This window comes from Petromyzon marinus, unplaced genomic scaffold (genome assembly GCF_048934315.1).
Source record: "Petromyzon marinus isolate PM22_M1 ecotype Great Lakes invasive population unplaced genomic scaffold, UKy_Petmar_22M1.pri1.0 PM_G_Scaffold_26, whole genome shotgun sequence".
NCBI lineage: Eukaryota > Metazoa > Chordata > Hyperoartia > Petromyzontiformes > Petromyzontidae > Petromyzon > Petromyzon marinus.
Genome location: NW_027422828.1, coordinates 1,988,093 through 2,118,722, shown reverse-complemented (window position 1 = coordinate 2,118,722; position 130,630 = coordinate 1,988,093). Strand labels below are relative to the sequence as shown.

General features: G+C 47.0%; 3 protein-coding genes across 6 annotated transcripts; all 3 read left to right on the top strand.

Annotated features, from left to right (window-relative positions):
• The first annotated feature begins 18,277 nt into the window (after positions 1 to 18,277).
• Positions 18,278 to 40,946, top strand: LOC142913451 (heterogeneous nuclear ribonucleoprotein L-like). 4 transcript variants are annotated; one of them, XM_076060983.1, is made up of 14 exons: positions 18,278 to 18,375; positions 20,092 to 20,462; positions 22,340 to 22,458; positions 24,692 to 24,920; positions 25,313 to 25,398; positions 25,530 to 25,626; positions 27,118 to 27,187; positions 34,962 to 35,048; positions 35,529 to 35,776; positions 36,132 to 36,253; positions 36,903 to 37,104; positions 37,716 to 37,773; positions 38,620 to 38,715; positions 39,170 to 40,946. In XM_076060983.1, exons 2-14 carry the CDS (start codon positions 20,241 to 20,243, stop codon positions 39,223 to 39,225), a joined length of 1,692 nt encoding a protein of 563 aa, XP_075917098.1. In that variant the 5' UTR covers positions 18,278 to 18,375; positions 20,092 to 20,240; the 3' UTR covers positions 39,226 to 40,946. The 4 variants fall into 4 exon arrangements, with proteins under 4 accessions (XP_075917098.1, XP_075917097.1, XP_075917100.1 ...); XM_076060982.1 differs by having other exon boundaries at positions 20,092 to 20,492; XM_076060985.1 differs by lacking the exons at positions 36,132 to 36,253; positions 39,170 to 40,946 and having other exon boundaries at positions 20,092 to 20,492; positions 38,620 to 38,707.
• A 30,589-nt stretch (positions 40,947 to 71,535) lies between these two features.
• LOC142913450 (protein Wnt-5b-like) lies at positions 71,536 to 82,513 on the top strand. The gene is made up of 7 exons (XM_076060981.1): positions 71,536 to 71,698; positions 72,671 to 72,779; positions 74,233 to 74,471; positions 75,236 to 75,567; positions 76,534 to 76,650; positions 77,913 to 78,222; positions 81,881 to 82,513. Exons 2-7 carry the CDS (start codon positions 72,694 to 72,696, stop codon positions 81,973 to 81,975), a joined length of 1,179 nt encoding a protein of 392 aa, XP_075917096.1. The 5' UTR covers positions 71,536 to 71,698; positions 72,671 to 72,693; the 3' UTR covers positions 81,976 to 82,513.
• Positions 82,514 to 84,479: 1,966 nt separating this feature from the next.
• LOC142913469 (uncharacterized) lies at positions 84,480 to 115,164 on the top strand. The gene is made up of 4 exons (XM_076061002.1): positions 84,480 to 84,974; positions 85,144 to 86,009; positions 111,331 to 111,396; positions 112,523 to 115,164. Exons 1-4 carry the CDS (start codon positions 84,481 to 84,483, stop codon positions 113,824 to 113,826), a joined length of 2,730 nt encoding a protein of 909 aa, XP_075917117.1. The 5' UTR covers position 84,480; the 3' UTR covers positions 113,827 to 115,164.
• The last annotated feature ends 15,466 nt before the right edge of the window (positions 115,165 to 130,630 follow it).

The window sequence follows — 130,630 nt, the reverse complement described above, 5'->3', positions numbered from 1 at the left end:
AAAGCACACAGATGTAGTTTTATATCACTCCCATTGTTTCCCTCCACGATGTCTCCTGTAAGCAATAAATTACTCACGGGGTGAAAAGAAAACAGTCATCTCGACGAATACTGGCGCATCTTATGCCCCTCACGAGGTAAACTATTCACAAATTAAATCGTTTGTATTTTGTCAATGACCATAGCCTCAGCACTGCCCCATAGACTCAGCACTGCCCCATAGACTCAGCACTGTCCATAGACTCAGCACTGCCCCATAGACTCAGCACTGCACCATAGACTCAGCACTGCCCCATAGACTCAGCACTGTCCCATAGACTCAGCACTGCACCATAGACTCAACACTGCCCATAGACTCAGCACTGTCCCATAGACTCAGCACTGCCCCATAGACTCAGCACTGCCCCATATACTCAGCACTGCCCCATAGACTCAGCACTGCCCCATAGACTCAGCACTGCCCCATAGACTCAGCACTGCCCCATAAACTCAGCACTGCCCCATAGACTCAGCACTGCACCATAGACTCAACACTGCCCCATAGACTCAGCACTGCCCATAGACTCAACACTGCCCCATAGACTCAACACTGCACCATAGACTCAGCACTGCCCCATAGACTCAGCACTGCCTATAGACTCAACACTGCCCCATAGACTCAACACTGCACCATAGACTCAACACTGCCCCATAGACTCAGCACTGCCCCATAGACTCAGCACTGCCCATAGACTCAACACTGCCCCATAGATTCAGCACCGCCCCATAGACCCAACACTGCCCATAAATTCAACAGTGCATATTTAAACTATCTGAGAATCACGGGCTGGACATTTGAGGCCACTTTTTACCTCACGTTTTCCCTCACGAGAGGCGATCTCGCACCCCTGGGGGGTCGTCATCGTCGTTAATTTCTGCTCCGAAATAAAAAAAATTCAAATCCGCACCTCACGACTCTCAAAATGGCGCCTGGCCGAGGAGGAGTCTCAAAAATTTGGCGGAAAAAAAAAATCCCGCGTCACGTGGCTAGGGAGGAACCAAATCTGATTGGCTCCAAGTCGCCGCTTGGACCAATCAGAGAGCTCCAAGCGCCTCGCCTCACAGCAGCTCCGCTCCTGCACTGACAGATCACTGCAGAAGGTCTCTCGTCTGTAGTTGAATAGTGTAATAGTGTGTGTATCTGTGTGTATGTGTGTATCTGTGTCTCTGTGTGTGTGTATGTATGTATGTCAATGACTTGGCCACTGAACTGGATAATTCCAGGGTAAATCTTTTTGCAGATGACACGATACTGATTACTGCTGGCCGCTCTCCGGATGACGTGATTGCTAAGCTCCAGGGTGATTTCAACAAACTACAACATCAGCTAGTTTCTCTTAAACTAGTCCTGAATACCTCCAAAACCAAGGTGCTATGCTTCTCTCCGGGACTAAAGCAGGAAGTTATTTTTCCCCAATTACAATTCCTTGAATAATTATCAAATAGAGCAAGTCAAGATCTATAAGTATCTTGGGGTCATCCTGGATTCAAAACTTAGTTTTGAAGATCACATTGATTATATTGGTAAAAAGACAAAAATAAAAATTGGTTTTCTGTATCGACACAAGCACTGCTTCCCCCCAATGTTCCGTTTGGAATTGATAAAAGCTACCATACTGCCTCTACTTGACTACTGTGACATCGTGTATAAATCAGCCCCAAGTACTGTACTGAAGAAGCTTGATTCCATCTATCACTCGGCCTTAAGATTTGCATTGAACTGCCCATATAGGACTCACCACTGTGATCTCTACATTGGGTCAAACTTAACATCTCTTAATATTCGACAGCTTGTGCACCAGATCTTATTTATTCACGATGTGCTTACAAAAAATTCCGCAGACTACCTACTGGATCTCCTGTTTCAAAGAACAAATTTGACCTCAGGTCTTCGCTCATTTACCAGCTTCACATTCCCTATTGCCGTACAAAAACCGGAGGAAGGGCCTTTGCTATCGATGCCCCCAGGGTCTGTAATGCTATTGCCAATAAACTGCAACTTGAATCACTACCTATGAGATCTTCACTCAAAACTGCGCTAGAGGAGTTGTACAACCCTAGCTGCCACTGCTATTCAGTGGCCTAAAATATGGCTCTAGATTTTGGTGTTATAATTTATGTAGTTTATTGTTAAAAATTCGGTCACAGTCCCTATGATCACTGTTACATTGGATTTATGGCTTTTATTTTGATTTCGAAAAGTTTTTTTTTGTTTTGGCCATGTTTTTGTTTATTGTAGTACGGAGTTAGACTGATGGCCTTAATCTTAGTTGTGTTGTGGTTGTTGTTGTTATTTGACTTGCATCCCACTGGGATTTTTGCACACAGCGTTGGTGTACGGTGCTATTTCAGGAATATTTTGATATTTTTTTTCCTGTATTTTCTGTTTGCACAGTCACACAAAGTCACTTTAAGATGTTTTCTTGTTCATGTTTTTTGTTTGTTGTGGTTGCACCCGATTCAAGAGCCGAATGGCTCACAGGGCTATACCAAATAAATGAACTATGAACTATGTCCTTGTTCGACAAAATCTACGTCAACACGTAATACAAAACTACAATTCGTGTTGCAGAGAATGAACCTCCTCTACGTCTAATCTTTGAGTGGTGTGCCATGTAACTGATTAATGATCCGAGTGTTCTCCCTATTTCAAAGACAATGAGTTGCTCCAGAGGGAGATGCTTCCTGAAAACACAAAAATACCCTTCTTTGGTTCTTTCCTCCAGACAGTCTCGTCCCTTCACCTGATGAAGGCCACTTGTGTTGTGGCCGAAACGTCATAATTTTATTGTGTTATTTTATTTTATCAATTTAATATTTTATTCTCATTCTACATGACTTTACCGAAAGAACCACAGAAGATGAATCCTTGCAGTCACGAAAGCTTTAAATCGAAAAACAAAAATACCCTTTGACCTGTATCACAAGAACAATGAGTGTCACCTGAGTTATCTGTACAGGTTACTTCCAAACACACACACACTTTGTCCTAACATCATTTATTCAATGTTTGACCCTCAGACAAAATGTTATATGTACGCACACAATCAAACAAGTATTCATTCTAAATTATTGACAGGCATATTAACAAAATTGAATTACTGCACTGAAATATACTGCACCACGTTACATCGTATTAACAAGAAGCTATTTAAAAAAATACGCACCGTCTGCTTAACAGTGTATGTACAACGTACTATTGTTGCGTCATTCAAAACGAGTAGGCCATTGCATGCTGGCGTCTGAGTCAAAATTGATCAAATTCTAAACATTACCTACAAACTCCACAACTAAGATGCCACATCAACCATCGCCCCCTACTGACAGGCTCTTGTCCACATGCAGGCCGGTGCAGGGCCACCACCGTGTGCCACACAGGGGCAGCTGCTACTTGGGGATGCTCTTCGTGTGTCTGAGACGAGATACAAAACTCCGAATTGCCAGAGGCGATTAAGCAAGCACCATATAAGTGGAATTATTAAATAACAAAAATCACAACGTTTCGGCCACAACACAAGTGGCCTTCATCAGGTGAAGGGACCGTGCTGTCATGATGAAGGCCACTTGTGTTGTGGCCGAAACGTCGTGATTTTTTTTACTTTATCTTTTTACCTACGTGACTTTACCGAATAGAACCAAAGAGTATGGATCCTTGCAGTCACGAAAGCTTCAAATCTAGAATGGAATTATTAAAACCGAGTGAATGCTTGGGAGCTTATTGGCTCTCGCTCATGGTTAGAGATCAACCCAACCCACAGGTCCACAAAGACTGGCCGCTCTCACCATGCAGGTTTAACCAAGGAACTGAGTGTTCAACTTCACGTTCTTGTCATTAAAGGCCTGTGACTAAGGTGCATCCATTGGAGCGACCAGAGTGGAGTCGGCTCCGGGAGAGGCAACCACCTTGCCCCACGCTGCTCCTCCACTTCGAGGTCTGCGGAGAACTTCGCCACCACCACTAGCGTGGCGATCTTCACGGCTGTGCTCACTTTGGTTCTGCTGCTCACGCAGCCAGTGGTGGAACTCCTCGGAGGATCTCGGCGTGGAGGTACGAACATCAACGGCTCCACCACCACCACCACGATCAACAACTACTCGGGACTCATGAAGGACGTCTCTCCACCGGCAGCGGTCGCCACCTGGGGACCGATGTTCACCAGCGGCCACGCAGACAGACAGGAGAGGGACGGCCCAGCCTAGCCCCCCGGGATGTCCTGGCTCATGGACAGCGCGCAGACTCCTCTCCTGCACGCTGCGGGTCAGCTGTGCAGTAGCCACAGTGAGGACATAGTGGACAGCGTGCTCCCTGCCCTAGTGCAGGCTATGGGTCAGCTGTGCAGTAGCCACAGTGAGGACATTGTGGACAGCATGCTCCCTGCCCTAGTGCAGGCTATGGGTCAGCTGAGCGGCAGCTGGCAGGACATAGTGGACAGCGTGCTCCCTGCCCTGCTCCACGTCGTGCGTCAGCTGTACAGCGGCTGCAAGGAGGCCATCGGCTCCACCGTGCCGCTGAACACCCCGCACATCGCCGTGCGTCTCCGGCGTTTCGTACGTCGCAGAGTTGAGTGAGCAACATCCATCGTCGTCGTCATCACCATCAGCCACGGTCAATCCACTGGCGGGTAGAGACCTCCACGTGCCGTCGCCTGACAGGTGGAGTGATTTCATTGCTTCGTCTCCCCACTGGGCATCCTCTCGGATGACCCCCTCGCCGCCCATTGGCATCACTCGCCCCCTTCGCACCCTCCACCATCACCCTCAACTCCACTCGCGGTTAAATTTTGATTTAAAGCTTTTGTGACTGCAGTAATTCATATTCTTAGATCTTTCGGTAAAGTCACGTTGAAGGGAAACAACAAAATAATAAAATACATAAAAAACAATAAAAATTCTCACGACGTTTCGACACACCTGATGACGACCGTTTGTGTTATGGTCGAAACGTCGTGAGCATTTTAATTGTTATATATATTTTTTTATTATTTTATTGTTTCCCTTCAATGTGACTTTACCGAAAGAGCTAAGAATATCCACTCACGGTGTTTTCAACAGCCTGGTTGGGCACTTGAACGGTATCCCACACAGTGCCGGATTAAGCTCGTGCGGGTCCTGTGGCATATATTATAAAGGTGCCCAAAATAAAATAAAAAAACACAATTATTCAAACGCAAAGTTTACACATCTACCGGGTCTCCATTTAACTTTGTATTGTCTCGGAGGAAGTCCACCCACACCTCCACTTCCACAAACTGCTGGGAGTTGCCTCGCTCTGCCTCACAGTCAGAATTCTCCTCCTGCTTCACGTTGCCTCCATCAATGTGAAGGTTTGCCCATTTTGGAGTTGAATCTTCATCTTCACATTTCACCTTCACTTCTTTGTTCTTCACCATCACTTCTTCACATTTCACCTTCACCTCTTCCCTCTTCACCATCACCTCTTCACATTTCACCTCGACACCTTTAAAAGTGTCCAAGCTGGGATTTTCTTCCAGTTCTTGTTTCATGAGGGATGGGCTCATGGTGGCACTTTGACTTTCACAAGCCGATTTCAGACTCCACTCCTTGTGGATCTTCTGATGCTTCTGTGTTTTCTGGTGTCCTTGAAGATGTTGTTGCTGTGAAAACGCCTTCCCGCACGGAGTGCACCAGAAGGGTTTCTCTCCCGTGTGTGTTCTCTGGTGTTTTTTAAGAGTAGATAAATCTGAAAATTTCATCCCACACACAGTGCACTTGAAGGGTTTCTCTCCCGTGTGTGTTCTCTGGTGTGTTTTAAGAGCAGATGACCATGAAAATGCCATCCCACACACACTGCACTTGAAGGGTTTCTCTCCCGTGTGTGTTCTCTGGTGTTTTTTAAGACTAGATGAATCTGGAAATGCCTTCCCACACACACTGCACTTGAAGGATTTCTCTCCCGTGTGTGTTCTCTGGTGTGTTTTAAGAGCAGATGAATCTGAAAATGCCTTCCCACACACAGCGCACTTGAAGGGTTTATCTCCCGTGTGTGTTCTCTGGTGTATTTTAAGAGTAGATGACCGTGAAAATGCCTTCCCACATACACTGCACTTGAAGGGTTTCTCTCCCGTGTGTGTTCTCTGGTGGGTCTCAAGAACTGATGGCCATGCAAATGCCTTGTCACACACAGTGCACTTGAAGGGTTTCTCTTCTGTGCGAGTTCTCTGGTGCTGTGTCAAATTTCCAGTCCGATCCGTGCTGTATGCACGCTGGTCGCATTGTTGACTTGTCGTACCGAGCTGCTGTGCTGAGGGCCTTTGCTCCATCAGACCAGCGTCAGCTGCAGACAGAAAATAAGAATATCCACACCATCGACACGTCAGTATCGAGCCATGGAGGAATGAATATATACAGTCACACGTGACTTGCACGTCTATATTCATTCATATATTCATGACTAGCTGTACTACCCGGCTTCGCCCGGGACTTGGATCCACCACATCCGGCCGCCTTTGTCTCCCCAGTGGCGATGTTCACAGCACATCAGTTACTCGTTTGAGGCTGAGTCGACCTAAGGGAGGCCCAGAAGCGGTTCAAATAATCGTCGCCGGTGGTGGCCGTGAGCGGGAATCGAACTCGGGTCACCGGGTTCGTAGCGCGGCGTAGCGCTAACCGCTACACTACAATGCGTTATGCTTCCACACACACAGACACACACACAGACACACACACAGACACACACACAGAGAACGCTAACCACTACACTACAATGCGTTACACTTCCACGTGCGAGGGTCACGTGACAGATTTGACGTCACAGCTCACTTGCCGTGCAAAAAATCAATACATTATTGAGCTCCCCCCCAAAAAAACACAAAAGTGTATTTGTATAATGTTTGCACGGTGTACAGTCTGGGAAGTACCCACATGGCAAATTTCCAGTTTGTTGCATGTCAGGAAGTACGCCAAACATTTTGAACAGACACACACAATCACAACTTTGCCTTTTATATATATTTGGAGATGCAGTGAAAAACTTTCCCAAAATTCATCACGCGGTTTCAGTTTTTTTGATTTTCAGTTTGATTTATGTTGGTTATAGTCCCGTGAGCCATTCGGCTCTTGAATCGGGTGCAACCACAACAAGCAACAAAACAAAAACACGACCAAGAAAAACATCTTACAGTGACTATGTGTGACTGTGCAAACAGCACTGTCATGGTACGCAATGAGAGGGCAAATGTCATAAATATTCCTGTAAGCCCTCGCATCTTCAACATTAATGTTGCCATAGAAACGTCGTGGGGTTTTTGCTTCATTTAAAAAAAGAAAAAATATTATCTGTTATTTTAATTTTATTTTCTATCTACGTGACGTTACCAAAAGAACCAAGAATATTAATTCCTGCAGTCACCAAAGTTTTAAGTCAAAACATTCACACACGTTGACAAAGCCTCACCTTGTGTTGTTGTGGGCAGGTCGCTTCTGATAACAAGAGCGGTATAGCAGCTCAAGCGGGCTTGGCCTGCAAACAAAAGAACGAAAGTAAAAACTGCGTGAATATTTACAATAAAACAAAGTTACAAAGTAGCGAGCCGGGTGAAGACAAATTAAATTTAAGCGAGATAATTAAAGTTAACGCAATCAGGCGAGGGCAGGAGGCAAGGCCCCGCGTGGCTAGGCCCCGCGTTGTAAAGTTCCAACCTGGACATCGATTCCCATGCTCGCTGCTACTCAACTGACATCCCTACGAGAGAGAGAGGCTCTACCTTGGTAAACAACAACAACGACCACCACAACAACCACAACAACCACCACCACCACAACAACCACCACCACCACAATGAGAATTTGTCACCTCGGATTTCAGTGCAAGCGCGCACACGGCAGCTTCCTGTTGCCTCGCGACAGCAGGAAGTAGTATGACGTCACTTCCCTCCCACGAGCGGCTCTCCAACTGAAGAAATTATGTTAATGAGGCAGGCCCATATGTCGAGCGATGGGGGCGTGGGCGCTGAACCCGTCGCAACAAACTCGCAACGGCTTTAACGGACACATTATGTTAATGAGCCATCAGTCACTGGGCGTAGTTTTGCCCAAATAAGGATTGCCACTGGAACGATATTGGCAGTGACCCAAGCGGATTGGACATCACGCTCAAAATCGCAGTGAAAAAACTTGGTGACATGACGTCACTAGCGAGGTACACCTCCCCCTGGCGTTTCACGCCGATGAAGTAATGCTGAGTGGTGACGTCACAGAGCGGGGTTGGAGTTTAAGTTGATTTAGATTCATTTTCCATTGCTCACTCCCTTTGGTGTGTGAGCTCAGCTACAACAACGTGGACATTATTGTGTATACACTGTGTGTGTGCACTGTGTGTATGTACACCATGTGTATACACTGTGTGTCACTGTGTGTCACTGTGTGTGTGTACACTGTGTATACCCTGTGTGTGTACACTGTGTGTCACTGTGTGTGTGTACAGTGTGTATATATACACTGTGTGTGTACCCTGTGTGTGTACACTGTGTATATACTGTATGTACAATGTGTGTGTACACTGTGTGTGTACACTGTGTGTGTACAATGTGTGTGTACATTGTGTGCACACTGTATGTACACTGTGTGTGTGTACACTGTGTATACGGATTTTATGTACTGTGTTGAATCGGACCTGGATCTTGTGTTTGTTCAGGATTTTGGAGATCTTTTTAGTGACCCCTGCAATGTAGGGTAAGGTGATGGTTTTGAGTGGCTCCACAAGAGGATCCTTCTTCATGACTGGAGTGATGGCTTTGCGGATTGTGTAGTCGGAGTAGCCATTAGCCCTGAGAGCCTGGTGTACGTGCTTGAGTTCACTGGTAATGTGTTCCTGGTCGGAAATGCATTGGGCTCTATGGTATAGAGTCTTGATGAGGGAGTTCTTCTGGGATGGATGGTGGTGGGAATCCGGTTTCAAGTAAGCATCTGTATGGGTAGCTTTCCTGTAGACAGAGTGGCTCATTGAACCATCATGTCTTCTTTTAATTAAGACATCCGTTAAAGCCGTCGCGAGTTTATTGCGACGGGTTCAGCGCCCACGCCCCCATCCCTCGACATATGGGCCGGCCTCATTAACATAATTTATTCAATTTTGATTTAAAGCTTTCGTGACTGCAGTAATTCATATTCTTAGTTTTTTCGGTAAAGTCACGTTGAAGAGAAACAACAAAATAACAAAATATATATAAAACAATAAAAAATTCTCACGACGTTTCGACCATAACTCAAACGGTCATCATCAGGTGTGTCGGTTTGCATAAATTTATTTTGAAAACGCCATATTTATTTATTTATATATAAAAAAAATAACGTTTGCGTCACGCGCAACGATTGGCTGTTTGCCAGGACTAGTCCATCTATTTTTTTGAAAAGAGGAGGGGGGAGACGAAATTTGTTTTTATGTATGCTGTCTGAAAGCCACTGTAAGCATGAACAATCAATCAAGAACTGAAATGATTTATCAAATCTTTCCAATGATTGCTAAGATAGAATCCATCTTCTCGGTTGAAATTGTCTCTGTGTTTGTATATGTGGATAGCCTCATGAACGAATCTCTCATGGAAGCCAGATGGCTTACAAAGAACCTCCGTCTTAGAAAAGTCAATGGCATGTGAGCCTACTGAATTAGAACAATGATCTGCTACGGCCGAGGTGTTGGTCCTACCGTGTTTAAGGTCTGCTTTATGTTCACGAATGCGGTCCGAGATATGGCGTTTGGTTTCTCCAATGTAACTACTACCACAGAGGCAACTTAGTTTGTAGACACCAGGGTATTGTATGTCCGGAATCACATCTTTTACAGACGGAACCAGATCACGGATTTTATGTAATGTGTTGAAACGGACCTGGATCTTGTGTTTATTCAAGATTTTGGAGATCTTTTTTGTGATCCCAGCAATGTAGGGTAAAGTGATGGTTTTGAAAGGCTCCTCAAGAGGGTTCTTCTTCATGGTTTGAGTGATAGCTTTGCGGATTGTATAGTCGGAGTAACCATTAGCCCTAAGAGCTTGGTGTACGTGCTTGAGTTCACTGCTTATGTGTTCCTGGTCGGATATGCATTGGGCTCTATGATACAGAGTCTTGATGAGAGAATTCTTCTGTGATGGATGGTGGTGGGAATCCGGTTTCAGATAAGCATCCGTATGGGTAGCTTTCCTGTAGACAGAGTGGCTCATTGAACCATCAGGTCTCTTTTTAATTAGGACATCCAAAAAAGGTATCTTGCCATCTATTTCGACTTCCATGGTAAATCTGATGGCTGGGTGTATGGAATTGATGTGGTCGAAGAATTGGTCTAGAGCAGGCCGGCCATGTGGCCAGATGACAAAAGTGTCATCCACGTACCTCTTCCATAAGGTTGGGCGCAGAGTGGCAGTCTGGATGGCGTCAGTCTCAAATTTCTCCATGAAAATGTTAGCTATAACTGGAGAAAGGGGGGAGCCCATTGGGGTGCCCTCAGTTTGTTTGTAGAAAGTTCCATTCCAAGTGAAGTATGTATTGGTTAAACAGTGTCTCACCAGGGGGGGTACCTCAGTGTTTATTCCTTGATGAACCAAGTCTTCAATGATTGCAATGGTGTCAGGTACAGGAACCTTGGTGAATAAGGAAACTACATCAAAACTGACAAGCAGGTCGTCTGGGGACAGGGAAATACCCTTGATTGTTGATACCAGGTGAGTAGAATTTTGTACCGCAGAGGTGGTCTTTCCAGTGAAAGGACGCAGGATTTCAGACAAAAAACGAGCTAGTTTGTAGGTGGGGGAGCTGATAGTAGAGACTATGGGACGAAGAGGTGTATCAACTTTATGTATTTTTGGTAAGCCGTATAATCTTGGTGGCCTGGCAGCAGAAGGTTTCAACGAAAACTGTTTAGATTGATCAATTAATGCGGTTGAATCAGAAATTATTTTGTTGGTTTGTGTGACGAGGCTGTTGGTGGGATCTCTTTTTATTTTTGTATAACTACCATCGTCGAGTAATTCTTTAATTTTGTTGTTGTATTCTATTTTATCCATGATGACAGTAGCATTGCCTTTGTCAGCTGAGAGAACTACAATATCATTCCTCTTTTTTAATTTATATAATTCAAAACGCTCATCTTTGCTGAGGTTGCTAGCTGGCATCTTAGCGTTTTTGAGGGTTGCAGCGATTTCAGATCTTGCTACGTCTGCAGCGATGTGACCCAGGCCCCTGAGAGCAACGTCTACTTGGGCAATTATATCATTAACTGGTATGTGTTTAGGTGTGACTGCAAAGTTTAGACCTTTAGCTAAAACGGATTTCAGACCATCGGAAATAGAACTGTTACTGCGATTAATTACGACTTTATTAACGTCTAACTTTTTGGTGTGTGGGTCCGGTCTTTTGTTAAAGAGGAGGTTAAATTTGGAAATCAGGTTTTCCTTACATTTGGTCGACATAGTAGCAGCTGAAGAGGCAGTCATATTGTCTACATGTTCCCAATCCGATGTGGACATTATTGCCGTCAATGATAAGTGTGATTTGTAGAGTGGCTTGTCTAACTGATCTAGTTCTGTGCGTATAAGTCTGATTTTTTCTGAGATAAGAGCTAAGCTAGTTTTGAAAAGAATTCGTTTCGCATTAGAAGAAGTTACAGTAGCAGAGGTGAGTGTAAATGCGATTGGTATTACCCCAGAGTCGCGGCATCTCTTCAGGAAGGTGAGAGACTCGATCAGCTGAGCTTTCTTATCCCGGAGTTTGTTGAAGGATCTTAAAGTTACGTGAAAACCCTCCCCGTAGAGGCGATTAAATTTTGATTTAAAGCTTTCGTGACTGCAGTAATTCATATTCTTAGTTTTTTCGGTAAAGTCACGTTGAAGAGAAACAACAAAATAACAAAATATATATAAAACAATAAAAAATTCTCACGACGTTTCGACCATAACTCAAACGGTCATCATCAGGTGTGTCGGTTTGCATAAATTTATTTTGAAAACGGCATATTTATTTATTTATATATAAAAAAAATAACGTTTGCGTCACGCGCAACGATTGGCTGTTTGCCAGGACTAGTCCATCTATTTTTTTGAAAAGAGGAGGGGGGAGACGAAATTTGTTTTTATGTATGCTGTCTGAAAGCCACTGTAAGCGTGAACAATCAATCAAGAACTGAAATGATTTATCAAATCTTTCCAATGATTGCTAAGATAGAATCCATCTTCTCGGTTGAAATTGTCTCTGTGTTTGTATATGTGGATAGCCTCATGAACGAATCTCTCATGGAAGCCAGATGGCTTATAAAAAGAGACCTGATGGTTCAATGAGCCACTCTGTCTACAGGAAAGCTACCCATACGGATGCTTATCTGAAACCGGATTCCCACCACCATCCATCACAGAAGAATTCTCTCATCAAGACTCTGTATCATAGAGCCCAATGCATATCCGACCAGGAACACATAAGCAGTGAACTCAAGCACGTACACCAAGCTCTTAGGGCTAATGGTTACTCCGACTATACAATCCGCAAAGCTATCACTCAAACCATGAAGAAGAACCCTCTTGAGGAGCCTTTCAAAACCATCACTTTACCCTACATTGCTGGGATCACAAAAAAGATCTCCAAAATCTTGAATAGACACAAGATCCAGGTCCGTTTCAACACATTACATAAAATCCGTGATCTGGTTCCGTCTGTAAAAGATGTGATTCCGGACATACAATACCCTGGTGTCTACAAACTAAGTTGCCTCTGTGGTAGTAGTTACATTGGAGAAACCAAACGCCATATCTCGGACCGCATTCGTGAACATAAAGCAGACCTTAAACACGGTAGGACCAACACCTCGGCCGTAGCAGATCATTGTTCTAATTCAGTAGGCTCACATGCCATTGACTTTTCTAAGACGGAGGTTCTTTGTAAGCCATCTGGCTTCCATGAGAGATGCGTTCATGAGGCTATCCACATATACAAACACAGAGACAATTTCAACCGAGAAGATGGATTCTATCTTAGCAATCATTGGAAAGATTTGATAAATCATTTCAGTTCTTGATTGATTGTTCACGCTTACAGTGGCTTTCAGACAGCATACATAAAAACAAATTTCGTCTCCCCCCTCCTCTTTTCAAAAATAGATGGACTAGTCCTGGCAAACAGCCAATCGTTGCGCGCGACGCAAACGTTATTTTTTTATAAATAAATAAATAAATATGCCGTTTTCAAAATAAATTTATGCAAACCGACACACCTGATGATGACCGTTTGAGTTATGGTCGAAACGTCGTGAGAATTTTTTATTGTTTTATATATATTTTGTTATTTTGTTGTTTCTCTTCAACGTGACTTTACCGAAAAAACTAAGAATATAATTTATTCAGTTACAGAGCCGCTCGTGGGAGAGTAACAGGAAGCTGCCGTGTGTGCGCTTGCACTGAAATCCGAGGTGAGAAATTCTCATCGTTGTGGTGGTGGTGGTGGTTGTTGTTGTTTACCAAGGTAGAGCCTCTCTCTCGTAGGGATGTCAGTTGAGTAGCAGCGAGCATGGGAATCGATGTCCAGGTTGGAACTTTACAACGCGGGGCCTAGCCACGCAGGGCCTTGCCTCCTGCCCTTGCCTGATTGCATTCACTTTAATTATCTCGCTTAAGTTCAATTTGTCTTCACCCGGCTCGCCACTTTGTAACTTTGTTTTATTGTAAATATTCACGCAGTTTTTATTTTCTTTTGTTAGCAGGCCAAGCCCGCTTGAGCTGCTATACCGCTCTTGTTATCAGAAGCGACCTGCCCACAACAACACAAGGTGAGGCTTTGTCAACGTGTGTGAATGTTTTGACTTAAAACTTTGGTGACTGTAGGAATTAATATTCATGGTTCTTTTGGTAAAGTCACGTAGATAGAAAATAAAATAAAAATAACAATAAAATAAATGAATAATTCCAAATAAAGCAAAACAACTCACGTCGTTTTGATCGCAACACAAGTGGTGTTTATTTAATGTAATTGTATTATCAGTTATTGTTATTTTCTATCTACGTAACTTTACCGAAATCAACAAGAATACGTGTGTCAATGTCTATCGGTCAAAGACACTAAACGGAGTGACGCGCAAAATACAAATATACAGCAGGCGTCAGGGTCGGGATCGAACCCACAACTTCCTGTATACCAGGTGAGGTAGTTAACATCTCACCACGGAGAGAGACACGCAAACTCCAGTTAGCCTCGGCTATGTTCGTTGATCCTCGATGAATTACTTGGTGTAGTGAGGAAGCATTAATACCGAGCAAATGAAGGTGGCCAGGCGTGATTCTAGACACGCCACCACCTGTTTACCCAGTGACAGTGTACAGTTTGTGTTTGCAGTAACGTCTATTAACTCTGTTGAACACGGAGGTTATAGCGTAACAGTAGTCTATTTTTGTTTTCCTCTGGAACTCTTTATAAGAATGGAAACAGGAGGTGAACACAGCACACACATTCAGCTGAAGTCAGAACTGTTCATCCCCAGCATTCAAGGACATCTGAGCCTGGATTCACACCTCTGCAAATAGTATTGTTTTCAACACCCTTTGCTATGTCAGCTGAATTTGGCTCTCATAAATATTCCTTTTGTAGACAGACAACCGAAATTGTGTGCTCGGAGTTTTGGGTGAACATTAATTTTGAAGATACGAGGACTTCCAGGCATGTTTATGACCATTTGCCCTCTCATTGTGTGCCATAACAGCCCTGTGATGAATTTGGGAAACGTTTTTACTACATCCTGAATATATGAATAAGTATAGACGTGTAAGTCACATGTGACTATATATGCATTCCTCTGTGCCTCGATACTGTCGTGTAGATGGTGTGGATATTATTTTTTTCTGTCTGCAGCTGACGCTGGTCTGATGGAGCAAAGGCAGTCAGTACAGCAGCTCGGTACTACAAGGCTCCAATGCGACCGGTGTGCATACAGCACGGATCGGACTGGAAATTTGACACGGCACGAGAGAACTCACACAGGAGAGAAACCCTTCAAATGTACTGTGTGTGGGAAGGCGTTTGCATGTTCATCTGTTGTTAAAACACACCAGAGAACACACACGGGAGAGAAACCCTTCAAGTGCAGTGTGTGTGAGAGGGCGTTTGCACAGTCATCTATTGTTAAAAAACACCAGAGAACACACACGGGAGAGAAACCCTTCAAGTGCACTGTGTGTGGGAAGGCGTTTGCAGATTCATCAAATCTTCAAGTACACCAAAGAACACACACGGGAGAGAAACCCTTCAAGTGCACTCCGTGCGGGATAACTTTTTCACAGCAACAACATCTTCAAGTACACCAGAAAACACAGAAGCATCAGAAGATTCACAAGGAGTGGAGTCTGAAATCAGCTTGTGAAAGTCAAAGTGCCATCATGAGCCCATCCCTCATGAAACAAGAACCGGAAGAAAATCCCAGCTTGGACACGATTAAAGGTATCGAAGTGAAATATGAAGAGGTGATGGTGAAGAGAGAAGAAGTGATGGTGAAGAGCGAAGACGTGAAGGTAAAATGTGAAGGTGAAGATTCAACTCCAAAATGGGACCTTCACATCGTGAAGCAGGAGGAGAATTCTGACTGTGAGGCAGAGCGAGGCAACTCCCAGCAGTTTGTGGAAGTGGAGGTGTGGGTGGACTTCCTCCGAGACAATACAAAGTCAAGTGGAGACCCGGTAGATGTGTAAGCCAGAGACGATGTCGCTCCAATAGATGCACCTTTGTCACAGGCCTTTAATGACAAGAACGTGAAGTTGAACACTTTGTGGGCCCATGGGTTGGGTAGATCTGTAACCAGGAGCGAGAGACAATAAGCTCCCAAGCATTCACTATGTTATAACAATTGCATTTACACGGTGCTTGCTTTATCGCCTCAGCAACTCAAAGTTTCGTGTCGTACCTTGTCTGAAACACTCGAAGAGCATCCCCAAGTAGCAGCTGCCCCTGTGTGGCACAAGGTCGTGGCCCTGCACCAGCCTGCATGTAGACAAGAGCCTGTCAGTAGGGGGCAATGATTGATGCGTCATCTCAGTTGTGTAGTTTGTAGGCAATCTTGATTCGAAGCTTTCGTAACTGCAGGAATCCACACTCTTGAGTTATTTCGGTAAAGTCACCACGTGGGTAGAAACATAACAGATCACGGCGTTTAGATCACAACACAAGCAATCGTCATCAGGTGGGACAACCACAGCAAGAGGAACTGCTGAAGTAGTAGGCGCCTACTCCAGCAGTTTCTTCTTATTGCTGCTGTGCTTGTCCCACCTGATGACGATTGCTTGTGTTGCCATCAAAACGCCGTGATTTATTATTTGTAGCGTAATGTTTAGAATTTGCTACATTTTGACCCAGACGCCAGCATGCAACGGCCTACTCGTTTTGAATGACGCAACAATAGTACGTTGTACATACACTGTTAAGCAGACGGTGCGTATTTGTAAAATAACTTCTTGTTAATACGATGTAACGTGATGCAGTCAATTTCGCTGCAGTAATTCAATGTTAATATGCCCGTCAATAATTTAGAATTAATACTTGTCTGATTGTGTGCGTACATGTAACATTTTGTCTGAGGGTCACACATTGAATAAGTGATGTTAGGAAAAAGTGTGTGTGTGTTTTGGAAGTAACCTGTACAGAGAACTCGGGTGAGACCCGTTGTTCTTGTGATACAGGTCAAAGGGTACTTTTGTGTTTCACGAAGCGTCTGCCTCTGGAGCAACTCATTGTCTTTGAAATAGGTAGCACGCTCGGATCATTCATCAGTTACAAGGCATACCACTTGAAAGTTACACGTATAGGAGGAGGTACATTCTCTACAACACGAATTGTAGTTTTGTCTTACGTGTTGACGTGGATTTTGTCTAACTGGGACTAGAAGTGCTCCTTGCTGATTGACGTCTGGATGTTCGTACCTATCACTTGAAGCAAACCCCACTGCTGTTGTTGAGACATTGTGCACCAATAAGGGTCCAACACATTGACGGCCTTCAGGCCAGGAAAGTCACAACATTTGCACACGAAGGACGCATTCACGCAAATACCCCATGCTCCGTTTTGAAGTTTTAAAATGAAACATCTTTGAATTGTGTTGTGTTTTGAATTAGATGATTTTATTTCTTCATTAAAAGCTTGTATCAATTTACATGTGGAAGACTTCATTGAAAAGGACATTTCGTGTGAATTTTCTCTCGTCGTTGAGTGGATGGCCTTGCAGGGGGTTCGGTTCAATGTGGACACAAACAGTGTACACACACAGTTTATACACAGTGTATACACACAGTGTACACACACACAGTGTACACACACACAGTGTACACACACACAGTATATACACTGTACACACACAGTGTACACACACACAGTGTACACACACACAGTGTACACACAGTACACACACACACAGTGTACACACACAGTGTATACACAGTGTACACACACACAGTGTACACACACAGTGTATACACACAGTGTACACACACACAGTGGACACACACACAGTGTATACACACATAGTGTACACAAACACAGTGAACACACACACAGTGTACACACAGTGTACACACACAGTGTACACACACACAGTGTATACACACACAGTGTACACAAACAGTGACACAGCGACACACACAGTGACAAAAACAAAGATACAAAGATCCCCCATATAGCCTTAGACTATAGGGGCAAGTGCTGTTAGCGAGCACCTATGAAGGCCTGAACGGTACACGAGGGGGTGGGTCCCCAGCACCACGCCCGACCGCCTTTGTCTCCCTAGTGGCAATGTTTACACACCGCACCAGGTACTCATTTTAGGCTGAGTCGACCTAGGGGAAGCCCGGGACCGGTTCAGAAAATCGTCACTGGTGTTGGCCGTGAGCGGGAATCGAACCCAGGTCGCCAGGTTCATAGCGCAGCGCGCTAACCGCTACACTATCGCTCCCCACACACAGTGACACAGCGACACACACACACAGTGACACAGAGTACACACACACAGTGTACACAGTGACACACAGTGACACACAGTACACACACACAGTGTACACACACACAGTGTACACACACAGTGTACACACACACAGTGACACACAGTGTACACACACACAGTGTACACAAACAGTGACACAGCGACACACATAGTGACACACGTGGTGTCAATAAAGTTACAGACACCACGTGGTGTCAATAAAGTTACAGGAACCGCGTGGTGTCACTAAAGTTACAGCCACCACGTGGTGTCAGTAAAGTTTACAGCCACCACGTGGTGTCAATAAAGTTACAGCCACCACGTGGTGTCAATAAAGTTACAGCGGCCTAGAGGGGCGGACCGCGAAGCCTCGGCGAAAACTTCGTGCCGGTAAAACCCCTCACACCCCCTAGGCAGGGATCCCCTTGACCCCTCACACCCCCTAGGTAGGGATCCCCTTGACCCCTCACACCCCTAGGCAGGGATCCCCTTGACCCCTCACACCCCTAGGCAGGGATCCCCTTGACCCCTCACACTCCTAGGCAGGGATCCCCTTGACCCCTCACACCCCTAGGCAGGGATCCCCCTGACCCCTCACACCCCCTAGGCAGGGATCTCCTTGACCCCTCACACCCCCTAGGCAGGGATCCCCCTATGGGTAGTGTTGAGTCTATGGGACAGTGCTGAGTCTATGGTGCAGTGTTGAGTCTATGGTGCAGTGTTGAGTCTATGGTGCAGTGTTGAGTCTATGGTGCAGTGTTGAGTCTATGGTGCAGTTTTGAGTCAGTGGGCAGTGTTGAGTCTATGGTGCGGTGTTGAGTCTATGGTGCAGTGTTGAGTCAGTGGGCAGTGTTGAGTCTATGGTGCGGTGTTGAGTCTATGGTGCAGTGTTGAGTCTATGGTGCGGTGTTGAGTCTATGGTGCAGTGCTGAGTCTATGGTACAGTGTTGAGTCTATGGTGCGGTGTTGAGTCTATGGTGCAGTGCTGAGTCTATGGTACAGTGTTGAGTCTATGGTGCAGTGTTGAGTCTATGGTGCAGTGTTGAGTCTATGGGTAGCAGTGTTGAGTCTATGGTGCAGTGTTGAGTCTATGGTGCAGTGTTGAGTCTATGGTGCAGTGTTGAGTCTATGGTGCAGTGTTGAGTCTATGGGCAGTGTTGAGTCTATGGTGCGGTGTTGAGTCAGTGGGCAAACATACAAAATCAGCAGGGGATCAAATACTTTTTTCCCTCACTGTAGTAGAGACGATGGGACAAAGGGGTGTATCTACTTCATGTATTTTTGGTAAGCCGTATAATCTTGGTGGCCTGGCAGCAGAAGGTTTCAAAGATAACTGTTTGGTTTGATCAATTAATGTGGTTGAATCAGAAATGATTTTGGTTTGTATGACGAGGCTGTTGGTGGGATCTCTTTTTATTTTTGTATAGCTACCATCATTGAGTAATTCTTGAATTTTGTTGTTATATTCTATTTTATCCATGATGACAGTGGCGTTGACCTTGTCGGCTGAGAGGATGACAATGTCATCCCTCTTTTTTTAATTCATATAATAATCAAATTTGATTATTTTTATTTATTTATTCTTATTTAAATATAATCAAATTTGCTTAGTTAAATTTTAAACGAAATGTTATATATTTATTATTTTAAATAATCAAATGTGATTATTTGTAAGTTTTATTTATTATTACTTTAAAATATTAAAATTAGGTTATAAAGAAAGGCGAAATTATTAATTAAATATTTCTGCCTTTATTTATTATGTAAAAGTGATCGAAATTGGGCAATTATTTTCATATTTATTCATTATTATTTAATAATCCAATTTGATTATTTTAACATATAATGTATATTTGTTTATTATTTAATAATAATTACATTTCATTATTTTAGTTTATACATTTTTATTTATTTATGCTTATTTTAAAAATAATCAAATTTGTTTTTTTAATTTATTCTTATTTAAAAGTAATCAAATTTGATTATTTTTAAGTTATTTTTATTTATTTATAATGATTTTACAATAATCAAATTTGAGTACTTTTATTTATCATTTTTATTATTATTTATTTAATATTATAAAAATATAATCAAATTTAATTGTAGTCCGAGTCCGACCTAGGGGGAGGCCCACGACTGCTTCAAATCTCCGTCGCCGGCCCCAGTCGGCCGAGAGAGGCGTCACGTGACGAGTGGCTGTGGGGTCACACCAAGCCGCGCGAACATCGCCAGAGGACACATCGATCCGAGAATCGATGTCACGCGTTGGAATCGCCCCGCCGCCGCCCGCTGCTGCCGCTGACGCTCGGCGATCCGCGCAGGCGTCGATTTTTAGCGACAGGATCGCGAATCGATTCCCTCCGGCGCTCCACGCCATCACGACGATGTTGACCACCGCCGCCTCCGCCGCCCGGCACGCGGCCAAGCGCCTGGGAGTCAAAGGCGAAGGCAACGACCGCGTCCAGGCGGGCGCGATGGTGAGCGTCAGTGACGAGCGACTTGACGAGGTGTTTTTATAACGAGAAGATGTTTATTTTACTCCTCGCCCAGAGCCTCGTTGTGAGGCCTGGGCCAGAGGCTTCACTCAGGCGACGTGCCACCACCACCACCAGCCGTGTTTATATTATTTAACGTGATTGTTTAGCTTTGTAACTCGCAGATTCCAGTGCCGTTGCGAAGAGCTTCTCGTTGTTGGTGTTGGGGATGGACCACGCGGACCACAGCATCGCTAGGCTCTGCTTACGTTCAGTAAAACGCGTTTTGGTAAACGTGGATTTCGTGTTCGTTAACACTTTGGGCTATTTCCAGTGTAATTTTTTTATACGGCGTTTTCTCTTCTAAGGGTGTGTATTCTCTTTGCACTGAACTAAAATAATAAAAAAATATGAAACAATAAAAACATTACTCATTGTTTTTTTCGGTAAAGTCACGTATGTAGAAATACAATAAAATTATATTAAAACAAAAAACAATCACGACGTTTCGATCACAACGCAAGCGATCTTCATCAGGTGTCAAGAACAAATCACGGAGGTAAATACAGCAAAAGATGAGAGACGAGAATTCAACAAACCTGAAACAACATTACGTGAAGCACATCCAGTCAGGCCAACGACACAGACACTTCCTGGCGGACCACGAATAAAAACATTGCCTACCAGGAGAGATTCGTTCATGAGGCTATCCACATATACAAGCACAGAGACAATTTCAACCGAGAAGATGGATTCTGGCTTAGCAATCATTGGAAGGATTTGATAAACCATTTCAGGTCTTAATTGTTCACGCTTACGGTGGCTTTCAGACCGCATCCATTATTTTCGTCTCCCCCCTCCTCTTTTCAGAACATAGATGGACTCGTCCATCTGAACAAACTCTCAAATCGCTCTCCGTGGTGCTGACGTTAAAAAAACGCCACTTTTATTCAAATTTTCTTGCTGTGGTTTTCACACCTGACGATGATTGCTTCTTGTGTTGCAGTCAAAACGTCGTGAGAATTGTATTGTTTTATATTTTTATTATTTTATTGTTTCCCTTCTACGTGGTGACTTTACCGGAAGAACCAAGAATATTAATCCCTGCAGTCACGAAAGCTTTAAATCAAAAGTTAAAATACTAATTAAGTTAAAATACCGATGTGTTAAATGTCCCACGCGATGGCGTCGTGGGGTAGCTCTTCGACCCTCCCCAATGTGATTAAAAACTTTGCGGAATAATAAAACTTTACAGCATCTACAAAAGCGCACCTGGCGGTGGGGGATGCGAGTTCCAGAGTTTGTAACTCGAGGGCCGTTTAGATTTAAAGTTAAACTCGCGAACGTTCTTAGCAATTACTGAAATGATGGCACTGAGCTATGGACATTTTTTGCCAAACGGATGCAGATTTAAAAACCCCTTTAATGCAAGTGTCTGCATCTGCTCCGATATCACTTGCCGGCGATGTTAGCCGTGGCTTTATTTTGGTGATTTTGAAAAAGTTTTATGGTTTGGCCATGTTTGTTTTGTTGTAGTATGGAGTTAGACTGATGGCCTTAATCTAAGTTGTCTTGTGGTTGTTGTTGTTGTTTGACTTGGATCCCACTGGGATTTTTGCACACAGCGTTGGTGTACGGTGCTATTTCAAGGATTATTTTGCTGTTTTTTCCTGGATTTTCTGTTTGCACAGTCAAATAATCACTGTAAGATGTTTTTCTTGTTCATGTTTTTGTTTGTTGCGGTTGCACCCGATTCAAGAGCCGAATGGCTCACAGGGCTATACCAAATAAATGAAACTGAAAACTCTTCTCGGTATAGGAGGAAACAACAGCTTTGCACAATAGTCGTGTTGAGTTTGCTTCCTTGCCGACGTGCACAGGACACGTTTGAGGACCCACACAAGCCCCCACCGTCGGCTGTGGTTCACGTGCGGGGACTCTTGGACACAGCCCTCGAGTCGGACCTCGTGGAGGCCGTGCAGCACTTTGGCCTAGTCAGGTGACCAGTCGGTGGTGACCGTTGCCCGCATGGGGAAGGAAGCTGTATTATTATTATTGTTGTTTACCGAAAACACCAAAGATTAATTCCTGCAGTCACGAAAGCTTTGAACCAAGTTTAAACCGCCTCTACGGGGAGGTATAAGGTCTGTATCTTTGTGTCTGTCTTTGTGTTGTCTTGTGTTGTCTGTGTGTTGTCTCTGCTTGTGTATCTGCCTTTGTGTCTGTGCTTGGATTTGTTTCTCTGTGCTGTCTCTGCCTGTGTGTCGGTCTTGGTGCTTCCGAATGTTTGCTGCCGTGCTCCACTTTGCTCTATGCATACCTCATGCTAAAATGTCCCATTGTCTCTCAGCCTTGCCTTCTCATGCTAATATGTCCCATTGTCTCTCAGCCTTGCCTTCTCTGCCTATTTAAGGCGACTTCACTGTGTGCTTGTACCTGTGCTGGTCCGCTCTACTTGAATGTCTATGTGTGTGTGTGCCGTCTGTATCTTAAATTTCATACTTAACTTGCAATTTAGCAATCTTTGAAATAACGTAATCAACCAGGCTTTGCGTTAATTGTGTTTTGACCGACCGTCTGTGTTGCTTTATTTGGTTTCCAAATTCTGCTAAACTCTTGTCTGTTTGGTATGCTTCTCTCTCTGTGTCCCCTATTGTGTCGGTGTTAGTTCCCCCCTACTTGGGTGTCTGTATATACATCTGAGGTTATGTGTCTCCCCTCTCTCATAAATTTAGCTCTTCTGTACCTGATGATGGCTGCTTGTGTTGCAACCGAAACGTCGTACGCTATTATGTTATTTTATTATTTCTTATTTATACGTGACTTTACCGAAAAAAACAAAGATTATTGTTATTATAGTTATTATTATTGGTGTTATTATTGTTGTTATTATTATTGTTGTTATTATTATTGTTGTTATTGTTATTATTGTTGTGGTGGTGGTGTTTGCGGACGTGGAGTGAACTTGGACCTTGGAAATTCGAATATTACCGATTTTCGCTTCGACAACTCAAGAAATTGCATAACACGAAAATACTCGATGGTTCTTAAGCACGGGGTGGGAGATGCCCTTTCTGGGGGCGCAAGACGTGCCAGATTATTTTTAACAAGGTAAATCATCGAAACACATTGAGCACGGGCACGTAAGCACCGCTACTTTGTTCCATCAAACCTCTAAATTAATAAACATTGTACGTTTTAAAAAAAATATTGAGAACCAAAGGGGGGGTGGCAAGGCTGCAGGTTAAAGCTCAAGAACCACTTCCGTAAATAAAAAGCCGTGGCCGCGTGTGGCGGTGGACGAGAGGGCGCGGCGTTGCCCACGTCACGGCGTGAGCGGCGCCGCCGTGCGTGGCTTACTCGGGGCCTTTACAGCCTGAAGTGACCAACCAAAAACTGCTTCATCTTCTTTGGGGTTCTTTCGGTAAAGTCACCACCGCGTAGAATGAGAATAAAATAATAAATTAATAAAACTTAAAATAACACGATAAAATTCTCACGACGTTTCGGGCTACAACACAAGCGGCCTTCATCAGGTGAAGGGACGAGACTGCCAAACTGAAATGGGACAGTCTCGTCCCTTCACCTGATGAAGGCCACTTGTGTTGTGGCCGAAACGTCGTGAGAATTGTGTTATTTTATTGTATTATTTTATTCTCATTCTACGTGTTGGTGACTTTACCGAAAGAACCAAAGAAGATTAATCCTTGCAGTCACGAAAGCTTTAAATCGAAACAAAAAACCGTTTGTTTTTCAATTTTCCCAAGTCACGAATTCCCTCCGAATTAAAGTGCCGCTGCTGCTTTTGTTGTGCCGTCTGACAAAAGCGGCACACGTTCAAATGTGATTAGTAACCGTGTTAAAAATTAATATCTTGTATTGAAATGGTGCACACATACCTTGTTTATGTACGTTTGAAGAGGCTTCCTTTATCAGGTGATACATCGACAGAAGAAGACTACATTACCCTCAAGATGTATTCTAAATCTAATTATATTGTTACAGTACATTCAATTCCAACGCACTACACTGCCAAACTGAAATGGGACGTGGCATCTAACCTGCATCCAACCAGTCTCCACTCCGTTGCATGCATTGAAACATTTCTTGAGATCAAATGAGGTGACTTGGAGCAGACCAACCTCGTGTTTAACATCAACAACAGGCACGCATTTTAAAGTCGGCCACATCTTTGAATAACGGCACTCGTTTGAATCGCTCCCTCCGTGCAGCTACGTGGTGATGATGCCCAAGACGCGGCAGGCGCTGGTGGAGTTTGAAGACCCGGAGAGCTCCCGCAGCTGCGTCGACTACTCGTCCACGGGCTCCGTCTACGTGTGCGGGCAGCCGGCCTATTTTAACTTCTCTACCAGCCAGAAGCTTTGGCGCCCTGGCGTCCCGGGGGATAACGGCAACAGCAACCACGTCCTGCTCTTCACCATCCTCAACCCCATCACCACGGTGGGCATTGTTACGCTCACAGCAGCTGGACATTCACTCGTGAATAATTTGTCGGGTGTGCCATGCGCACACGCGCGCACACACGTGTGTTTCATTTTTACGAGTGAAATTATGTCCGTTTTGGATTACAGTGAATGGCTTTGCTAAGGAAATTACATCGATCCTTTGGTTCATTTGAGGCAATTGAAGTCGTGTTTTTTGTTTGTGCTTTGAAGTCTACCAATGGCATTGAATAAAAAAAAAATATATAGACCTAATGTTGATTTTGGAAAGCGTTGATGTCCTGTATGGCTCGATCTTAAAAATTCACTGGAAAAAAAGCTTTTCAAATTTACTTGGTAATGCGTGCAAAATCACCTCGCTGCGTTTGTGTGCTCCATGTGGTCCTGCAGGATGTGCTTTACAACATTTGCAAACCATTTGGGCCTCTGCAACGCATTGTGATCTTCAGGAAGAATGGCCTGCAGGCCTTTGTGGAATATCCTTTCAACGAGATGCATAACCGTAACGACATGTCCGCCATTCACGTAATTTTACGTGTTATTTTGGAGATGGTAAATGTATTGTTTTTAAAATGAAATGGTCGTGTTTTCCTTAATTTTTGGCCACGTTTGTTTCGGTTGAGAGCGCCGAGAGAGCGAACTCATCTCTGAATGGAGCAGACATCTATTCGGGCTGCTGTACTCTTATAGTGGACTATGCGAGGGCAAGTACAACCGATACTTTGTACATTCACAAGTGTGTGCACCACAACCTGGGTTTTTTCACCCACAGACCAAAGATTAATTTAATATTCTGAATTGACCACTTTGGTGAGCAAATAATGCTGAATACACACGGCAATTCATTGCCAGATGAGGGCTTCCGCACTCGACGCCTGTTGTGGGGTTATTTGACTTGTGTGCGGGGTAAAGGAGTGTAGCATATTTTGTGGCAGCATAGAAATACAATGCACCCAGTGGGTTTTACAGCTGCCCACCACACAGCCCCACAACCTACAACAACCCATTGTGCATGACGGTCATCCTTGCCGTTGTCTAAAGTCAAACTTTTCCTAATTGATATTACCGTGAGGGTGGTTCTCATCTGAGCCAGTGCCCTGAGCCAGTTAGTGGAAAATTCGCATCCAGTGGGAAGGGTAGAGTTGGTTTTTAATTCAATTTTATTTGGTGACGGGTGATTAACATTCAGCCATAGGCTGCTTTGCGAGACCTGCAGAGTACTTGAGGGGAGATGTTACATTGTTAGCAGGAAATAAAATTACAGAACAGTAATAACGAATGCATCATTTTCATAACGGGGTTATGGCACTTCAACATTTTTGAGGTATACGATCAAGGCTAACGCTTCACAGTACACGAGGAACACCGCGAATAAATAATACCAAGTTAGGCAAAGCATGCCAAACTTATGTGCAATTAAACAAGTTTGGAATTTAAATAGGCCACCGAGGGTTAGCAATTTTTATCTGCAAACACGAAGGGAGCTTGTTCCAACGAAGAGGGATAATCAACACGTGATATTAAAAAAAAAACGGTGGCAGAATGGCCACTGTTTCCCACAACTCCGATAAGCACGCTTTTATTTCGATTTAAAGCTTTCGTGACTGCAAAACCAAAGAAGAAGCACGCTTTTGCTACGTACGGCGCGAAAGTTTAGCTTACCGTTGACTTCCTACGTGTGGCAGCTTTTATTCATTCATCTCCCAGGAGGTGAAGGGTTGCGTTAAGTACCTCGGTTTCACCGCAAGTTGCATGCCGTAATTGTCTCGGGGGTAATGACTTGCTTAATAATTATTATGCTTGTACATTTTAAATGGTTCTAAAGTTTCGATTTAAAGCTTTCGTGACTGCAAGGATTCATCTTCTTTGGTTCTTTCAGGTAAAGTCACCACCACGTAGAATGAGAATAAAATAATAAAATAACACAATAAAATTCTCACGACGTTTCGGCCACAACACAAGGTCGGGACGACAGGTTTCTTCCTTTCACCTGAAGAAGGCCACTTGTGTTGTGGCGAAACGTCGTGAGACTTTTATTGTTTTAGTTTATTATTTTATCCTCATTCTACGTGATGACTTTACCGAAAGAACCAAAGAAGGTTCTAAAGTAATATAATTTTTTTCCGAGCATCTATGCCCTATATGCTGGCCACGAATAATGTTTATCTTTTCCCCCTGCTGTGTCCTCTTTACAGGCGACGCGTCTGAATGTGTTTAAAAATGACTCTGAGACCTGGGACTTCACCAACCCTGGCCTCAAGCAAGGTAAGACCAATATTGAGCATATCAGAGCCGCGCTCTCTCGACAGCTGGTGGTGGTGAGCCCTCGGTGTGTGGGGGGGGGGGGGGGGGTGACGTTTTTAACGCAAGGGGTGGGGGGTGTGCACGGCGTGATGAAACAGGCATTGACTATTTCTGTACGCAGCCGGCTTTGCCGTGTTATACTTGAAGATCCGTGGCCAAGTAGAGGGGGAAGTTTGGAGCGTTCTCAAGAGGATAATGCAGCTTCTGCACTTGAGATTTTGGTTGCAGAAAAATGTCACACCTGCAGACACTTGGTTGTCTTGAAGCACATTGGTGTACTGTTTACAATCTACAGAACTTGTCTTCTTTGGTTCTTTCGGTAAAGTCACGTAGAATGAGAATAAAATAATAAATTGATAAAATAAAATAACACAATAATATTCTCACGACGTTTCGGCCACAACACAAGCGGCCTTCATCAGGTGAAGGGGGCGAGACTGTCTGGTAGGACAGCGCTGGAGTGAGAGAGCCACGTTCAGATCACGGCTTTTAAGCTGTGTGAGAGGAACAAAGAGCCTTGACGAAGGAATTAGCATAAAATTTAGCATTGAAATGGCTGAATGATTAGCTTGTGACTGGTCACAGAAATAGCTATGTTAAAAGTTAAAGCATACACATCCGCAGAGGCACCCATTGTTAAAAGGAATTAGCATAGAATTTAGCATTGAAATAGCTAAGTTAAGGCATACACATCCGCAGAGGCACCCCTTGACAATGGGATTAGCATAGAATTTAGCATTGAAATGGCTGAGTAATTCGCTTGTAACTGCTACAGAAATAGTTACGTTGAAGTCAGAGCATACACATTCACCGAGGCACTTAGTACAAATCAAACAGGAGAATTTAGCATTGAAATAACTAGGCGAATTTAGCATTGAAATAACTGGGTGATTTGCTAGTGACTGGTCACAGAAATGACTACACATCTGAGCTATTCACAGTACTATATAGTGAACCAATAAAAACTAAAATATAAATTACCTTCATGTTATCAATAAACTCTATATTCTCCAATCAGCTAAGCTACCAACCATAAGTCGTTATATATCACAATGCTATATGGCGAAAAAATGGGTGGATTCTTACCCTCAAATTTCCGTACCACGGATAGCTACGGGCCCCGTTCAGACGGACGAGTTCGTCCATGGTCGGAACAGAGGAGGGGGAGAGAGACAGCTGCGAAGCCCTAGTATACTCCATGTTGTAAACCATACCATTAACCGTGGTGTGAGAGGTATTAAGAGGCAATGCTGGCGAAAGAGCTGCGGTCTGAAGGTCATCGTAAAATTACTATTAATTAAGAACAGAAATGATTTAACACATCTTTCCAGTGGTTACTAAGCCTGAATCCATCTTCTCGGTTGAAATTGTCTCTGTGCTTGTATATGTGAATGGCCTCATGAACGAATCTCTCATGGTAGCCAGTTGGTTTGCAAAGAACCTCCGTCTTGGAGAAGTCAATGTCATGTGAGCCCACTGAATTGTAAAGGTGATCTGCCACGGCAGAGGAGTTCGTCTTACCGTGTTTCAAGTCTGCTTTATGTTCACCTTTCTGAAGAGATGCCGCGACTCTAAGGTAATACCAACCGCATTTACACTAACCTCTGCTGTTGCAACTTCTCTCAATGCAAAACGAATTCTAGCTAGAACTAGCTTCGCTCTTATCTCGGAAAAAATCAGACTTACACGCACCGAACTCGATCAGTTAGACAAGACACTCTACAAATCACACTTAAAATTGACAGCAACAATGTCTACATCGGATTGGGAACATGTAGACAATATGACTACCTCTTCGGCTGCCACTATGTCGAACAAATGTAGGGACAATTTGATTTCCAAATTCAATCACCTCTCCAGCAAAAAATCGGATCCACACACCGAAAAGATAGACGTCAACAAAGTCGTAATTAATCGCAGTAACAGTTCCATTTCTGATGGTCTGAAATCCGTTTTAGCTAAAGGTCTAAACTTTGCTGTCACACCGAGACACTTACCGGTTAATGATATCATTGCCCATGTCGACGTTGCACTCAAGGGCTTGAGTCACATCTCTGCAGACGTAGCAAGATCTGAAATCGCTGCAACCCTCAAAAACGCTAAGTTGCCACCTAGCAACATCAGCAAAGACGAACGTTTTGAATTATCTCAATTAAAAAAGAGGGATGATATTGTCGTTCTCTCAGCCGACAAAGGCAATGCCACTGTCATCATGGACAAAACAGAATATAACAACAAAATTCAAGAACTACTCAACGATGGCAGCTATACAAAAATAAAAAGAGATCCCACCAACAGCCTGGTCACAAAAACGAACAAAATTATCTCTGATTCAACAGCATTAATTGATGAGAACAAACAGTTCTTGTTGAAACCCTCTGCTGCCAGACCACCAAGATTATATGGCCTTCCAAAGATACACAAAGAAGATACACCCCTTCGTCCCATCGTCTCTACTATCAGCTCCCCCACCTACAAACTGGCACGTTTTCTGGCTGATATACTGCGACCTTTCACTGGAAAAACCACCTCTGCGGTACTAAATTCTACTCACCTGGTATCGACAATCAAAGACATTTCCCTGTCCCCAAACGACCTGCTTGTCAGTTTTGATGTGGTGTCCTTGTTCACCAAAGTCCCGGTACCTGACACCATCGCTATCATTGAAGACCTGGTTCATCAAGGACTGCATACTGATGTACCCCCCCTGGTGAGACATTGCTTAACCAACACATACTTCACCTGGAATGGAACTTTCTACAAACAAACTGAGGGCACCCCAATGGGCTCCCCCCTATCTCCGGTTGTAGCCAACGTATTCATGGAAAAATTTGAAACTGACGCCATCCAGACTGCCACTCTACGCCCGACCTTATGGAAGAGGTACGTTGATGACACCTTTGTCATCTGGCCACATGGCCAGCCTGCTCTAGACCAATTCCGCGACCACATCAATTCCATACACCCAGCCATCAGATTTACCATGGAGGTCGAAAAAGATGGCAAACTACCCTTTCTGGATGTCTTAATTAAAAGGAGACATGATGGTTCAATGAGCCACTCTGTCTACAGGAAAGCTACCCATACAGATGCTTACTTGAAACCGGATTCCCACCACCATCCATCCCAGAAGAACTGCCTCATCAAGACTCTATACCATAGAGCCCAATGCATTTCCGACCAGGAACACATTACCAGTGAACTCAAGCACGTACACCAGGCTCTCAGGGCTAATGGCTACTCCGACTACACAATCCGCAAAGCCATCACTCCAGTCATGAAGAAGGATCCTCTTGTGGAGCCACTCAAAACCATCACCTTACCCTACATTGCAGGGGTCACTAAAAAGATCTCCAAAATCCTGAATAAACACAAGATCCAGGTCCGATTCAACACAGTACACAAAATCCGTGATTTAGTTCCATCTGTAAAAGATGCTCTTCCAGACATACAGTACCCGGGCGTTTACAAACTAAAGTGCCTCTGTGGTAGTAGCTACATTGGAGAAACCAAAAGACATATCTCGGACCGCATCCGCGAACATAAAGCAGACTTGAAACACGGTAAGACGAACTCCTCTGCCGTGGCAGATCACTGTAACAATTCAGTGGGCTCACATGACATTGACTTCTCCAAGACGGAGGTTCTTTGCAAACCAACTGGCTACCATGAGAGATTCGTTCATGAGGCCATTCACATATACAAGCACAGAGACAATTTCAACCGAGAAGATGGATTCAGGCTTAGTAACCACTGGAAAGATGTGTTAAATCATTTCTGTTCTTAATTAATTGTAATTTTACGATGACCTTCAGACCGCAGCTCTTTCGCCAGCATTGCCTCTTAATACCTCTCACACCACGGTTAATGGTATGGTTTACAACATGGAGTATACTAGGGCTTCGCAGCTGTCTCTCTCCCCCTCCTCTGTTCCGACCATGGACGAACTCGTCCGTCTGAACGGGGCCCGTAGCTATCCGTGGTACGGAAATTTGAGGGTAAGAATCCACCCATTTTTTCGCCATATAGCATTGTGATATATAACGACTTATGGTTGGTAGCTTAGCTGATTGGAGAATATAGAGTTTATTGATAACATGAAGGTAATTTATATTTTAGTTTTTATTGGTTCACTATATAGTACTGTGAATAGCTCAGATGTGTAGTCATTTCTGTGACCAGTCACTAGCAAATCACCCAGTTATTTCAATGCTAAATTCGCCTAGTTATCTCAATGCTAAATTCTCCTGTTTGATTTGTACTAAGTGCCTCGGTGAATGTGTATGCTCTGACTTCAACGTAACTATTTCTGTAGCAGTTACAAGCGAATCACTCAGCCATTTCAATGCTAAATTCTATGCTAATCCCATTGTCAAGGGGTGCCTCTGCGGATGTGTATGCCTTAACTTAGCTATTTCAATGCTAAATTCTATGCTAATTCCTTTTAACAATGGGTGCCTCTGCGGATGTGTATGCTTTAACTTTTAACATAGCTATTTCTGTGACCAGTCACAAGCTAATCATTCAGCCATTTCAATGCTAAATTTTATGCTAATTCCTTCGTCAAGGCTCTTTGTTCCTCTCACACAGCTTAAAAGCCGTGATCTGAACGTGGCTCTCTCACTCCAGCGCTGTCCTACCAGACAGTCTCGCCCCCTTCACCTGATGAAGGCCGCTTGTGTTGTGGCCGAAACGTCATGAGAATATTATTGTGTTATTTTATCAATTTATTATTTTATTCTCATTCTACGTGACTTTACCGAAAGAACCAAAGAAGATGAATCATTGCAGTCACGAAAGCTTTAAATCGAAAAATCTACAGAACTTGGTCGATGTCACAGGAAGTTATTTGAAACGCCACTCCCCTCTTCTGTATCAAACATGCAATCACTGCAATTGTGTAGAGCTGGTCAAGGTTATTTTCGTTTATACCTATCTTCTCCATATATATAAAAGGCAAAGTTGTGATTGTGTGTGTCTGTTCAAAATGTTTAGCGTACTTCCCGACATGCAACAAACTGGAAATTTGCCATGTGGGTACTTTCCAGACTGTACACCGTGCAAACATTATAAAAATACACTTTTTTTCTGGGGGGTGGGGGGGAGCTCAATAATGCACTTATTTTTTGTACGGCAAGTGAGCTGTGACGTCAAATCTGTCACGTGACCCGTAGTGTAGCGGTTAGCGTTACGCTGCGCTATGAACCCGGCGACCCAAGTTCGATTCCTGCTCACCGCCACCGCCGGTGACGATTATTTTAACCGGTCCTGGGCCTCCCCTAGGTCGACTCAGCCTCAAACGACTAACTGCTGTGGTGTGTGAACATCGCTACTGGGGAGACAAAGACGGCCGGGCGTGGTGGATCCAAGTCCCGGGCGAAGCCGGGTAGTAACAGCTAGCGCAACATATAAGTAAATAATCTTTGTGTTTTTTTAGCCCATGCTCAGCTTGCGTAGTTTACTCTGGGCAGATTGGTTTTAAACTCGTGCCCGTGTACTTTGTTTTTCTAGTTTACCCTTCAGAACAATGTGGCAGTATAAGTGAATGTTGTGAAGAACAGGATTCACAAGGAGGCATGTGGCTGCTGGAGTGTTCAATAATCCATTGGATTCATTTTTATGTTACCATTAAAGCTGTTGCCCTGGTACTGGACATGCGATAGACATTGCCATTAAGTTGGTGGCGTTTTAGATTTTGATCAGCTTTGAAGATTTTCCCAACGTCAAGTGCATGTGGCCCATAGGCGGGTACTCGGTTGTTCGGGGTGTATCAAGGCTGGGCATTATAACACTTCAGTGTAAAACCTTGCATTGCGAGCATAATTCGTTCCGGGAACGTGTTTGTAATCCAAAGCGCTCGTACATCAAAGCACTCGTCTATCAGTTGTGTGATCACGTGACTCACGGCAGTACAAAGTGTGTCTACACGTACACTGCTCGTATTGCAAGACCTCGCTCGTTTATCAAGTTAATATTTATTTACAATTTTAGCTCGTCTTGCAAAACACTTGCAGACCAAGTTACTCGCAATCCAAGGTTTTACTTTTATATTTAGATTTACCAGGGTGTGTGTCTGTTGGATCAGAAGTAGGTGCCAACTTTCACTGGCATATTTGAGGTGGACATTGCACGTTGCGTTTTTATATTTTGTAGGGTTGAGAAACCTTGACTGCATTATGTGGTGTCTGGATACTAAGCGGAGAAGCTTAGAGGATGTCAGAAAAGCCGATATTTACGATTGAAAATATCACTTATTATAAAGTAACCCTTTTAATTTGGTACGATTGAGCCTGAACAGGAAAATGGTATCTTTGTCCCGAGTACATTGTGTGTACGCACAGATATTAGTTTCCGAAGAGGTAAGTCTCGCCACTTTATCAAAGGAGCTTCAGGGACACGGTGCGGTTTGATTTAATCGCCAAATTTCCGTAAACGCTTCGAAGAGTATTTTCCTCACTCCCAACATCAACGCTACAAGGAGCATCTGCGAGCATTGCCGCACACAGAAGCACACGGAGGCAATTTGCAAGCAACACACGAGCAATCAAGCGCCCGGCAGCCAACAGCCACCGACGTTAACGGCGACGACACGAACGGCGACATTGGCGACATCCTCGTCGGCACTTGGGAGGCACCAGGGACCAAGCAACCAACACGCCGCCACCGCTGTGACACGCACGGCTGACCCGCGCACCCCACGCCTGCAGCGCCACGTCACGGAACACTCGGCGCAGCACGCCGCGTCCGCTGCACCGCAACCGCCACGTGCCGCTTGGCAGAGGCCATCGGATAACCCGCGTCCAGCCGCAGGCACCGGGGGACACGGCGCTGACAGACCGGCAAAGCACCGGAACCGCCGCGAAGAAGCCGGGAGCGACGAAAGCCCGCATTCACCGCGAACGGGACTTGGAAATAAGCCGAACGGAATGCGTGCCGATGCGTTTGGGGCTTAAAATCGCTCCGTTGGTGAGAATTTACCTCCACGCTCGTACGTTTAGACTGCCTTGCTAAAGTTTTGTTTGCAAACGAGGCTTTTGACATTGCAGATGCCAGACACAACGCATTTCGCATCGGTTTATAAGCGGCGATCTTTTTCATTTTAAAGGTTCGTAAGGCCCCGTCGCCCACTTCAAGCGTCCCAATTTTAAGCCCCAAACCAAAAAGGGTCGCCGGAGAGCGAGAGGTGCGGTGGCACGGACAACGCGGGGGGGTCCGTTTGTGCCGAGTCTGACTGCTGTTGGCGCAGGAAAGAAGGTGCCGGCCTTTCTGTTGCATCCTCCTCGCGATGGGTCGTCAGCCGCCGCCCGACTGGGCAACTTTGTGTTCCCGTCGAAGCGTAGACTGGGTAAGAAACGAGCGGGCATCGCAGGCGGCAACCACGGACACTCGCTGACGCCGCACCTCAGAACAATTTGTCGCGTGCATCTGTACACCTCCAATAAATTTTGTTTTTTTCTTCTTCTTGCGATGAGCATTTCTTTACGCGCTGTATTTTGTATGGCACTCGTTATTTATGTTGCGCCGTGTGAAATCTGCATTTTTAAAATACCGCCGATTGTTTTATGGGCAGACGCAGCGCGCCCCCTTGTGGAGTGTGCCCGGAATTTCTTAATGTGTTGGTAGTGTGAATGTTCTGGGTGCAGAATTAATTTTTTGGATTGTCATATTTTGTGCAGCAGTGAGCGCTTATGTTTCCCGTGGGTGAATTTGGTGATCGTTTTTTTGTTGTTTTCAGAGGGCAATGCAGTGATGCCAGCGAAGCAAACGTCTCTCCTTGGCGAACATCCCAAAGCACACGCTTGCGGTGGTGGCGACTGTGGAGGTAATCCCTTTGTTGCGAATGCTGTAATTTCGGTTTCCTTCAGCTTGCTGTCAGATTGAAAGAACCTGCTGCCTGTTGAGAACATTTCTTATTTGGAATTAGTGTTAAGGTGCATCCTAAAAACCTTTTTTTGCGGTTAACAATTGCAACGTACGAGTTGCTTTGTGTTTTAAGAGACGATATTTCCAACAGTTATCAGATGTATTGGGTATTTAAAACAAGCTATGCTGAATAAGAGCTTGGTGGGCCTCAACCTAAAATAAAAACTAGTTTAGTCTTCCCTAGGCAACTGAGTCTTCTGGACCAATGTTTTCCAGTGTCTCCAAGGGGTAGAGTGGTGAATCCTGGGTTGCCTGATCTTATAGGAAAGGGCACACGTGTGTGTAGGATGATGGCTGTGGTAAATCTGTTTTTCAGAGAAGTTTAGAGAGTTTCAGCTGTTCACGATGCGTTTCCCCCTCTTGTGTATTTGCGTCACAGGCCACCAGCAGCCATCGCCACCGGGCGTCGACTACGGATCTGGCGGCGACGGCATGGGCATGGGCGGTGGGGGAGGAATGGGCATGGGAGGAATGGGCAACCTGGGTGGTACCCAGGGCCAGCACGTGCAGGCCATGATGAACCAGCAGGCCGACAACAAGGTCCTCATTGTGTACGACTTGGACGCCGAACGCTTCAACTGCGACCGCGTGTTTAACATCCTCTGCCTCTTCGGCGACGTGGAGAAGGTGCCTTCGCTGGGTGTTGCGCGCACCTGCTTTGAAATGAGTCCCCGTTTTTTTTCTTCCAAAGGTTCAACCGCGGTGCAATGCGTACGCATGCGTGTGGTGCACGTCGTGCGCTGATCGTGTTATATAAAGTGGGAGATTCACACGACCAAATTTGTTCACCGATTGACAACATACACATTTGGTCATTTTCTTTACAAAAATGTACCCAATGCGAAGTGTTCTTTGTGCATGTTTTCTAATGGCCCCTCGGCCAACACTTCACATTTAAACAATGCGTTACAACGAAACTTGTAGATATTTTCGTGCAAGATTGCGCGATGCTGAACCGTCTTACGGGTTGTTATTTTTGTAGGTTAAGTTCCTGAAGAGCAAGCCGGGAGCCGCCATGGTCGAGATGGGAGATCAGTACGCCGTGCACAGGGCGGTTTTTCACCTCAATATGTCTCAGATCTTTGGAAATAAAATCAACCTCTGGTGAGCCTTTTTGTTCCCGTGTTAAATTGGTAAATGTAACTCGTCATATCCTGTTAATGTAATTGGATACTGCTTTCTCTTTAGGGAAGACACTTTAGTAAATATTTAGTGCAAATGACGAAATTTTAGGACGGTGAAAAAGAGAGCTGATGAATACCGTGAACGAAACACTTGTCACACAGCTCACGAGGACCCCGATTACTTACTGTCCAGAGCCTTTATTGAAGTGGCGAACATGAAATTTGGATTCTAGATTTGAAGCTTTACGGGGAGGGCCTTTATTGAAATAGCGAACGTGAAATTTGGATTCTAGATTTGAAGCTCTACGGGGAGGGCTTTCACCTATCTGTTAGAGCTTTCAACAGACAATGGGACAAGAAGTCAAAGCTCATCGAGACGCTGACCTTCCTCAAAAGATGCCGCGACAACAAGCTTAAAGGACGCGACCTGGGCTTGCTGTCTTCACTCCAACGCTGTCCTCTGGACAGTCCGGTCCCTTCACCTGATGAAGGCTACTTGTGTTGTGGCCGAAACGTCGTGATTTTTTGTTATTTTATTTTTTACCCACGTGACTTTACCGAATCGAACCAAAGAGCACATGAAATTTGGAACGTGATAAAATAAAAACTAAAAACAGTTTCTTCGGCAGCGTGTCGAGGCAGCGGTCGATTGTGCCGGGCCAGGCGTTCGAGCTGCCGGACGGCACCGACAGCTACAGGGACTACGCAGGTTCTCGCAACCACCGCTATGCCGACAGCGAGAAGGCGGCGAAGAACCGCAACCAGCGTCCCACCGCGGTGCTGCACTTCTTCAACGCGCCCACGGACATCACGGCCGAGATGTTCGCGCAGGTCCGTGCCCCCGCCGCCCCTTCAGCCTGCTGCCAGCAGCGCAGAAGGGGAGCGCGTTCGGTTTCTTTAAAAGTTTTCCCAGGTGAAGCTTTTATAAATATTCAAGTCCAAAGTTTGCACGTGAAACAATCGTGGGTTTTTAAGATGAGCCTATTGATGTTGTGGAGTTTGTGGTGGCCCATGACACGTTTCCTGTGACGGGACAAATGTAAAATGGTGTAATGTAGTTTCCTTTCAGCGGTTAAAACATAAGATGTATAAATAATGCAGTCGATGTTCCAAAGGGACTTTTTTGTTACAGACTAGACAACACCTCGCGTTAATTTGTCCTGTTTAATACATTACGATTCATATTCATTCGTATTCGAAAGGTTTCCATTTCAGTCTTTGGACATTGTTTCTGCAAATGGTTGCATTCCCCCTGAGTCTATGCTTGGTGTTCACAATAATCTGAGCACTTTGAAAGACTGCTCCAAAGCTGGCGAATGTAAATTTAAAAATGGACAACGGGATTTGTGCCTGCAATTAAAATGACATCTCCCGAATGCTTTACCGGTGCACGTTAACTGTTACCAACTATAACGTGAACGCCACCCGTTCTGTCCCCGCAGCTGTGCGACGAAATGTCGATTGCGAGGCCCCGCTCTTTCAAAGTGTTTTCTGGAAAAAGTAAGTCCCGCAAAGTATGTTTATTATTTATCTTACGTGTCATGGCACAGAATAAATCGTGTACTGTATTCTCCATGCAATCGTCGCTTGATTTACAGCACGACACCAGATGATCTGCAACGTGTGCTATGAGGCCATGCTCAAGAAACCCTGTGAGAAATTCTCTCCCGAGAGCAGTCCTTGCTATTCACTCGCGCCCAAGCTGACTGAAGCGTGTTAGCGTAGCCAAGGCATCGGACTGAAGCCTTCCTGCTGCAGAAATTCACCAACGACTGACACCACCCTTTAAACACGGCAAAGGGTTTCATATTCTTGGTTCTTTAGGTAAAGTCACGTAGAAGGGAAACAACAGAATAATAAATATATACACAGACAATTTCAACCGAGAAGATGGATTCTGGCTTAGCAATCATTGGAAGGATTTGATAAACCATTTCGGGTCTTAATTGATTGTTCACGCTTACGGTGGCTTTCAGACCGCATCCATTATTTTCGTCTCCCCCCTCCTCTTTTCAGAATATAGATGGACTCGTCCATCTGAACAACTGCCAAATCGCTCTCCGTGGTGCTAACGTTAAAAATAACCGCCACTTTTTTCAAATTTTCTTGCTGTGGTTTTCACACCTGATGATGATTGCTTGTGTTGCAGTCGAAACGTCGTGAGAATTTTATTGTTTTATATTTTTATTATTTTATTGTTTCCCTTCTACGTGGTGGTGACTTTACCGAAAGAACCAAGAATATGAATCCCTGCAGTCACGAAAGCTTTAAATCAAAATGGTGAAGGGTGTTGCGTTTTACACGACCCAAATGACTCCATGAGCAACGGTCCGTCCACGTGTCCAGCCGATAGGAGCGTGTCCGGCCTGACGGAGTGGGAGACCAAGAACGATGCCATGGAGGCTCTGGCGTGCATTAACCATCACCCCCTGAAGAACGCAAGTAAGTTGTGGGGTGTTGGCCATTTGTGTTGGTGCGATGACATTGAAGCAGTGCTGCATTATCGGCAAATCTTTGGTCGTACGCTCTGTTGAGCACCAAATGTTCAGATTTGGGGGGGGGGGGCGCTTGTTATTACCATAGCACCATCTGTGTACACTGGCTGCCTAGCAGCCTTGGGTGAAATTGCAGGAAGTGAAAGCAGTTGTAGATTGTTGTATTATATATTAACAGGTTGTTATTTATGGGCGATTTGGATTTCGTTGTTTGCATATACAGAATGGAATTGAAAGTTGACATAGCCAAGCACTTTCACTTATCACAACTCAACGTTATCTTAGCTCCCTGAACGAGTTTGTCGACCGACAAAGACCCTCCTAAGAATCGCTTCATTGTTTTAAGTTTTTGTGTGCTCCAGTGAAGACGTCATGTGGCTCCCCTGTTTTTATTTTCTCAGATGTTCCATACTTCTACACCCTCAAACTGTGCTTCTCCACTGCCCAGCCTTCATAGAAGACAACTCAACATGTTTCATGCCGTATTGAACGTCGGTGTCAACATCATTGTCACTTTGTGTATTATTTGTGAATGTCCCATCTTGTTGAAAGTTAACCGTGGGTATAGGTCGAAAGTGCAATTTGATGTGTTTACATTTTAGTTGTCATTTTTTGGAGGATTAATTTAGATTTCTATATTGACTGCACCGAAAGATTTTAAAGGTCGCAGTGGAAATGAAGAATGTTGAAATTAAAATAATTATGGTTAGTCTCCTTAACCTGCCGAGTTTGTCTGCCGTGTGCATTGCCATTTTGTCCATGAGCCCCAAACCAGATTTCACTTGGCAGTCCTCGGGTGCGGTAACTTTAGCGGCTCCAATTAATTTACAATTTGGGGGGGTTCTCAACTTGCTCATAGCCAAAGTTTTTGCTCCCACCACGAGTGATGCTCCTTTCTTGCTGTAGCCCATGGCACTAATATTGCCCATTTAATTTCATAACGGAGAGCTCTGAAATTAAAGACCCTTTTGGGGGGGGGCTGGTAAAAATATACCCTGACTCATTGACAATCCCATTGAAAAACATGGGTTGCCATTCTGTACAGTGCGTGTATTTAGCAGGTTAATACGCTTGCAAATATAAACCCCAAGAGAAAATAGAACAGTGTTTGAAAATAAAAGTATGGAGAGATGCATGTTTGACATCGAACTGGAATCGATTGAACATGAGCGTGGAGACATGAAGGAAGTTGGGCATAGGGTAGGTGAGTGACTGAGTGTGTGGGTGGCTAGGTGAGTGACTGAGTGACTGAGTGTGTGGGTGGCTAGGTGAGTGAATGAGTGTGTGGGTGGCTAGGTGAGTGACTGAGTGAATGAGTGAGTGAATGTGTGGGTGGCTAGGTGAGTGACTGCGTGAATGAGTGACTGTGTGGGTGGCTAGGTGAGTGACTGTGGGTGGCTAGGTGAGTGACTGAATGAGTGACTAAGTGTCTGTGTGGGTGGCTAAGTGAGTGACTGAGTGAATGAGTGAGTGTGTGGGTGGCTAGATGAGTGACTGAGTGTTGGTGGCTAGGTGAGTGACTGTGTGGGTGGCTAGATGAGTCACTGAATGAATGAGTGACTGTGTCTGTGGGTGGCTAGGTGAGTGAATGAGTGTGTGGGTGGCTAAGTGAGTGACTGAGTGAATGAGTGACTGAGTGTGTGGGTGGCTAGGTGAGTGTGTTAATGAGTGTGTGTGGGTGGCTAGGTGAGTGAGTGAATGAGTGACTGAGTGTGTGGGTGGCTAGGTGAGTGAGTGACTGAGTGTGTGGGTGGCTAGGTGAGTGAGTGACTGAGTGTGTGGGTGGCTAGGTGAGTGAATGAGTGACTGTGTGGGTGGCTAGGTGAGTGAGTGACTGTGTGGGTGGCTAGGTGAGTGAGTGACTGTGTGGGTGGCTAGGTGAGTGAGTGACAGTGTCTGTGTGGGTGGGTAGGTGAGTGACTGTGTCTGTGGGTGGCTAGGTGAGTGAGTGTGTGGGTGGCTAGGTGAATGAGTGACTGTGTGTGTGTGCGGCTAGGTGAGTGAATGACTGAGTGTGTGGGTGGCTAGGTGAGTAAATGAATAGCCCAGGAATAGGGCGAGTTAGACCGAAGCCGTACCTCCTCAGCTAGCAGCGGGTGAAGGGGCCGTTACCCCTTCAAGTAGAAGGCTGTATTGTATTGTGTTAAGCACCTTTGTAATAAATAAGCATTGCCTCTACCGATTCGTCTCTACGCTGTCTTAAAGAACCCACTACACATGTACAGGAATAACTCTTACGTCTTTAACCATTGAACTTGTTTTAAATACATATAAAAACTCTAAACATTTATCATGTGCACAGTATCGTAATTAAGGCGGGTACTGATACCCCAATAAAGTGCTCATATTTGGTCAGAGGAAAACCAATGCTCATTCGGTAATGCATCTCCATTGGAAGCATGTTATGATGACTTCCTACAGCGCTGTTTCACGAAGTGTTCCGTTTATCAAGAACGCATCCTGGCTGCCATAAGAGGCACGCATAAAACTGAAGGCCGCCTGGGATCAAACTTACAAAATAAGCGGATGAGAGCAGGTTCGTGCGCTTTCGGAAAATGTAACTTGATAATGAAACGCAAGACCCAATCTAGATGTGACTCACTTGCAGCACTCCACTGCCCCTACTCCACACCCCCTCTACTCTCTCCTCCCTGGCTCCTGAACCCCTCTCTTACCTACATAGCCTCTTGTCACAGCAGCCCTTTTGCCCACTTCAGCAATTGTTTTCTTGCTGTTATTGTCCCACCTCACGGCGGACGCTTGTGTTGCGCCCGAAACGTCGCGGATTTTATTTATTTTATACCTACTACGTGACTTTACCTAAAGAGCCAAAGAGCGAGGCCCAATGTTTAGAGAGTTAAAGGGTATGTAAAGCAAGGCCAAAGGCACGTAGAGGCACAACCATAAGATAACAGATTCTCTTGCGGAGGGAGTTGGTAGTAGGAACGTTGGGCTGCTCGGTCAATGGCCAGGGTCAACGGCGGCACCACCACGTGGTGTATTCCGTAAATATGCTCGACTGTGAGGGCGGGCATGAGCCGGCGTGAGTAGGTTACACGTTGAGTTTTATAAGGGCACCACGGGGTGACCAGCCCCTCCCCACCCAGCCCCACCCATCCCCACTCAGCCCCACCCTCCCCTCCTCACCCTCCCCTCCCCACCCAGCCCCTCCCCACCCTCCCCTCTCCACCCAGCCCCACCCCTCCCATTGGTGGATGCACGACGGACGGACCTAACAATAATCCCGTGGGCTGGTGGTGTAATAACCAGGAGGTTCCTACCAGTATTAACTTTATAACCAAGTGTAAGCCCAGAGTCTCGATGTATTTTATTTCAGTGAGCCCTGGGTCAGCACTCATGAAACATCACGAAAGCACAGCAAGTACAAAGCAATTTTAAAAGCAGTTGCAGTAACAGCTAAGAATATATTAGAATACATTTCACAACATTTTACAATTAACATTGCCGAAAAGGTCTAACTAAAATCTGAAAACTCACACTATCTATGCAACAAAACTGAAAAGCGCTCAAATTTATAACATCCAATTATGGAATTAATAGCTTATTAAAAACCAATAAAATCCTAAGGTTGGGGGTTGACTCAGCCTATGAGCCCTCAAGGGCCAATACAATTAGTACCACTAAGTAGGGAAGTAAACAGTGGTTGTCCTATGGGTCGACTCACACCCATCATTGAAATGTGACATTTCTAAGACTGGTTAAGGGCCGTAAAAACACAACACCATTGCACATTTGAGCAGGAAATCAACTTTGACTTGACAATTATAAAAACTGAGTGGGCCAGGATCATGTTTAGATGTTATACAAATGTGATATAATTCCACGTGTGGAGGAGCGTTGTGAGTGAAGGATTAGCCAACAATTTGTATTTAAGTTTAGGAACCTGGCATATGAATGTTTCAAATGCTGGTCTCGTGTAAAACCCCTGCCAAACACGCACATCTGCACCTCACAAATGGTGGAGTCCTCCGGCTCGATTCCTCTGTAGGGTTTTTTTTTCCTCTGCCAGTTTTCTCCCATTACTCTGCACCTCGTTAGGCTCAAGTGAAGCCTCAATCCGGTACGAACTCAGTCAGAACATGGCATGGCCAATATGAACCCTGATGACGATCGCCGCTTGTGCTGCGATTGAAACATCGTAGGTTTTATTTTTATTCATTTCCTTTTATTATTATTATTATTTCTATTTTACGTGACTTAACCAACAAATCCGTTGTTAATCCGCCATGGGCGTTGTGAACTTCCAACGTTGCTTTTTCTCTCTGTAAATAAACACCCCAGGGCTCATGTCTGACACGACCATTACTGACGCCCTCTAGGGCCTCTGTTGTAACTGCATGATTGAGTCCAGGGCTTGCCACGAGGTGGCGAGAGCTACCTCTTGTTGTCGAGCTTGTTGCAGCACCGTCGCCATTTCCCCAAACTGCATGGTCAAGCGGATATTGTAGCCTTCGTGACGTGACATGATGGAGGAGCGGATAGCATCGCACACCTGAGACACCTACAGTGGGGGGAGGGGGGGGGCGAAAGGGCAATTTTACAAGCAATAATGGAGGGAAATGTTTTCAATTCCTCATATGATCGTGTTTTGTTTTCATGGAACTGAACACATTTAAAGGAACATTTTGCATCGGTTTGAAACATTCAGGCTGGCCTGCCTCCAATCCACCCTGCTGTGTTGTGAGGAACTCACATGTTCTTGAAAGATCTGGACAAAGTCACACCAGTGACTTCCTCAATGAGGCTAGACTGTGTGTTAGCTGGGTCACATAGCCCACATGCCCAGCCACCGCATGCCCAATCAGTTTCTGTCTAGCCAGATAGAAGGGACTGCATGGTCATGGTACAAGCTACAGAACACAGGGGCTGCTGTGGTACAGGAGAATATAAAGCTGATTGGACTTGCCAAGGATTGGTACCAGCGTTGTCAAGATCGGCCTCTGTGGAGGAGGCTCATGAAGGATGCTACTGGGCAGTTGGAGGCAGTCGCTCTGCAAGCATCAACGTAGGGTGGAGGAGCGACGCTCAAGAGTGGAGCAGTGGGCGGCTAAAACACACAAGTTGGCACAGTGTGGCTCACAGGCCGTGCATCTGCCATTTACCTCTGTCAGTTAACCCACAATGATCTGGGCCTGTCCAATGACCTCTTGCCTTCGAAACGGGCACCATGGATTCAAAGGCGCAAGCTATTTGGTGGCATTACCACCAGTTAGTGGCGGAGCGGTGAATGGCGGCTGTTGTTGTTTTTTCTTCCGATTTTTTATTTGATAATTTCTGTACTTTCTTTGTTGCTTACTCTTTTGTCAACCTTGGACTCGGGGGATCGATTTTGAATAATGAGACTATCCTGGTCCCTTGAGTTCTCACCTCGTTAAACATTTATTTGAACTAAACTTGAGGGAAACACATATTGTCACGGTAAGTAAATGCGCAACCGGTGGGCTGTAAGTCAAATGCTCTTGGAGTGTCCCACTGAGTGTTTTTTTGTTGTTAAATAGCTGGAGATAAGAGATAAAGCGAGATTGCAGCCAAGCTCCCCCAAGACAGAGATAACGTGCATGATGTCACGTGGCCTAATAGCCGTGAGGAATCCTGCCGTATGGTGAAAGAGTTGTGTCTAGCTCAGACGTGGGCAAAGTACGGCCCCCGGGCCTTCTACAGCCCGTTGGGCTTTATAATCCGGCCCGCCGAACTTGTCCAAATATTATTATTATTATTGTTAAATGAAATTTTACCTTTATCCTGTAATGCCCCCATTTCCCCATTACATGGCGCACTTTGACCGCGAGTTACGACACGTTTTGTATTTCATATTCTAAGCTCTTTCGGTAAAGTCACGTTGAAGGGAAACAATAAAATATATTTAAAAATAAATTAATTAATGCAAACCGACGCACCTGATCACGACCGTTTGTGTTATGGTCGAAACGTCGTGAGAATTTTTATTGTTTTATATATAGTTTATTATTTTATTGTTTCCCTTCAACGTGACTACCGAAAGAGCTAAGAATATGAATCACTGCAGTCACGAAAGCTTTAAATCAAAATTTATGTTTTTGTACCGTTTATGTTCGTGCAACTTGTTAAATTGCCTTGCAAATGAATGCTTTGCTACCTGTTAAAGGCCAGATCCTTTCACGTAATGATTTTTAACACGTCATTTATATTTAGTTCACACAAACACTCCATCCATCTGTTCCTGGCCCGGCCCCTCTGTCAAATTTTAGAACCCACTGTGGCACCGCGAGTCAAAAAAATTGCCCACCCCCTGGTCGAGCTGGTAAAAAAAACGAGTTTGTTGCTACGTGGGTTACATGAACGACCACTGAAGAGCGCACCTCAAGAAAGGTGACTTCTAAGATCTCAACGGAAGTTGCTTACCCAAATGTACAACAGGGAGATCAAGTCATCAGATTTGAGTCAGTTTTTTTTTTAAGATACAGCATTTCTTTCACATGCAATCATCATTGATGATTTTTGCCAACCGTTTCCTGAAAATGGCCCTCGTTCAATTTGGTCTGAAGGCTCCCCGTCAGGTTCAGTGTTACAACTCTGAGGCTTGTTTCATAAATCCTTCGCACAGTTTCAAAGCCAGAATGAGGGCGCCTAAGGACCCAGGCGTTAAGCCCTAGAGGCTCAAGAGAGCCAGATTAAGGCGACCCTGGGTCGTAGTAACATCCTCTCACCTCGAATAATAGTGAATTCTGGAACTCGTTCAACATCTCCAAGTCCCTGGCACGTTTATCGTTAATCTCCTGCACCAGTGCTTCCAGCTCGTTTGTCAGATCGTCAGAGGTGGGCCTGCCTGAGGGGCTTGAGAGCAGGGTCAAGGCCTCCTCGGCGGCTGGAGATAATTGGGTGGAAGGGCCATAATTGGTGTTGGAATCGTACCTGGTGTTGGGATTGTGACAGGTGGGAGAGAAAATGTACGAGACACAATGTGATCGTGAATTTCTGTACGGGGAGAATACGATCCAACTAGGGAGCACAATGTCCAATAGTGCAAAACTTTGGAGATTATACTCCCTGAGAAGGTAATTATACTTCACAAAATGTATACTCCCTGGTCAAGAATACATCTTTTTACGTATTGCCTAACCGTCGTCTATTACTTTCTATGGCCCTGATGACCACGATCACCATCATAACCATCCCCATCACGTGCACCATCGTCATGAACATCATCACCATCATGATCACCATCATCACGATCACCACCACACTCACAATCACCACCACCAGCCTCACAATCACCACCATCACCACGACCCTCACGGTCACCACCCTCACGATCACCACCCTCACAATCACCATAACGATCCCCAACCATCACTGCCATCATCGTGATTACCACCAACCCCATCACGATAACCACCATCACCACCACCCTCACAATAACCACCCTCACGATCACCACCATCACTACCACCCTCACAATCACCATAACGATCTCCAACCATCACTACCATCATCATGATCACCACCAACCCCATCACGATAACCACCATCACCACCACCCTCACAATAACCACCCTCACGATCACCACCATCACTACCACCCTCACAATCACCATAACGATCTCCAACCATCACTACCATCATCATGATCACCACCAACCCCATCACGATAACCACCCTCACTACCACCCTCACGATCACCACCATTACCACAATCATTACGATCACCACCCATCACGATAACCACCCTCACTACCACCCTCACGATCACCACCATCACTACCACCCTCACAATCACCATAACGATCCCCAACCATCACCACCATTACCACAATCATTACGATCACCACCCATCACGATCACCATCCATCACTACCACCCTCACAATCGCCACCACCAACCCCATCACGATCACCACAGAGCCATCACCGGCTGTCAGAAGCGGCCTTGCTGCTGCTGCTGGCACCACGACCAAGTTCGTCACCTGACGTGTCCATGGCGAGGCTCTCCCACTGGCGTCCTTCACCCACAAAGACAAACACCGTCACCATCAAGATTCCCTCTCGATGGCGCAGCTGTCAACCCCTCATCAGTTGCCCCTACCTTACTACGAGACAATTCAGAACTTAATAAAGCATTAAAGCTTTCGTGACTGCATAAAATTACTCATTGTTTTTTTCGGTAAAGTCACGTATGTAGAAATACAATAAAATTATATAAAAACAAAAAACAATCACGACATTCTTAGCTCTTTCGGTAAAGTCACGTTGAAGGGAAACAATAAAATATATATAAAATATATAAACAATATTGTTTCCCTTCAACGTGACTTTACCAATTGAGGTAAGAATATGAATTACTGCAGTCACGAAAGCTTTAAATCAAAACAATCACGACGTTTCGATCACAACGCAAGCGATCTTCATCAGGTGGTACGTGCAATCCAAAGGTTGAACACGAAATGTAACACTCTTCTGAAATTCGTGGTCCGCCAGGAAGTGTCTAGCTGTGTCGTTGGCCTGACTGGATGTGCTTCACATAATGTTGTTTCAGGTTTATTGAATTCTCGTCTCTCATCTTTTTGCTGTATTTAACTCCGTGAATTGTTCTTGACACCTGATGAAGATCGCTTGCGTTGTGATCGAAACGTCGTGATTGTGTTTTTTTGTTTTAATATAATTTTATTGTATTTCTACACACGTGACTTTACCGACAAAACCAATGATTAATTCAGAACTTATTGATCACCCCTCGGTGCCCCTTATACATCTCAACGTTCATACTACAAAGTCCCATCACGAATGAGAAACACAAAACATCATGCTCATCTCCCGGTGAGAAGTTGAGGAGGGATTTGCTTGACCATACTTCACCACTCTGGTCAATGTGTACTGACCATACTTCACCACGCTGGTCAATGTGGACTGACCATACTTCACCACGCTGGTCAATGTGTACTGACCATACTTCACCACCCTGGTCAATGTGGACTGACCATACTTCACCACGCTGGTCAATGTGTACTGACCATACTTCACCACCCTGGTCAATGTGTACTGACCATACTTCACCACGCTGGTCAATGTGACCTGACCATACTTCACCACGCTGGTCAATGTGTACTGACCATACTTCACCACCCTGGTCAATGTGTACTGACCATACTTCACCACTCTGGTCAATGTGCACTGACCATACTTCACCACGCTGGTCAATGTGACCTGACCATACTTCACCACGCTGGTCAATGTGTACTGACCATACTTCACCACTCTGGTCAATGTGTACTGACCATACTTCACCACGCTGGTCAATGTGGACTGACCATACTTCACCACCCTGGTCAATGTGTACTGACCATACTTCACCACCCTGGTCAATGTGTACTGACCATACTTCACCACCCTGGTCAATGTGTACTGACCATACTTCACCACCCTGGTCAATGTGTCCTGACCATACTTCACCACGCTGGTCAATGTGACCTGACCATACTTCACCATGCTGGTCAATGTGTACTGACCATACTTCACCACCCTGGTCAATGTGTACTGACCATACTTCACCACGCTGGTCAATGTGACCTGACCATACTTCACCACGCTGGTCAATGTGTACTGACCATACTTCACCACGCTGGTCAATGTGACCTGACCATACTTCACCACCCTGGTCAATGTGTACTGACCATACTTCACCACCCTGGTCAATGTGTAATGACCATACTTCACCACGCTGGTCAATGTGACCTGACCATACTTCACCACCCTGGTCAATGTGTACTGACCATACTTCACCACCCTGGTCAATGTGTAATGACCATACTTCACCACGCTGGTCAATGTGTACTGACCATACTTCACCACTCTGGTCAATGTGACCTAACCATACTTCACCACGCTGGTCAATGTGTACTGACCATACTTCACCACCCTGGTCAATGTGTACTGACCATACTTCACCACGCTGGACAATGTAACCTGACCATACTTCACCACGCTGGTCAATGTGTACTGACCATACTTCACCACCCTGGTCAATGTGTACTGACCATACTTCACCACGCTGGTCAATGTGGACTGACCATACTTCACCACGCTGGTCAATGTGTACTGACCATACTTCACCACGCTGGTCAATGTGTACTGACCATACTTCACCACGCTGGTCAATGCGACCTGACCATACTTCACCACGCTGGTCAATGTGTACTGACCATACTTCACCATGCTGGTCAATGCGACCTGACCATACTTCACCACGCTGGTCAATGTGGACTGACCATACTTCACCACGCTGGTCAATGTGTACTGACCATACTTCACCACGCTGGTCAATGTGTACTGACCATACTTCACCACCCTGGTCAATGTGTACTGACCATACTTCACCACGCTGGTCAATGTGACCTGACCATACTTCACCACGCTGGTCAATGTGGACTGACCATACTTCACCACGCTGGTCAATGTGTACTGACCATACTTCACCACGCTGGTCAATGTGACCTGACCATACTTCACCACGCTGGTCAATGTGTACTGACCATACTTCACCACCCTGGTCAATGTGTACTGACCATACTTCACCACCCTGGTCAATGTGACCTGACCATACTTCACCACGCTGGTCAATGTGGACTGACCATACTTCACCACGCTGGTCAATGTGTACTGACCATACTTCACCACGCTGGTCAATGTGACCTGACCATACTTCACCACGCTGGTCAATGTGTACTGACCATACTTCACCACCCTGGTCAATGTGTACTGACCATACTTCACCACCCTGGTCAATGTGACCTGACCATACTTCACCACTCTGGTCAATGTGTACTGACCATACTTCACCACGCTGGTCAATGTGACCTGACCATACTTCACCACGCTGGTCAATGTGTACTGACCATACTTCACCACTCTGGTCAATGTGTACTGACCATACTTCACCACGCTGGTCAATGCCACCTGACCATACTTCACCACGCTGGTCAATGTGGACTGACCATACTTCACCACTCTGGTCAATGTGTACTGACCATACTTCACCACCCTGGTCAATGTGTACTGACCATACTTCACCACGCTGGTCAATGTGGACTGACCATACTTCACCACCCTGGTCAATGTGGACTGACCATACTTTACCACGCTGGTCAATGTGGACTGACCATACTTCACCACGCTGGTCAATGTGTACTGACCATACTTCACCACGCTGGTCAATGTATACTGACCATACTTCACCACGCTGGTCAATGTGTACTGACCATACTTCACCACCCTGGTCAATGTGGACTGACCATACTTCACCACGCTGGTCAATGTGGACTGACCATACTTCACCACCCTGGTCAATGTGGACTGACCATACTTCACCACGCTGGTCAATGTGTACTGACCATACTTCACCACGCTGGTCAATGTGTACTGACCATACTTCACCACCCTGGTCAATGTGTACTGACCATACTTCACCACGCTGGTCAATGTGGACTGACCATACTTCACCACGCTGGTCAATGTGTACTGACCATACTTCACCACGCTGGTCAATGTGTACTGACCATACTTCACCACGCTGGTCAATGCGACCTGACCATACTTCACCACTCTGGTTAATGTGGACTGACCATACTTCACCACGCTGGTCAATGTTTACTGACCACACTTCACCACGCTGGTCAATGTGTACTGACCATACTTCACCACGCTGGTCAATGTGTACTGACCATACTTCACCACGCTGGTCAATGTGTACTGACCATACTTCACCACCCTGGTCAATGTGACCTGACCATACTTCACCACGCTGGTCAATGTGTACTGACCCTACTTCACCACGCTGGTCAATGTGACCTGACCATACTTCACCACCCTGGTCAATGTGTACTGACCATACTTCACCACGCTGGTCAATGTGTACTGACCATACTTCACCACCCTGGTCAATGTGTACTGACCATACTTCACACCGCTGGTCAATGTGGACTGACCATACTTCACCACCCTGGTCAATGTGGACTGACCATACTTCACCACCCTGGTCAATGTGGACTGACCATACTTCACCAATCTGGTCAATGCGACCTGACCATACTTCACCACGCTGGTCAATGTGTACTGACCATACTTCACCACTCTGGTCAATGTGGACTGACCATACTTCACCACGCTGGTCAATGTGTACTGACCATACTTCACCACGCTGGTCAATGTGTACTGACCATACTTCACCACCCTGGTCGATGTGTACTGACCATACTTCACCACTCTGGTCAATGTGACCTGACCATACTTCACCACCCTGGTCAATGTGACCTGACCATACTTCACCACTCTGGTTAATGTGTACTGACCATACTTCACCACCCTGGTCAATGTGACCTGACCATACTTCACCACGCTGGTCAATGTGACCTGACCATACTTCACCACGCTGGTCAATGTGAACTGACCATACTTCACCACGCTGGTCAATGTGTACTGACCATACTTCACCACGCTGGTCAATGCGACCTGACCATACTTCACCACGCTGGTCAATGTGGACTGACCATACTTCACCACGCTGGTCAATGTGTACTGACCATACTTCACCACCCTGGTCAATGTGTACTGACCATACTTCACCACGCTGGTCAATGCGGACTGACCATACTTCACCACGCTGGTCAATGTGTACTGACCATACTTCACCACCCTGGTCAATGTGTACTGACCATACTTCACCACGCTGGTCAATGTGACCTGACCATACTTCACCACGCTGGTCAATGTGACCTGACCATACTTCACCACCCTGGTCAATGTGGACTGACCATACTTCACCACTCTGGTCAATGTGTACTGACCATACTTCACCACCCTGGTCAATGTGGACTGACCATACTTCACCACTCTGGTCAATGTGTACTGACCATACTTCACCACGCTGGTCAATGCGTGCTAACCATTGTGCCACCGCTCCCCCCGTCGCCCGAAACGTGCTCAACCTGCGCAAATATTAAACGCCGTGTATATTACGATGATAAAATAAACATTAGGCGAGTAATTTAAGAGTTGTGTTTAATTAAAAGTTTACCTCATGCGAGCCCCCAGCGCAGCCGTTTCCACTTTTCCCGCCAAAAACAAACCGTCACCAAAACCAACACCGCAAACTCTTCACGTTCCCACTTGGACGGCTAACTTCAGCTTAATTATTAATTATCTATCACTCGTGACTCTCTCTACACACACACACGCGTGTACATTTACACGATGAGGAGATTATTTACTTTGTTAACAAAACAACCTCGCCTGGTATACAGGAGGTCGTGGGTTCGATCATGTCCCTGAGAGATGTTAACTACCTCGCCTGGTATACAGGAGGTCGTGGGTTCAATCATGTCCCTGAGAGATGTTAACTACCTCGCCTGGTCTACAGGAGGTCGTGGGTTCGATCATGTCCCTGAGAGATGTTAACTACCTCGCCTGGTATACAGGAGGTCGTGGGTTCAATCATGTCCCTGAGAGATGTTAACTACCTCGCCTGGTATACAGGAGGGCGTGGGTTAGATCATGTCCCTGAGAGATGTTAACTACCTCGCCTGGTCTACAGGAGGTCGTGGGTTCGATCATGTCCCTGAGAGATGTTAACTACCTCGCCTGGTGTACAGGAGGTCGTGGGTTAGATCATGTCCCTGAGAGATGTTAACTACCTCGCCTGGTCTACAGGAGGTCGTGGGTTAGATCATGTCCCTGAGAGATGTTAACTACCTCGCCTGGTATACAGGAGGGCGTGGGTTAGATCATGTCCCTGAGAGATGTCAGTGTGTGTGAGTGTGAGGTTGTCAGTGTGTGTGTGTTAGATTGTCAGTGTGTGTGTGTGAGTGTGAGATTGTCAGTGTGTGTGAGGTTGTCAGCCTGTGTGTGTGTGAGATTGTCAGTGTGGGTGAGTGTGAGATTGTCAGTGTGTGTGTGTGAGATTTTCAGTGTGTGTGTGTGAGTGTGAGATTTTCAGTGTGTGTGTGTGAGTGTGAGATTGTCAGCCTGTGTGAGAGTGAGATTGTCAGCCTGTGTGAGTGTGAGATTGTCAGCCTGTGTGTGTGAGATTGTCAGTGTGTGTGTGTGAGATTGTCAGCCTGTGTGAGTGTGAGATTGTCAGTGTGTGTGTGAGATTGTCAGTGTGTGAGTGTGAGATTGTCAGCCTGTGTGAGTGTGAGATTGTCAGCCTGTGTGAGTGTGAGATTATCAATGTGTGTGTGTGTGAGATTGTCAGTGTGTGTGTGCGAGTGTGAGGTTGTCAGCCTGTGTGAGTGTGAGATTGTCAGTGTGTGTGTGTGTGAGGTTGTCAGTGTGTGTGTGTGAGATTGTCAGTCTGTGTGTGTGTGTGAGGTTGTCAGTGTGTGTGTATGAGTGTGAGGTTGTCAATGTGTGAGTGTGAGGTTGTCAGTGTGTGAGTGTGAGATTGTCAGTGTGTGTGAGTGTGAGGTTGTCAGTGTGTGTGTGTGAGGTTGTCAGTGTGTGTGAGTGTGAGGTTGTCAGTGTGTGTGTGTGAGTGTGAGATTGTCAGTGTGTGTGAGGTTGTCAGTGTGTGAGTGAGTGTGAGGTTGTCAGTGTGTAAGTGTGAGGTTGTCAGTGTGTGTGAGTGTGAGGTTGTCAGTGTGTGTGTGAGTGTGAGGTTGTCACAGTGTGTGTGAGAGTGAGGTTGTCAGTGTGTGTGTGTGAGTGTGAGATTGTCAGTGTGTGTGTGAGGTTGTCAGTGTGTGAGTGTGAGGTTGTCAGTGTGTGAGTGTGAGGTTGTCAGTGTGTGAGTGTGAGGTTGTCAGTGTGTGTGAGGTTGTCAGTGTGTGTGAGTGTGAGATTGTCAGTGTGTGAGTGTGAGGTTGTCAGTGTGTGTGAGTGTGAGGTTGTCAGTGTGTGTGAGGTTGTCAGTGTGTGTGTGAGGTTGTCAGTGTGTGTGAGTGTGAGGTTGTCAGTGTGTGAGTGTGAGGTTGTCACAGTGTGTGTGAGTGTGAGGTTGTCAGTGTGTGTGAGTGTGAGGTTGTCAGTGTGTGTGTGAGGTTGTCAGTGTGTGTGTGAGTGTGAGGTTGTCAGTGTGTGAGTGTGAGGTTGTCAGTGTGTGTGTGTGTGAGGTTGTCAGTGTGTGAGTGTGAGGTTGTCAGTGTGTGTGAGTGTGAGGTTGTCAGTGTGTGAGTGTGAGGTTGTCAGTGTGTGTGTGTGTGAGGTTGTCAGTGTGTGAGTGTGAGGTTGTCAGTGTGTGTGAGTGTGAGGTTGTCAGTGTGTGTGTGTGAGGTTGTCAGTGTGTGTGAGTGTGAGGTTGTCAGTGTGTGTGAGTTTGTCACAGTGTGTGAGTGTGAGGTTGTCAGTGTGTGTGAGTGTGAGGTTGTCAGTGTGTGTGAGTGTGAGGTTGTCAGTGTGTGTGAGTGTGAGGTTGTCACAGTGTGTGTGTGAGGTTGTCACAGTGTGTGTGAGTGTGAGGTTGTCACAGTGTGTGTATGAGTGTGAGGTTGTCACAGTGTGTGTGAGTGTGAGGTTGTCACTGACCCTGGTGAATCTTCGTCGTTGTCAAGGCCGCAGGCTTCACCTCCCTCACGACTCTCAAAATGGCGGCGAGCGAGGAGGGGGAGGAGCCAGAAAACTCTGCGTCACGTGGGAGGGGAGAAACTGAAACCTGATTGGCTCCAAGGCGGAGAGATTTTTATTTTTTTTACGGGAAAACTTTATTCTTTTTAACCGTACGACGGATTTACAAAACTCACCATCAACAATAAACACTCGCGTTGGTATTAGCGCGGTCTGATTAAAATTTTTTTAAAAAGTTATTGGTTATGGAAATATTTATAAAACGCGGTAATATCAGAAATCTCATCTGAGTTCCAAAAAAATTACCCAAATGATATTCCGTATTCTTAGCTCTTTCGGTAAAGTCACGTTGAAGGGAACCAATAAAATAATAAAATATATATGAAACAATAAAAATTCTCACGACGTTTTGACCATAACACAAACGGTCGTCATCAGGTGTGTCGGTTTGCATAAATTTATTTATTTTTAAACGGTGTATTTATGTATTTTTAAACGTTAGCACCACGCGCAGCGATTTGGCAGTTTATTTAGAAGGACTAGTCCATCTATGTTTTGAAAAGAGGAGGGGGAAGACGAAAAATTAATGTATGCTGTCTGAAAGCCACTGTAAGCGTGAATAATCAATTAAGACCTGAAATGGTTTATCAAATCGTTCCAATGATTGCTAAGCCAGAATCCATCTTCTCGGTTGAAATTGTCTCTGTGCTTGTATATGTGGATAGCCTCATGAACGAATCTCTCATGGTAGCCAGATGGCTTACAAAGAACCTCTGTCTTGGAAAAGTCAATGTCACGTGAGCCTTGCTAGTGACGTCATGTCACCAAGGTATTCACCCCACCCCCGTCCAGCGCGCCCTTGAGAGTGACGTCACCTCTGCTTGGTCACTGCCGATATCTGTTCCGGTACAATCCTTATTTGGGCAAAGCTACGCCCAGTGACTGGTGGCTCATTAACATAATGAGTTCGTGAAAGCCGTCGCGAGTTTATTGGGACGGGTTCAGCACCCACGCCCCCATCCCTCGACATATGGCCCGGGCTCATTAACATAATTTTATTCAGTTACGGAGCCGCTCGTGGTAGGGGAGTGTCTTGTACCCCGGACGTGACGTCATGTTACCTGCTGCTGTCGTGTGACGTCACGAGGTAACAGGAAGCGATCGCTTCGCTCTTGCACTGAAATCCGAGGTGAGAAATTATCGTGTTGGTGGTGGTGGTTGTTGTGGTGGTGGTTGTGGTGGTGGTGGTTGTTGTTGTTTACCAAGGTAGAGCCCCTCTCTCTTTCGTAGGGATGTCAGTTGAGTAGCAGCGAGCATGGGAATCGATGTCCAGGTTGGAACTTTACAACGCGGGGCCTAGCCACGCAGGCCTTGCCTCCTGCCCTCGCCTGATTGCGTTCACTTTAATTATCTCGCTTAAGTTTAATTTGTCTTCACCCGGCTCGCCACTTTGTAACTTTGTTTTATTGTAAATATTCACGCAGTTTTTATTTATTTTCACCAGGCCAAGCCCGCTTGAGCTGCTATACCGCTCTTGTTATCAGAAGCGACCTGCCCACAACAACACAAGGTGAGGCTTTGTCAACGTATGTGAATGTTTTGACTTAAAACTTTGGTGACTGCAGGAATTAATATTCTTGGTTCTTTCGGTAAAGTCACGTAGATAGAAAATAAAATAATAAAAATAAATGAAAAATACAATTTTTAAAATAAAGTAATAAACCCACGACGTTTCGATCGCAACACAAGTGGTCTTTATCTTATTTAATTTAATCTGTTATTTTTATTTTCTATCTACGTGACTTTACTGAAAGAACCAACAATACGTGCGTCAATGTCTATCGGTCAAAGACGCTAAGCGCGTGCCGCTGTTGACTCTGAATGTGTGGAGGGGAACACCTTCACCACGGGGAGAGAGAGACAGAGACACGGATAGCCTCGGCTATGTTGATTGATCCTCGATGCATTACTTGGTGGAGTGAGGAAGAATTAATGCTGAGCAGATGAAGGTGGCCAGGCATGGTTCTGGTCACACCACCACCTGTTTACTCATGGCAGTGTGTGACAGTGTCAAGTTTGTGTTTGCAGTAAAGTCTATTAACTCTATTGCACACGGAGGTTATATCAAAACAATAGTTTATTTTTGTTTTCCTAAGGAACTCTTTATAAGAATGGAAACAGGAGGTGAACACAGCACACACATTCAGCTGAAGTCGGAACTGTTCATCCGCAGCATTCAAGGACATCTGAGCCTGGATTCACACCTCTAAGTTCCGATTGAACGTTAATTTATGCATTTCTGCATAACACAAATTGTATTGTTTTCAACACCCTTTGCTATGTCAGCTGAATTTAGCTTTCATAAATATTCCTTTTGTAGTCAGACAGCTGAAATTGTGTGCTTAGAGTTTTGAGTTAACATTCATCTTGAAGATATGAAGGCTTCCAGGCATATTAATGAGTTAACATTCATCTTGAAGATATGAAGGCTTCCAGGCATATTAATGACATTTTCCCTCTCATTGTGTGCCATAACAGCCCGTGGAGAGAAACCCTTCAGGTGCACTCTGTGCTGGAAGGCATTTGCAGATTCATCAAATCTGATTCATTTGGAAAACTTTTTCACTACATCATGAATATATTAATAAGTATAGACGTGTAAGTCACGTGTGTATTCCTCTGTGCCTGACGTGTAGATGGTGTGGATATTATTTTTTTATGTCTGCAGCTGACGCTTCCTCTGCAGAATTGGTCTGATGGAGCAAAGGCACTCAGCGCAGCTCGGTACGACAAGTCAACAATGCGACCAGCGTGCATACAGCACGGACCGGACTGGAAATTTGACACGGCACCAGAGAACTCACACAGGAGAGAAACTCTTCAAGTGCACTGTGTGTAACAAGGCATTTGCATGGCCATCAGTTTTTCAGAACCACCAGAGAACACACACAGGAGAGAAACCCTTCAGGTGCAGTGTTTGTGGGAAGGCATTTTTATGGTCATCTGCTCTTAAAACACACCAGAGAACACACACGGGAGAGAAACCCTTCAAGTGCAGTGTGTGTGGGAAGGGATTTCCAAATTTATCTAATCTTCAAAGACACCAGAGAACACACACGGGAGAGAAACCCTTCAAGTGCACTGTGTGTGGGAAGGCATTTTCATGGTCATTTGCTCTTAAAACACACCAGAGAACACACATGGGAGAGAAACCCTTCAGGTGCAGTGTGTGTGGGAAGGCATTTTCATGGTCATCTGCTCTTAAAACACACCAGAGAACACACACAGGAGAGAAACCCTTCAGGTGCAGTGTGTGTGGGAAGACATTTTCAGATTTATCTACTCTTAAAACACACCAGAGAACACACACGGGAGAGAAACCCTTCAGGTGCAGTGTGTGTGGGAAGACATTTTCAAATTTATCTACTCTTAAAAAACACCAGAGAACACACACCGGAGAGAAACCCTTCAAGTGCACTGTGTGTGGGAAGGCATTTTCAGATTCATCTAATCTTCAAGGACACCAGAAAACACACACAGGAGAGAAACCCTTCAAGTGCAGCGTTTGTGGGAAGGCATTTTCACGGTCATCTGCTCTTAAAACACACCAGAGAACACACACGGGAGAGAAACCCTGCAGGTGCACTGTGTGTGGGAAGACATTTTCAGATTCATCTGCTCTTAAAACACCAGAGTACACACACGGGAGAGAAACCCTTCAAGTGCAGTGTGTGCGGGAAGGCATTTGCACATTCATCAAATCTTCAAGTACACCAGAGAACACACACGGGAGAGAAACCCTTCAAGTGCAGTGTGTGTGGGAAGACATTTGCACATTCATCAAATCTTCAAGTACACCAGAGAACACAGAAGCATCAGAAGATCCACAAGGAGTGCAGTCTGAAATCAGCGTGTGAAAGTCAAAGTGCCGCAATGAGCCCATCCCTCATGAAACACGAACCAGAAGAAAATCCCAGCTTGGACACTATTAAAGGTATCGAGGTGAAATGTGAAGAGGTGATGGTGAAATGTGAAGAAGTGATGGTGAAGAGGGAAGAAGCGATGGTGAAGAGCGAAGAAGTGAAGGTAAAATGTGAAGATGAAGATTCAACTCCAAAATGGGACCTTCACATCGATGGAGGCAACGTGAAGCAGGAGGAGAATTCTGACTGTGAGGCAGAGCGAGGCAACTCCCAGCAGTTTATGGAAGTGGAGGTGTGGGTGGACTTCCTCCGAGACAATACAAAGTCAAGTGGAGACCCGGTAGATGTGTAAGCTTGAGATGATGTCGCTCCAATAGATGCACCTTTGTCAAAGGCCTTCAATGACAAGAATGTGAAGTTGGACACTCAGTTGCTAGGTTCAACCTGCAGAGTAAGGGCGGCCAGTCTTTGTGGACCTGTGGGTTGGGTAGATCTTTAACCAGGAGCGAGAGACAATGAGCTCCCAAGCATTCACTATGTTATAATAATTGCATTTACACAGTGCTTGCTTAATCGCCTCAGCAACTCGGAGTTTTGTGTCGTACCTCGTCTGAAACACTCGAAGAGCATCCCCAAGTAGCAGCTGCCCTTGTGTGGCACAAGGTGGTGGCCCTGCACCAGCCTGCATGTGGACAAGAGCCTGTCAGTAGGGGGCGATGATTGATGCGTCATCTCAGTTGTGTAGTTTGTAGACAATCTTGATTCGAAGCTTTCGTGACTGCAGGAATCCACACTATTGAGTTATTTCGGTAAAGTCACCACGTGGGTAGAAACATAACAGATCACGGCGTTTAGATCACAACACAAGCAATCGTCATCAGGTGGGACACCCACAGCAAGAGAAACTGCTGAAGTAGTAGGCGCCTACTCCAGCAGTTTCTTCTTCTTGCTGCTGTGCTTGTCCCACCTGATGACGATTGCTTGTGTTGCCATCGAAGTGCCATGATCTATTATTTGTAGCGTAATGTTTAGAATTTGCTACATTTTGACCCAGGCGCCAGCATGCAACGGCCTACTCGTTTTGAATGACGCAACAATAGTACGTTGTACATATACTGTTAAGCAGATGGTGCATATTTGTAAAATAACTTCTTGTTAATACGATGTAACGTGATGCAGTCAATTTCGCTGCAGTAATTCAATGTTGTGCGCGTGCATGTAACATTTTGTCTGAGGGTCAAACATTGATTAAGTGATGTTAGGACAAAGTGTGTGTGTGTGTTTTGGAAGTAACCTGTACAGAGAACTCAGGTGAGACCCGTTGTTCTTGTGATGCAGGTCAAAGGGTACTTTTGTGTTTCACGATGCGTCTGCCTCTGGAGCAACTCATTGTCTTTGAAATAGGGAGCACGCTCGGATCATTCATCAGTTACAAGGCATTTCACTTGCAAGTTACACGTATAGGAGGAGGTACATTCTCTACAACACGAATTGTAGTTTTGTCTTACGTGTTGACGTAGATTTTGTCTAACTAGGACTAGAAATGCCCTTTGCTGATTCACGTCTGGATGTTCGTACCTATCGCTTGAAGCAAGCCCCACTGCTGTTGTTGAGACGCTGTGCACCAATAAGGGTCCAACACATTGACGGCCTTCAGGCCAGGAAAGTCACAACATTTGCACACGAAGGACGCATTCACGCAAGTACCCCATGCTCCGTTTTGAAGTTTTAAAATGAAACATCTTTGAATTGTGTTGTGTTTTGAATTAGATGATTTTATTTCTTCATTAAAAGCTTGTATCAATTTACATCTGGAAGACTTCATTGAAAAGGACATTTCGTGTGAATTTTCTCTCGTCATTAAGTAGATGGCCTTGCCGGGGGTTCGGTTCAATGCGGACACAAACAGTGTACACAGACACAGTGTACACACACACATAGTGTACACACACAGTGTACACACAGTGTACACACACAGTGTACACACACAGTGTAGACACTGTATACACACTGTACACACAGTGTACACACACAGTGTACATACACAGTGTACACACACACAGTGTAGACACACAGTGTAGACACAGTGTACACACACAATGTACACACAGTGTACACACACAGTGTACACACTGTACACAGTGTACACACTGTACACAGTGTACACACTGTACACACACAGTATACACACAGTACACACACAGTGTACACACACACAGTGTACACACACACAATGTACACACACAGTGTGCACACACACAGTGTACACACACAGTTTACACACACAGTGTACACACACAGTGTACACACTGTATACACAGTGTACACACTGTACACACAGTATACACACAGTACACACACAGTGTACACACACAGTGTAGACACTGTATACACACTGTACACACAGTGTACACACACAGTGTACATACACAGTGTACACACACACAGTGTAGACACACAGTGTAGACACAGTGTACACACACAATGTACACACAGTGTACACACACAGTGTACACACTGTACACAGTGTACACACTGTACACAGTGTACACACTGTACACACACAGTATACACACAGTACACACACAGTGTACACACACACAGTGTACACACACACAATGTACACACACAGTGTGCACACACACAGTGTACTCACACAGTTTACACACACAGTGTACACACACAGTGTACACACTGTATACACAGTGTACACACTGTACACACAGTATACACACAGTACACACACAGTGTACACACAGTTTACACACAGTGTACACATACAGTGTACACACACAGTGTACACACAGTGTACACACACACAGTGTATGCACAGTGTACACACACACAGTGTACACACACACTGTACACAGTGTACACACACAGTGTACACAGCACAGCGAACACAGCACAGCCAACACAACACAGCCAACACAGCACAGCCAACACAACACAGCAAACACAACACACACACACGTGCATTCATTCATTTGCACAACAGATCGGTGAAATAAATGTGTGGTCTTAATGCCCTACTGTGCAATTGAAATTAACCCTGAATATCAAAAGCCACATCTCCCGTGACCTAACCCAAATTGGACACCGCTCTTGATCCCCAGCAGAGGGCAGCAGTGACTGGGTAAGTTACCGCAGAGCGAAGCCCGTTTGAGGCTGCTGCGGCTGCTGCTGCTGTGGTTGTGATGAAGATGGTGATGGGATGCTGGTGGGTTGTGCGTTCAGTTACAGAGGCGACTATTCGTGGTGGCGTTAGCCACGCTGCACAGAGCGTGGAAGTGGCCGCAACACATTTGGATTTCCAGGACACTTTGCAGCAGACTAAACTGTGCTGATGAGCCCCAGTGACGACGGACACGACCCAGTAGTTACCCAGCTCAGCATCACTGCTGCTGCTGCTGCCCGTCCTGGTCATTGGTCGGTGTCACGTTTGCTCTCAGTTTCTTTTGACGGTCACCTAAGGCAGCAAGAAAGAGGGCAGGAATGCAGTTCTTCTGGGACTGCTGATACAGGGACTCTCCTACTTACGAATGAGTTAGATTACAGAGGTCTGTTTGTAAGTCGATGCGTTCCGAAGTCCAAAGTACACTAAACACGGGGAATGTCTTTAAAAGATGTATAATCTCCGGTAGACGTAGATGCCACCGGTTCTTCGTGTTCGGTAGATGCCACTGGTTCTTCATGTTCTGTAGATGTAGATGCCACTGGTTCTTCGTGTTCTGCAGGTGTAGATGCCACTGGTTCTTCATGTTCTGTAAATGTCACTGGTTCTTCGTATTCTGTAGATGTAGATGCCACTGGTTCTTCGTGTTCTCCAGATGTAGATGCCACTGGTTCTTCATGTTCTGTAAATGCCACTGGTTCTTCATGTTCTGTAGATGCCACTGGTGCTTCGTGTTCTGCACATGTAGATGCCACTGGTTCTTCATGTTCTGTAAATGTAGATGCCACTGGTTCTTCACGTTCTGCAGATGTAGATGCCACTGGTTCTTCATGTTCTGTAAATGTAGATGCCACTGGTTCTTCACGTTCTGTAGATGAGATGCTGCTGGTTCTTCACATTCTGCAGATGTAGATGCCACTGGTTCTTCACGTTTTGCAGATGTAGATGCCACTGGTTCTTCCTGTTCTGCAGATGTAGATGCCACTGGTTCTTCACGTTCTGCAGATGTAGATGCCACTGGTTCTTCATGTTCTGTAGATGTAGATGCCACTGGTTCTTCACGTTCTGCAGATGTAGATGCCACTGGTTCTTCACGTTCTACAGATGTAGATGCCACTGGTTCTTCATGTTCTGCAGGTGTTGATGCCACCACCGTCATCTATTGCGCGGCAGTTGAACCTACGACTCTCGGTCTGAACAGGCAACTGGACATACGGACAGGTTTGTTCGTATCTCTGAAACTTCGCAAGTCGAATGCTCGTCAGTAGAAGAGTCCCTGTAGTTTTTTCTGTGGAATGCGCAAAGGCTGAGTGCTTCTAACATGCTTCTGTGCGTCGTGTGAAACCATCGAGTCTTCATAATGCAAACCGCAAAAACCTCGTCGTGGAAATAAGTAGCAAAAGAGCCAAGCTGACAATCTGCCTCCGCATATCTGCGCCTCCATATAAAAATAAAGCAGTTGTGTGTTTTTAACACATCCCATCAGCGACACGGCCTCCTGGGGACCGCGAAATCTCACGGGCGTCGGTTTAACCACCGGTAGGTTCAACATCTAGACCGGTTCCCACTGCCGTGGTCTCATCGACAGGGCCCGCTTGCGTTGAGCCGCCTTTGCGTGAACCGCTACTTCTGGACGGAGGACCGCCAGCGCCCAGGGGCCACCACGCGGAGAGAATTGTGTTGACGTTCGCGACATCGCGGGGGGGGAGGGAGGGGGGTGGCGAAGGAGCTCCGTTACCTGTGAGCGTTGTGGGATGGCACGGCCGTGCGAGGCGTCGCGCGGCGCCACGCGGCAGATCACCCCGGCCGGGGGTGCCGGCGGGGCGCGCCTGGTGCCTGCCTGGCTCACAGCGGCAGCAGCAGCAGTGCCAAGGGCTTTCACGCCGTGCCACAATAACACCCCACTGCTACCACCACCGCCGTCGTCATAACCACTACTACCATCACCACCATTGCCACCATCAATATTACAACCAGCACTACCACTACCAACACGACCGTCAATACCACTACTACCATTACCACCATTGCCACCATCAATATTACAACCACCACTACCAACACCACCACCATCATCAATACCACTACCATCACCACCAATGTCATAACCACCACTGCCACCGTAATCAATACCACCACTGTCATCACTGCCGCCAGCACGTGGAATAAGCCGCCCTACCTGCGGCACGCCTGCACGACTCGCAGCGCCTGGCTGGGGCTCACCGGACCGAGTCTCACCTGGAGGACTCGGGTCTACCCGCAGCGCACCCGTGCGGCGACTCGCACCTGGGCTGCCGACACTTGTGTGAGAGGCGCCCCGCAGATTGGCGTCCGACCGGGGCACGCCAGACCGCGCCTCCGCGTCGCCTCCGCTCCTCGCGCCCGCACGAGTCCCGGCGGCGTCTTCGCCGTCGCCTGCACCGCGACCCGCGAGCTCGCCGCCCGCCCGCCCGGCTTGCCAACCGGGCGAACGCGACTCCGGCTTCGGGCGGGGCGCCCGCCGCTCGCCCGCCGCCCACGCCGGCGTCGACACCGGCCGCACGCCCGTCGTGAACCTCCAACGAGCGTGGCCCTTCTGAGAGCCTGGCTGGCACTCAGCCACGCCTGGCTGGCACTCAGACACACCTGGCTGGTATTCACCCACACCTGGCTGATACACAGCCACACCTGGCTGGTACTTATCTACACCTGGCCGATACACAGACACACCTGGCTGATACACAGACACACCTGGCTGATACACAGACACACCTGGCTGATACACAGACACACCTGGCTGATACACAGACACACCTGGCCGATACTCAGCCATGCCTGGCCGATACACAGACACACCTGGCTGATACACAGGCACACCTGGCTGATACACAGGCACACCTGGCTGGTATTCACCCACACCTGGCTGGTACACAGACACACCTGGCTGATACACAGGGACACCTGGCTGTCACTCACCCACACCTGGCCGATACACAGGCACACCTGGCTGGTACACAGACACACCTGGCTGGTACACAGGCACACCTGGCTGGTACACAGACACACCTGGCTGATACACAGACACACCTGGCCAAGGCACATCTGGAGCTACGCGCAGGTAACCCTGCGATAGTGAGACTAGCCCGGTGCCGACACCACGTGACGCAGCGCCTGCGAGTGGCCACGTGGTGCTCGCGGCTGCGGCCTCTCCTCCTCCTCCTCCTGCTAAGGAGTTGGAGTTGGGAAGAGTCTCGCTGGCAGCGCTGCACTGCATGGCGGTCGTGACGCTGCTGCTGCTGCCTCTGTTGCCGATGATGATGCTGTCAGATAGCGACAAGGGCAGTGCTGATGATGCTGTCAGATAGCGACAAGGGCAGTGATGATGATGCTGCTGCTGCTGTTGAGGGCCGATGATGATGCTGCTGCTGATGATGATTGAACTGATGATGCCACTTAATGCTATCGCAGCTGATGATGATGATTGACAAACATGATTGTTATATTCTTTGGGTCTTTCTGTAAAGCCACGTAGATAAAAAAAATATATAAAAATAATAACAATATCATATAGCGGGAGAGCTGCTGAGGCAGTAAACATAAATGTGATTCCTGCAGTCACGAAAGCTTTAAGTCATTAATATTATGGTCATCGCAAAAAATCCAAACGGCTCGGCATTGTACGAAATGCATAACGTAACCCAAGAGCTACAGTATTATTACTACTACCACTGCTTAACGCGGTGTTTGTTGTTGTTGTTGAAATTAAGAATGGTCACATTCTCCAGAAAGTGCGTCTATGAATCTGGAGACTACGGTAGAGAACGCACAGAGTTGGGGGTCTGCCACGCGTCCACACCCCACCCCCCACTCGGCTATTTGTAGCTCGAATAACAAACGTAAACGCGAGACAACAGACCGTCCTGCTGGCCTGGTGAAGCTTCACTTTGTGCCCCAACTCCTTACAACATCACCACCACCACCAATGTCGAGTCCAGTGAACGATCATTAACAAGCCCTCCACAGCGCCGGCGGTAGCCACCGCTCCACACACGCACCGAGTGAACAATTCACTATTCACTAGGCGCACTCCTCCTTCAGCCTGCCCGCCTTGATTCATCAATCAGTGGGATTGCGACACTAATTTGCATAATTGATTGGCCGATGCCTTGACGGCCACGTGACGCTGGGAAGCCACGCGCGTGGATGTCAATGATTGCCAATCGGGTTAATGAGTTAATTGCGATAGCACGTGATGTAGACGCGTGTTTACAATGCATTATTGGCACTTATCTATTATATTCATCACTCGCACGAGTGGGTGGAGGTTTATACATTGTGTCCGTGTGTGTGTGTCTGTGTGTGTGTCTGTGTGTGTTTCTGTGTGTGTCTGTGTGTGTGTCTGTGTGTGTGTCTGTGTGTGACTGTCTGTGTGTGTGTGTCTGTGTGTGTGTCTGTGTGTGTCTGTGTGTGTGACTGTGTGTGTGTCTGTGTGTGTGTCTGTGTGTGACTGTCTGTGTGTGTATGTCTGTGTGTGTCTGTGTGTGTGTGTCTGTGTGTGTGTCTGTGTCTGTGTGTGTGTCTCTGTGTGTGTCTGTGTGTCCGTGTGTCCGTGTGTGTCTGTGTGTGTGTATGCGTGTGTGCGTGTCTGTGTGTGTGTGTGTCTGTGTGTGTGTCTGTATGTGTGTCTGTGTGTGACTGTGTGTGTTTCTATGTGTGCGTGTCTGTGTGTGTCTGTGTGTGTGTCTGTGTGTCTGTGTGTGTGTCCGTGTGTGTGTCTGTGTGTGTCCATGTGTGTGTGTCTGTGTGTGTGTCTGTGTCTGTGTGTGTGTGTCTGTGTGTGTGTGGAAGCGTAACACATTGTAGTGTAGTGGTTAGCGCTACGCTGCGCTACGAACCCGGCGACCCGAGTTCGATTCCCGCTCACGGCCACCACCGGTGACGATTATTTTAACCGGTCCTGGGCCTCCCCTAGGTCGTCTCAGCCTCAAACGAGTAACTGCTGTGGTGTGTGAACATCCCCACTGGGGAGACAAAGGCGGCCGGGCGTTGTGGATCCAAGTCCTGGGCGAAGCCGGGTAGTACAGCTAGTATTTTATAATCAAGGCCATCTGTCACACTTATAACGTACTCGGTACATGCTGTCAGCTCCACTGAAACAAATTACGTAATTATCTTCATTATGAAAATCATGCAGGTCAATCACCGTGGCGTCAATTATTTTGAAAAATATTGCAGAGCATTAATGTAATGGACGATGCCCATTTATTAACGACGTTAACGAACCTATTTGTTATTGATGTTTTAGTTTTTCCCGGTCAGGAAATAAAACAAATTTAAACCAGCTACAACAATCACGGGGATATGACGGTATCTAGCAGATGGATCGTACGATCATCACGGATCGTACGATTGTCGTTGATACGGCGTAGTATCACCACGTCGCGAGGACCCTGTGTAGCGTCGGACATACACAGCACATGCTGCCCGGTGTCTACTTACCTGTGGTTGGGGGCACAGTCAAATTGGGGGTGCCACCCTGCGCTGGGGAGAGACAGGGAGCCGGGACGTTGAGGGGCCGGGTTCTCCCCCCACCGACCCCGGGTGAGGGGTTGGGGATTTCTTCCAGAGCCATGATGATAAACAAAGGCAGGCCAAGCCCACTTTACCACGCCATTTGCTTAATCGGGACAGTTGCACGCACGCCTCTTAACTATGCTCAGATATATTATTGGTTCTTTCGGTAAAGTCACGTTGAAGGGAAACAATAAAATAATAGAATATATATAAAACAATAAAATTCTCACGACGTTTCGACCGCAACACAAGCAATCATCATCAGGTGTGAAAACCTGATGATGACTGCTCGTGTTGCGGTCGAAACGTCGTGAGAATTTATTGTTTTATATATTTGATTATTTGATTGTTTCCCTTCTACGTGGTGACTTTACCGAAAGAACCAAGAATATGAATCACTGCAGTCACGAAAGCTTCAAATCAAAATTCATGCTCAGATGTGTTTTTGGCATCTTTTTTTCCCCCCAAACGTTATTCCAGAAACGTGCGTTCCGTATGACGTCACGTGACGAAGTGTCCGTCTGGAACTCTCGCGAAGCGGAGCGGCGGCCTCCACCACCCCTCCCCCCTCCCCCCGCTCGCGAGGCGGATTTCGCAAGCGTTTCTGAGATTCCCTTCAAATGACCTTCGATTGACACACACACCCACCAGGAGGAGGGGGCACAACACTTCACGTCGATGCCCTGCGACGAGGCGAACAAACAGCATGTTGATTGGACGAGTCGAATTATGGTGAGAAAAAAAATATTTATTTGTGTAGAGCTGGAACTTGGCCCAAATTAAGTGAGAACTATTTTTAGCACGATGGTTAGCGTAGTCGTTGGTGATTTGGCCGACATCAAATGTACACATTTAAGGGTACGGTTTAAACATTAGGCGGTTGTTGCTTGGATTCAAACCCAGGGTCTCGGCGATTCTGGCTCAATGCCCTCGCTGCAGATCCGTCCATCCGTCCGTCCCAACGACACTCAAGATAAACAACTGGAGCTGCTCAGAAATCCATCAGCAAAAAAAGGCATTTTGAGATGAAATTGGGTTTCAAATAGATTTCAGTGAAGAGCCTAAAGGATATCAGTCCATTGTACAACGTCAGTCTCTTAGAAACTCAACCGCATCGGCTTGAAAACAGTAATTGAAGTGCTGCTCAGTTAGTCCTGAAATTTGCGGATAAAATAAAAACCAAACAGACGAATACATGATCATAGGGGTTTTCCCCTTTTCTTCTGGTAACGAAACAGCGGCGTTAAGATGTTAAAACACCAAAACTGAAACCTTTTAACAAGGAATCACGTTGCTGCATTAACCACAATGCTTGTGGTCAGAATGCAAACAAAAACAACACACTCTGATAATATTTGATGATGCATTGTCTTTGAAAACTGATTGGCCCACACCAGAGACAGCTTTCTTAGGAGCCTCGTCTCAGACGGTGTTAGACCAGAGGACGCCAAAAGGCCAAAAATGCGTCTCTGGTGTAGACCCAAGCAGTTTCAAAGACAATGCATCATCATATATGATCAGAGTACGTTTTTTGTTTGCATTTTGACTACAAGCATTGTGGTGAATGCAGCAACGTGATTCCTTGTAAAAGGTTTCAGTTTTGGCGTTTTAACATCTTGACGCCGCTGTTTCGTTGCCAGACAAAAAGGTGGACAAACCTACCATCACTTTTTGGCGCTGGCAACAGGAGGTCCCAGGATAAAGACAAATGTTGTCTGACCATTGTCGCGCGTGGCAGGACTTGTAACACACAAACTACATTCTGCTGCAAATCATGAATTACCTCCGTGATAGAGGTGTTTTTTGTGTTAGATCGCGTAAATATATAAATGTGTCGTTAAACCCGCCACCACCCGACGCAGCCAGTTAGTTTGTCCCGTGAACAGAACGTGGCCCAATTCGTCACTAGCACGGCAACAGCGGTGCGCTGGAGAGCAAAGCCCAAACATGAACAACGTGAACACGACGTTTCGTCAGTAATCACAACAAGCAGCTTCACCGACGTTCGGTGCTTCTCGGCTATCGGCCGTCAGAGGGGCCTGGCCGGATTTCCCTTGCCGCCCCTCTGGGCATCACCGACCGAGACCCCCAGCCGACGTGACTCTTGCGTCACGTGCTGCGCCGCCCCCGGCCGTTCGTTCGTCCGGCCCGGGGAATGAATCTCGTCACTTGGGGACCGCGACAGTCACCAGGGGCCCTTCTTGATGACGGAGTGGCCTTGGCAAATCCCCCCAAGCCTCTACAATCAGCGGTGCAGATTTGTTGTGTGGTAACACCGCAGTGCCGCTGCAATGCCAGCGCTTTTAAAGCGTAGGCCGATCAATGATTTTACTTTCGTCGGAGGATGTCTCTGTTTAAGACAACATCATGGTTTATAATGGCTGCTGTGAATTATACGAAGCATTTCTGAACGGTTTAACACGTAGCAGGCTGTAACGAACATTATCATCCACGAGAGGTTTTTGTGGGGTCAGATCGCGTACAAATATAAATGTTGTGTCGTTAAAACCCGCCACCACCCGACACAGCCAACCAGTAAGGGTTGTCACATGAACAGAACGTGGCCGATTCGTCACTAGCACAGCACGAGTGTGTAGTGTAGTGTATAGTGTAGTGTATATTAGTGTATAGTGTAGTGTATAGGGTAGTGTATATTAGTTTATAGTGTAGTGTATATTAGTGTATAGTGTAGTGTATAGTGTAGTGTATAGTAGTGTATAGTGTAGTGTATATTAGTGCATAGTGTAGTGTATAGTAGTGTATAGTGTAGTGTATAGTGTAGTGTATATTAGTGTATAGTGTAGTGTATAGTAGTGTATAGTGTAGTGTGTACTAGTGTATAGCGCAGTGTATAGTGTAGTGTATAGTAGTGTATAGTGTAGTGTATAGTGTAGTGTATAGTGTAGTGTATAGTGTAGTGTATAATAGTGCAGTGTATAGTGTAGTGTATAGTAGTGTATATTAGTGTATAGTGTAGTGTATATTAGTGTATAGTGCAGTGTATAGTGTAGTGTATAGTAGTGTATAGTGTAGTGTATTGTGTAGTGTATATTAGTGTATAGTGTCGTGTATGTCAGTGTATAGTGCAGTGTATAGTGTAGTGTATAGTAGTGTATAGTGTAGTGTATAGTGTAGTGTATATTAGTGCATAGTGTAGTGTATAGTGTAGTGTATAGTGTAGTGTATAGTGTAGTGTATATTGGTGTATAGTAGTGTATAGTGTAGTGTATAGTAGTGTATAGTGTAGTGTATATTAGTGTATAGTGTAGTGTATAGTGTAGTGTATAGTGTAGTGTATATTAGTGTATAGTAGTGTAGTGTATAGTGTAGTGTATAGTGTAGTGTATAGTGTAGTATACTAGTACAGAACACCGGTTGTGTGTTGGACAGCCAAGCCACGACATTAACAAACTGAGTACCATGACGTTTCGCCATTAATCACAACGAGCTTCAGGTGACAGCTAGCCAGCTCTCCAACACACAACCGGCGTGCTGTACCAGTGACGAATTGGCCACGTTCTGTTTACGTGACAACCCTCACTGGTTGGCTGTCTCGGGTGGCGGCGGGTTCAACAACACAACATTTACACATTTATGCGATCTGACCCCAAAAAACCTCCGTTATTGATGAATTTGTTAACACATTCGCGGGCTTCCGTTGACTTCTGTTCTTCACCGTATGGCTCTGCCTTGAATAACTCACCCACGAGCGAGGAGGGCCTTTGACAGACCGCGCGGTGTTGTACGGTAGAGCGTAGTGACCCGTGAGAGTGCAGCGATCACTCAACATAGACGTTGGACTTCTTTCGCGCCGTACGTGGCAATCCAAACAATTCCTTACATGGGAAAAAAACCAATGAATAACGATTGAATGATTACCAATCTATTATATAATTACAATACCCGCTCCGCCTCAAATCACCGCACCAGACTGGGTTAAATGATGACGTCACCCTGCTGCTGCTCTATTTAAGACCGGGAGCAAGTGGAGAGGGCTTCACCATTCTGGCAAATCGCCCGTTGATACTGAATGTAATTACCAGCGAAACGTCGTACTACTCAAAAAATGTAAATGATGTTGATTCACTCTTCAATACACCGATTGGCTAAAGCAGTGAACTATTTGTCTTTTTTAAACGTGACACTTTTTTTACTGTTTGGCCGTGTCGGGTGGTGGAGAGTTAAAACACATTAAATAACACGATCTAACCCAAAAACCTTGATTGTGAATAATATTGGTCGCGAAAGCCTACGTGTTAAACTCAACATAAATAATATGTCGAGAAAACCACGTTTACGCATCTGCGTGAACCTGGACACAACGTTGCGGACATAACCCACCCCCCAAGTCTATCACTGTGGCAGTCAGAGTGATGGCGTTGGGGGCAGGGTGTCTCTTGATTGATGAGGAGCGAGGGACGCACGTGGGGAGGGGGGCAGGGCTTTGTGGAAAGTGGCTGCAGGTGTGTGTGGGATGAGATCATCTCGGGAGCACGTGGACTCGTGATGAGCACGCCGTGATGACTAATTTGACAAACAACAAGATCTATAAAAGGGCCCTCCGCTGACACTGCGGGGGTGTGGATTCCACTGCCTGCCTGCCCGCCTACCTGCCCGCCTGCCTGCCTGCCTACCCGCCTGCCTGCCTGCCCCACCTGCCTGCCCTGCCTTCCTGCCTTCCAGCCTACCTACCTGCCTGCCAGGCTGTGTACCTGCCTGTGCACCTGCCAGGTGAGACTGCCGACGACGGGGAAACTCGTCCACGGCCCGTGGAGCACGTCCCGAAGTGTCGCACCGTTTGCAATCGGAATGGCGCCACATTGCGGGCGAGTTTTTTTTCGTCTTCACGCGAAAGGATTTCGCTCCTTAGCCGCTTCGCCCCGAAGGGAGCGAGCGAGTGGTCAAACTTCCGGCCTTAAAAATATAAATCTGATGAACGTAGGTGGAGTCAATTCTTGACCCGATTTCAGTTCCCTCGCTCACGGCCAACGCCAGTGACGATTATCTGAACCGGTCCTGGGCCTCCCCTAGGTATACTCGGCCTCAAATGAGCACACCTGGTGCGATGGGTAGACCTCGCCACAGGGGAGACAAAGGCGGCCGAGCGTGGCGCCGCTACTCGCTAACGGTACTTGCCTCGACGGTCTAAGGCTTGCACGGGGGACCTTTGTCTTTGTGTGTGCGTGTGCAAGTGTTTCACGGTGGGGAGCATGAAACTCCCCGGCCCATCGCGCTCTTCAGACGATACCGGGGAGACTCATCATCCTCACATGCCCTCACCCCCCTCCACCAGCAGCCACGCTCCATTGAGACTACCGTAGTTTCAAGCATGTAACCCGCAGAAATTCAGATAGCCCGCACCTCCATATACCCCGCATGCATTCATAGATTTAACGTCGTTACCGCAGCTTAATTCCATCGTACCCACCAGAGTGACGGCAGTCGAGTTGGTCACGATCACTGTGGCTAGGAGATGTTAACTCCCTCGCCTGGTACGCAAGCGGTCGTGGGTTCGATCCCGCGTACCACGCGAGGTAATGAACATCTCCCAGCCACCATGGTGGTGATGATGATGATGATGAGCGAGACGTGAAAACTCAAAACATACGGCAGCGGGCATCGTCAGGGTCGAACCCACGACCTCTTGTGTACCAGGCGAGGGAGTTAACATCGTCACCACCGGGCCGCTTCTCTTCTGCGCAGCGCCGCTGACCACGAGGATTTCGATGGATCCCCTGCGACGTGTGGACTGGTTCCCGCTGGGGCTCTGCGCCTTGGCACAGCTGTGGGCAGTCGCCAGCGCCTCCTTGTGGTGACCGCAAGCCGCCGCCACTGCCGCTGTCTTCGTCCTCACTGCTGCGATGAGAGCTCACAAGTTTCGACGTCGATTTGAGCAACCTTCTTACCTTGCCTCTATTTTGCACACTCAATACGGTTGTTGTACGGGATTTTTTTTATCGTGTGCGTGTATATACATCACATATACAGTATCTACCGCGGTATATTGGGGCACCATGGTGGCTATGAGATGTTGACGACCTCGGCTGTTATGCAGGAGGTCGTGGGTTCAATCGCGACCTTGACACATGCCGTATATTTGGAGTTGCTATATTTTCCCCGTGGTCGTCTTAAGAATTTTTATTCCGGGGTCCTCCGATTATTTCCTCCACATTTAGAAGCACGCGTTGAGAGTGTTTGCCTACTGCTGTAAGTGTCAGCGTGATGATCGCCAGGTCGCCGCTGAGGAAAGAGTCACTTGGCTCGGCCGGGGTCTTGCGCGCTAAAAGACAATTGCTTGTTTCCCATCCTGCGCCCATGTAGCGTCCTCCTCCGGCGTGCGGCACGCACACGCACAGTCGGAGACGATGCAGTCGCAGGAGGCACCGTCTCTTATTTCCGTTACACCAACTCCGGCCTCTCTCTCTCGACCACGCTGCCGTACAGCCGCGGCCCAGACACGACCCTGAACCGCGTTGCGTCGACCGAGACGACCAACCGCTGTCCGGCCGCACAATTACCGGTGAAGGCGACAATGAGAAGAAGAGTCCATTCCCAGTACCGGCAGCCCGGAGCGCTCTCACCGCTGCTTTTATATTGCCCCTGGCCCCTGGCCTGGTCTGGCCCCGCCCCTGGCCCTGCCCTGGCCCCGCCCCTGGCCCCACCTCCCTTCTCAAACCAACCAGAGGGTTCCAGGGGCCTCCCTCCCTGTGAGGTCTTCCGTGACCCTTGCCCCGGTTCCTCCGCCCTGCCGGCATGCAGCGGCCGTGTGTAGACTCTCGACGGCGTGAGTGCACTCGCTGTCCACAGCAGTTGCCGCCGCTGGACAGCGGTCGGCGCTGTGTCACTACACAACTTCAGAGAAGAATAACTCGTGTGTGTGTGTGTACATCGTGTAATATTCAAATTTACAAACCTGTAGAAATTCCACAGATATTTGCTCTATTTAACTTTTTATCATGTAGCACTTTTTCAGGAGAGGCCTGGCTATCGCACTTTATAGCTCAAGCAAGTGGCCGATATCATCATCACGTGGTGATTTATAGCAGCAGCCAAATCACTCCAAACGCGTAGAGACGTTGATTCTAAACCAGAGGGACCTGGAGATGAATCCACGCAACCACGGGGAGAGACATGCAAACTCAAAACGTACATGCAGCAGCAGGCATTTTTTAAGGGGTTGGGATCGAACCCACAACTGCCTGCGTACCAGGCGAGGTAGTCAACATCCCCCGGCCACCGTGACTTCCGCCCCCATCCCTCTGCAGGTCGCTCGCACTGTGGGCCCCCAACTTTGACCCCTCCGAGTATCGGCCGCTGTGCATTTGGGTGCCGGGGCTGTCTCCCGCACAGCGCAGAATATGCCTGCGGCACCGGGACCACGTGGCGCACGTGGCCGAGGGCGTCCACCTGGCGCTGTCCGAGTGCCGGCACCAGTTCCAGGGCAAACGGTGGAACTGCACCGTGCCTGGCGCGGAGGACGCACTGGACCTCGTGGCCGAGTCGGGTAAGGGGTCAGAGCGAGCCCGCCACATCCACTCGCACCTAAGGTGCCCGACCGCTTCCCCGAGACACGCACACAGAAGCTTTTTTTGGGGGGGAAAGGGGGGGGGGTCGCCCACCTCCCACCCCTACGCGACTCTGCTTCGGAGTTCCCGCGTTCCTCCTCCAGGGGTTTCCCCCTCCCCTACGCGACTCTGCTTCGCAGAGTTCCCGTCCTCGGGCAGCGGGAGATGTCCGCGGGCGGCCCAAGCGGCCGCCCCGTTATCCCGATTGCAACCGCCTTCGCTCTGGGCCAGTGCCAGGCTGCGGCTCGCTCGCTTCACTGCTCCTGACGCTCCTGGCACGCCTCTTGGGGGTCCCGGACGTCCCACCGGCCCTAGTTCGCTCCCCAGGTCGGCCGCTGTAAAAGCAGCGATCGTAATACCCGTCACCTGATCGTTTCCCTGTCCCGAGATCTATTCCGCGGAGTTGGAGACGGCGCTCGGCTCCTACCCGCGGCGACGATCCCCCTGGTCCCCACTCGTGTCGGTCCTTGAGGGTGGGAGCTCTCCCCAGCCGCTCGTGCTGCTGCCGCTTCTGAGCTGCGCGCCCCCACGCCGCCGATTCGGGGGCTCTCCTTTCGCAGGGCCGCGGAGCCCATTGTTCGGTCCCCGGGCAAATCCCGTGAGAGGGGTCTGTCTCTAAATAGGCGACGTTTTCCCTACCACCTGCTTGGCGTGTTCTCCCCCAAAACCCCTTCCCACACCGGTCTGGCCGCACCGTCTCCAGCTGACGGGGCGGGCTTCACGCACGACGCCCCCCTGGGAGTCTCCCCAGGCTCGCGCGAGGCCGCGTTCGTCTCCGCCGTCACCGCTGCCGGAGTGGCCCACGCGGTGGCGCGCGCCTGCCGCCAGGGGGCCCTGCAGGGTGCTTGCTCCTGGGTCGTTCCCCACGCCATGAAGCTACCGCCGGATGCTCGGCGGGGCGGCTCCGGAGACGACGTCGAATACGGATACCAATTCGCCAAGTGGTTCGTGGATGCGGGCGATCACAATCGTGGCAGCGGGCAAGGAGGGGAGTCTTTGGCGATGAATTTGCACAACAACGAGGCCGGCCGGCTGGTGAGTGGGTGAACGGGTGGGTTGTGCATGTGTGTGTATTGTCATTAAAAAAACAAATGTAATGGAAAAAAGTTATTTTATGCGATCAATGCAAATTAGGTTCGGCTTTGTCGGCTCGGGTTGTATTACCAATCGTGATTGATGCAATGATTCTCGCTTTAACTTTCACCGGTTATATTCTTGGTTCTTTCGGTGAAGTCATGTAGAAGGGAAACAATAAAATAATAAAAAAATATGAACATTAAAATTCTCACGACGTTTCGACTGCAACACAAACAATCATCATCAAAATTTGAAGGAAAAAACACAACTTTTTTCAAATTTTCTTGCTGTGGTTTTCACACCTGATGATTGCTTGTGTTGCAGTCGAAACATCGTGAGAATTGAATTGGCTTATATATTTATTTATTATTTCATTTTCCCCTTCTACGTGACTTTACCGAAAGAACCAAGAATATGAATCCCTGCAATCACGAAAGCTTTAAATCAAAATTTTACCGGTTTATGTTTCAAGTACAATAACGTCTGGTCGCAGGATACAGTTCTTACATTTAAGATTATTGTTATGCATGAATCTTGATTTGAAGCTTTCGCGACTGCAGGAATCCACACCCCTTTGGGTTCTTTCGGTAAAGTCATCACGGAGGTAGAAAAAATAAAACGTCCACGCTGCTTTGATCGCAACACCACAAAGCGGTCGTCTTTAGGGCGAAAAAGCATACCCCAGCAGTTGAACTGCTGGAGCAGCGAGAGAGCCGTTACACACAGCAGGAGGTGATGTTTGTGGCGAAGGGCACGCTGGGTCTGAGCTGGAAAGGAATTCCATCCCCGGACGCAGGCACAGGTGCCGTCGTGACGTCACCGCCACTTGTTAGCGAACGGCGGTTGGTAGTGGCGATTATGATGGTGGCGGTGAGTGTGGTGGTGGTGGTGACGATGATGACGGTGGTGGTGGTGGTGCTGCAGGCGGTGTACAATCTGGCGTACATGGGCTGCAAGTGCCACGTGTTATTTGGCACCTGCATGCTGAAAATCTGCTGGCAGCAGCTCGCCGACTTTCGCAGCGTTGGGAACTTTCTGAAGGTGAGCTCACGGCTGCAGGTGATGAGACTGCACCCAGAGGAGGTGAGTGTGGGGTGGGAGTGACGAGGATGAAGCCTTCTAGATTTGAAGTTTCATGACCGCAAGGATCTTTCGGTAAAGTCACGGAGGTAAAGAAAATAAAAAATAAAAATATTTAAAAAATCACGACGTTTCGATTGCAACACAAGCAATCGTCATCAGGTGTGACAACCACAGCAAGAAATTTTGCTGAAGTGGGAAAGAAGCCGGAGTCAAGGGGTTTATACTGGGCATGGTGGGGGTGGGGGAACCATCACGTCACCATACATAGCAGGCGTTACCAAAAAGATTTCCAAAATCTTAAAAACAAGCACAAGATCCAGGTCCGATTCAGTACAGTACACAATCCCTGATCTAATCCCATCTGTGAAGGATGTCATTCCTGACATGCAATACCCTGGAGTTTACAAACTGAGTTGCATTTGTTTCGATTGTTACATTGGGGAAACGAAATGTCATGTCTCAGACCGTATCCGCGAGATTTGAAATACGGCAGGACTAAATTTTCCGCCGTGGCTGATCACTGCTACAACGCCGTGGGCTCCCATGATATTGTTTTCTCCGAGACCAAAGTGCTCTGCAAGCCGTCTGGCTACCATCAAAGATTTGTTCATGAAGCCATCCAGATATACAAACACAGACATAACTTCAACCCAGAGGACAGATACAAACTGAGCAATCATTAAAATGTGTTATTAACCAAGTAAAATTGAACAGTTCATAGTTGTTCCCTCTTATTTACCGGATACTAGTTTATTTTACAGAGTTAATTACATCGTCAGCGCTTGGCAGTGCGGCTATTTTGTTGCGAGTGCCACCATCCGTGTTGGCGGCAATCGTTGTAGATGCGTGGCTCTCTCCCCACTGGCCCCTCTTCCCGCACCTACAGCCCCGCCCACTCCCCCCCCCCCTACCATGGCCAGTATAAACCCCTTGACTCCGGTTTCTCTCCCACTTCAGTAAAATGTTCTTGCTGTGGTTGTCACACCTGATGATGATTGCTTGTGTTGCAATCGAAACGTCGTGATTACATTTTTTTATCTTTTATTTTCTTTACCTACGTGACTTTACCGAAAGAACCAAGAGTGAGGATGAATCCATAGGAGGGTTACAGACGGGGGTGGGGGGTGGGGGAGGGGGGGGTCCCTCACAGCTAAGGGAGCTCCCCGCATTCACTCAACAACCACCACATCCCCTGATGACGACGATTATGGTTGCCGCAGGAAAAGTACGACAGAAGTTCCGCCGTGCAGCTGGTAAGCCACAACGGTGGGGGCAGTGCCGGAGGCGCCAACGGCGGCAGGGGCGGCGCCGCCCGCTGGCCCCGCCGGCGTCTGGAGGCGGTGAACGAGCGGTTGACGGCGCCCACGGCGAGCGACCTGGTTCACGTGAACGCCAGCCCGGAGTATTGCGAGCGCGACAAGACTCACGGCGTCCCCGGCACGGTGGGGCCGCAGTACAGCGTCACCTCGGAGGGGGCCACCGAGGGACGCTCCGTCACGTGCTGTGACAGAGGATACGACACCTCTCAAGGTGCACACCTCACCCCACCCACCCCCCCTCCCCTCCCCGAAAATAAACTAAAACTATTCATTAAAAAGCGGCAACTATTTCATATTACATAAAATCCGTGATCTAATCCCATCTGTGAAGGATGTCATTCCTGACCTGCAATGCCCTGGAGTCTACAAACGAAGTTGCACATGTGGTGATTGTTACGTTGGGTAAACGAAACATCACGTCTCTGACCAGATCCGCGAGCACAAGGCAGATCTGAAACGCTCCAAACATACAACAGCGGTCATTGTCAGAGTTGGGATTGAACCCACGACCCCTGCATATCAGGCGAGATAGTTAACATCTACTAGCCACCGTGATGATGATGAGACGCAGACTCCAAATATGCAGCAGCAGGGGCAGGCATCGAACCCACAACCTCTGCTGTCTCTCTCTACATGTGTGTCACATTTCAGTGAAAGGACATTTTCGGAATTTTTCTAATCTGGTATCGAGCAAAAATGTACAACTCAAACGTAGCAGCATTTATTGTTGAAATTACGGACGGCCGAAACACGGAATTGGGAGCCCGCGATCTGAAACGGAGTCAGCCATTTTGATTCCGCTCAGCCACTCGGCTTTCCACAAATAAACCACGGTAAAAAAAATGATCTCGTCCAGGAGCGTGAACCGTTGGAACAAACTCCGGTCATCTTGGTAGCAACGGCTTTTTGGCTCGGCCATCGAACAAAGGCGGTGGTCACTGCATCATTGCGCAGCGCTCTCGGATGTGCTTCTGTGGCCGTCTGGAATGCTCTTCCGATATTAGAAGGCGCTTAGATTTAAAGCTCTTCTTTAGAAGCACTTTTAGTGTTTGCCCTTCCCCCGCACCTCCTGAGCATGGTTAGCTACGTACGGTGTGAAGAAGTTCAGCACGCACACTATACACTGCAATGCACGACTACACATCACACACTATACCAGTGGTTCTTAACCTTGTTGGAGGTACCAAACCCCACCAGTTTCATATGCGCATTCACCGAACCCCTCTTTAGTGAAAAATAAAATGTGATTTTTTTCAAATTCAAGACATAGATATATTTTTTACTGGTACACAAAATGAGCCGTGCATGAACATTACCTTGTTCAAAGAATAAAACCAACACAATGCATAAACTCACAACAAATTACATACCTGGAAATCAATGTGACTTCTGCTGTTGCCTTTGAGAGATCAGTTCAGATATGCGTGGCTTCACCTTGGCAAGTGCCACTCTCATGTCATTTTCACAGCAAAGTCTGTTCCTTTTCTTCGTTTTTATGTCCAGCATCCTCGAAAAGGATTGCTCACAAAGATATGTTGTAACAAATGGTATAAAAAATCCAGGGCTTTCTTAGCAATAACTGGATACTTGTTCATTTGTCGACACCAAAACGTTGAGAGCGTTGTTGTTCTGAAGAGTTGCTGTTGAACCTGGCTCTGCTGAATTTCAATGATTTCGTCGAGGAATTCATCATTGACATCTGCTGTTTCAACAGCAAACGTGAACGGCTGTCTCACCCATGCTGGATATGACTCTCTTGTAGGGAAATATCCGTCGAGAGACTTTGCAAGCTCATCTAAGTGCGTGGCAATTGTTTGCTTCAGTTCCGTGGATACAGAAATATCTCCGATTCCAGACACATCTTCGATCTTACTTGCACAGTCGTCCAGAAGCGGGAAGTTTGCGAAGTTATTGTTCTCTGTTCGTCGTTTCCATAACGGTAGCTTTTTTTGAAAAGCCTTCAGGTGTTCTTCCGCTTCCATGATATTGACTCCACCACCCTGCATCTGCTGATTGAGATGATTGAGAGCTGCGAATATATCAGCCATGTACGCTAAAATGAGAATGAACTCAGGATTTTTGAAGCAATCTGCATGGCAGTGTTGGTGCTCTTGCAAAAACAGGGCTAATTCCACACGCATGGCAAAAACACGATTCAGCACCTGTCCCCGGGATAACCACCGAATATTAGAATGGAGCAGAAGTACCTCAAATTCAGAGCCCATTTCTTTACACAGCTCACTGAAGATGCGGTGCCTCAGAGCACTTTTTCGCACATAGTTCACACATTCCACCACAGTTTTTAATACTTCTGCCATTTTTGGAGGTAAGTTTTTTGTTGCCAATGCATGCCTGTGCAGAATACAATGCGTCACAATGATGTGTGGTGCATCGGCCTTTACTAGCGCACCAAAACCAGACTTTCTTCCCAGCATGACTGGAGCTCCATCCGTACAAACTGCAGAAACCATATCCCATGAAAGATTGTTGTCTCTGAAGAAGTCATCCACAAGCTTCTTCACATCGGCTGCCTTCGTTGTTGTTGTAAGAGGCTTACAAAATAAAAACTCTTCTTTTATCATGTCGTCTTTCACATAGCGTACAAAAACAGCAAGCTGGCTTAGATCAGAAACGTCTGTGGTTTCGTCGAGTTGAAGGCTGAATTTTGCCGGGCTTGAAATCAGATCCGCGACTACTTGAGCCAAGATGTCTTTACTCATGTCTTCTATTCTGTCACTGATGGTGTCATTTGAAAGGGGAATTTGGGATAATTTACCTTCGGCCGCTGTTCCGAGTATCAGATTCGCCATCTTTAATGCAGCTGGTTTCACAAGTGTTTCACCAATGGTGTGTGGCTTGCCCTGCTTTGCGATCAGGTAAGCAACTTCGTACGATGCTGTCAGGATCGGTTTGTTAACAGGTACAAATCCAAGAGCAGGCAGAGAGGCCCTTTCATCGAATCTGGCTCTCTTCACCCTGAATTCAGCAAGTGTTGTGTTCTTGTATTCCCCGTCTCCATGCAGCTTCAAGAAGTGTTCCTTTAGTTTTGCCGGTGCAAGACTAGAGTTGCTCAACTTGGCGTTGCAAATCATGCAGATAGGACGCTCACTCCCATCACGTTCCGTGATACATGAGAATCCATGTTGTACATATTCGTCCGATCACTTTCTTCTTTTGCCCGACATAGTTAGTATGGATAAAATATTAAAGAAATCACACGACGTACGACAACAACAGTCACATGTTGACTACTGAGTACGCACTAAATTCCCCGCAGCGCTGATTGGCCAAGCAGTGTAGCATGATCATCTGCAGCCAGTGATGGCCAAGCGGGCCGTGTGTGTCATCACAAATTTACACAATAATTCAAGTGTGTCCGGACCTCCGTGGCGGGGGCTCTGCCGAACCCCTGAGATCGACTCACCGAACCCCTGGGGTTCGATCGAACCCAGGTTAAGAACCACTGCACTATACACTACGCTGCATGCTACACTATACAACTATACACCAATCTACACTATTCTACACTACTGTAATGTCCCTCGGAAAACTTGCCTTTGTTCTTTTTTTTATTAGGGCGCATCGTGCAGATAACATACTTTCATATCCTACGGTACTTCGCTATGACCAGCATATACAGCGCTTGGGCTAGGATAGAAACAAATACTTGGGCTAGGATAGAAACAAAAACTTGGGCTAGGACAGCCACCCAAGCAACGCCGGCACGGAGACGGCGGCGTCAACGGCGATCGCAAGATTGCGATGAAAAAAATCTCGCGGTCAAAAAAAAATATCTCGCGGTCAAAACGACGACGCTTCTCGCGTTCGTTTCGCACTCTCGCCCCGTGCTGTTCCCCCCCCCCCCCCAGTCACGGTGGAGAAGCAATGCGGATGCAAGGAACAACTCCACTGGAACGTCGATTGCGAGCTGTGCCCATGGACCGATCAATTCTTGTGCAAGTAGCCTCAAGCCGCAGCCTAGGGGTGGCCTCGGCTGAAATCGGACTCCATCTGGTTTCAGCCCCAGGTCCTGCGGGTGTTTGGTGACCCCCACGAAGTTTGTTTGGGGCACCATGGCATCCAGCATGCCCATCGCTACGAGCCACGTCACACTATACATTACACTACTACAAACGCTACACGTTGATACGCTACACTTCACTACCCTACTATACACTTGTCAACATCCGCACATGGTGAATTTCCACAATGCAGAAGCACCGTTGTTTTTGACCGTCACCACTTGAATGCGGTTAGTGACTAAGTGGCCTTGTTGTTCCTTTTAACTCCGTTCTTGTTAACGCCGCGTTTTGCCAAATGTTAGAAACATTCACTCGGCACACTGAGGGTTCACAGTGTGGTTCGGTGACCCCTACAAAGTTGTTTAGGGAGCCGCCCCTGCAGCATCCGTCATACCCTTCACTGAGCCGCGTTGCACTGTATACACTTCACGCTACACTTGTAGACAACCTTGCCTATAAAAGTAATTTTCTGTGTGTCTATCTGTGTGTGTGGACGTCGGGGATGCGTTCCTGAGTATCGAAACGGCGTTATACCGAAGCGATTGATAGTGTGATGGTGGTGGTGGTAGTGGTAGTAGTAGGTGGTAGTGGTGGTAGTAGTAAGTGGTGATGGTGGTAGTAGGTGGTGGTGGTGGAGGCGAAGGGGCTGAGAGGCGATGGATAACGAGAGAGGACGAACGGTGATGCTGTCAGCGACGTGAGTGTGGGGGTTGAGGCGACGCAAATCGGGTGGCGAGGTTAATAAAGTGACCACCTAATTTGCGAAGCGACGTTAAATCAGAGTATCACTGTAATTTCTGTGCGTTTTGGATCTCGATTAAGTCGGCTGTAGTGTTCATGATGGCGTATAGTGGTGCACTAGTTCTGCATTGATTGCAAATGATAACCAAGGGGGGGGGGGGGGGGGGGAGAGTGGGCGTCATGATGGATACCGTAACGCTCTCCAGCAACGCCTTATCCCACTGGAACAGTTTCATTATCGATAAACTAGAATCGCGCAACATTCACGAGTTTCCCCTCCATCTGTCCACACGCGCAGGGGCGGAGCCATGATTTTGACTTTGGGGGGTTGCTGACTTCAACATTCTGCGATATCCAGTTTATGTTTTCCAATGGGCGCCACAAATGTATGAAACACATTTTATTGGATTTGAACGCGGAGTTTATTATTAGGTCGGAGCCGCTGACGTGGCCGATAAGTTCGAAAGGCTGCCGCTCAAGCAGCCTGCAGGGCAGCACACAGGGTGGCAGCACAAGGTGGCAGCCTGCAGGGCAGCACGAGGTGGTAGCCTGCAGGGCAGCACTAGGTGGCAGCCTGCAGGGCAGCACAAGATGGCAGCACAAGGTGGCAGCCTGCAGCATTTTGCAGCAGCCAGATATCGGGTTATCCCGATTACCGACTTTCCCAAAATTTCAGGGGGGGCTAAGCCCCCCCCCAGCCCCCCCCCCCCCTGTGGCTCTGCCCCTGCACGCGCGTGATGCCTCCCCAAATCGGTACATCAGATGACAGCAAAAATAACAACTGGGTGCGGAGTGTAAATGATGATAATTTAATTATCCAGGAAGTTACACAGAATGAGCAATGCCTGAATCCTTACCCTTGGGGTTCCTCTAGAAATGGCAAAAAGCCACTGAGAGTGGCCACGTGGAGGAGAGGCTGCTACTCTGTACAGAGCTGGACCGGTACCGCCTGGATCTCTGTGGCATTCGGGAGATCCAGTTGACTGGCTCTGACTCCAATCATCATGAGGGGTGCAGAGTCCTCCACTCAGGGCAGGAGAATGCCAAACAACAAGGAGTGGCTCTTATTCTGAAAAAAAGAATCAAGGCGGCGTGGGAAGGTGGCGGCGAGGTGTGGGAAGCTGTAAGCCCCAGGCTACTTTGGGCTCGCCTCCCCATCAACAGGAGGCAGAGAATGGTGGTGGTGGTTGCTTACGCCCCCACCGAAGATGAACATCAGTGGAGGGATGCATGCAAGCCCGTGGATTCAGATTCCTTCTATGACCTCCTGTCACAGGTGTTAGCTAAAAGTGGCCCCTCCTGATAGAGTCATCCTGTTGGGTGACTTCAATGCCCGAGTTGGTGATGATGCTGGCACCTGGTCTGGAGCCATTGGAAGGCATGGGCCAGATCAACTCAATAACAACGGTAGGAGGCTGTTAGACTTCTGTGCAGCCTTTGGGCTTCTCATTTCCAACAGGCTGTTCTGGCATCTGTGCATCCAGACAACATCGTGGATTCAGCTAATGCAGGCCCATGTCCTTGACACCAGAACCTACAGTGCTGCTGACCTCACTGACCATTAGCTTTTCATATGTAAGATCTTATTATATTAATAAGTATAGACGTGTAAGTCACGTGTGCATTCCTCTGTGCCTGACGTGTAGATGGTGTGGATATTCTTTTTTTCTGTCTGCAGCTGACGCTTCCTCTGCAGAATTGTTCTGATGGAGCAAAGGCACTCAGCGCAGCTCGGTACGACAAGTCAACAATGCGACCAGCGTGCATACAGCACGGACCGGACTGGAAATTTGACACGGCACCAGAGAAGTCATACGGGAGAGAAACCCTTCAAATGTACTGTGTGTAACAAGGCATTTGCATGGCCATCAGTTTTTCAGAACCACCAGAGAACACACACGGGAGAGAAACCCTTCAGGTGCACGATGTGCGGGATGGCGTTTGCACAGTCATATAATCTTGTAACACACCAGAGAACACACACGGGAGAGAAACCCTTCAAGTGCAGTGTGTGTGGGAAGGCATTTTCACATTTATCTACTCTTAAAACACACCAGAGAACACACACAGGAGAGAAACCCTTCAAGTGCAGTGTGTGCGTGAAGGCATTTGCACAGTCATCTGATCTTGTAAAACACCAGAGAACACACACGGGAGAGAAACCCTTCAGGTGCACGATGTGCGGGATGGCGTTTGCACAGTCATGTAATCTAGTAACACACCAGAGAACACACACAGGAGAGAAACCCTTCAATTGCAGTGTGTGTGGGAAGACATTTTCAGATTCATTTGCTCTTAAAACACATCACAGAACACACATGGGAGAGAAACCCTTCAAGTGCAGTGTGTGTGGAAAGGCATTTTCAGATTCATCTACTCTTAAAAAAACACCAGAGAACACACACGGGAGAGAAACCCTTCAGGTGCAGTGTGTGTCGGAAGACATTTTCAGGTTCATCTGCTCTTAAAACACACCAGAGAACACACACGGGAGAGAAACCCTTCAAGTGCAGTGTGTGTGGGAAGGCATTTGCACAGTCATCTGCTCTTAAAAAACACCAGAGAACACACACGGGAGAGAAACCCTTCAAGTGCACTGTGTGTGGGAAGACATTTTCAGATTCATCTGCTCTTAAAACACACCAGAGAACACACACGGGAGAGAAACCCTTCAAGTGCACTGTATGTGGGAAGGCATTTGTACAGTCATTTGCTCTTAAAACACACCAGAGAACACACACGGGAGAGAAACCCTTCAGGTGCAGTGTGTGTGGGAAGACATTTTCACAGTCATCTGCTCTTAAAACACACCAGAGTACACACACGGGAGAGAAACCCTTCAAGTGCAGTGTGTGTGGGAAGGCATTTTCAGATTCATCTACTCTTAAAAAACACCATAGAACACACACGGGAGAGAAACCCTTCAGGTGCAGTGTGTGTCGGAAGACATTTTCAGGTTCATCTGCTCTTAAAACACACCAGAGAACACACACGGGAGAGAAACCCTTCAAGTGCAGTGTGTGTGGGAAGGCATTTGCACAGTCATCTGCTCTTAAAAAACACCAGAGAACACACACGGGAGAGAAACCCTTCAAGTGCACTGTGTGTGGGAAGACATTTTCAGATTCATCTGCTCTTAAAACACACCAGAGAACACACACGGGAGAGAAACCCTTCAGGTGCAGTGTGTGTGGGAAGACATTTTCACAGTCATCTGCTCTTAAAACACACCAGAGTACACACACGGGAGAGAAACCCTTCAAGTGCAGTGTGTGTGGGAAGGCATTTTCACAGTCATCTGCTCTTAAAACACACCAGAGAACACAGAAGCATCAGAAGATCCACAAGGAGTGCAGTCTGAAATCAGCTTGTGAAAGTCAAAGTGCCGTAATGAGCCCATCCCTCATGAAACAAGAACCGGTAGAAAATCCCAGCTTGGACACTTTTAAAGGTATCGAGGTGAAATGTGAAGAAGTGATGGTGAAGAGGGAAGAAGTGATGGGAAAATGTGAAGATGATTCAAATCCAAAATGGGACCTTCACATCGATGGAGGCAATGTAAAGCAGGAGGAGAATTCTGACTGCGAGGCAGAGCGAGGCAACTCTCAGCAGTTTGTGGAAGTGGAGGTGTGGGTGGACTTCCTCCGAGACAATACAAAGTCAAGTGGAGACTCGATAGATGTGTAAGCTTGAGATGATGTCGCTCCAATAGATGCACCTTTGTCACAGGCCTTTAATGACAAGAACGTGAAGTTGGACACTCAGTTGCTAGGTTCAACCTGCAGAGTAAGAGCGGCCAGTCTTTGTAGACCTGTGGGTTGGGTAGATCTTTAACCAGGAGCGAGAGACAATAAGCCCCCAAGCATTCACGATGTTATAATAATTGCATTTACACGCTGCTTGCCTTATCGCCTCGGCAACTTGGAGTTTTATGTCGTACCTCGTCTGAAACACTCGAAGAGCATCCCCAAGTAGCAGCTGCCCCTGTGTGGCACAAGGTGGTGGCCCTGCACCGGCCTGCATGTGGACAAGAGCCTGTCAGTAGGGGGCGATGATTGATGCATCATCTCAGTTGTGTAGTTTGTAGGTAATGTTTAGAATTTGCTACATTTTCATTCAGACGCCAGCATGCAATGGCCTACTCGTTTTGAATGACACAATAGTATGTTTTAAATACACTGTGAAGCAGACTGTGCAACTTTTTTGTAAAAGCTTCTTGTTAATACGATGTAACGTGATGCAGTATATTTCACTGCAGTAATCCAATTTTGTTAATATGCCTAGAATGAATACTTGTCTGATTTTGTGCATACTTGTAACATGTGATCTGTAAGGGTCAAACATTGAATAAGTGATGTTAGGACAAAGTGTGTGTGTGTGTGTTTGAAAGTAACCTGTACAGAGAACTCAGCTGAGACCCGTTGTTCTTGTGATACAGGTCAAACGGTGTTTTTGTGTTCCACGAAGCATCTGGAGCAACTCATTGTCTTTGAAATAGGTAGCACGCTCGGATCATTAATCAGTTACAAGGCATACCACTTAAAGGTTACACGTATAGGAGGAGGTACATTCTCTACAACACGAATTGTAGTTTTGTCTTAAGTGTTGACGTAGATTTTGTCTAACTAGGACTAGAAATGCTCCTTGCTGATTCACGTCTGGATGTTCGTACCTATCGGTTGAAGCAAACCCCACTGCTGTTGAGACGCTGTGCACCAATAAGGGTCCAACACATTGACGGCCTTCAGGCCAGGAAAGTCACAACATTTGCACACGAAGGACGCATTCACGCAAGCACCCCATGCTCCATTTTGAAGTTTTGCAAAGAAGCGTCTTTGAATTGTGATGTGTTTTGAATTATTTTATTTCTTCATTAAAAGCTTGTATCAATTTACATCTGGAAGACTTCATTGAGAAGGACATTTCGTGTGAATTTTCTCTCGTCATTAAGTAGACGGCCTTGCCGGGGGTTCGGTTCAATGCGGACTTTCACCTGTTTGGGATTGCAGGATCGAGATAAGGTGACACGGAGCTGCTGGCCATCTGCAGATCGATTCCAACATAATCGAGCGTCTGCCCCTGCGCCTCCGTCGTTGGTACAGGCGGTGCGTGTCTCCGTTGTGGAGTTTCTGGATAATGTTTGGAATTTCCGCAATTTTGACCATGACACCAACATGCAATGACCTGTGCGTTGTGAATGACGCAACGTTATGTTTTACATCTGCCGTTTAGCAGACTGCACATATTGTGGTGAATGCTACTGGGGTAGCCAGGTGTGCCTGTCGGATTTTAACCTTGAACCTCTGCAATAAATAGAGAATGTGCTACAACATTCTTGGTTCTTTCGGTAAAGTCACGTAAATAGAAAAAAAAACAAGAAAATTGGAAAATAATAAATTGATTAAAAGATGCCCATTGGTCGACTGAGATGACTGTGCCCCCCACAATGTACACACACACAGTGTACACACACACAGTGTACACACACACGGTGTACACACAGTACACACACAGTGTACACACACAGTGTACACACACACACACACAGTGTACACACAGTGCACACACACACAGTGTACACACACACACTGCACACACTGTGTACATGTACACACACAGTACACACACACACAGTGTACACACACACAGTGTACACACATAGTGTACACACACACAAAGTGTACGGACACACAGTGTGTACACAATAATTTCAGTTTATTTTGGTATACCCCTGTGAGCCATTCGGCTCTTGAATCAAGTGCAACCACAACAAACACAAACAAGAAACACATCTTAAAGTGGCTACTTTGTGTGACTCTGCAAACAGAAAATCCATGAAAAAAACAGCAAAATATTCCTTAAAAAAGCACCGTACACCAACGCTGTGTGCTAAAAATCCCAGTGGGATGCAATGTCCACGTTGTTGTTGTTGCTGAGTTCAAGGGAGGGAGCAATGGAAAATGAATCTAAATCAACTCCAATCCTGCTCTGTGACGTCACTACTCAGCATCACCTCATCTGCATGAAACGCCAGGGGGAGGTGTCCCTCGCTAGTGACGTCATGTCACCAAGGTATTCACCCCACCCCGTCTACCGCTGAGCGTGACGTCACCTCTGTCTGGGTCACTTCCGTTATCTGTTCAAGTACAATCCTTATTTGGGCAAAGTTACGCCCGATGACTGGTGGCTCATTAACATAATTTATTCAGTTACAGAGCAGCTCGTGGGAGGGAAGTGACGTCATACTACTTCCTGCTGTCGCGAGGCAACAGGAAGCTGCCGTGTGCGCGCTTGCACTGAAATCCGAGGTGAGAAATTCTCATTGTGGTAGTGGTGGTGGTTGTTGTGGTGGTGGTGGTTGTTGTGGTTGTTGTTGTTGTTGTTTACCAAGGTAGAGCCTCGCTCTCTCTCGTAGGGATGTCAGTTGAGTAGCAGCGAGCATGGGAATCGATGTCCAGGTTGGAACTTTACAACGCGGGGCCTAGCCACGCGGGGCCTTGCCTCCTGCCCTCGCCTGATTGCGTTTACTTTAATTATCTCGCTTAAGTTTAATTTGTCTTCACCCGGCTCGCCACTTTGTAACATTGTTTTATTGTCAATATTCACGCAGTTTTTATTTTTTTCACCAGGCCAAGCCCGCTTGAGCTGCTATACCGCTCTTGTTATCAGAAGCGACCTGCCCACAACAACACAAGGTGAGGCTTTGTCAACGTGTGTGAATGTTTTGACTTAAAACTTTGGTGACTGCAGGAATTAATATTCTTGGTTCTTTCGGTAAAGTCACGTAGATAGAAAATAAAATAAAAACAGATAATCATTTTTCTTTTTTAAATGAAGCAAAAAACCCCACAACGTTTCTATGGCAACATTAATGTTGAAGATGCTAGAGCTTACAGGAATATTTGACATTTGCCCTCTCATTGCGTGCCATGACAGTGCTGTTTGCACAGTTACACATAGCCACTGTAAGATGTTTTTCTTGGTCGTGTTTTTGTTTTGTTGCTTGTTGTGGTTGCACCCGATTCAAGAGCCGAATGGCTCACGGGACTATAACCAAAATAAATCAAACTGAAAATCAAAAAACTGAAACCGCGTGATGAATTTTGGGAAAATTTTTCACTGCATCTCCAAATATATATAAAAGGCAAAGTTGTGATTGTGTGTGTCTGTTCAAAATGTTTAGCGTACTTCCCAACATACAACAAACTGGAAATTTGCCATGTGGGTACTTTCCAGACTGTACACCATGCAAACATTATACAAATACACTTTTGTGTTTTTATTGGGGTGGGGGGAGGGGAGCTCAATAATGTATAGATTTTTTGCACGGCAAGTGAGCTGTGACGTCAAATCTGTCACGTGACCCTCGCACGTGGAAGAGTAACGCATTGTAGTGTAGCGGTTAGCGTTGTCTGTGTGTGTGTCTGTGTGTGTATCTGTGTGTGTGTCTGTGTGTGTGTGTCTGTGTGTGTATCTGTGTGTGTCTGTGTGTGTGTGTCTGTGTGTGTGTCTGTGTGTGTGTCTGTGTGTGTGTGGAAGCCTAACGCATTGTAGTGTAGCGGTTAGCGCTACGCCGCGCTATGAACCCGGCGACCCGAGTTCGATTCCCGCTCACGGCCACCACCGGTGACGATTATTTGAACAGCTTCTGGGCCTCCCCTAGGTAGACTCAGCCTAAAACGAGTAACTGTCGTGGTGTGAACATCGCCACTGGGGAGACAAAGGCGGCCGGACGTGGTGGATCCAAGTCCCGGTCGAAGCCGGCTAGTACACCTAGTCATGAATACATGAATGAATATAGACGTGTAAGTCACGTGTGACTGTATATATTCATTCCTCCATGGCTCGATACTGACGTGTAGATGGTGTGGATATTCTTATTTTCTGTCTGCAGCTCACGCTGGTCTGATGGAGCAAATGCACTCAGCACAGCAAGCCGGGACGACAAGTCAACAATGCGACCAGCATGCATACTGCACGGATTGGACTGGAAATTTGACACAGCACCAGAGAACTCGCACAGGAGAGAAACCCTTCAAGTGCACTGTCTGTGACAAGGCATTTTCAGATTCATCGACTCTTAAAAAACACCAGAGAACACACACGGGAGAGAAACCCTTCAAGTGCACTGTGTGTGGGAAGGCATTTTCAGATTCATCGACTCTTAAAAAACACCAGAGAACACACACGGGAGAGAAACCCTTCAAGTGCACTGTGTGTGGGAAGGCATTTTCACAGTCATCTGCTCTTAAAATTCACCAGAGAACACACACGGGAGAGAAACCCTTCAAGTGCAGTGTGTGTGGGAAGACATTTTCAGATTCATCTGCTCTTAAAACACACCAGAGAACACACACGGGAGAGAAACCCTTCAAATGCAGTGTGTGTGGGAAGGCATTTTCAGATTCATCTCATTTTCAAAGACACCAGAGAACACACACGGGAGAGAAACCCTTCAAGTGCAGTGTGTGTGGGAAGACATTTTCAGATTCATTTGCTCTTAAAACACACCAGAGAACACACACGGGAGAGAAACCCTTCAAATGCAGTGTGTGTGGGAAGGCATTTTCAGATTCATCTCATTTTCAAAGACACCAGAGAACACACACGGGAGAGAAACCCTTCAAGTGCAGTGTGTGTGGGAAGACATTTTCAGATTCATTTGCTCTTAAAACACACCAGAGAACACACACGGGAGAGAAACCCTTCAAGTGCAGTGTGTGTGGAAAGGCATTTTCACAGTCATTTGCTCTTAAAAAACACCAGAGAACACACACGGGAGAGAAACCCTTCAAATGCACTGTGTGTGGGAAGACTTTTTCAGATTCATCTACTCTTAAAACACACCAGAGAACACACACGGGAGAGAAACCCTTCAAGTGCAGTGTGTATGGGAAGGCATTTCCAGATTCATCTAATAAAACACCAGAGAACACACACGGGAGAGAAACCCTTCAAGTGCAGTATTTGTGGGAAGACATTTTCACGGTCATCTGCTCTTAAAAAACACCAGAGAACACACACGGGAGAGAAACCCTTCAAGTGCAGTGTGTGTGTGAAGGCATTTTCACAGTCATCTGCTCTTAAAACACACCAGAAAACACACGGGAGAGAACCCCTTCAATTGCAGTGTGTGTGGGAAGGCATTTTCACAGTCATCTGGTCTTAAATCACACCAGAGAACACACATGGGAGAGAAACCCTTCTAGTGCAGTGTTTGTAGGAAGGCATTTTCACATTCATCTGCTCTTAAAAAACACCAGAGTACACACGGGAGAGAAACCCTTCAAGTGCAGTGTGTGCGGGAAGGCATTTGCACATTCATCAAATCTTCAGGTACACCAGAGAACACACAGGAGAGAAACCCTTGAGGTACACTGTGTGGGATGATGTTTGCACAGTCATCACATCTTAAAGTACACCAGAAAACACACACGGGAGAGAGACCCTTCAGGTGCACTCTGCGGGAAGGCGTTTGCACAGTCATAAAATCTTCAAGTACACCAGAGAACACGGAAGCATCAGAAGATCTGCAAGGAGTGGAATCTGAAATCAGCTTGTGAAAGTCAAAGTGCCACAATAAGCCCATCCCTCATGAAACAAGAACCGGACAAAAATCTCAGCTTGGACACTTTTAAAGGTATCGAGGTGAAATATGAAGAGGTGATGGTGAAGAGGGAAGAAGTGATGGTGAAGAGCGAAGAAGTGAAGGTGAAATGTGAAGATGAAGATTCAACTCCAAAATGGGACCTTCACATCAATGGAAGCAACGTGAAGCAAGAGGAGAATTCTGACTGTGAGGCAGAGCGAGGCAACTCCCAGCAGTTTGTGGAAGTGGAGGTGTGGGTGGACTTCCTCCGAGACAATACAAAGTCAAGTGGAGACCCGGTAGATGAGTTAGCTTGAGATGATGTCGCTACAATGGATGCACCTTTGTCACAGGCCTTTAATGACAAGAACGTGAAGTTGGACACTCAGTTGCTAGGTTCAACCTGCAGAGTAAGGGCGGCCAGTCTTTGTGGACCTGTGGGTTGGGTAGATCTTTAACCAGGAGCGAGAGACAATAATCCCCCAAGCATTCACTATGTTATCATAATAATTCCATTTACACGGTGCTTGCTTAACCGCCTCAGCAACTTGGAGTTTAGTGTCTCGTCTGAAACACTCGAAGAGCAACCCCAAGTAGCAGCTGCCCCTGTGTGCCACAGGGTGGTGACCCTGCACCAGCCTGCATGTGGACAAGAGCCTGTCAGTAGGGGGCGATGATTGATGCGTCATCTCAGTTGTGTAGTTTGTAGGTAATCTTGATTCGAAGCTTTCGTGACTGCAGGAATCCACACTCTTGAGTTCTTTCGGTAAAGTCACCACGTGGGTAGAAACATAACAGATCACGGCGTTTAGATCACAACACGCACAATCGTCATCAGGTGGGACAACCACAGCAAGAGAAACTGCTGAAGTAGTAGGCGCCTACTCTAGCAGTTTCTTATTGCTGCTGTGCTTGTCCCACCTGATGACGATTGCTTGTGTTGCCATCGAAACGCCGTGATCTATTATTTGTAGCGTAATGTTTAGAATTTGCTACATTTTGACCCAGACGCCAGCATGCAACGGCCTACTCGTTTTGAATGACGCAATAATAGTACGTTGTACATACACTGTTAAGCAGACGGTGCGTATTTTTTTAAAACAGCTTCTTGTTAATACGATGTAACGTGATGCAGTATATTTCGCTGCAGTAATTCAATGTTGTTAATATGCCCGTCAATAATTTAGAATTAATACTTATCTGACTGTGCGCGTACAGGTAACATTTTGTCTGTGAGGGTCAAACATTGAATAAGTGATGTTAGGACAAAGTGTGTGTGTGTGTGTGTTTTGGAAGTAACCTGTACAGAGAACTCAGGTGAGACCCGTTGTTCTTGTGATACAGGTCAAAGGGTACTTTTGTGTTTCACGAAGAGTCTGCTTCTGGAGCAACTCATCGTCTTTGAAATAGGGAGCACGCTCGGATCATTCATCAGTTACAAGGCATACCACTTGAAAGTTACACGTATAGGAGGAGGTACATTCTCTACAACACGAATTGTAGTTTTGTCTTACGTGTTGACGTAGATTTTGTCTAGCTGGGACTATAAATGCTCCTTGCTGATTCACGTCTGGATGTTCGTAACCATCGGTTGAAGCAAACCCCACTGCTGTTGTTGAGACGCTGTGCACCAATAAGGGTCCAACACATTGACGGCCTTCAGGCCAGGAAAGTCACAACATTTGCACACGAAGGATGCATTCACGCAAGTACCCCATGCTCCGTTTTGAAGTTTTAAAATGAAACATCTTTGAATTGTGTTGTGTTTTGAATTGGATGATTTTATTTCTTCATTAAAAGCTTGTATCAATTTACATGTGGAAGACTTAATTGAAAAGGACATTTTGTGTGAATTTTCTCTCGTCATTAAGTAGATGGCCTTGCCGGGGATTCGGTTCGATGCGGACTTTCACCTGTTTGGGATTGCGGGATCGAGATAAGGCAACACTGAGCTGGCCGTGCGAGAAGACCGCTGTCTGCAGATTGATTCCAACGTAATCGAACGTCTGTCCCTGCGCCTCTGTCGTCCATGCAGGGGGTGCGTAGGTTTGCAGCGCCCCCTGCATGAAAACAGCGGAAAGTGCAGCGTTCATCACAGATAGATAAAGTTGTGCGCTTATATTTAAAATATTATTCTTTTATAATGTGATGTTGAAATCGGAAAGTATTTGGCCAGTTGATGATTTCAATCAGATTTATTCATTTATTATGCACCACATATCCGAGCTTTTGTGGTCCTGTTGAGCTAAAGTTGGAAAAAGTCCGTGACTATAACTTCGCTAAATATTGTAAACGTGTTTCTATTATTTAGTTATTGTTTAATACAAACTTCTTCAGATAATGGGTTTCAAGATGTACTTGAATGGCACGTTCGTTGTTCCGGTGTTTAATGGCTTGGATGGCATGGCAAATGGCTTCCATCGATGTGGAAGTCAATGGTGGATGATAATTTGACATTTCGGTGTTGATTTGGAGTAGATTGTTTAACTGTTGCATACCGGGTGGTGAAATGCTTTGCCGAGTACCTGAACTGTTTGACCAAGTGAATTCATGAAGAGTTCGATACGAGTTTGAGCGTTAAAATTATTGCGGAACAACAAAGGTCGGATATTTTAAAGATCCCTGATCGTACGTTTATTGCGACAATGTTCACGGGGAACACGTGTGGAGGAGAGTTCCGGGTGAAGTCTCCCCTTACCTGGCAACCATGGTGGCTGTCCGCTGATCACTCTCGCTCCGTCACAGCTACGAGCCTTAGGGACGGGACGCTCCACCCTGGCGCTGTTTTAATTCACAGCACCAAGACTGGAGAGCCTCATCCCTGCAGTTCCCTCCTGTTGTGCCGCAGCATTTACCGCGTAACGAGGCAACGTTTTCATGAGCAGTGCGTTCCACTACGCACCCACACGAGCGAACCATGTGCAACAGTGTGCGTACATACAGACACGAACAAACACGCGGGTGCACATACACACACGAGCGCTTACTTGCAAACACGGACGGGTGGAGATGCACGCACGAGTGTGGTCACCACCTGGCTAGCTACACTAGTCACGTGATAACTAGTATAGTAAACTATACACTACACTATACACTACACTATACACTACTATAGACTACACTATACACTACACTACTATACACTACACTATACTAAACACTTATACACTATACTATACACTACTATACACTACACTATACACTATTATACACTACACTATACACTACACTACTATACACTACTATACACTACACTATACACTACACTATATACTACACTAAACACTATTATACACTACACTATACACTACGCTACTATACACTACACTATACGCTACTATACACTACACTATACACTACACTATACACTACACTATACACTACTATACACTACACTATATACTACACTATATACTACACTATACACTACTATACACTACACTATTATACACTACTATACACTACACTACTATACACTACACTATACACCACTATACACTACTATACACTACACTATACACTACACTATACACTACTATGCAATACACTATTATACACTACACTATACACTACTATACACTACACTACACACTATACACTACACTACTATACACTACACTACTACACTACACTATACACTACTACACACTAGTGCTGCACTAGTCCCCAAACTGCAAAGACAAATGCTCCCCAATGTAGACTGACGCACCCACAGACCCACACATGGACCCACATTCTCGCACAGAAACCCACGGACTCATCGACTCCCACTGGACGTGCGCTGTTAGCGAGCACCGGTGAGGGTCGCAATGGAACCACACCAGGGGCTGGTGTGGACAGAACCACGGCTGGCCGCTCGTCTCTCAAATTCTGATGTTAGCACCCCCACCCACCTCACCACCTCCTTAATTATGGCTGAGTCCACCTAAGTGACGCTCAGGACTGCTTCAGGTAAGGGGCCGACCTTAAATGACGTCACGCGATTTTAGAGGATTTTTGACCCCCCATCGTCACACGACGTCACACGACGTCACACAAAGTCAGACCCCTCCCCCTCAATTATGACGTCACAAAGTTCTGCCCCCCTCCCCCCCCCCCCAAAAAAAACATGCTTCAAATCCCTTTAAACTATTGTCATTGTAGTGCGTATTTAATGTAGCGCTGCACTCTGATGTTGTAGGTGTAGTGATTGTAGAATCACTACTGTGTACACACGCACAAGCGTGACGTCACTATGCGGGGGAGCGTCATGACCACGCGGGTCTACACACACGCATGACGTCATCCCGGCTGGAGGCGGGAATGACGTCAGGGCCGGTTCCGGGCTCCGGGAGGCCATGAGGGTGGTGTGAGGCCGTGGCACTCTCTGTGACCCCGGCTGGACACGTGACTGGACCCCAGTGGGGGCTGGGGGCCTAGGGGGCACCTCGGAGGGCACGTGGACAGCAGGGGGGCTTCGAGAGGGTTTTCGAAGGGAGGCGTGGCCGGGGTGGGGCCCGGGCACGCCGAGGCCCATATAAGCAGCCTCCTCACGAGGTTCGAGGCTGCCCGTATCAAGAACGAAGATGCATCATGAAGACGCCAAGAAGAGTCAAGCCTCCAGTCAGCGGACCTGGCAGTAGCCCACCTCGCTGGGTCACGCTAGAGTATTTGAGAAGTATGTGTCAGCTAGAGTAGGTTGGTGGTCACCACCTTATGTGCAGTGTTATATTACTTACCGTTCTAATAAATCAGCGTTGCCTCCCAAGGAGTCGTGTGTGCACCTAATTCGAACTCACTACATTTGGTGTCAGAAGTTGCGGAAAAATAAATAACGTTAGGTGTTATCCTAGTCAGTATAATATGTGCACGATTACTACAACTTACCTGATCGCTTTCACACGACGAGGAGGCGAGACGATCATCTTCGGGGCAGCCCCGGGGTTCTGCAGCCTCGGTGAAGGAGGGAGATGGCGCTGCAGGCGGGGCAGCAGCACGCACATCACGTCGCTGCTTCGCCGCCATCGAGAGAGAGAGCGACGGAGCTGGAGGAGAGAGTCCGCCGCTGCTGCCGTTTCCTTGGGCGGGAAATTCGCGCGCGCATGGTACACGCGCGGCCGCCATCTTGGCGGGCGGTCGGGACGCGGTTCCCGCCAAAACGCCGTTCCCGCCATTCTCAACGTCTGTGGAGGGAGATCTTGGGCCGTCTTGGTGGCATCCTGTGCTCACCATCCAAGAGTCTTCAAGTTCCACAGTGCAGCCTCCGTTCCTCACGGCCTCTCAGGCGAGTCGTGACACAATGCACCCGGTCCTAAAAACACACTTCACCCATCTTGCGTGCGCCGGGTTGCGATTAGGTGTTTTTTTTACTCGCTGGGTTGCGAAGCGTGTTAGTTGGGTTGGGTGCGTGGCAGATTGACGCGGCGCCCGTGCGTGTGTCTGCTTTGTAACAGTGTTAAGTACGGCGTCGGGATTGCTATCTTAAGGAGCCAGTTAATTATTAATTCGGCTATGTGGGGGGTCTCGGCCTCCGTTAAGATCCAGTGAATTGCCGGGTTAATGATTTGTTGACACTTTGTTTGATTGCCGTTGCGGAGTCGCGATTGTTTTTGCGTATACAGTATGGCGCTTCGCTCGTGAATGTTGTCAATGTGTGACTGTGCGAAACTTTGCTTGTGAGTGTTAACAATGTATGCTTTGTATGGAGCTTTGTTCGTGATTGTTAATGTATAGCTTGTGCCACATTTGTTAACGAAGTGTTGATTGTATGGGATTTTTCTCGAGATCGCGATGTGTGGACTGTGTGTACTGCATAGACTGTCTCTCTGCACTGATACGGGTTGTGACGTACATTGTTGTGATCCTTGTTGCGGATCGTTAAATTGTGATGGTGACATGGTGCCAGTGATTTGGATTGTGCTGCTGGCTGTGGCTAATCTGGGCCAAAGATCCTGACCAGAATGCCCCCCTGTCATTGTTGCGTGTTGACACGAGTGTGGTCCCGTCATGGTGTGGCTGACGGCTTGACCTGACAGCCCGGAGATTGAGACACTCCGTGGCGTGTCTATCCTAGTGGGCAGTTCGCTCACATGGCTCGGAGAGTGTGGTCCCGTCATGCTGTGGCTGATGGCTTGACCTGGCGGCCCGGAGATCGAGACACTCTGAGGCGCGTCTGAGACAGTGAGCCAGAGGCTCAGGGAGCTTGTGGTGAGTTGCTCGCTCAGCTCGGTTGGTACAGCTAAATGCTGCAATGTGAGGCTTGGAGAGAGGGGTTGGTGTGTCCTCTCAACCCGGTTGGGACAGCTGATTGCTGCAATGCGAGTCCTGGAGAGAGGTGTTCTTGTGTCTTCTCAGCTCGGTCGGAACAGCTACATGCTGCGATGCGAGTCTTGGAGAGAGACTGGGTTATAATTCCCCCGATACGGCCGACACGTGCGCGTCGGAAAGGCGGGGGGTGCTACCGAGTGGCATGAGATGTCTGGGTTGGCCTTCAAGGGAGGGCTTCTGAGTTGTGCGAGCGCGGAAAACGCGCGTGGGGTCGCCATTTTGTGTGAGCGTGGTAAACCGCAGGGGATGCGGCTCGTGCATGCGGCCGCCATTTTGTACATGCATGGGTATTTGTGTGAAGCATTTCTGGGCAAGAGCAGGCATTTTTTTGTCACGTCGATTTAACATTCTTTTTTTACAAAAAATGTAGATACTGAGGCAACGCTGAAGTGCGACTTCTTTGCCCAGTACATGGGTCAACCTGGAAGCATGACTTCCTTGACCCGGGATGTTGTACAACATCCAACGGTTGTACCTTTGGTTGCAGCATACTGGCTCGACCTTGAAGAGTGACTTCCTTGAGCCAGTACATGGGTCGACCCTGAAGTGCGACTTCTTGACCTGGGACGTAGGGAGACGTCCGGAATGTTAAGTGGTGTTTGTAGGTGGGTGTTAGACTTTCGGTCTTCGCCCTATTGCCACCTGTGGGGTGGAACGGTAACAGGGCGGTGTGAGACCCTGCCATCTATGGGGTGGTTGTGTGGTTTTGGTTTGATTTACCGGTGTTGGTTGTGCATCCAATGCGTCGGAATCTATGTATTTTTGTTTTTATTTCTTCCGCCGGGCGGAATACGATCATCTCCACTTCCCTGGGCCGGGTGGCTGTCGTGTCCGACGAGCTGAGGCGTGGGCTTGTGGTGCTGTGCCTCAGGAGGTGGTTTCTTCTTGTCACAGGATTCATGCACCTGCCGCCCTTGGAGTCGCCGATTATGCTGACCGGATGTGGACTTGAAGGGGAGAGTGGAGCGCCCGTACGTCACTCCTGCTCATCCTGTTGCCCAACTCCTGGGGAGGGGCCGTGCCCTTTTTGGGCCTTTTTCAAGTTCCCCCAGGACCTCCAGGGAGAGCGTGCTCGCCTCCCCTGGAGGCAGGGCCACGCGAATTCGTTTGAAGACTGGCCGCTGTCCATGACTCTCACACCTTGTTGATTGCCTGCACCGTTGTCAAGCAGCCACATTCATATGTCGGTGCATGCGTACAAATTCACACGGATGGGCTGTGCTAAGGGATAAGTGGGTTGACCAGTTCTTTTGGTGTACATGTTGTTGTTGGTTCCCCTCATTCCATACATTCTTCCCTTCCCCTCCTCTCGGTGTGTGTACATATGTTTCTTGGGGTGATTATTGTCGGTCACCGGTTGTTTGTTGACGTTGTTGTTGGAGGCACACTGCTTTTTTTTTCTGTATTGTCACAGCCGAGACGGCTGGTTTTTTTACATGGGGGAGGGTGATGTAGTGATTGTAGAATCACTACTGTGTACACACGCACAAGCGTGACGTCACTATGCGGGGGAGCGTCATGACCACGCGGGTCTACACACACGCATGACGTCATCCCGGCTGGAGGCGGGAATGACGTCAGGGCCGGTTCTGGGCTCCGGGAGGCCACGAGGGTGGTGTGGGGCCGTGGCACTCTCTGTGACCCCGGCTGGACACGTGACTGGACCCCAGTGGGGGCTGGGGGCCTAGGGGGCACCTCGGAGGGCACGTGGACAGCAGGGGGGCTTCGAGAGGGTTTTCGAAGGGAGGCGTGGCCGGGGTGGGGCCCGGGCACGCCGAAGCCCATATAAGCAGCCTCCTCACGAGGTTCGAGGCTGCCCGTATCAAGAACGAAGATGCATCGTGAAGACGCCAAGAAGAGTCAAGCCTCCAGTCAGCGGACCTGGCAGTAGCCCACCTCGCTGGGTCACGCTAGAGTATTTGAGAAGTATGTGTCAGCTAGAGTAGGTTGGTGGTCACCACCTTATGTGCAGTGTTATATTACTTACCGTTCTAATAAATCAGCGTTGCCTCCCAAGGAGTCGTGTGTGCACCTAATTCGAACTCACTACATAGGTAGAAGACATTACAAAGTCTATTTAATCAAGTAGAACTTGTTTATATTTATTTAAAGTTGCGCAATTTGATGTCACGTCACGTTTCTCAAACCCCCCCCCCCCCTCGTCACACATCGTCACAAACGTCTGACCCCGCCCCCCCCACCTCTAGGTGCGTGACGTCATTCACGGACGGCCCCTAATTGTCGCTGGTATTGGCCGTGAGCGAGAATGGCGCAGCGCCGCTTACCGCTACGCCGTGATGGTGCCCTTACCTGCATGAACGGAGACGCGGTCAGACGATGGGTGAGCCGTTGGTGCGGGCAGGACGAGTGATCTCGGGCGTACCTCCTGACGTGGAAGGCGAGGGAGGTCGGAGTGCGCGTGTGAAGAGAGACGGCAAGGGGCGGGAGGAGAGGGGGGCGATCGGACGGAGCGGAAGCAGGAGGACGAGGGCAGGAGAGACAGCGGAGCCGTGGAGGAGTCTGGGCGCGCTTGATGGTGAAAGTTGACGTGGACGCACGCTGCAGAAGAGAAGAAAATCTTCACGCTCGGCGCCACACACAGCCAGACGTAGCTCACCTCATCCGTCTTGCTGACGATGTGTAGGACGACTAGACTCTGATTGTCTTGTAGCTCTGTGGAAAGAAGGAGAGGTGTCTTGGGTCAAACAAGGCCCTCTGCCACCGGTGTGGGCGGGGGGGGGGGGTACCCTAGTGGAGGGCTGAGCGTGGGAGTGAGTCGAGGGGAGGGTGAGTGGTGGTTGACATGAATTTGAATTCTTATACATGCTATGTATTGTAACATTTATTGTCGCATGGGTTTACATATAGTAGAACATATAGGCTATTAGACGAGGACCAATTGAGTGCTAACATCGTTAACACGGACCCACATCGTGATCAGGGACCCACATCGTCAACAGGGATGCTCGCCTCGTCAATAGAGACCCACATCAAAAGGCACGCTCACCCCTTTAATCCGGACCCATATCTTCAATCGGGACCCACATCGTCACCAGTGACCCACAACATGAATATGGACACTCACCTCGTCAGTAGGGACCCACATCGTCAACAGTGACCCACAACATGAATATGTTCACGTTTTTGTTTGTTGCGGTTGCACCCGAGTCAAGGGCCGCACGGCTCACAGGGCTCTACACCTAACACATGAAACTTAAATTAAACTGAAGACGACGTCTCGCCAGCATGCATCTATCCTCCACGCGTGGCTTCTGTCACGCGACTTCCACGATTTCGCCTGAGAGTTTCCCGCCGCGTGCCCCCATAGGTCTTCTCCATCGGTCGCTCGACTCGCGTAGACCATTCATCCGCATGGTCCACGTGGTCAAAGAAGAAGTTGGTACCAGCCAAGGCAGCACAACGCCAGTCACACAGACTTATGTAAATGGTCGATAAGAGTGAAGTACAGTACGTCATAACCCACTCATTTCAAATGCTTGCCACATTATTCGTTGCTATTGGTCACATAAAGAACTTGGAATTGCTAATGCTGTGCCACCTCAGGTTCTAAGGCAAAGGGAAATGTCTGCTCTGGGCCGGTCAAGGACACTATTTCTGGGATGAAACTATCACATTCACGACACGTGATAAAGCATTTAAGCAGTATGCATTGCTGTGACCTTAGCAGGTACCACCACGGTCAGTATGCACTGCTGTAGTGAAAGCAGGTACCACCACAGTATGCACTGATGTAATTATAGCAGGTACCACTAGTCAGTATGCCTGCTGTAATCATAGCAGGTACCACCACAGCAGTATGCACTGCTGTAATCATAGCAGGTACCACCACAGTATACACTGCTGTAATCATAGCAGGTACCACTACCGTCAGTATGCATTGCTGTAATCATAGCAGGTACCACCACAGCCAGTATGCAGTGCTGTTATAGCATAAAAAAGTATAGTTCATTTAGTTCATAGTTCATTTATTTGGTATAGCCCTGTGAGCCATTCGGCTCTTGAATCGGGTGCAACCGCAACAAACAAAAAACATGAACAAGAAAACATCTTAAAGTGACTTTGTGACTGTGCAGACAGAAAATACAGGAAAAAATCTAAATATTCCTGAAATAGCACCGTACACCAACGCTGTGTGCAAAAATCCCAGTGGGATGGGAGTCAAATAACAACAACAACAACAACAACCACAAGACAACTAAGATTAAGGCCATCAATCTAACTCCGTACTACAATAAACAAAAATATGGCCAAAACAAAAAAAACTTTTCGAAATCACCAAAATAAAAGCCATAAATCCAATGTAACAGTGATCATAGGGACTGTGACCGAATTTTTAACAATAAACTACATAAATCAATTATAACACCAAAATCTAGAGCCATATTTTAGGCCACTGAATAGCAGTGGCAGCTAGGGGTGTACAACTCCTCTAGAGCAGTTTTGATCTCATAGGTAGTGATTCAAGTTGCAGTTTATTGGCAATAGCATTCCAGACCCTGGGGGCATCAATAGCAAAGGCCCTTCCTCCAGTTTTTGCACGGCAATAGGGAATGTGAAGCTGGTAAATGAGCGAAGACCTGAGGTCAAATTTGTTCTTTGAAACAGAGAGGAGATCCAGTAGGTAGTCTGCGGAATTTTTTGCAAGTACATCGTGAATAAATAAGATCTGGTGCACAAGCCGTCGAACATTAAGAGATGTTAAGTTTGACCCAATGTAGAGATCACAGTGGTGAGTCCAATATGGGCAGTTCAATGCAAATCTTAAGGCCGAGTGATAGATGGAATCAAGCTTCTTCAGTACAGTACTTGGGGCTGATTTATACACGATGTCACAGATAGTATATAACGATACTATCATAGAATGTTAACTAAACGAGCATACATTTTTAACTAATTTAGGATAAACATTAAACTTAATGAGTATGGATAAATATACTGCATTAGCATTCAGATTAAAATTAATTAGCATACCAAAATTAGCATAGGACAACCGTTGACCAATCGCTGCGCACCATCGCCGGAGACGCTCCCAGGTTTGCCTCTCGACCAATCGGATCGCTGGCCCTCCCCCCCTCCCCACTTTGGCACGCGGCGACCAATCAGATCGCGGGAGGACGCTACCATTTTTAATGCCCTGCACGCTGAACGCCGCGCGCCCATGTGCGTGTGAGTGTTTAGTTTTGTTTTAATTATTTTAATCATTAAAGTTCGCGAGTGTCAAGGTAAGCTATGTTGACTTTATTTTTTAAAGCATTTTCTCAAGAGAACCGTTGTTGCTGCTGCGGCTGTTGTTGTGAAAGGCCCGGTATACCCTGAGGCCTTGCCTAGACTAGGACAGCCTTGATGTCACGTGGGTCCACACTCTTTGTGTCTTTCGGTTAAGTCACGGAGGTAGAAAATAAAATTTATTTCTTATTTAATTTAGTTACATTTTATTAAAAATTTTAGTTAATTTAATTAAAATTTATTTTATACCTATGTATTTTTTTTATAAATGAATGAGTTTCATAATTTAATTTAAATTTATTTTATACCTACGTTAAATTTAATTTAAATTTGTAATAAATTCAATTTTATTTAAATTTATTTATTTCATACCTACGTAAAATTAAATTGAATTGAAATTTTTAATAAATTAAGTTTATTTTATTTAAATTACATTTATTTTATTTAATACCTACGTTTAATTAAATTTTTAAAATATATTACATTACTTTATTTAAATTAATTTTATTTTATACCTACGTTAAATCAATTTTTAATAAATTAATTAATTTATTAAAAAAAAAAATTACATTTATTTTATTTAAATTGCATTTCTTTTATACCTACGTTAAATTAAATTAAATGTTTTAATAAATAAAATTAATTTTATTTAAATTAAATTTATTTTATTTCATACCTACACAGGTACAGTCATTTTAACTGCTCTGACTGCTACAAGCTAAGTGCGGCCTGGAAGCGTATTATTAAGTAATACATTTTACAATTCCTTATAGAGGAACCCCCTACTAATGAACTGACTACGTATCTATATAATTAAAAGACCGCACGCAGATATCGCAAAAGCGGACCCCGTTGTCAATGATATAATTTGATGTACGTACACCAGTTGCTGTATGTACATCATTAAAATTACACCGATTGTAATACGTCACCAAAGACACAATTTTAATTTGACCCCCGGGTCTGATCGCGTTAACTGTGCAGGTGGCGGGGGTCGAGAGGTGACTTGCACGTGTGTGCAGCTTGTTGAATATTGACGTGCGATGACTTATGGAGAGGAAGAATGATGATGATGATGATGGCGATTCAAGTCTTGAAGTCTGACGCTGTTCTCCGAGTCGTGTAGCCTACCGCATGCGACTTTGGGGATTGCGTAATGTCATTTTAATTTCCTCTGTGGAACTTTTTATTTTGTTTATTCTGATGCTTTAACTAACGTAGGGCGGGCTTGGGAGCGGCGTTGACGATGTGTTTTGGCGTTACACCAACCAGCACCTTTGCATTCAGAAGTTGGAGGTGCTTTGATTGTTACAGCGAGAGGTGGAATCATCACCGCCATCGTCATGGGTTTAAGTGGGCACGGAGCCCGTCAAGGGAATGGGTAGGTAGAGGAATGGGGTTGGAGAGTATACACAACTTGCAGTTCTAGTAATTTCAACAATTTATGGGCATGCGCATCATTAACAGTATCCTGATTCATATTCTTAGTTTTTTCGGTAAAGTCGCGTTGAAGGGAAACAACAAAATCATAAAATATATATAAAACAATAAAAAATTCTCACGACATTTCGACCATAACTCAAACGGTCGTCTTCAGGTGTGTTGGTTTGCATAAATTTATTTTTAAACGGCACATTTATTTATTTTTAAAAAACGTTAGCGCCACGCGCAACAATTTGGCAGTTTATTTAGGACTAGTCCATCTATATTCTGAAAAAAGGAGGGGGGAGACGAAATTTTTTATAATGTATGCTGTCTGAAAGCCACTGTAAGCGTGAACAATCAATTAAGACCTGAAATGGTTTATCAAATCTTTCCAATTATTGCTAAGATAGAATCCATCTTCTCGGTTGAAATTGTCTCTGTGCTTGTATATGTGGATAGCCTCATGAACGAATCTCTCATGGAAGCCAGATGGCTTACAAAGAACCTTTGTCTTGGAAAAGTCAATGGCATGTGAGCCTACTGAATTAGAACAATGATCTGCCACGGCCGAGGTGTTGGTCCTACCGTGTTTAAGGTCTGCTTTGTGTTCACGAATGCGGTCCGAGACATGGCGTTTGGTTTCTCCAATGTAACTACTACCACAGAGGCAACTTAGTTTGTAGACACCAGGGTATTGTATGTCCGGAATCACATCTTTTACAGACGGAACCAGATCACGGATTTTATGTAATGTGTTGAAACGGACCTGGATCTTGTGTTTATTCAAGATTTTGGAGATCTTTTTTGTGATCCCCGCAATGTAGGGTAAAGTGATGGTTTTGAAAGGCTCCTCAAGAGGGTTCTTCTTCATGGTTTGAGTGATAGCTTTGCGGATTGTATAGTCGGAGTAACCATTAGCCCTAAGAGCTTGGTGTACGTGCTTGAGTTCACTGCTTATGTGTTCCTGGTCGGATATGGATTGGGCTCTATGATACAGAGTCTTGATGAGAGAATTCTTCTGTGATGGATGGTGGTGGGAATCCGGTTTCAGATAAGCATCCGTATGGGTAGCTTTCCTGTAGACAGAGTGGCTCATTGAACCATCAGGTCTCTTTTTAATTAGGACATCCAAAAAAGGTATCTTGCCATCTATTTCGACTTCCATGGCAAATCTGATGGCTGGGTGTATGGAATTGATGTGGTCGAAGAATTTGTCTAGAGCAGGCCGGCGATGTGGCCAGATGACAAAAGTGTCATCCACGTACCTCTTCCATAAGGTTGGGCGCAGAGTGGCAGTCTGGATGGCGTCAGTCTCAAATTTCTCCATGAAAATGTTAGCTATAACTGGAGAAAGGGGGGAGCCCATTGGGGTGCCCTCAGTTTGTTTGTAGAAAGTTCCATTCAAAGTGAAGTATGTATTGGTTAAACAGTGTCTCACCAGGGGGGGTACCTCAGTGTTTAGTCCTTGATGAACCAAGTCTTCAATGATTGCAATGGTGTCAGGTACAGGAACCTTGGTGAATAAGGAAACTACATCAAAACTGACAAGCAGGTCGTCTGGGGACAGGGAAATACCCTTGATTGTCGATACCAGGTGAGTAGAATTTTGTATCGCAGAGGTGGTCTTTCCAGTGAAAGGACGCAGGATTTCAGACAAAAAACGAGCTAGTTTGTAGGTGGGGGAGCCGATAGTAGAGACTATGGGACGAAGGGGTGTATCTACTTTATGTATTTTTGGTAAGCCGTATAATCTTGGTGGCCTGGCAGCAGAAGGTTTCAACGAAAACTGTTTAGATTGATCAATTAATGCGGTCGAATCAGAAATTATTTTGTTGGTTTGTGTGACGAGGCTGTTGGTGGGATCTCTTTTTATTTTTGTATAACTACCATCGTCGAGTAATTCTTTAATTTTGTTGTTGTATTCTATTTTATCCATGATGACAGTAGCATTGCCTTTGTCAGCTGAGAGGACTATAATATCATTCCTCTTTTTTAATTTATATAATTCAAAACGCTCATCTTTGCTGAGGTTGCTAGCTGGTATCTTAGCGTTTTTGAGGGTTGCAGCGATTTCAGATCTTGCTACGTCTGCAGCGATGTGACCCAGGCCCCTGAGAGCAACGTCTACTTGGGCAATTATATCATTAACTGGTATGTGTTTAGGTGTGACTGCAAAGTTTAGACCTTTAGCTAAAACGGATTTCAGACCATCGGAAATAGAACTGTTACTGCGATTAATTACGACTTTGTTAACGTCTAACTTTTTGGTGTGTGGGTCCGGTCTTTTGTTGAAGAGGAGGTTAAATTTGGAAATCAGGTTTTCCTTACATTTGGTCGACATAGTAGCAGCTGAAGAGGCAGTCATATTGTCTACATGTTCCCAATCCGATGTGGACATTGTTGCCGTCAATGATAAGTGTGATTTGTAGAGTGTCTTGTCTAACTGATCTAGTTCGGTGCGTATAAGTCTGATTTTTTCTGAGATAAGAGCTAAGCTAGTTTTGAAAAGAATTCGTTTCGCATTAGAAGAAGTTACAGCAGCAGAGGTCAGTGTAAATGCGATTGGTATTACCCCAGAGTCGCGGCATCTCTTCAGGAAGGTGAGAGACTCGATCAGCTGAGCTTTCTTATCCCGGAGTTTGTTGAAGGATCTTAAAGTTATGTGAAAACCCTCCCCATAGAGGCGATTAAATTTTGATTTAAAGCTTTCGTGACTGCAGTAATTCATATTCTTAGTTTTTTCGGTAAAGTCACGTTGAAGGGAAACAACAAAATAATAAAATATATATAAAACAATAAAAATTCTCACGACGTTTCGACCATAACTCAAACGGTCGTCTTCAGGTGTGTTGGTTTGCATAAATTTATTTTTAAACGGCGCATTTATTTATATATAGAAAACGTTAGCGCCACGCGCAACGATTTGGCAGTTTATTTAGGACTAGTCCATCGATATTCCTCTTTTCAGAATATCGATGGACTAGTCCTAAATAAACTGCCAAATCGTTGCGCGTGGCGCTAACGTTTTTTATATATAAATAAATGCGCCGTTTAAAAATACATTTATGCAAACCAACACACCTGAAGACGACCGTTTGAGTTATGGTCAAAACGACGTGAGAATTTTTTTATTGTTTTATATATTTTATTATTTTGTTGTTTCCCTTCAACGTGACTTTACCGAAAAAACTAAGAATATGAATAACTGCAGTCACGAAAGCTTTAAATCAAAAGTATCCTGATTGATGAGCAAAACAAAATCGCACTTTAATCATGAATCTATTGTCATAAATGAGTCCGAAATATCAATAGTCATGCTCAAAACCACATTCCTATTGTTATAAAAAATCATTGTACCCCCATTCATGATGACAATTCCAATATGGTCATTATGATGCTCAGAATTACACTTAAATTCTCAGAATCAAGAACATTTATTAAAACAGCAGTGTGCTCAAAATGCTCATTTAACAATTGCAACATGTACACAATCAATTCCAAGATTCTAATCAAAGTAAGTCCTATGTATCGTGGTGTTTTCATGCTTATCCATTATTGCGCGCCCCCCCCAAAAAATATACAAAAGTCTATTTTTATAATGTTTGCACGGTGTACAGTCTGGAAATTACCCACATGGCAAATTTCAAGCTTGGTGCGTGTCGGGAAGTACGCTAAACATTTTGAACAGACGCACACATTCACAACTTTGCCTTTGATATATATGGAGATTAGTAATAAATTGTTAATTTAACTACTTTCATGTTGACGGATTGGAACTAGGAATAGCACTGGCTCACGACGGGGCTTATCGCGTGGTATCTGGGCACTTTATTTGAAACGTAAACCCCACAGTTTGTGAGTACAATTCCTCGCAAGTTGCGTCCACAGAGACAGACAGACAATGAGGTTTCTAGGTAAGAGTAAGAAATAAATATACGTGTGGAGCAGAGACGAGAGAGCCAAGAGGTCACCTCGGGAGACGGGGCGGCGTGTCAACCTTAGTCACGTGACTGAAGGAGTGTGGGCGTGCCGTGCGTGTGTGTGTACTGTGTGTGTGTACCGTGCGTGTGTACTGTGTGTGTGTACCGTGTGTGTGTGAGTACCGTGTGTGTACTGTGCGCGTGTGTGTGTACCGTGTGTGTGTGTACTGTGTGTGTGTACTGCGTGTGTGTGTACCGTGCGTGTCGTGTGTGTGTGTACCGTGTGTGTGTGTACTGTGTGTGTGTGTGTGTACCGTGTGTGTGTACTGTGCGTGTGTGTACGTATGTGTGTGTACTGTGCGTGTGTACTGTGCGTGTGTACTGTGCGTGTGTGTGTGTACTGTGCGTGTGTGTGTGTGTCCCGTGCGTGTCTGTGTGTGTCGTGCGTGTGTGTGTGTACTGTGCGTGTGTGTGTACTGTGCGTGTGTGTGTGCGTGCCGTGCGTGTGTACTGTGCGTGTGTGTGTGTACTGTGCATGTGTGTCGTGCGTGTGTGTGCACCGTGTGTGTGTACTGTGTGTATACTGTGTGTGTGCTGTGTGTGTGTGTACTGTGTGTGTGTGTACTGTGCGTGTGTGTGTGCACCGTGTGTGTGTACTGTGTGTGTGTGTACTGTGTGTGTGTGCTGTGTGTGTACTGTGCGTGTGTGTACTGTGTGTGTGTACTGTGTGTGTGTGTAACGTGTTCGGCGGTAGTCCAGCGGTTAGTATGCTGCTCTACGAACCTAACGACAGCCAACACCCAGTGACGATTATTTGAACCGGTTCTGGGCCTCCCCTAGGTCCACTCAGCCTCAAGTGAGTACCCGGTGTGGTGTGCAAACATCATTACTGGGGAGACAAAGGCGATCGGGCGAGGTGATGGCCACCCATTCCCTTCGCGTGCCACGCCGGCCTTCATAGGTGGTGCTGATACTTGCTAACAACACTTGCCCCAACAGTCTGTTAAGGCTACACGGGGGATCTTTGTCTTTGTATCACCACCCAGGAGTGACGGAGCTTTTGAGGCTCCGAGCCACGTGGGGATCCACAACAGCGTGAGGCGGTGCCACTCACAGGTGAGACTCGGGGATATGTGATTTCTAATCGATAGCCATCCGTCAGTTAACCCATCGCAACTGCTGAGTCTGTCACGCGACTTCCTCCTTCCAGCGAGCCTTTGACGCTTCACGTGGCCTCAAAGTATACACAGTGTGTGTACGTATACACAATAATGTCCACGTTGTTGTTGCTGAGTTCACGCACTCAAGGGAGGGGGCAATGGAAAATGAATCTAAATCAACTTAAACTCCATCCCCATGACCTCATCGGCATGAAGTGCCAGCGGGAGGTGTACCTCGCTAGTGACGTCATGTCACCAAGGTATTCACACTCCCCCAACCCCGTCCACGGCGCTCTTGATCGTGACGTCACCTCCGCTTGGGTTACTGCCGATATCAATCCAGTGGCAATCCTTATTTGGGCAAAGCTACGCCCAGTGACTGGCGGTTCATTAACATAATGTCTTCGTTGAAGCCGTCGAGAGTTTATTGCGATGGGTTCAGCAGCCACGCCCCATCCCTCGACATATGGGCCGGGCTCATTAACATAATTTATTCAGCTACAGAGCCGCTTATTATGGGAGGGGCGTGTCTCTTACCCAGGAAGTGACGTCATGTTACCTGCTGACCCGCGTGGTGTCGCGAGGTAACAGGAGGCTGCCGATCCGCGCTTGCACTGAAATCCGAGGTGAGAAATTCTCATGGTGGTGGTTGTTGTTGTTTACCAAGGTAGAGCCTCGCTCTCTCTCGTAGGGATGTCAGTTGAGTAGCAGCGAGCATGGGAATCGACGTCCAGGTTGGAACTTTAAAACGCGGGGCCTAGCCATGCGGGGCCTTGCCTCCTGCCCTCGCCTGATTGCATTCACTTTAATTATCTCGCTTAAGTTTAATTTGTCGTCACCCGGCTCGCCACTTTGTAACTTTGTTTTATTGTCAATTTTCACGCAGTTTTTATTTTCTTTTGTTAGCAGGCCAAGCCCGCTTAAGCTGCTATACCGCTCTTGTTACCAGAAGTGACCTGCCCACAACAACACAAGGTGAGGCATTGTCAACGTGTGTGAATGTTTTGACTTTAAACTGTGGTGACTGCAGCAATTAATATTCTTGGTTCTTTCGGTAAAGTCACGTAGATAGAAAGTTAAATGAAAATAACAATAAAATAAAAATTACAAATAATTGTAAATAAAGCAAAAAAAAACTCACGTCGTTTTGATCGCAACACAAGTGGTCTTTATTTCATGTAATTGTATTATCTGTTATTGTTATTTTCTATCTACGTAACTTTACCGAAATCAACAAGAATACGTGTGTCAATGTCTATCGGTCAAAGATGCTAAACGGAGTGACGCGCAAACTCCAAATATACAGCAGGCGTCAGGGTCGGGATCGAACCCACGACTTCCTGTATACCAGGTGAGGTAGTTAACATCTCACCACGGAGAGAGACACGCAAACTCCAGTTAGCCTCGGCTGTGTTCATTGATCCTCAATTAATTACTTGGTGGAGTGAGGAAGCATTCATGCCAAGCAGATGAAGGTGGCCAGGCATGATTCTAGACACGCCACCACCTGTTTACCCAGTGACAGTGTACAGTTTGTGTTTGCAGTAACGTCTATTAACTCTGTTGAACATGGAGGTTATAGCATAACAATAGTTTATTTTTGTTTTCCTCTGGAACTCTTTATAAGAATGGAAACAGGAAGTTAACACAGCACACACATTCAGCTGAAGTCGGAACTGTTCATCCCAGCATTTAAGGACATCTGAGCCTGGATTCACACCTCAAAGTTGCGATTGAACGTTAATTTATGCATTTCTGCCTAACACATATAGTATTGTTTTCACCACCCTTTGCTATGTCAGCTGAATTTAGCTCTCATAAATATTCCTTTTGTAGCCAGACAGCTGAAATTGTGTGCTCGGAGTTTTGGGTGGACATTCATTTTGAAAATACGAGGGCTTCCAGGCATGTTTATGACCATTTGCCCTCTCATTGTGTGCCATAACAGCCCTGTGATGAATTTGGGACACTTCTTCACTACTTCATGAATATATGAATAAGTATAGACGTGTAAGTCACGTGTTACTGTGTATATATTCATTCCTCTGTGCCTCGATACTGACGTGTAGATGATGTGGATATTATTTTTTTCTGTCTGCAGCTGACGCTGGTCTGATGGAGCAAGGGCACTCAGCGCAGCTCGGTACGACAAGGAAACAATGCGACCAGCGTGCATACAGCACGGATCGGACTGGAAATTTGACACGGCACCAGAGAACTCGCACGGGAGAGAAACCCTTCAAGTGCACTGTGTGTGGGAAGGCATTTGCATGGCCATCAGTTCTTGAGATCCACCAGAGAACACACACGGGAGAGAAACCCTTCAGGTGCACGGTGTGCGGGAAGGCATTTTCACAGTCATCACATCTGCAAAGACATCAGAGTACACACACAGGAGAGAAACCCTTCAAGTGCACTCTGTGCGGGAAGGCGTTTGCACAGTCCCCACATCTTTTAGTACACCAGAAAACACACACGGGAGAGAAACCCTTCAAGTGCAGTGTGTGTGGGAAGGCATTTTCACGGTCATCTGTTGTTAAAAGACACCAGAGAACACACACAGGAGAGAAACCCTTCAAGTGTAATCTGTGCAGGATGGCGTTTGCACAGCAACAACATCTTCAAGTACACCAGAGAACACACACGGGAGAAAAACCCTTCAAGTGCAGTGTGTGTGGGAAGGAGTTTGCACATTCATCTGCTCTGGTAACACACCAGAGAACACACACGGGAGAGAAACCCTTCAAGTGCACTCTGTGCGGGAAGCCGTTTGCACTTTCATCACATCTTCAAGTACACCATAGAACACACACGGGAGAGAAACCCTTCAAGTGCAGTGTGTGTGGGAAGGCGTTTGCACGTTCATCTGCTCTTAAAAAACGCCAGAGAGCACACACAGGAGAGAAACCCTTCAGGTACACTCTGTGCGGGATGGCGTTTGCACAGTCATCACATCTTCAAGTACACCAGAGAACGCACAAGCATCAGAAGGTCCACAAGGAGTGGAGTCTGAAATCAGCTTGTGAAAGTCAAAGTGCCACAATAAGCCCATCCCTCATGAAACAAGAACCGAAAGAAAATCCCAGCTTGGACACTTTTAAAGGTATCGAGGTGAAATATGAAGAGGTGATGGTGAAGAGGGAAGAAGTGATGGTGAAGAGCAAAGAAGTGAAGGTGAAATGTGAAGAAGTGATGGTGAAGAGCGAAGAAGTGAAGGTGAAATATGAAGATGAAGATTCAACTCCAAAATGGGACCTTCACATCGATGGAGGCAACGTGAAGCAGAAGGAGAATTCTGACTGTGAGGCAGAGCGAGGCAACTCCCAGCAGTTTGTGGAAGTGGAGGTGTGGGTGGACTTCCTCCAAGACAATACAAAGTCAAGTGGAGACCCGGTAGATGTGTAAACTTTGCGTTTTAATAATTGTGTTATTTTATTTTGGGCACCTTTATAATATATGCCACAGGACCCGCACGAGCTTAATCCGGCAATGTCCGGGATACCGTTCCAGTGGCCAACCAGGCAGTGTTGAAAACACTGCGGGTGGAGTTGAGGGTGACGGTGGAGGGCGCGAAGGGGCCGAGTGATGCCGATCGGCGGCGAGAGGGTCACCCGAGAGGATGCCCAGTGGGGAGACGAAGCAATGAAATCGCTACACGTGTCAGGCGCTGGGTGGATCACCGCACAGCGGCATCGTGGGAGGTGGCGACGGCACGGGAAAGTCTCTACCCGCCAGTGGATTGACCGTGGCTGATGGTGATGACGACGACGATGGATGTTACTCACTCAACTTTGCGACGTACGAAACGACGGAGACGCGCGGCGATGTGCGGGGTGTTCAGCGGCACGGTGGAGCCGATGGCCTCCTTGCAGCCGCTGTACAGCTGACGCACGACGTGGAGCAGGGCAGGGAGCACGCTGTCCACTATGTCCTGGCAGCTGCCGCTCAGCTGACCCATAGCCTGCACTAGGGCAGGGGGCACGCTGTCCACTATGTCCTCACTGTGGCTACTGTACAGCTGACCCATAGCCTGCACTAGGGCAGGGAGCACGCTGTCCACTATGTCCTGGCAGCTGCCGCTCAGCTGACCCATAGCCTGCACTAGGGCAGGGGGCACGCTGTCCACTATGTCCTCACTGTGGCTACTGTACAGCTGACCCATAGCCTGCACTAGGGCAGGGAGCACGCTGTCCACTATGTCCTGGCAGCTGCTGTACAGCTGACCCATAGCCTGCAGTAGGGCAGGGAGCACGCTGTCCACAATGTCCTCACTGTGGCTACTGCACAGCTGACCCATAGCCTGCACTAGGGCAGGGAGCACGCTGTCCACAATGTCCTCACTGTGGCTACTGCACAGCTGACCCGCAGCGTGCAGGAGAGGAGTCGGCGCGCTGGCCATGAGCCAGGACATCCCGGGGGGGCAGGCTGGGCCGTCCCTCTCCTGTCCGTCTGCGTGGCCGCTGGTGAACATCGGTCCCCAGGTGGCGACCGCTGCCGGTGGAGAGACATCCTTCACGAGTCCCGAGTAGTTCATATTCTTAGTTTTTTCGGTAAAGTCACGTTGAAGAGAAACAACAAAATAACAAAATATATATAAAACAATAAAAATTCTCACGACGTTTCGACCATAACTCAAACGGTCATCATCAGGTGTGTCGGTTTGCATAAATGTATTTTGAAAACGGCATATTTATTTATTTATATAAAAATAACGTTTGCGTCACGCGCAACGATTGGCTGTTTGCCAGGACTACTCCCGAGTAGTTGTTGATCGTGGTGGTGGCGGTGGAGCCGTTGATGTTCGTACCCCCACGCCGAGATCCTCCGAGGAGTTCAACCACTGGCTGCGTGAGCAGCAGAACCACAGTGAGCACAGCCGTGAAGATCGCCACGCTGGTGGTGGTGGCGAAGTTCTCCGCAGACCTCGAAGTGGAGGAGCAGCGTGGGGCAAGGTGGTTGCCTCTCCCGGAGCCGACTCCACTCTGGTCGCTCCAATGGATGCACCTTAGTCACAGGCCTTTAATGACAAGAACGTGAAGTTGAACACTCAGTTCCTAGGTTAAACCTGCATGGTGAGAGCGGCCAGTCTTTGTGGACCTGTGGGTTGGGTTGATCTCTAACCATGAGCGAGAGCCAATAAGCTCCCAAGCATTCACTCGGTTTTAATAATTCCATTCTAGATTTGAAGCTTTCGTGACTGCAAGGATCCATACTCTTTGGTTCTATTCGGTAAAGTCACGTAGGTAAAAAGATAAAGTAACAAAAATCACGACGTTTCGGCCACAACACAAGTGGCCTTCATCATGACAGCACGGTCCCTTCACCTGATGAAGGCCACTTGTGTTGTGGCCGAAACGTCGTGATTTTTGTTATTTAATAATTCCACTTATATGGTGCTTGCTTAATCGCCTCTGGCAATTCGGAGTTTTGTATCTCGTCTCAGACACACGAAGAGCATCCCCAAGTAGCAGCTGCCCCTGTGTGGCACAAGGTGGTGGCCCTGCACCAGCCTGCATGTGGACAAGAGCCTGTCAGTAGGGGGCGATGGTTGATGTGGCATCTTAGTTGTGGAGTTTGTAGGTAATGTTTAGAATTTGATAAATTTTGACTCAGACGCCAGCATGCAATGGCCTACTCGTTTTGAATGACGCAACAATAGTACGTTGTACATACACTGTTAAGCAGACGGTGCGTATTTTTTTAAATAGCTTCTTGTTAATGCGATGTAACGTGATGCAGTATATTTCAGTGCAGTAATTAAATTTTGTTAATATGCCTGTCAATAATTTAGAATGAATACTTGTTTGATTGTGTGCGTACATGTAACATTTTGTCTGAGGGTCAAACATTGAATAAATGATGTTAGGACAAAGTGTGTGTGTGTGTTTGGAAGTAACCTGTACAGATAACTCAGGTGACACTCATTGTTCTTGTGATACAGGTCAAAGGGTATTTTTGTTTTTCGATTTAAAGCTTTCGTGACTGCAAGGATTCATCTTCTGTGGTTCTTTCGGTAAAGTCATGTAGAATGAGAATAAAATATTAAATTGATAAAATAAAATAACACAATAAAATTATGACGTTTCGGCCACAACACAAGTGGCCTTCAACAGGTGAAGGGACGAGACTGTCTGGAGGAAAGAACCAAAGAAGGGTATTTTTGTGTTTTCAGGAAGCATCTCCCTCTGGAGCAACTCATTGTCTTTGAAATAGGGAGAACACTCGGATCATTAATCAGTTACATGGCACACCACTCAAAGGTTACACGTAGAGGAGGTTCATTCTCTGCAACACGAATTGTAGTTTTGTATTACGTGTTGACGTAGATTTTGTCGAACTAGGACATAGTTCATTTATTTGGTATAGCCCTGTGAGCCATTCGGCTCTTGAATCGGGTGCAACCACAACAAACAAAAAACATGAACAAGAAAACATCTTAAAGTGACTTTGTGTGACTGTGCAAACAGAAAATACAGGAAAAAAATATCAAAATATTCCTGAAATAGCACCGTACACCAACGCTGTATGCAAAAATCCCAGTGGGATGCAAGTCAAATAACAACAACCACAAGACAACTAAGATTAAGGCGATCAGTCTAACTCCGTACTACAATAAAGAAAAACATGGCCAAAACAAAACAAACTTTTCGAAATCACCAAAATAAAAGCCATAAATCCAATGTAACAGTGATCATAGGGACTGTGACCGAATTTTTAACAATAAACTACATAAATTATAACACCAAAATCTAGAGCCATATTTTAGGCCACTGAATAGCAGTGGCAGCTAGGGTTGTACAACTCCTCTAGAGCAGTTTTGAGTGAAAATCTCATAGGTAGTGATTCAAGTTGCAGTTTATTGGCAATAGCATTCCAGACCCTGGGGGCATCAATAGCAAAGGACCTTCCTCCAGTTTTTGTACGGCAATAGGGAATGTGAAGCTGGTAAATGAGCGAAGACCTGAGGTCAAATTTGTTCTTTGAAACAGGAGATCCAGTAGGTAGTCTGCGGAATTTTTTGTAAGTACATCGTGAATAAATAAGATCTGGTGCACAAGCCGTCGAACATTAAGAGATGTTAAGTTTGACCCAGTGTAGAGATCACAGTGGTGAGTCCTATATGGGCAGTTCAATGCAAATCTTAAGGCCGAGTGATAGATGGAATGAAGCTTCTTCAGTACAGTACTTGGGGCTGATTTATACACAATGTCACAGTAGTCAAGTAGAGGCAGTATTGTAGCTTTTATCAATTCCAAACGGAACATTGGGGGGAAGCAGTGCTTGTGTCGATACAGAAAACCAATTTTTATTTTTGTCTTTTTACCAATATAATCAATGTGATCTTCAAAACTAAGTTTTGAATCCAGGATGACCCCAAGATACTTATAGATCTTGACTTGCTCTATTTGATAATTATTCAAGGAATTATAATTGGGGAAAAATAACTTCCTGCTTTAGTCCCGGAGAGAAGCATAGCACCTTGGTTTTGGAGGTATTCAGGACTAGATTAAGAGAAACTAGCTGATGTTGTAGTTTGTTGAAATCACCCTGGAGCTTAGCAATCACGTCATCCGGAGAGCGGCCAGCAGTAATCAGTATCGTGACATCTGCAAGAAGATTTACCCTGGAATGATCCAGTTCAGTGCCCAAGTCATTGACATAAAGAGAGAACAAGAGGGGGCCGAGGATGGAACCCTGTGGAACCCCTTTTGTTATCTTAACACTGTTTGACCTCCAACCATCTGTGAATACAGTTTGGGTGCGAGAAAAGAGGTAATTTTTTAACCATTGTACTGTGTTCTCGGAAAAACCGAGGCAACTTAGTTTACTAAGCAGGGTGTTGTGGTCAACTATCAAAAGCTTTGGACAGGTCAAGAAAAAGACAGGCACAGTACTACTTATTATCAAGGCTATTGTAAATTTGATTCAAAGAGTCTAATGCAGCAGATGTGGTGCTGTATTTTTTCTGGAACCCAGATTGTTTTAGATCTAGTAGATTGTTGGTGGACAGGAAACTGCTAATTTGGTAGTTCAATAATTTTTCCAAAATTTTCATCAATGGGGACAAAATTGAGACAGGTCGGTAGTTATTGGGATCATCTTTAGGGCCCCCTTTGTAAAGTGGACGGACGTAGGAATGTTTCCATTCTAGAGGAACTGATGCTTCTTTGATGGACAGGTTGAAAATATGGGCTATAGGTTTGTATATTAGGTGACCAACAGTTAGTAGAGCAAAGACGGGAAAACTATCTGCTCCGGTAGAGGAGGACCCTTTGAGGTAGGACAGTTGTTTCAGAACATTATTTTCGTGGATTGGTTGGAAACTAAATTCGTTTAATGTTTGGACAGGGGTGTAGGAATTTGCAGGAGCAGGGGTGACTCCCAATACATTATCAAAAAGATTACCAGCTTCAGAAAAATGAAGGTTAAAATTGTCAACTATTTTTTTGGGATCTGAAAAATATTCCCCATTTCGGTGAAGCTCAACAGGCAGATTTTCTGTTTTGGATGCCTTTTCGATAGATTTGATTGTTTTCCAAAAAATCCTGGCATTTCTATGTGATTCCAGGAGAGTGGAGGAAAAATAGGCATTTTTTGCATGCCGTATTTTTTACGCATCTATTCCTTAAAATCCTGTATTCTAGCCAGTCATTTACCAAATTACTTTTCTGAGCACATGCCCAAGCCTTGTCCCTAGTTTTCATGAGCTTTGTAATCAAAGGATCATACCATGGTGGGCGGTTGCCTTTTGTTTTAAATCTAACCAACGGAGCATGTTTGTTAAGAATTTGGAGAAACGTGTACCTGAAAGTCTCCCAAGCCGTAGTCAGGTTGGGGATATCACAGACCTTATCAATATCCGAGTGAAGCACATCATTTGTAAATGCCTGAGTGCTGAAGTGCCTCAAAGAGTGCTTCTCAACAATTTTAAGGGGGGCTTTGGGTCTGGCTGATGATCTCACACCAAAAATGAAGGAGTGATCACTAAGTTTCGATTTAAAGCTTTCGTGACTGCAATGATTCATCTTCTTTGGTTCTTTCGGTAAAGTCACGTAGAATGATAATACAATAATAAATTGATAAAATAAAATTACACGACTCTAAGGTAATACCAACCGCATTTACACTAACCTCTGCTGTTGCAACTTCTCTCAATGCAAAACGAATTCTAGCTAGAACTAGCTTCGCTCTTATCTCGGAAAAAATCAGACTTACACGCACCGAACTCGATCAGACAAGACACTCTACAAATCACACTTAAAATTGACAGCAACAATGTCTACATCGGATTGGGAACATGTAGACAATATGACTACCTCTTCGGCTGCCACTATGTCGAACAAATGTAGGGAAAATTTGATTCCCAAATTCAATCACCTCTCCAGCAAAAAATCGGATCCACACACCGAAAAGATAGACGTCAACAAAGTCGTATTTAATCGCAGTAACAGTTCCATTTCTGATGGTCTGAAATCCGTTTTAGCTAAAGGTCTAAACTTTGCTGTCACACCGAGACACTTACCGGTTAATGATATCATTGCCCATGTCGACGTTGCACTCAAGGGCTTGAGTCACATCTCTGCAGACGTAGCAAGATCTGAAATCGCTGCAACCCTCAAAAACGCTAAGTTGCCACCCAGCAACATCAGCAAAGACGAACGTTTTTAATTATCTCAATTAAAAAATAGGGATGATATTGTCGTCCTCTCAGCCGACAAAGGCAATGCCACTGTCATCATGGACAAAACAGAATATAACAACAAAATTCAAGAACTACTCAACGATGGCAGCTACACAAAAATAAAAAGAGATCCCACCAACAGCCTGGTCACCAAAACGAACAAAATAATCTCTGATTCAACAGCATTAATTGATGAGATCAAACAGTTCTCGTTGAAGCCCTTTGCTGCCAGACCACCAAGATTATATGGCCTTCCAAAGATACACAAAGAAGATACACCCCTTCGTCCCATCGTCTCTACTATCAGATCCCCCACCTACAAACTGGCACGTTTTCTTGCTGATATACTGCGACCTTTCACTGGAAAAACCACCTCTGCGGTACTAAATTCTACTCACCTGGTATCGACAATCAAAGGCATTTCCCTGTCCCCAAACGACCTGCTTGTCAGTTTTGATGTGGTGTCCTTGTTCACCAAAGTCCCGGTACCTGACACCATCGCTATCATTGAAGACCTGGTTCATCAAGGACTGCATACTGATATACCCCCCCTGGTGAGACATTGCTTAACCAACACTTACTTCACCTGGAATGGAACTTTCTACAAACAAACTGAGGGCACCCCAATGGGCTCCCCCCTATCTCCGGTTGTAGCCAACGTATTCATGGAAAATTTTGAAACTGACGCCATCCAGACTGCCACTCTACGCCCGACCTTATGGAAGAGGTACGTTGATGACACCTTTGTCATCTGGCCACATGGCCAGCCTGCTCTAGACCAATTCCGCGACCACATCAATTCCATACACCCAGCCATCAGATTTACCATGGAGGTCGAAAAAGATGGCAAACTACCCTTTTTGGATGTCTTAATTAAAAGAAGACATGATGGTTCAATGAGCCACTCTGTCTACAGGAAAGCTACCCATACAGATGCTTACTTGAAACCGGATTCCCACCACCATCCATCCCAGAAGAACTCCCTCATCAAGACTCTATACCATAGAGCCCAATGCATTTCCGACCAGGAACACATTACCAGTGAACTCAAGCACGTACACCAGGCTCTCAGGGCTAATGGCTACTCCGACTACACAATCCGCAAAGCCATCACTCCAGTCATGAAGAAGGATTCTCTTGTGGATCCACTCAAAACCATCACCTTACCCTACATTGCAGGGGTCACTAAAAAGATCTCCAAAATCCTGAACAAACACAAGATCCAGGTCCGATTCAACACAGTACATAAAATCCGTGATTTAGTTCCATCTGTAAAAGATGCTGTTCCAGACATACAGTACCCGGGCGTTTACAAACTAAAGTGCCTCTGTGGTAGTAGCTACATTGGAGAAACCAAAATACATATCTGGGACCGCATCCGCGAACACAAAGCAGACTTGAAACATGGTAGGACGAACTCCTCTGCCGTGGCAGATCACTGTTATAATTCAGTGGGCTCACATGACATTGACTTCTCCAAGACGGAGGTTCTTTGCAAACCAACGGCTACCATGAGAGATTCATTCATGAGGCCATTCACATATACAAGCACAGAGACAATTTCAACCGAGAAGATGGATTCAGGCTTAGTAACCACTGGAAAGATGTTTTAAATCATTTCTGTTCTTAATTAATTGTATTTTTACGATGACCATCAGACCACAGCTCTTTCGCCAGCATTGCCTCTTAATACCTCTCACACCACGGTTAATGGTATAGTTTTACAATATGGAGCATACTAGGGCCTCGCAGCTGTCTCTCTCCCCCTCCTCTGTTCCGACCATGGACGAACTCGTCCGTCTGAACGGGACCCGTAGCTATCCGTGGTGCTGAAATTTGAGGGTAAGAATCCACCCATTTTTTCGCCATATAGCATTGTCATATATAACGACTTATTGTTGGTAGCTTAGCTGATTGGAGAATATAGAGTTTATTGATAACATGAAGGTAATTTATATTTTAGTTTTTATTGGTTCACTATATAGTACTGTGAATAGCTCAGATGTGTAGTCATTTCTGTGACCAGTCACTAGCTAATCACTCAGTTGTTTCAATGCTGGATTCGCCTAGTTATTTCAATGCTAAATTCTCCTGTTTGATTTGTACTAAGGGCCTCGGTGAATGTGTATGCTCTGACTTTAACGTAGCTATTTCTGCAGCAGGTACAAGCTCTATTTCTGCAGCAGGTACAAGCTAACCACTCAGCTATCTCAATGCTAAATTCTATGCTAATTCCATTGTCAAGATGTGTATGCCTTAACTTAGCTATTTCAATGCTAAATTCTATGCTAATCCCTTTAACAATGGGTGCCTCTGCGGGTGTGTATGCTTTAACTTTTAACATAGCTATTTCTGTGATCAGTCACAAGCTAATCATTGAGCCATTTCAATGCTAAATTATATGCTAATTCCTTTGTCAAGGCGCTTTGTTCCTCTCACACAGCTTAAAGGTCGTATCTGAACGTGGCTCTTTCACTCCAGCGCTGTCCTACCAGACAGTCTCGCCCCCTTCACTTGATGAAGGCCGCTTGTGTTGTGGCCGAAACGTCGTGAGAATATTATTGTGTTATTTAATTTTATCAATTTATTATTTTATTATCATTCTACGTGACTTTACCGAAAGAACCAAAGAAAGTGATCACTAAGGTTATTACCCAGAACACCAGTCAGTGCGAAATTGTGAGGGGCATTTGTCAATAGGACGTCAAGCAGAGTTGACTGTCCCGGATTTTTTAGGTTGGGTCTTGTGGGGACATTTATTAATTGAAACAAGTTAAATTCATCTGTAAAATTTGTGGCCACGGCCGGCGGGTTTAGCCAATTCCAATTTATATCACCCACTAAAATTATTTCACCTTTAGGGAGGCCCCCAAAAAGCTCTCTCAGTGCCGATGCAGCTTCAACATCCTTCCCACAAGGCAGTCTATAGCAGCACACTACCAATATCTGTTGATTATTTGGGAGAGTTATTCTGAGAGCCAGACGTTCAAAGCAACATTTTTTAAACAAGGAGTGAGCTGGTGAACATGCAATAGTGTTACGAACATAGATGGCAATTCCACCTCCTTTAGATCCTCGGTCAAGCCGAAAAAGGTTGTAGTTTTCAATCGTAATCTGCAAGTCATTGACGGCTGGAGTGAGAAATGTTTCTGTTAGGCAAAAAAAGTCCGGGTCAAGATTTGCCACTTCTAGTTTTAGTTGACTTAATTTAATCACAAGCCCTCTGATGTTGACATGTAGAACACCAACACCTTTCCTGCCAGAAAAATCTACAGAATTATACGAGCTCTTTTCATTTGGGCCAGGATGAAGCTCAATACCACCCAGAAATAAGAAAAGTAGAATTAACAGTTTGCATAAGTATTTTCTGTGAAAGGATGAAGAGCGGCGAACCTTGGACGAATAGCAGCAGCTCGCAGATGGTGTTATTTTTAAGAGCAGAATGAAGTTTGGAAGGAGTGCTGGTGAAGTAATGGGACAAAGATAGGGTTTAAAAGGATACAATGATGGAGTGTAGAAGTGTCTATGAGCTGTTTCATTTGCAGGTGTAGTGGCAAATCGAGCAACAAGTATTGACGCAAAATAACGAGGGTAGCCGTTTGTAGAGTTGAGTGTGGCACTAGATATGGCCGGGAGGGACAGCAGTAGGACACACAGCAGGAGAATTGCCATCTCTAAAATATCCGGGGTATACACAGATTTACACACACGTGGAATAGAAAAATATATATATATACTTGTAGGCCGAGCGTGAGAAAAACGTCTTGCCGCACTCGTCACACATGCACGGCTTCTCGCCCATGTGCTAGGGTTTAACAGCGCCCACCCCCCTCTCCCAGACAGCAGATTCTTGGCTGTTGTGGGCTCGGCTGAACCGCTTGCACCGCCTCCTTTCCCCGCCGCAAGATGGTGCTCGAGCTAGCCCTCCTTGAGCTCAGCCCACGACTGGAATGTCGTTTCTTGGCCTGCTCCACGTGAATGAGTTAGCTGCGGGGTTCGCCACGGTGTGACACATCAGCTGAGCGTCAGCACGCTCCAGGTACCACTGTCAGCGGCAGGTGGGTAGGCCTCCCAGCAGGTGGGTAGGCCTCCCAGCGGCAGGTGGGTAGGCCTCCCAGCAGGTGGGTAGGCCTCCCAGCAGGTGGGTAGGGCTCTCCAGCGGCAGGTGGGTAGGCCTCCCAGCAGGTGGGTAGGCCTCCCAGCAGGTGGGTAGAGCTCTCCAGCGGCAGGTGGGTAGGCCTCCCAGCAGGTGGGTAGGCCTCCCAGCGGTAGGTGGGTAGGCCTCCCAGCAGGTGGGTAGGCCTCCCAGCAGGTGGGTAGGCCTCCCAGCAGGTGGGTAGGCCTCCCAGCGGCAGGTGGGTAGGCCTCCCAGCAGGTGGGTAGGCCACTCCAGCGGCAGGTGGGTAGGCCTCTCCAGCGGCAGGTGGGTAGGCCTCCCAGCAGGTGGGTAGGCCTCCCAGCGGCAGGTGGGTAGGCCTCCCAGCGGCAGGTGGGTAGGCCTCCCAGCAGGTGGGTAGGCCTCCCAGCGGCAGGTGGGTAGGCCTCCCAGCGGCAGGTGGGTAGGCCTCCCAGCGGCAGGTGGGTAGGCCTCCCAGCAGGTGGGTAGGCCTCTCCGGGGCACAGTGTGGTGAGCAGTGTGTGTGAACAGTGTGTGTGAACAGTGTGGTGAGCGTTTGTGGTGAGTGTGGTGAGTGTGTGGTGTGGTGAGTGTAGTGTGGTGTGTGTGGTGTGTGTGTGGTGAGTGTATGGTGAGCGTTTGTGGTGAGTGTGTGGTGAGTGTGTGGTGTGTGTTTGTGGTGAGTGTGGTGTGTGTGGTGTGTGTGTGTGGTGAGTGTGATGAGTGTGTGTGGTGTGTGGTGTGTGTGGTGAGCGTTTGTGGTGAGCGTGGTGAGTGGGTGTGGTGTGTGTGGTGTGTGTTTGTGGTGAGTGTGGTGTGTGTGTGTGTGGTGAGTGTGGTGTGTGGTGTGTGTGTGGTGAGTGTGGTGTGTGTGGTGAGCGTGGTGAGCGTGGTGAGTGTGGTGAGTGTGGTGAGCGTGTGTGGTGAGTGTGGTGAGTGTGGTGGTGGTGTGTGGTAGTGGTGGTGTGGTGGTGGTGGTGTGGGGTGTGGTGGTGGTGTGGGGTGTGGTAGTGGTGGTGTGGGGTGTGGTGATTTGGGGTGTGGTGGTGTGGGGTGTAGGGGAGGTGGTGTGTGAGTGTGGTGTGGGGTGTGGTGGTGTGGTGGTGGTGGTGTGGGGGAGGTGGTGTGGGGTGTAGGGGAGGTGGTGTGGTGTGGGGTGTGGTGGTGTGGGGGAGGTGGTGTGGGGTGTAGGGGAGGTGGTGTGGTGGTGTGGTGTGGGGTGTGGTGGTGTGGTGGTGGTGTGCGGTGTGGTGGTGTGGGGTGTGGTGGTGTGGGGTGTGGTGGTGGTGGTGTGGTGGTGGGGTGTGGTGGTGGTGTGGGGTGTGGTGGTGGTGGTGGTGTGGGGTGTGGTGGTGGTGTGGTGGGGTGTGGTGGTGTGGGGGCTGTGGTAGAGGTGGTGTGGTGGTGGTGGTGGTGGTGGTGTGGGGTGTGGTGGTGGTGGTGTGGGGTGTGGTAGTGGTGGTGGTGTGGTGGTGGTGTGGGGTGTGGTGGTGGTGGTGTGGGGTGTGGTGGTGGTGTGGGGTGTGGTGGTGGTGGTTGTGGGGTATGGTGGTGGTGGTGTGGGGTGTGGTAGTGGTGGTGTGGGGTGTGGTGGTTTTGGGTGTGGTGGTGGTGGTGGTGGTGTAGGGGAGGTGGTGGTGGTGTGGGGTGTGGTAGTGGTGGTGTGGTGGTGGTGTGGGGTGTGGTGGTGGTGGTGGTCTGGGGTGTGGTGGTGGTGTGGTGGTGGTGGTGTGGGGTGTGGTGTGGTGGTGGTGTGGGGTGTGGTGGTGGTGTGGGGTGTGGTGTGATGGTGGTGGTGTGGGGTGTGGTAGTCGTGGTGTGGGTGAGGTGGTGTGGTGGTGGTGTGGGGTGTGGTAGTGGTGGTGTGGGGTGTGGTGGTGGTGGTGTGGTGGGGTGTGGTGGTGTGGGGGCTGTGGTAGTGGTGGTGTGGTGGTGGTGGTGGTGTGGGGTGTGGTGGTGGTGGTGTGGGGTGTGGTAGTGGTGGTGGTGTGGTGGTGGTGTGGAGTGTGGTGGTGGTGGTGTGGGGTGTGGTGGTGGTGTGGGGTGTGGTGGTGGTGGTGTGGGGTATGGTGGTGGTGGTGTGGGGTGTGGTAGTGGTGGTGTGGGGTGTGGTGGTTTTGGGTGTGGTGGTGGTGGTGGTGGTGTAGGGGAGGTGGTGGTGGTGGTGTGGGGTGTGGTAGTGGTGGTGTGGTGGTGGTGTGGGGTGTGGTGGTGGTGGTGGTCTGGGGTGTGGTGGTGGTGTGGTGGTGGTGGTGTGGGGTGTGGTGTGGTGGTGGTGTGGGGTGTGGTGGTGGTGTGGGGTGTGGTGTGATGGTGGTGGTGTGGGGTGTGGTAGTCGTGGTGTGGGTGAGGTGGTGTGGTGGTGGTGTGGGGTGTGGTGGTGGTGTGGGGTGTGGTGGTGGTGGTGTGGTGGGGTGTGGTGGTGTGGGGGCTGTGGTAGTGGTGGTGTGGTGGTGGTGGTGGTGTGGGGTGTGGTGGTGGTGGTGTGGGGTGTGGTAGTGGTGGTGGTGTGGTGGTGGTGTGGAGTGTGGTGGTGGTGGTGTGGGGTGTGGTGGTGGTGGTGTGGGGTATGGTGGTGGTGGTGTGGGGTGTGGTAGTGGTGGTGTGGGGTGTGGTGGTTTTGGGTGTGGTGGTGGTGGTGGTGGTGTAGGGGAGGTGGTGGTGGTGTGGGGTGTGGTAGTGGTGGTGTGGTGGTGGTGTGGGGTGTGGTGGTGGTGGTGGTCTGGGGTGTGGTGGTGGTGTGGTGGTGGTGGTGTGGGGTGTGGTGTGGTGGTGGTGTGGGGTGTGGTGGTGGTGTGGGGTGTGGTGTGATGGTGGTGGTGTGGGGTGTGGTAGTCGTGGTGTGGGTGAGGTGGTGTGGTGGTGGTGTGGGGTGTGGTAGTGGTGGTGTGGGGTGTGGGTGAGGTGGTGTGGGGTGTGGTGGTGGTGGTGGTGTGGGGTGTGGTGGTGGTGTGGGGTGTGGTGGTGGTGGTGAGGTGGTGGTGGTGGTGTGGGGTGTAGTAGTGGTGTGGGGTGTGGGGGACGTGGTGTGGTGGAGGTGGTGTGGGGTGAAGGTGGTGGTGTGGTGGTGGTGGTGGTGTTGTGGTGGTGTTGGTGTTCTTTGTGTTTGAGCGGGGAATGTTTTCTCATGCCAGGACGTACTTCTGTGGACCGCCGTTCACTTCGTTGGGATTTCGATTTTACGATTCTGGTGGTTTGGTTGTGGTGGTGGTGAATTTGAATGGTTTTAAGATCGCTAACTTGGTTGAACACAGGCACATAGTGTAGAATTGTTGTTGTTAGATTGTTGAATGTGCGTAAAGTGTGTTTTGGTGTCATCTCGGGATATTCATAATGAATGGTCATTCAGTCCATGCTTTTTTAATCCATTTAGAATGCAGTTAGACTGCAATAGTTACGTTGCATCATGGATATGTTGGTTAATATCTGATGCGGAAAGTGACTGATGGATACAGCAGACTCGGCCAAATTTGTGGATTCACCGCGAATTCTCAGATTTTGACGTGAATTAACAACTCGTGGATTTTCACCTCCTCGGCCAAAATGTGTAAATCTAACAACAGTGAAACCAACATTGGCGTTCTTGAAAATCCACGTGGCCGCCCCTACAGTGGAGCAATTGCATTTGTTTTACTGATTGTCCGTGTCGGGCGGTGGTGGTGGTGGTGGAGGGTTACGACACATTAACAATAACGCGAACTAACCCCCAAAAACATTCACGAATAATGCTGCTCGCGAAAAGCCTACGCGTTACACGAGTTGCATTTGTTTACAATGTGTGGGCAGAGTTTGATGCCGGTGGGGTGTGGCTCTGCTATCCACGTCGTGGGCCTGGTCTTCTGCGGCGTTCCGCAGGAATTGTCATCACCGATTTGGTCGTTTAGTGCTACACGTTTTAGTTTTTTCGTTTGCAAACTCGAGCGAACTCTGCAGAGACCCCGAGTTGGATTTCCTTGCTCACGGCCCAAAAACCGGTGTGACAATTATACTCTTTGGTTCTATTCGGTAAAAGTCACGTAGGTAAAAAAATAAAAACAACAAAAAATCTAGAAGTGTGACAATTATCTGAACCGGTCGTGGGCCTCCCCGAGATCGACTCCGCCTAAAAGTAGTACCTTGTGTGACATGTCAAACATCACCGCTGGGGAGACAAAGGGGTGCTGGGCGTGGTTTCTGGCCACCCACCCCCCTCGTGTGCCACAGTGCCGGTAGCCTTCGTAGGTGCTGCTGCTCGCCACTAACAGCGCTTGCCCCCGACAGCCTGTTCGAGGCTACACGGGGGAGCTTTGGCGGCGGCGGCGGCGGTGCAGGAGGTGTGCGCAGGAGGCCGAACGGCGTCCGGAGGAGCGAGGAGACGCGACCCGCGGAGAGCTTCCATGGAGAGAGGCGGGAGCGGGGCGAGGGAGAGAGGTGGCCAAGGAACGGGGCGAGGGAGGCCTGAGGGAGAGCATCGAAGGGGGGCCGACGAACGGCCGCGAGGGACCGGGGCTCGCTTCGAGGGGCACAGGAACTTGGCGGAACCGGGGAGCGGGAGGGGAAGAGGGGAGAGAGAGACGGGGCGAGCGGGAGGCAGCGAGACCTGACGGCGTGGGGGATGCAGCGAGAGAGAGATCGCCATCAGAGGAATTTCATGCAACGATTTTTAAGGGAAAGGTTAGGGGCGCACAGTTCGGAAGGAGCGAGAGAGACGACGGGGCTGGAAGAGTCGAAGGGCAAAGACGTGGCGAGAGAGAGGCAAAGAGACGGGGAGGCGAGGGCACGGCAGGAAGAGAGAGAGAGACATCAGAGGACGCCTCACCTTCAGCGACTTGTAAGCGAGAGGTTAGGGGGGTTCAGTTGGGAAGGAGGGATAGAGACGGGGGGGCAGGGAGGGAGAGAGACGGGGGGGCAGGGAGGGAGAGAGATGGGGGGGGCAGGGAGGGAGAGAGATGGGGGGGCAGGGAGGGAGAGAGTGAGGTGTGGAGGGGGGCTTCGATCTACGACCCTTGAGGGACAGTTTACCCCAAGTGGGTGAAGAGAGGGGGGAAGGGAGACAGGAAGTAGTGGGAGAGTAGCGTGGGGGCGTGGGGAGCAGGACGGAAGAGAAATGATTATCTGAACCTGTCCTGGGTCTCCCCTATGTCGATTCAGCCTCAAATGAGTACCTGGTGCAATGTTTAAACATCATCACTGGGGAGACAAAGGCGGACGGGCGTGGTGTTGGCCACCCACCCCCTCGTGTGCCACAGTGCCGGCCTTCATAGGTGCTCGCTGACAGCGCTTGCCCCGACAGTCTGTGTAGGTTCCGTGGTGGGGGGGGGGGGGTCTTTGTCTTTGTTACCGTATTATTAACATTTTCTCAAGTAAAGCTTTTGATCAGAAGCAACCTGGCCACAAATGACAGCTCAACGAAGTGGCCCATCGTAACGTGAAACTTTATGGCAGCCAGATAGTCTGAAATCGGGACGTTGATTTAGAATCTGGAGGGTGGAAAAACAGAGAACCCAGATAAAAATCCACGCGATGAGTTGGGGAGAGACAGGGAAACTCCGAATGTGCAGCAGGCGTTAGGATCAAACTCACGACCTCCTCTATAACCAGGTGAAGTAATCCACATCTTTTAGACACCGTTGTGTCATTTACGTTTTTAATTTCTCAGCGTTTCCGTTCCTTCATTCTCGCGAGTCACGTACGGTTGCGTTGGAACGTTCGCCAGCCACTGATTGCGCTACGTAACGCAATCTTTTTTGTTTCCTGGATCGTCGGTGTTACTGCCTAATCGCTTATGCCTAAAAAGTTTACAAATATATACGAAGGTGACATCGTCACGGCGGTGACGCGCTTCGCCGCTCCTGACGCGGTTGTCTGACTTGACCGCCCGAATGTGACATTGGTGTCGTTGCCCTGCGTCTACATCAGCAGCCGTGCGGCAAGAACAAGCACGTGACACGTGGACACGCTGCACGATGGCCACTCGAGCAAGGTCTTTATCAGGGTAGATGTACATTTTTTGTGGGAAATCTACAAATCAACTCAAATTAAAATATATCAGTGGTCCGAAGGTAGCGACAACAGGAATTGTAAATCCGCTGCCAGCAGCGGATATTGGAAGATTTGCGGATAATATGCCGACGTGAAAGAGGAGGCCTACAGGGCTTGAAAAACTGACTGCCCCCAAAAGTACAAATACCGTGGGATTTGGACCCGGGCTAGGATTATGGCTGTACTGTGAGAAGATTCGGTTTCTAGCTTACGCAGTGCTGTTGTTAGACAGCACAACTCGCATTTGGATGGGTTAAAAGTTAAAATCCTTGGTCAGGAATGAAGTCAGCTCATGGTCTCTCTGGTGATTGCTAACGCGTCGCTTTTGTGGCCAGGTCACTTGCGGTTATGCTCCACATTATCCAATCCTGGCCATATGAATGTGGAAT

Coding starts and splice junctions, on each gene's coding strand:
- LOC142913451 (XM_076060982.1), top strand. CDS start 20,241: ATGTCACGCGTTGGAATCGCCCCGCCGCCGCCCGCTGCTGCCGCTGAC. Junction 36,254..36,902: donor GGAAATAAAATCAACCTCTG/GTGAGCCTTTTT, acceptor TTTCTTCGGCAG/CGTGTCGAGGCAGCGGTCGA. Junction 37,105..37,715: donor CGGCCGAGATGTTCGCGCAG/GTCCGTGCCCCC, acceptor CTGTCCCCGCAG/CTGTGCGACGAAATGTCGAT.
- LOC142913450 (XM_076060981.1), top strand. CDS start 72,694: ATGGATCCCCTGCGACGTGTGGACTGGTTCCCGCTGGGGCTCTGCGCC. Junction 74,472..75,235: donor GGACCTCGTGGCCGAGTCGG/GTAAGGGGTCAG, acceptor CACCGTCTCCAG/CTGACGGGGCGGGCTTCACG. Junction 75,568..76,533: donor ACAACGAGGCCGGCCGGCTG/GTGAGTGGGTGA, acceptor GTGGTGCTGCAG/GCGGTGTACAATCTGGCGTA.
- LOC142913469 (XM_076061002.1), top strand. CDS start 84,481: ATGGAGCAAAGGCACTCAGCGCAGCTCGGTACGACAAGTCAACAATGC. Junction 84,975..85,143: donor TGCGGGATGGCGTTTGCACA/GTCATGTAATCT, acceptor GCATTTTCAGAT/TCATCTACTCTTAAAAAAAC. Junction 86,010..111,330: donor TGCTCTTAAAACACACCAGA/GTACACACACGG, acceptor TTTTGTTAGCAG/GCCAAGCCCGCTTAAGCTGC.